Source organism: Amblyomma americanum, chromosome 5 (genome assembly GCF_052857255.1).
Source record: "Amblyomma americanum isolate KBUSLIRL-KWMA chromosome 5, ASM5285725v1, whole genome shotgun sequence".
NCBI lineage: Eukaryota > Metazoa > Arthropoda > Arachnida > Ixodida > Ixodidae > Amblyomma > Amblyomma americanum.
The window spans coordinates 182,270,907-182,414,478 of record NC_135501.1 but is presented as its reverse complement, the minus strand read 5'-3'; the positions used below and the strand labels follow the sequence as shown (position 1 = coordinate 182,414,478).

General features: G+C 46.5%; 4 protein-coding genes and 1 pseudogene across 7 annotated transcripts; 4 read left to right on the top strand and 1 right to left on the bottom strand.

Moving 5' to 3' along the window:
* The first annotated feature begins 3,994 nt into the window (after nt 1-3,994).
* Nucleotides 3,995-6,759, top strand: LOC144133117 (ubiquitin-conjugating enzyme E2-17 kDa pseudogene; annotated as a pseudogene). The gene has a single exon (XR_013314992.1). The product of XR_013314992.1 is annotated as a ubiquitin-conjugating enzyme E2-17 kDa pseudogene (transcript).
* A 6,033-nt stretch (nt 6,760-12,792) lies between these two features.
* LOC144133116 (KIF-binding protein) lies at nt 12,793-15,187 on the bottom strand. Its single transcript, XM_077665976.1, has one exon. It carries the CDS (start codon nt 14,951-14,953, stop codon nt 13,193-13,195), a length of 1,761 nt encoding a protein of 586 aa, XP_077522102.1. The 5' UTR covers nt 14,954-15,187; the 3' UTR covers nt 12,793-13,192.
* A 90-nt stretch (nt 15,188-15,277) lies between these two features.
* LOC144133118 (cytoplasmic dynein 2 light intermediate chain 1) lies at nt 15,278-33,205 on the top strand. Its single transcript, XM_077665977.1, has 13 exons — nt 15,278-15,378; nt 15,475-15,527; nt 15,701-15,753; nt 16,695-16,799; nt 17,195-17,283; nt 18,212-18,398; nt 22,438-22,506; nt 24,576-24,739; nt 26,074-26,144; nt 26,603-26,639; nt 28,775-28,823; nt 29,434-29,523; nt 32,822-33,205. The coding sequence occupies exons 1-13, from the start codon at nt 15,326-15,328 to the stop codon at nt 32,888-32,890; spliced, it is 1,089 nt and encodes a 362-aa protein (XP_077522103.1). The 5' UTR covers nt 15,278-15,325; the 3' UTR covers nt 32,891-33,205.
* Nucleotides 33,206-38,629: 5,424 nt separating this feature from the next.
* Gnpat (dihydroxyacetone phosphate acyltransferase) lies at nt 38,630-63,572 on the top strand. Of its 3 annotated transcripts, none has more exons than XM_077665973.1 (14): nt 38,630-38,764; nt 40,083-40,355; nt 42,990-43,166; nt 47,617-47,746; nt 49,333-49,536; nt 50,492-50,643; nt 51,416-51,546; nt 53,298-53,554; nt 54,771-55,097; nt 56,114-56,193; nt 57,205-57,342; nt 59,008-59,216; nt 60,276-60,337; nt 62,351-63,572. In XM_077665973.1, the coding sequence occupies exons 2-14, from the start codon at nt 40,155-40,157 to the stop codon at nt 62,416-62,418; spliced, it is 2,136 nt and encodes a 711-aa protein (XP_077522099.1). In that variant the 5' UTR covers nt 38,630-38,764; nt 40,083-40,154; the 3' UTR covers nt 62,419-63,572. The 3 variants fall into 3 exon arrangements, with proteins under 3 accessions (XP_077522099.1, XP_077522098.1, XP_077522100.1); XM_077665972.1 differs by having other exon boundaries at nt 38,630-38,851; XM_077665974.1 differs by lacking the exon at nt 38,630-38,764 and adding an exon at nt 38,929-39,045.
* Nucleotides 63,573-80,609: 17,037 nt separating this feature from the next.
* Nucleotides 80,610-135,768, top strand: LOC144135387 (uncharacterized). The gene is made up of 5 exons (XM_077668055.1): nt 80,610-81,441; nt 129,826-129,964; nt 132,324-132,469; nt 133,567-133,696; nt 133,840-135,768. Exons 1-5 carry the CDS (start codon nt 81,375-81,377, stop codon nt 134,081-134,083), a joined length of 726 nt encoding a protein of 241 aa, XP_077524181.1. The 5' UTR covers nt 80,610-81,374; the 3' UTR covers nt 134,084-135,768.
* The last annotated feature ends 7,804 nt before the right edge of the window (nt 135,769-143,572 follow it).

Here is a 143,572-nt window from a genome sequence, read left to right as displayed (position 1 = left end):
TTGGTCGGTCGGTCCCGAGGCATGGGAGACTGCGCTCCTCAACTGCTCCTCAATGGAGTCCCAACAGGCCCCGGTGAAATGGGCGCGAGGCGGGGCGTCGTCATGCGGTGTGCCGGAGGAGGGATGCCGACAATGTAACAGAGCCACTCTGTGGGTCCCAAACTCTCTCTATTCCACCAAATAAAAGTTTTTCATCACTACCACCGGATCAGTAGCCGAGTGCTCTAATCACAGAGCCATAGCGGCGGGTTTTTTAGACTGCGAGGCCGAGTAAATGACATCCTTAATTCTTGTACGAACCGATCGAGTGGCTCATCCACAGTTGTTCATTTTATCTGAGACACAGTGACATATCCCGAACACATATTTTGACGGTTAATTCTGACTAAGTTGATTATAACCGCGGCCGTTATTAGTGGGTTGTGTTTTCAGAATATGCTATATATAGTCAATTGCTTGGTTGGGTTAACAAATTATTAAGCGAAGCAAATTCGTTGAAAACTTGAGCAATAATTGTAATGACAGATATGCATTTAGCTTCGAAGCCTCCTACACCACAGCTCTGCCCACCTACTCGCGCGGGGAGAAAAACAGAAAAAAGGCAATAAGGCATGCAATAAAGTGAGGATCTGATTCTACCTTTTAATTGGCTTGGCTTCGGCATGAATCTCGCAGTTTTGTCAAGGATGGTCGGTAACAGGACGCCGCATAACGATACATAGAAAACGATGCGAATCTGATTGAAGTAGGACGATAGAACTGTGGATAGTATTTGACAGGGACCACCGGAACAGGGGGGGGGGGGACGGTCGCCTCCCCCCCCCCCCTTTCGTCTCCAATTAACTGCTTGCACTTGGATCAGATTTCTGACAACTGAAACAGTTAAGTTCTAGGACTCTTTTAATGCAATCACAGTGGGGCTGAGCTACTTGGCTTCGCAGCCAGTTGTAAAGCATTTCGTAGATGAGTAACCTAAACCAGTCATATGCCCCAACAGAAGTCGACTGTCTGACCCTTGTGCATGATCATGATTAGCAGAATTTAAACAAACTATGCACAAACTTTTTAAATGCTATTGATAACTCTACGTGCGTAAATCTTCCCACCTATAAAACTTCCCATTTCAATTCGCTTTATATTGCCGTGAATATTTGCACCGCTTGTTCGTTCGCACTCAAAACTGCACGCACTCGGCTTTATCATTTTGTTTTGTAATGTTAGATGCAACCAGACTTATCTCCATTGATCGTGGCCACGTGCAAATGCTTTCACATTTTTCCAGATTGTAGTAGTTGCTGTTGGTTCTTTATCCCCAAGGTTCCTTGCCAGCTTTAAATTGAGCGCGGGCGAGAACCGCAACCTGACAGTTTGCATCAACCTTTGAACATTGAAAAATAAGAAAACATAAAAAATTCATTATGTAAATGAGCATTAAATAAATAAATAGCAAAATAAACTCGAAGTCTTGCCTCCCCCCCCTTCCCACTAAAAAAAAAAAAAAAGTTCCGGAGCCCCTGGTATTTGAGACTACCGGGCTCAAAAGTCAGCGAGTGGACTGGTGCCGCCATCTGTCGGGGAAGTGATGCGCACAAAGCCGCTGCTGGTTTTTGTAGAGGTTAATTTGTTTCGCGGGAAACGCGCCCTTTTTGATTTCAGATGCAGGAACAAGTGCAAACACCTAGTGCGTCATTGAACAAACTACATCGCAAAATCAATATTTTGCGTGAAATTAGAGTGAAAAAAATAGAAAGGAGAGGTATAGAAAAACATACTTGTCGCACGCGCTTCCAACGAGCAGCTGCCTTGCAAAGCGTCATCCCCGAAGAAGGGACCGATCGAGTTGGTCTCGAAAGGCGGGTCTTAATATAAAATATCGGTTGGTGTGAGTATTTCTCGACATTTATTTCAGATCCAACCAGAGGGTCTTCCGTCGAAAATGTTCTCATTCAAAGCATTTTTCATTTCATACCCGTGCACATGTGTGTGTGCCCAGGTTAAGAGCCCCAGGCGGTCTCTAATAACCCGGAGCCCTCCACTACGTCAACCTTTAGAGCCTGTATGTCGTTTCGATGTTCGGAAGGTTAAACCCACAATTTACACTTTGCCTTTGATTGTTTGTTCTATTTCTTCTGTTGTTGTGGTCCTCTCACCCGACGAAACGGAATAATAAACTACAATGACGAATATTATAGAGCTCGAGTACGCCAGACTGAAATGAAACAGCAAAAAAAAAGAGAATTATTAAGAAATAACGTTGTCCTCGAAAATGCATTCTAGCGGCTGCAAGGGGCGTTATTGTCCGAGACATGAGCAAGGAGTACAAACAAAGGAAACGATAAGGAGGTTCTTATCGGTCGAGCTATACCGATTAAGAGTTCGCGAGGCCCGTTAACTACGGGAATCCGTACATCGGTAGAGCCTTTTGTGTTCTGGGGACGCCAGAGCAGACAGCAGACTGGGCAGGAGGGGCTCTCACATTTTATTGGCACTTGGTGCAGCTAGCACGCACACGTTCCTCGCAGTGTCCTATCAAACGCCAACACCAGCGTTGCACCAAACGCCAGCCATACCCAGAAAGTTCTACCCAGAAAAGCGCATTTTTCAACGGGAAAGTCTTTATGGCCAAATTTGTTTCATATATCTCAAGATTCCACTATAATAATGAATTGCAGTGTAACATCTCCAGAGCTCCTCTCAGCATGGCTTGCATTTTTTTTTTTGCGATTAACGCTTCTCCTGTCGTCAAAAACGTTCACCGTTAGTTTTTTTTTTTTTTGTGGTAGTCTTTTAATTACATGACGCGAGCGATGAACAAACTTTAATAGAAAGATGTTTCTAGGCGTCTGAATTAAATGGACCATTCCCTTCAATATTGCAGTACTTTAAAATATTCCTCAGTTGACTAAAATTAAAACTGATGTCGAAGAATCCTGTACTTCCTTGTATCGAACACAGTTCAACGATAATGCGCGGATGCAACAGACATAAACTTAATACTTCCTACCTGCAGGTAAAGAATGCTGGTTTGATCAGTCTTATATGCAGTTATACAAGCCCTGGAAACTATATTTACTGTACTGACTCCCTGCGAAAAACAAACCTTGATCTAGAAAAAATAGGCTAAAACGCGTCCAGTCGGTTCCTTGTGAATTATGCAACTGGTCCCCACCGCTTTTTTTTTTTTTTTGGGGGGGGGGGGTCTAAAAATTAACAAATGCATCCATTCAGCAAATCTCCGGAAGCCGGAATGAAAAGTACGCGCAGCGTCTTGTACATATTTCCTGCCCATTAATAATTTAAGCAAAGTGTTCCGACCAGCCTTTAACGAGGTATAATTAATTTGATTATTCATGGCTATAATTTCATAATGCAATTTAACGCTACATAACATAGTTAGGAAATGTTATTGTTGCCTCGCAAAACTACTCCAGTATGCACGTTAGTCTTGCCTGATCAGAGTTAGAACCGGCAAAACAGCTAGGTATACGGCCAATATTTGTCAAAAGCATCGCAGCATTCTGTTTTTCTATTCTTTTCACGCTCTCTTTCTACTCGTGAAAGAATGTTTTGTGATTGTCAGAGAGCTGTTTTAAATTCACATTTCACGTCTCAGTTTTATGTGTTGTCAAAACCTACTCACGTTTAAAAACAAATTGCCTGCATCCACAAAACGTTTGCATCGCACATCGAGCACGAGTTGTTTCGGTTTCGTTTTGGCCTGGGAGTGAAAAACCGGAACAAAGGTTGCCGACCTTCGCTCGCCGCCATTTATGTCAGTGCTAGAAAAGCAAAACGGAAGAACGAAGAGCACCACGTAGCTATCCGGCAAAAAGGGCCCACTTAGCGCCACAGTTTATTTGCAAAGCACAAAGCGTGGATTATAAAGGAGAAAATAAAAAGGAAGAAAGATGAAAGGGTTGCGAAACGTTGACGACAGCGGTCAGGTTACAACAGCGGCCGGTGACGACGAATGCGGTGACGTCATCCACAGGACGGGGGTCAGCGATCGCGGCGCCGTGCGGTGTCGGCGAAGCGACGCAGGTATTTCTGTGTGGCGAGTGCTAAGACTTTTTCGTCCGGTGTGCAGTGCGTGGTGTTGGGGGGGATTTCTCGCCGCGAGTGGAGAAAAGAAAAGCGCGAAAGAAAAGGTGCCCGCGCCGCTATCTTTGGCGATTCGTCGCGCCCAAGCGCCCGTCCTCGGTGTGGTAGTACTCGCCAGTGGACAGCACCCTTCAGTTCAGCGGACCCCGGCTGCCCCCCGCCCGCACAGCGCCGCCAATAGCCAGCGAACCGCAGCGGAGCAAGATCAGAGCTCGCTCAACGCAGCACCAGCAGCAATGGCCCTCAAAAGAATAAAAAAGGAATTGGAAGACCTGAAGCGCGACCCACCGGCCCAGTGCTCGGCCGGCCCTGTGAACGACGACCTATTCCACTGGCAGGCAACGATCATGGGTCCGCCCGATAGCCCGTATCAGGGCGGCGTGTTCTTCCTGACCATCCACTTCCCGACGGACTACCCGTTCAAGCCGCCCAAGGTAGCGTTCACGACGCGCATCTACCACCCGAACATCAACAGCAACGGAAGCATCTGCCTCGACATCCTGCGTTCGCAGTGGTCGCCAGCGCTGACCATCTCCAAAGTGCTGCTCTCCATCTGCTCGCTACTCTGCGATCCGAATCCGGACGACCCCCTCGTGCCCGAGATAGCCCGCTTCTACAAGACGGACCGCGAGAAATACAACGAACTGGCTCGGGAGTGGACACGGAAATATGCCATGTGACCCGCCGACGCTACTACAACTACTGCTTGCCCGCTCAGAGAGACTTGTACAAAACCCCGAGGGCGACGCAGCGAGGAAGGAGCGCTTTGTTGGGAAAGCTGTCGAAAATGCCGGGGGGGTCGAAACGAAAGCAGAGCAGTGGTTTTAAAGGAATGAGAGCGGTGAGGCAGGGGGTGGGAGGGCCTGGAGAAAAACACACACACAAAGGGAGACGCCACTGGAACGCTGCAGGCGAGTCCACTGACTGCTGCTGATGCCGACGCTGTTAGGCCTAACTCAAATTTAGCACTCCCCGTGCTCGTAATATTTCTTTGCTCTTTCCCTCACTCTTCTTGTTCGGGTCGTCACACACTCTGAAAGGCGTCACCTTGGCGAAAAAGTAAAAGCCTCCCGCCCTCCTCTTGAACCTCGCGAGTAGAAGAAATCCCCCCAGCCTTTTGTCTTTTTTCCCAGAGTCCCATTTTGTTATTGTCTTTCCGATCATCGAGCGAACGCGATCAAGCTCTCGCCTCAGCTCGGGAGCTGCGTAGTGCGCAACCGAGGTTGTAGTTGTCTCGTGTGCGTTGTAATTTTTTTTTTCTCTTGGCGCACCGAAGTCTTTGCGGTGGTTGCAAGTGGTCATCTCGTGGGTCGCCTTTCAGTTTTTTTTTTTCTTTGCATCCCCAGAGAGCGGGTTTTGGTTTAGTCATGTGCCTACGTTTCCTTCACACTTCAAACGTGTCACCCGAATGTGAAATTCAAGTTGCGCGGCACGAGTCGACATGTTCGCGTTCCCTCCCGCGTCTGAGCTCGCGAAAGGTACAGAAATTTCGTCGTAGTAGTTTGAAACCGTGAGTAAAATTCCGAGTGTGTGCGCTCGTGAAAATCTTATTCCTTATCGCTTGCTATCCGGTTTATGGCTTAACGGGTTTGCCAGCTCCAAGCGCCACTTCACAACCGCTGCTGCGTTTAAAAAAGCCTGTTGCAGATCACTTGCCTATTGTGTGTGCAGAGGCACCTTATATGCGTCTTTGAGGCATTCCCCATTGAGTGAAAAATTTTGAGGCAGGACGATGCAGTGAGACTAGTTATCCCTGCGGTTGGATCCACATTTTCTGATGTTTTTTTTTTCTCTCTGAAATTCTTGTCTTCGGTTTACTGTTCAGTCATCATCAAGAGTGACACTGGTTTTTCTGAATTGTGTGAACTTGCAAACCGATTGGATAAGAACTGAGGCTGTTTTCATGGCTGTTGACTGCGACGATGCCCTCCAAGCCCTAAACTACAGTTGGACATGCTTCTCCTCGAAACCCAGTGTTTTCTTCCTAGGAACCTGTGATGCCTTTTTTTTTTTTCCCCACCTTCTGTTCAAATGTAAAACAGCAGTCGGACATGCTTACTTGTGAAACTCAGTGTTATCTTCTTAGGAACCTCGGCTGTACTTCTTATTTTGTTTGGTTCTTCAAAGACATTGTTTATTCACTTTAGGACACATTTTTCTTTTTGCCATTTTTATGTGTGCATTATTCATGTGGCTCCTCCCCCACCCCCTTTCACCCTCAGGCCCTTCTCCCGGCCTTTATCAAATCCTTGTTCTAAATTGAGAGAACAACTGTGAAGCCCAAATCTGACATCTTAACGCCTTTTTTTTCTCTGGCGAGTGTTCTGCAGCAGTGGTTGACACCCTGTGAAAAGAAAGTGTGTGTTGGGTCGAAATGGTTGTCGCTCCCTGTGGCTTCTCGCCTCTTTCACCGCATCTCCTCCGCCGCTTGTCGGATGTGTATAACTTCTTCGAGACCTCTCGAGTCTCTCCCTCATTCCCCTTTCCGAACCCCGACTGTCCCGTATAAACCTTTTCTCCGCGACAACAGCCTCATCGTCGATTTGGCCATGCTTGTTTAACTTCTGTTCGGCCGCTGGAAAAAAGAAAATGGTTCTGAAAACTGTTCTTTTCCTTTTTTAAGTAATTGCTGGATTAAAGTATTTTGTGTGTGAGGTGCGGGAAGGTGTCGGAGTGCGTGGTATCGTCAACAGGTGGGGTTGGGTGTGGAGAAAACAAAGACCAATGGCTTCACGGCTACTGCTGCTGCTGCTGCTGTTTGGACTGTTTTGGGCCACCAATGTGAAATAAGATCACCTGGGATACTTGCAGTTTGAAGTGACAGTTCCCTGCTAGCCTAACTGACTGACAGTTATTGTAGTCCGTGGTAGAGAGGCTGGTCAGATGGTTCTTGATAACCACAAAGTGAACAGGGAAGGGGAAACCTTGGGGTGCTTGCCATAACTGGCCAATATTGTGCTTGGCCGTTATCGTAAACGTTCCAGTTGGCCTTAAACGGCATACTGCGTAAAATGCGGTGTAAAACGTGATCTTGTGCCTGCTTCTACGAGATACCAAAAGTTGATAGTTATTTGAGTAGTGTGCCCAATATAAACAGTCTAACAAGTACACACAGGGCGTAAGTGGTATTATTATATCAGAGAGAATGTAATGCTTAACAGACCTGGGACTGAAGGCAGGCAAGTGACATCTGCCATGCATCTGTTGTCTGCTCTGCCTTATTTTCACGATTTGTAGACTCCACAAACAACGTGGCAGCGGAGAGAGTTTTTGCAAGCGAGCTTTTGGGGCAGTTGCTTCTCCATGTGCAGTGGTGCACATTTTGGCTTTTCCTGCAGTACTTGTGCCCTCAAGGCTAATTAAATTAAGAGAATAAATTATAAACCTAATTTTATAACAAAGGAGGTGTCGTTTCACGGGAATGACCATCTCTCCAAGCCATCATGCGGCTGCCATGACACATCGATCTTCATAGCTGTTGTGGCGGAGATTTACTGGTCCATTTAGAGATGGTACTTGCACCTTGTTCCTAAACGAAAATGGGAATTTATGTTCACACGTGCTGAATTTATTTTTGAGTTTAACTTTGCTGTGGGTCTGGCATTGTAGCTGCAATTTTGATAGGGAACCCGTTTAAACATTTTTGGTGCATTTAGTAGACTGTGTTTATAGGAAGTTGCATTGCTAAGCATACCTTGCTCCCTACTTGCATAGGGCTAGAAGAACTATTAAGGCATGTATATTAATTTAGCTCTCTCAACCTCGTGCTGCAAAGGTGTCACTGAGCTGTGACGGCCAGTCAGTTGTTGCTGAGCCGCTGACGTATGCCATTTTTCTTTTAATTACCCAATTAATAACCTCAATTGTAATATTCAGGAGGAGAGAATCTCTCTCTACCTTTGAACCTGCGGGACAGACTAGTGACATCAGCAGGGCAGTTAATTTTTGTTAAACGTACAAAACGAGCCTTGCAATTGCATCATGACTACAAACAACTAGATTTTTTTAAAAAGACCCTTGATATATGATCTCTCATGATACCAGCTATACAACGTTTTCTTATTTTTAGCATAGATGAACCATTCCCTATTCTTTTCTGACTGGTTGCAATCTGGCCTCTGGTCATAAACGTGGCACTGTCCACTGTGTTTCTTGCAGGATTTGAGTTTTTCATCTTGCTGGCATCAACACTGTGAATGAAGCGGAACTTGAATGCCAGTGGCCTGAAGGTACCTTGCACAATGGGCTGCAAACATTAAGTGCTCTTTTATCTGTGACTCATTGTTGAAGCAGCTTTCAAGCCTTTATCTTATCTGGAAGGGCCAGGCAGTCCAAGTTACTTGGAATGCTTGCACAGAGGAAACTATTGGCTGGCAGACTAAAGAGGGAGGTGAACAGATTGTTGCTCAGTGTGCGGGCAGACTACAGTTACTGACGGTGCTGACAGTGTTGCAAGCAACAACATCTTTTCAGTTTGTCTGCTTTAAAACAAATGGGCACTTCCTTGTGCCGATAACTGCTTGCAAGGAATATGCTGCCAGGATGGCGAGTATCGCTTGGGATCGAGGTGTGGTCTGTTGAATACTGGCTGTGTAGTCGCACACTGCAAAGTAACGCTTCTTTTTTGCAGAGTTTGGGAAGAGACCAGCAATACGTTTAGGCACATATTTGTTTGCCTAAACATCTTGTTCATCTCTTCCTTGCCTGTATAAAAGATATTACTATGCTGGGGTGTCATTATTGTGATACCTATTTATAAAAGCCTGAGACTTCTTGGCAGCTATGCTTGTTGAGAAATGGAAAAATGCTGTTCAGAGAGCGACCATAATTTGTGGATGTTTTAGCTGAAGTTTAGAAGAGGAGGTATGCACGAGCATGGCATGTAATGCACAGGACATAACCGGTGGTCACTTTTTCAGGTTCAGGTTTATTCGATAAATTGCTCAAGAAAGGACAGCGCAGTAGAATGTTCCAAAGTTAAACAGTTCCGGGGACCTTGCATTTAAAAAGTAAAGAAGAATTTATCTGCAGGATGGATCAAGGAACGTTCTGGATGTCTGTTGAGGGAAAATGTAATTGAGGGACAGCTGATATCCAGGCGGAGTGATAAGCAAGAGAAATTTTCTGTGGCATCCTGTCTCAAAGTGGATAATTGAAGGCCTTTTCAAGCATCCTATGTTCCATTGTGGAATGGCTGCTGCTGCTGCTAACAATGATGAGCGGTGTTTAGTGTCTATGGCCTCTCTCCCTCTTGGCATAACTCGCATGCTGAAAGATTTAAGGATTAGCAGTACACATGGAAAACCACTCGTTTTTTCAGCGCTGGAAAACTGACCAGTGATGGCATTTTCTCCCATGTGTGGTATGAAAAGTGGTGTAGCATTGCAAAGGACTAGGAAAAGGTAGGAAAGCGCTGTGAGAAGTTTCTGGTATTCTTTTTGGCAACATACCGTCAGTATTGCCATCATCGGGTCCATTGCAGGAAAAGTTTCCTTCTCTGTGGTCTCTCGTTACACCTTTCTTGGGCCACTAGCAAGCACTCTGGTTGAAGGGAATTTCATAACCTGCCACCCACTTTAAACAGACATTCACACTAAGGAGCCTGTGATCCAGTGCATGTGGCCAGGTGCGAAACTCAGCTGCTTCACATAAAAGTAATGAAACATTTGGACTGATCGTCGCATGGCTAGTAGCTGCTCCAGTACATAATGTAGTGCTTCAGAGAGCTGCACTGAAAGTGATATGATGATAGGAATGTAACTTTAATTAATGTAACTGATAGGACAGTTTCTGACAACAATATATAGAAGGTAAGTGCAATGCAGGTTAAAGACATGATAATAGTTAAAAAAGCTATATAAGGTATATAAAGAAGATAGCTTAATTACAGTCTGGGGTGCTTCCTGAAATGAGTCTGTGCAATTTTGCTTTGGCTACGGGAAGACTAATCTCAAAAGCAGGGATTTTTGGTTGGTGAGCTTGAACAGTCTGAGCTTTGTGACACTGCAGTGCCTGCTGCATTTACATAACTTCTTCGTTATGGTGGCAGCTTTTCTGAAACGGCTCTTTGCATGAAATGAAAGATGCACTGCCACCCACATATTCTAGCCAGACAAATAGGATGGGTTTGTAGTTGCTATATACTTCAAAAACGTGTTCCAGTTAGTGAATATTTAGTTGTTTTGGGAAGAAGATGAACATATAGCTGACGCATATACAGAACTTTTAGCAGGGATTTCAAGCAATGTCAGCAAGGTAAAAAAATGTGCTTGAAGGATGTTGAAGAGAAGTGTGTGGATGATTGCGGAATGACATCCATTTTCTGTTTACCTGTTTTCGAAGAGTGACCAGATTAAGGCAGGTGTCTGATACAACAGGAGCTGCTTGTTCTAGAAGGCAGCACACATTCAGCAAGGAATGTCTCTAGGGTACTTTGTGTCTACGTTCTAGTTGTTGCTTGAAGAGGTTTCAGAAATGATGAAGGCATGACTGTACTGACATGTCACAAGAACTGTCTTGCAACAAGAGGTAACTACAACTTGCTACTTGAGGCATTTTTCCATAAAGATGTTGGAGGAATTTTACAGTCTTAAACGCAGATGTCTGTTGTGGTAAGGGAATAGCCTGCAAAGACAGTTAGTGGCCTGATCGAGGCAAGAAGCGCAGTTGTACACAGGAATACATCTACTTAGGGCAGGTAGCGACAGCTGATCCGGAGTATGTGAGGGAAGCGACCAGAAGAATAAGAATAGGGTGGAGCACATGTGGCAGGATTTCTGAGATCGTGACTGACAGTTTAACAATATCCCTCAGGGGAAAAGTATACAACAGCTGTATCTGACTGGTACTTGTCTTTGGGGTAGAAATGTGGAGGCTAACAAAAAGGGTTCAAGTTAAGGACAACACAGCGATCTATGGGAAGAAAAATGATAGGTGTAACGTTAAGAGACCGGAAGCGGGCAGAGTGGGTGAGGGAACAAATGCGTGTTAATGACATCCTAGTCGAAATCAATAGGAAGAAATGGGCTTGGGCAGGGCATGTAATGCGAAGGCAAGATAACCGCTGGTCCTTAAGGGTAACGGAGTGGATTCCAAGAGAAGGCAAGTGTAGCAGGGGGTGCTAGAAGGTTAGGTGGCTGGATGAGATTAAGAAGTTTGCAGGCATAGGGTGGGCGCAGCTGGCAAAGGACAGGGTTAATGGGAGAAGCCTTTGCCCTGCAGTGGGTGTAGTCAGGATGATGATGATGATGAGCAAATGGTTGATGTAAAATTGGGCTGCTATTAACAAGCAACACCGCTGGGCTGGGCCCACTGTTTCTTTTTAAATAAATGCAGTGCAGATCTGGGAAGTGTTCCCATTCCCAGATCATGCGCTTAGAAAGAAATCGTCATCAACTGATATAGTAAAGGCAGTGACATAGCAAAATGTTTTTCTTGTTCGAGAGCTTTACTGTAGACGGGTACCCTGACAGACTAGAAGCTGGCTGTAGCCCTTTTGCGAATCAGCTCTGCTTGTTAAACCAAGCCTATGCCTGCTATCGCAACTGAATGACCAAGCTGCTGCTTATGGTGCACATAGGAATTAGCACTGCTCCTATTAACATCAAGACTAAGTTCGCCGTCGAAAGAGTGAGTATAATCCTGCGAAAACGAATAACAAAAAGTCAGCCATCATTTAAAGGAAAAAGATAATTATTAAGGAGCAGGGCCAGTGAGCAATGCAAAAACCTCAAAATTTATAAGCATTCTGCTCTGTGCTTCCAGGCATTACTTTGCTAATAGCAAGCAGGTCAGCTATGCTACCTTTGTGCTAAACCATGCAAAGCCAGGTTGCTGGGCCTTGCTCAGGGATGCACAGATGATGAAATAATAGTAATGCCAAACATATTGACCTCTTCATATTAACAGTGCAATTTGTGCAGATTAGATAATGATGTCCAAAGCAGAGTCACAGCAGTATAGAACACATAACAGTGGAAGTGAGCGAAGCATTAGAATCAAACTCGGAGAGTCTCAGTTTTATTTTAAAATGTTTCTTGGAATGCCTATCCCCTCCTAACTTGCAATTTCATCATGATTATTTGCCTTTATTATAACCATGTACATTTGCTCTCTGGCTTTGAGTACACAAATAGTGCACAAAAAATGCAGCCTTTTCCCTGCAAAATTCAAATCAGACATCGCTTCAGCCTGTTTCTTTGATCTTCTCTCAACATATTAGCTTTTTCTCCATATTTAGAACTATTGGTTTTGTTAAATCTTTACCACTAAAGGTTTTCATCAATGCAGGCTCCCCAACCACTTCTTGATTCTATATTTTGCACTAGTCTTAGACCTACTGAACTTGCGTGGTGCAGTAAAACTTGTGGCAATTTGTTTTCAGCTTTTCATTAATTTGCCCCTCCGATTTCTGCCAATATTCAGTGGACACAATGCCATTTATGAATTATTTGTTAGATTTACATTGCTGCTAATTTTTGTAAACCTTTCTGTTTCTCCTGCATTTTAATCTCAACAGTAGTATATTGTATTAAAAAGTCTAAGACTAAATAGAACAAAGCAGTTTTTTATGTAAATGGAAGACCTGTTAAATAAATGCTTCTCACGTACCTGACACAATGCTTGAGTAGCACCAACTGTGAACGAAAAGCGTGATGAGATCAAGGTGAAATAAAACTGAAACAACGTATGTGCGGTGAGATCAAATTGCACAATATTTAATTCAAGAAAAACGCAGGTCACAAAGACAAACTATTGAGAAATACAACAGTGCTGAGCAAAACAGTGGAAAAATTCATTTATGTTTCATAACAATGAGCACCTCACACACATGCACAAAAAGAACACACACAGATCAGTTCAGGCAACACAGCCATACAATCAGTCACTGCTGTGGAGGACACAGGCTCTTATGGGAGTTCATGGCTTCCAAAATGAACTGTCCTAGCACAGTACATATATATCATTGGGAATCACTGAGGCCTCTAGCAAGAAAACTTGCATGAACATGAACTTCACGAAAGCTTACAGGAGTAAGCAAACTTTCAAAGACATCTCAAACGAACTTAACATCGCTAAACAATAAATAGGGTCAGTACAAGGTCGTGCTCATCATCTGTTGAAGCTTCTCCGGGATGAGTTTCAAGAGCTCTGCCATAATCTCGAGCTCTTCCTTCACTAGGGATTCGTGCTGTGGAACTCTCTCGCAGTAGTCCTGCACAAACTCGTAGTGCTCCTTTGTCTTTTCGAAGTTTTCAAACTGCTCCCGAGGCTCCTGTGCCACAATGCTTGAGTACAGCCGCCCAATGTAGAAGTGGGCTACCAGGACAGGACGTGCCAGGTCTCCCGGAAGTGTCTCTGGGTATTTGCTATCCACATCTTTGGTTGTCTCAAGGAAGGACATGAAGTGTCGGATGCCCTTGTCGATAATGGAGTTGACTTTCTTGACGGCTGGCGACTGTGGCTTAATCGCTGGAGGTAATACAGCCAGTTTCAAACTCATCAACTCACTGTAGACCTCCCCGAGCTCGAACATGACTTGGCGGCAGACACCGAGGTAGTATTGCGGGTTGACTTCCTTTAAGACCTCTTCCAGCATGTCAATGCGCCTCTTGTGCATCTTACTTTTCCTGTCAGGTGCAGGTTCGAAGTGCGTGAGCTCCCTGTACAGCTTGCTCATCTCCTGGGTGATCTCGATGTAGTCGGTCGCATGGTCTTTGAGGGTGTAGTACTGCTTAGCGTCTTCCAGCCACTTCTGAGACTTGAGAAACACTGGCCGCGCACCGTCGAAATCTGTGAAGAGCTTGTCAGTAATGCTCTCTTCGATCTGACTAACCTCCGGCGATTTGATCAACACGTGAGGCTTGATATTTGCGCTCAAATCACTGTGGTCCCCATTCGGCGTCTTGGAATCGGTCATCTGTTCCCTCGACGCTACCAACAGGAACAGACCGTATTTGGCCCAACAGCGGGCCACATCTGCCGACCTGTGCCTCAGTTTCTCCTCTTCGTCTTCTTTCTCCTCGGGGGTCAGTTTTTCGGCGTCCAACTTTTTCTCGTACTCGCTCAGAATGTGTGTCGAACACGCCAAGAGGTGCCTCCCGGCTTCGAAGTCTCCCCTGGCAATGAAAAATTGAGACAGCGTGGCGGCGTTTATCGCCCAGTCGATGCTGTCAAACTCCTCTAGAGTCAATTCCTTTTTCAGCGTACTGTGGCAGTACATTGCAGCTTTGGCATTTTCGCCCAGGCTTTCGTACACCTGTGCCAGGTAGTACAGCGTGTGCGCGTGCGCCAGCTCGAAGTTGGGGTTACTCCCGGACTCAACTCCTTTCTCGGCATCGTCAGGTGAGAAGTGATCCTTCAGATTGGCAGTCCGAGCACTCTGCTCGGGCGAAGCGCTCACCTTGACGTATATGGCCTCGGCTTGCTTCAAGTACTCTAGCGCCTTCGTCGCGTCTCCTCTCCTGCTGACGTGTACAATGCCCAGCTGATTTAGCGCGTTCACGGCGATCAAGCGACATTCCGACTCCTCGTACTTGTCCTCGCCGATGATCCTGAGGCATTCCTCGAAGTACTCCTGACCGAGTGATACTTCCTCCGTGTCCGTGGCGATCAAACCGAGCTCGTACTTCGCAACGGCGCGGATCAGGTCCTTGGGTTGTGCGTCGTACTCCACTCTAGCCAGGTCTTCCAGCAGCTCTTTGAGGATGCGTCTCGCTTCATACTTGGACTTGTACGGTTCCTTAGGTGGGTCGGAGGCGCTTTCGACGTCAACCAGCTTTCGGACGCGGTCGTATTGCGCCCGATACTCGGATAACTTGACAGTCCACGCCGCAGCATCGGAGACCGCCATGACGGTGGTTTGGATTTCAGCCAGCTACTACAACAGCGGCGACGTCTATACCGCCTTGCACGTGTTTTGTGCTTGTCTCCATGGCGACCGCGGAAGTTGCGGCATGGTTGCGGCGTCGACGCGTGACTTCGTTTCCGAATGGTTCCGAATGCGTGTGTTTCGCGTGGTTGTTGACACATTTGAGCTCCCTCTCCGCACGTGTCGGAAGCGCGACGTTCGCTGATCAATCCCGTCGACATGCCGATGTAAGTCGGTGCACTTGGCGTCCTTGCGTAAACGGATGATTATTTTTAGCTAATGGTGGGGGTAGCGCAGGCGGTCGCTTCATTGCCTTAATAAGTCGCGCGGTACACCTGACTCCGCTGCGGCGATATGCTTTTCTCGAGCGCCGGCGTTTGCGCCGTCTTTTATTGTTTTTGTCGCATGTATGCTCGCGCGAATTGTGTCAAAAACCACTTCATATACATCTTCTACTACGCAACTGTACAGTATATTACATATATGTTTTTTTATTATTTCAGAGAGACGATCTGGGACGTTGCAGTTAGACTGAGTAAAGAAGCTGAAAAGAACGGTAACAATTCCTAAAGAGGAATCTGCGTCTGCCGGGATTAATTTAGCTACACAGTTTCAAATACAAAAGCATGTGCCGAGAAGCACCGTACTTTCCATTTTATAGAACTAGTGAGCACAGTAAAGCTGACATGGTTCTTTGGAAGCTAGTTAATAGTGTTGCTTATGCTGCAGGTGTCTTAAAGAATGTTGAAACCACACTTCTTCTTGTTGGAAACAAACAGAGTGTAAGTATTTTTAACATTTGTTACAACTACTCGTAACTGAGGCACACTATATCCCATAGGCAAACTTGTTTCCTTGAGTGCTAGTGAGCATTAAAACTTGCTAGGTGACGTGAAGATGGCAGCGTGCCAGCCATTACTATTTTACTGACAAACATGCTTAATTGCATGTAACAGGAGATCATATGCTCTACATTAGTTTGTCCCTATATGATATTCCACAATTCAAATTAGCGCACACGCCAAAAGACTGGTCATGATGCAAACAGATATGTAAAGTGTCTCTGACAGAGTGGTCGTAGTATAGACTATTAATGCATGCACAACTCAAGACCGGTTAAAATGGATTGGTTGCTTAAGCAATTGGATGGACTAATTGTATGTAGATGTGCTGCCTTTGTAGTCTACAGCCTGTTGCCACGTTTCCATCGTTCAAGAATCGCTCTGAGGGGCACCAAACACAATAGTAATTCTGCATTGAAATCCGATCATATTGGCCCGGTGTTTTTACGAAGAGACCTGCTGTGGGTGGCAAGCTGGCTTTTGCTGCTGCCTGGAAATGTTTTACACGACCTGGTCCCTGCACACGAACAAACAAAATTATTTTGTACCTTAGGCATGTAGCACGGAACTGAAATATACAACCTGTAATTTGTTTAAATGTGTGTGGCAAGCACAGTGCAACTATAATACCAGAACGCATGTCTAGACATGGAAGAAGTTTGTTTCGTGCACGTGGCTGCAGTGGCCCGTAAACTTTTGCTGACAACTGCACCAGTAATCGGGAAAGATAGTGACACAACATCACACAAGCAGTTTCCAAAGTGTACTGTCTGTTCACTGGTGACATTTAGCTTATTATCTGCATGGTTTCAGCTGTTGCCAACATGTTATAGTGCACTGAATGTTGCAGCTGTTCTATTATGATATTTCATTTGGCCCAGGGAAAGACAACTCTCCTGCACCGCTTTCTCGACAAGACAGATGCACCTAAGCCTTCGCTTGCTCTTGAGTACATGTTTGGACGAAGATCGCGTGGAACCGGTGTGGTATGTGTCCTGTATATTGCAATATTTCTTTTCATGGCCGAGGCAAATGTAGTTGCTGCAGGTGTGAAGTTAGGAAACTGTGTCAGTTAGGAAATAACTTTTTAGTCTAAAATAAGTTTCTGGGACTTTCTTTTTTGCAGTTTTCTAAATTTTAGCTGTCGGTTGTCGAAATAAAATTAATTTGCGAATGACCTTAAATCCCATGTCTACTTTTTCTCATCATTTTTTTTTAAATTCTCATTTTCCATTTTCAGTTCATACTCACGAAGAGCATTTGCCTTGCAACTCAAGCATTGCAAGCATAGTTATGGACATAGTAGGTCTTGAGCATAGTTGTTGCAAGCATAGTGAAAAACGCATCACTGCAGTAGCTGTTCTGCCTTCTATAATTGCAGCTCAAAGACATCTGCCATATATGGGAGCTGGCTGGTGGGGCCTTCACCACCGACCTGCTGGAAATACCCATCACCGTGGAAACACTCCGGTGAGGGGCACTGGCACGATTTCTGATTGGCTACACTGCCTGTGACTGACTGAGACTGTGAGTTGAAAAAAGTATGTTTTGGAGGCTAGTTTCTTCAACGTGGTTAATTCATGTGCGTTTAGTAATCAGTGACAGCGCCAAAGGGTGGTGGCTGCCACCCCCAAATTTTTTATACAGTGCCAAAAATTTGCTGAGGACTCTGTTCAGGCCCTGTTAAGAAGGACATTTCATGATATTGCGGCCTGTATTAGGTCTCCTTTCTGGCAGACGAGTATGCGAAGCTATCGCCACCACATTTTGTTCATTTTAGATGTTTTATCTTTATAACGAGCAGTGCCACAAAAGCGTCATGCATACCCAGAATTATCCCCCCGCTCTTCCCTGAATTTTCTGGACCAGCCCACACTGAGTTTGAATAGCCTGATGTCATTACTGCAAATTATATATGGTTGTGCTCAGTAGTCGGTACCTGAAAGACTGATGTTGTGAAAGTTGCCAAAAAGGAGGTGTGCCGCTGACTTTTCTTGCTGGTAATTTGATTTTCCTGTTTCTGATCTGTTTCATCGCATCATACAGGATCTACCATAAAAGCATAATGCAGCATGCTTGTCGTGGACTATAATGAACACAACCATGTACAGTCAGGGCAAAAAGTCTCTGGACCATGTGCTGCTTTGTGATCAAATCCGATAGCAATATTATTATCCTTGGGCTGGAGACCACACTAGCGGAGGTGAAAGTCTTAATCCCATTCTTTCACCTCCACAAGTGTGGTCTCCAGCTGACAGCTAATAATAGAGCTATCCGCTTCGTTCACAGAGCACACGCTCGCGAGACTTTTCTGTGACTGTGCCTAACTGGTCAGAATCGTACTCCTATTCATATTCTTTTTGGTGTGCCATTCCAACAGTCATTGTTGAAAATGCAGGTCACTGTCGGTCGTGATCGTGCTGGACCTGTCTGCACCCGAGGTCCTGTGCATCTTGCTTGAAACGCTACTCAAAGCGTTGCAGTCCCGCATCGACCGTGTACTCGACGCAGCGCTGAAGAGTGACGCGTCCGTAAACGAAGCCGTCCACGAGGCCATCTCAACTCGGCTGCCTGAGGAGCACCCTGTATGTTCATGAGCTCTGGGTATTTCGTTTTCCGTAAAGTAGTGCTTTCCAGGCTTCCAGTCCACAAAAACCTTCTATCCATCTTCAGGGTCAGTCACAGCTAAGTCAGGGAACTGTTTAAAAAAAAAAAATGTTTTTTTTTCTGCTTCTCAAGTTTGCTTTAGAAAAGACATAGCTTGAAATTCTGGCTTTGTTATTTACCAGAAAGCAACTCTCTTCCGTGAGTGATTTCAGTCATTGCAGAACTAGATGCAAAGGGCACACGCTTCTATGAGGCTGTTCATTTGACTAGTGGATCCAGTGGTAAACCTAGTCTATACAAAGACCAGTTGGAACTACTCAACACGTATTCGGAACCAATTGGAACATGTTTGGATCAGATATCAGATTGTTCCGACTTCATTCCAATAGTTTTGTTTACAGATGTTCAAGTTGGCCTCCTTTTACTGGGAAGCTGCGTAGACTTAACAGAAGCGCAGCTGAAAAGTGCAGTTTGTAAGGCATCTGGGTTAGGGGGTTTGAAATACTGAAGCCTTTGAGCGACCTTACTGGCTTTGAAAAAGCCCGAAGAAATTTCCTCGTTTGTTCCCCCATCCCACTGCAGTACTCCCACAATAAATGGTGCTCACATATATGGCACCTCAAAAAGCACTGTTAATCAGGTTCATTTGGTTGCTGAACAAAAGTAGTTTTTCCAACAATTTCAGATTTTTCTGCCCTGCGCAGGCCACAGCCACCATGTCTTTTCACACATCCTTAACCTAAGCTCACCTCACTACTCCATTGCACCTGAGCCTCTCTGCTGCTCTCGACGTCCTTTCTTTTGGTTACTCAGGTTTTGTGGTTACTCAAGTTTTATTGTAATAAACAGAGATTGACAGCGAGGAGGGCTTGGTGAAGATGGCTTCTTATGTGCTCTCTATCCAACCGCATTAGCCTAGTGGTCGCGATTATGTCCAACACGGAGTTTCTTCAATGCGGAGTTTCTCCGACACGGAGTTTCTCCAACACGGAGATTCTCGAACACGGAGTTTCTCCCGGGATGATACCAGGTTAGAAACATGACGAGAGAGACTAGGTTGTAGCGTGTTGAGTGGATTCAATAGGCTCTGCCCGCACCTGTGCTAAGAGTGCCTTTTATTCAATGATAAGAAAAAGGTGTGTAGGTGGCGGTAGCATTTACTTAACTATTAGGTGATCCCTTCACATGTTGACTCTGCTTGTATGCAGAAGCACCACTGTGTGACTCTGGTCACCTCCAAACTGTCTGTGCACCCACACCTTTGAGAGAGATTTGATGGAGCCTAGTTTGGAGACTCCTGATTACAGTTAAAGGACATTGTACTTTTTAGGCGCCAAAACCACACACACACAAGAGGAGGAAACGAGACAGAGTGCCACTCACAACTGGTTTAATTTGGGGAAGCCACATACATGCCTATATATACAGTCAACCGGTGCCTGCGCAAGGAGCATATTCATACATCAAGTAGTACACGATAAACATCTTTCAAAAAACTGTTTTTCCACCTTGTATAAAGATAATGACGTTTCACTGACGCACAAACTGCCTTTCTTGCTGATATAGAATGCTTCAATAAGTTCTCTTGCTTTTACATTGTCACTCCTGGCCAGAATCCGCACCGTTGAAAAACATGGCTCACAAGAGCGCGAAGGGCAGGATCTAATATGTTTTGGTAAATTTGGGCCCTCTTTATTTTGTTCCCCGTTTCTTTCATGTTCCCTGATTCGCTCATTGACACAGCGCCCGGTTTGTCCTATATAGGAACGACCGCACGAGAGGGGAATTTCGTATACTACCCCTTCGGTACACCTCATGAATTGTCGCCCGTGCTTGGTTCCACAGCCTGTTTCTTTTTGTTTTTGCTTTCTTTTTTCTTCTCTTGTGTGTGTGTGGTTTTGGCGCCTAAAAAGTACAATGTTCAAATATCAACTTGCCCAACAAGAAGTCCTCTGAAACAGTTAAAGGAGTATAGACACCTAAATTTTGGGCGCATGTTTTCTTGTTTGTAATGATGCGTAAGGCATTATTATACATGGATTACCACCTGGTATTCTCCTACGACCACTATATAATTTATAATCGCATTTCTTGCACGTGCTGTTTCAGTTTCGGTTCCAACAGCCGAATGAGCACTGTGACGTCAACGTGTACTTACAGGTCACGTGAGACATGAAAAACGACCATGTCATTGCTGCTTCCACATTCATTGTCATTCCGGTTCTTTAGGAAGACTGGCCTCAGCACTGCAGTAAATTAAAACGATAAAGCTGCGATTATATGGACATTTTTTCATGCCTGATGTGACACAAAAGCACTCTTTGACTTCGCAGCCATCATTCGGCTGTTGAAACCGAAACCGAAGCAACACGAGAGAAAAAATTCGCTTATAAATTATTTAGCAGTCATGGCGAATATCACATGATGATTCATGCGTAGTAGTGTCATCTGCATCATTGTAGAGAAGAAAACATGCCACCAAAGTTAGGTGTCTATACTCCTTCAATAAGTGCCCAAGGTATGCACTGATCAAATCAGTGCACTTTACTTAATTCTGCTTCTCTGTGCGCAGCATAGTACCCACCTAAAACTTAGAGTCAAAAAAGAGAAGAAAGCATGTTGATCGCATTTCAATAGTGGCATGTTGATAGCACCATGTTGCTAGCTCTGTTTTGTCGTTCAGTCTCTGATCTTTCAAACGATCATTTTTGGATGTGCCATTGTTGACCTTTCCATTTGCCATTATCTAATCACTATGCATGGCTGAGTTATCTCTGCAATTGTCTGAGATTGGTTATTGTTTTATCACTGCACTAAATTAGTCATCAAATTTAGATGATGATGATGAATTTTTATGGCGCAAGGGCATCTATGGCCAAAGAGCGCCATGACATAAGATATTTTTTGACTTCTCAAGGTGGGGTCAACGACCCATTTTCCAAGCATTTCACCCTAAATAAGCTGAGCACCAGACCAGGGGAAAGCTTGTACTTATTGTATCACCATTAGGTACCCGGCGGCACTGGGTACCCAACTTTGCTTTGGGTATGCAACTTTGCTAGCTTGTTTAATAAACAGTTTCTCTTTTCGTATTTTAAATTTCTTTATGCCCAGTTCACATCCTGACTGTGTGCAAGTTTTTTATTCCACATCGGGGTTTACATGTTGAGAACTGTCAGCTATCATGATATTCACATTTAGGTCCTCCTCTTGCTTCTCTATGCTTGTAGTTGCTGCTTTTAACCACTTTCTTGTTTATGTCACTATATTTACAAAAGACCCCATGACAACATAGCACCTTAGGCCTAACTTAACAATCCTCTGTGTACAAAAAATTTTCTGCATAAAAAACCCAAGAACAATGCAGCAGCAGCAGGCATGGCTATACTTACCTGTTGCCGATTCTCTGATGATTAAAAAAAAAGTATAACAGCCGCTTACTCTCAGGAAGCTGAGTGAGTGACCAGGTGGTTTGTGAAATGACTATATAGTACAGTGATGACATCATGCAGGAGTATTGCTGCCACTGAATCGCCGCTGACCAAACACAAATAGCCGCAGGGTCCTGTGAACGATTGGGTGGATTCGTGGCTGAGGAGAAATGTGCTCAGCATCACAGTCTGCGTTAGGGCCTCTGATTTGATTTCGGTTCGATTTCAGTTTCCCACATCGGGCTTCACTGAGGGGTGGAGTCCAGGGTGGAGTGGCTGTGCCACCGAGCCGGCAGCTTTGTACACATGTGTGTAGTTGTCAGTTTTTTGCTGCAGAATGGGGCATATGGACGGGATGACGTGCTAATACAGCTAGCCTAAAAAAAAAAAAAAACGATCAGTATCCTGCTCCAGTATCCTGTACTGGTGACTGGCATCTGACAGTTGGTCAGTTGGCTGCCTGTACTGGTGACTGGCATCTGACAGTTGGTCAGTTGGCTGCAGCATAGACAAGCGCTCTAAAGTAATCGCTGTTTGATAATAATGAATCAAGCCTTCTCATCTGACTCGGCTTTCTTACTTGCAGGATAAGAAAGTGGTGACGCCATTTCCGGTTCCACTGTTGATTGTGGGCTCCAAGTACGACATCTTCCAGGTTTGTGTGTGCATGTGCACTTTTTGTGCAGAACACATACTAGTGCTTTACTTCAAGATAAAGGAACATGGTGCAGTTGACCCTTGACCAGTTCAAACTCAAAGGGGACTGAACATATTGTCACGCGTGAATGCGAGAGATCACTGGTCACAAGAGACAGCGGTGGACTTCGATGAACGTCTTGACCACAGCTCCAGATCGCTGTCACTTCCACTTCCTCTTTCCTCCTCAGAGGAAGTGGAAGTGACAATATGTTTGAATGATGTGGAGTTGGGATTAGTGGCTGCCTTTTTAATGCGGTTGACACTAATAGGCCCAAAGCATAACTTTGAATAGACAAGAGGCTCCAATTAACAAGTTAACTTACATTATTTCACGGTAGCATGATATATCACTCCCAACTGAATCTCTTGATGAGATATTGAATAGGCAAACGGGGAAACAGGAAAGTTTTGGGTGACGAAAAGTAAATAACAGGTTAGCTCACTGGTACTTTCTATTTATAGCATCTGTGTAGTGTCCATGTAGTATCTGTGAAGTATCTGTCTAGTTGTTGTATTAGGATGAGTCTTATCACCAGAAATGAATTGGCAAGGTTAGCAAATTAGCATATTAACTTCGCTACATTTTCAGTGGCTAACGCTCGGTGAGCAGGTATACGCAAGATTTAGAACAATATTTTTCATCCTTTTTTTTTCTGTGCACAGTTCATTTTCAGTAATCTGAGCTCAACGGCAACACAATGTGTGCACATTGCATTACTTGGCTGTTTTGGCACTGGGAAAGGTTTGCTGGCAATTCATGTAGTTGATGCTTACATCATCTGCTGTCATTTGAAAATAACTTGATGTGCATTACATTTTAATTCCCAACAGCATTCTTATACATAGCATGAGCCACTCTGTTGTGATAGCCACATTGTGAAGACATAGTCCACAGTGAGAGCAGGTTTTGAGGTGGTGGAAACTTATCATGGAAAGGAGGGGAACCCATACTCATCACCTAATCACGATGCCAGCTTGTGTAGGGTCGGGCTGCATTTTAGTTTCTACTAGTGTTTTCTGCTGTTCTTTTTTTTCTTGGTACAACATGATGGTGCATCTTTTAGTAGGTCATTTAGTTTCGGATGTTCTATGCAAAATGTGCAAAAAAAAAAAACCGTGGAGAGGATGGCAAGGTGCCTCCTATTTAACAAAGATTTGTTTCAGTTGGGTTCGTGTTAAAAGCTGCGCTTACTGATAAAACTCATTTTTAACACGACAGCGTTAAGGGCCCGTGTTGCAGAAAAGCCAGTGTCGTCGGCGCCGTTGGCCGTGAGCGAAAAATCGCCCTCCTCCTTCTCGCTCCTCCTCCTCCTCACAATGTACGCCACTGCCCCAACAGATAGTGCGTGACGGCAGCGACTCCCGCTTGTCTCGTTCGGGCGCAGTGGAGCCGTGCGGTTATGCAGGAATCACGCGGTGAGCGGCGAATCATGCGGTGAGCGGCGAACAACGCAGCGCACACCCAAAGCGCGTTCACCATGAAGCTCGCGGCTTACTGCCCGTTTGTTCAGCGCAGAAGCTATGCTGGTGTTTGTGGCATCGGGTTTGTCGAGAACGATGTGCCGACGAACTACGACTGCAACTTGAGTCCTGCGTGTTTCGGCAAGGCACCTGGCAGCGCTTCTACAAGGTTTGCCACTCCGCGCGTCCGTTTCACCGTACGTAGCAGAGCGATTTGTTTAACGGGCAAGGCGTCGTGCCGAACGGGTGATGGTGTTCCGTGGACTCCCTGGCAGTACTGCAACACGCTGTCGCATTCCACTCTTAAAGGCGGAGCTTAAGCGTCCTCCAATTTTTTGGGTACTTGGTGCATGTTTGGAGTATTAAACTTGGGCAAATGCAAAGGTAAATACAAACAGGCCAGCCTCTAAATTATTAGTTGTCCAGTGCATATTTAGTTACCTTAATATGCTGCCAATGTTTTTCTCTAACCTTGTACCATAAACATGTAATAAACGATCCTTGAACCTTTAACATGCCCTTTCCACGATTGTATGCATGTGCTCTTCACGATCATCGTTGCAGAACTACGAACCTGAGAAGCGGAAGGTGACCTGCCGCTACCTTCGCCATGTTGCTCATGCCAACGGGGCGTCCCTGCTTTTTGCGAGCTCCAAAAGCGAGTCACTCATCTCCAAGTTGAAGACGAGCCTGGCATACCTGGCGTTTGGCTCCGGGGCAGGCCCTGTGTAAGTGTGTTTCTGGATTTGATAGCTTTTGTCTCATGCAAGAAAGAGCATTTTTGTAATGCAAGTCTGATCAAATGATGAAAGGCTTTGATGTGATGTTCCTATAGGACCAGGAGACGACTATGACATACTCTTCTTGTGACTCTGCAGAATATGCCATCAGCTGCTAGGGATATAAAATGAAGGACAAATTTAAAAGTAGTCCCTGTTTTCTATGCATGCACTATATATCTGTGCACCAGGAAGCAGGGATTATGGCATGCTCTGCTTAGTGGCTATACAGAGTGCACAATAGCTGCAAAGGTTATGAAATAGAAAAATTTAAACACTGCTCCTTGTTAAGATAAGTGTTTTCATGATATCTGGGTACTGTATGGTAATGTTATTGTACTTAGGTGCTATTTTATTGTATTGATGGTATTATATTGTCTTTAAAGTGGTTGCAGAGCATGGAAAAATGGAAGAACATGGAATTAAAGGGTACAACTAACACAAGTTGAAAAGGGTGGATGGATCTGATTGGTTTGGTTTATTGGGGTTTAACGTCCCAAAGCGACTCAGGCTATGAGGGACGCCGTAGTGGAGGGCTCCGGAAATTTCGACCACCTGGGGTTCTTTAACGTGCACTGACATCGCACAGTACACAGGCCTCTAGAATTTCGCCTCCATCGAAATTCGACCGCCGCGGCCGGGATCGAACCCGCGTCTTTCGGGTCAGCAGCCGAGCGCCGTAACCACTGAGCCACCGCGGCGGCTAAAAGGATGGATCTGAGAATTTTATGCTAGTGCATACATATCCTGGTGTGTTTTTCAGGTCATCCAAAAGTTGAATTCTACATCCAAGGGAAGGATCTGATTTTATTTCTGGTCTGATTTGAGGTAAACATGATCAGAACTAGTTGGAGTCATGCTGAACCAACTCAGTGATTGGTGACTGCTGGTACATCAGACAGTCTTCAGACTATAAGTGTACCCTGTCCTTAGGCTGCTTTCTTAGCAAAGAAGCCAATTTTGCAAGTGTAATATACCCCAGCTTGCTTTATGCAGCTGTGTTTTTCTCTTAGAGAAACTGTTTTTAAATTATTTTTTAGCTGAGGTAAAAAAGTATGAACAGTTGCGACAGCTAAACTGCTAAGGCAGTGGCCAGTTTTGTGTAGAAATTCATTGTACCATATGGCTGTGAATGAACGACGCTTACCATAATAAAGTATGCAAGATAAAGTTGTAAGACAGAAAAATGCATATTGAAGCATACATTTTATTCTTAGGGTAGTGCGAACAACTCGGAGAGCTGGCTGTGTTTCTTTAAGCTGTTAATTTTTTTTTTCTTCCAGAAGGGCATCACACACAGATTACAACAAGCCTCTGCATATTACATTCGGAGAGGACTCCTTCGAGAAAATCGGTGAGCCTTTCACATGGAGCTGCACACATTGCATTTCACTGGTGGAAAAATGATGCTGTTAGCTAAACCAATTGTTATGAACAAGAAACAAAAACAAATTCTCAAATTCTTAACTTTTTTATCTTTTCATCTGAGAATATTTTGTAACTGACAGATGCACAGAAAGAGGAGTAGCAATGCACAAGCCCAAGTGACAGGACTCAACACTTGACATGGCTTGACATGGAGGTACTTGTAATGGCAGTGTTTTGCTCAGCAAAAGCTTGCTTACTTTGAATTTTGCCCTAAAACTGAAGTTTGCCCTAAAACTTGGAGATTCTTCGTTTTTGTAGGGTGGTGTTGTGCATCTGAGTAATCTGTCACGCTTTTGGGGCACAGGAGCCTGAATTATCATGCATGTCTTCATTGACCATTCTTTTCGAATACTTGTCTTTTTTGTTTTGTTTTATTGCCTGTAGATGGGTCTACGCCAGCCAGTGTGACGCAAGTCTCCAAGTGAGTGCCTTTTCGTTGTGGCTTTACATTGTAGTCCTCACTCGCAATATCTTGATGTGAACTTATCATGAGTCTGAACAGAGAGCCTCGACAGCTTACATGCACTCGTGACATGACCTCCAAAGCGCTAGGAAAAGATTGTTGTGTCTGAACAGACAGAAAGAGGGCATAACACAGAAGCCGAGACCGAGTGCTTACTGTTACATGCGTCCTTTTCTTCATTTGAAAATTTTTATGCCTGTATCCTCTTTGGTTGTGAAAGGCCACCAAGTAGTGAAACGTGCTCCTCTGATGCTTTCTAGCTTCAATCTTTGTTGTAAATTATGTTAGTGGCCGCAATCTATGTTGAGCTCTCTTGCACAAAATTTCATAAGCTCGCTGTCATTTTCATCGATTCGGCAATATTTAGTTTTGTGCTGTACCACAAATAGAGTAATGCTTTCTGTAGTTCCCATTCTCACTAACAATGAAACGTGGCATGTCTTTTTCTACTAAGATTGTCTTAGAAATAAAGATGAAAAATTTCATTGACATTAGAATGGCCTACATTCTCATATTAGAAGGTAGACAGCTTCACTGTGCATGTCCTAATGTGTTACACTAGCCGTTGCTTGTCCACCATGTTTCTTGTTTGATGACTTTCACAAATTTCTCAGCATATTTCATGTGAGGTCAAGAAGATTGTTGTAATGAGTGAACGACAAGATCCCGCACTTTGGAGAAGATCAGCTTATATTCTTGGCATATGCAGCTGACTCTTAATAATTTGAATTTGAAGGGAGCAGGGCTGGAAATTTGTCTGAATTATGTGAAGTTCAAGTTAAGGAAAGCCTTTTTAATATGCTTGGTGCTGACAGCACCAAAGCATTAGTTTGAATAACGCCTTTTCTGTTTTGATGCCAGTTGCATCGCTCGTTTCGTTCTTTTACTTGTCACAAGTTGGTACACCACTTAAAGGAAGCGGTGGCTTATGCCATAGTGCTATCTCCTGGTGTGACTTCCACATGCTGCTGTATAAAGCGCTACCTCAGGAAGAAGAAGCGAAAAAATTATTCAACCATATATTCTTGCGGTACGTCTCCTTCTCACTGGACTGTTAAGCAGGCCCCAAGGCTAGCGAATGGGAGAGCAGGAGAAAGAGTTATGAGAGGGGGCTTGATGTGCGGAAACCAGCTGATCTGGATGGTGCTGAAATCAAGGAGGCATTGGTTCGAATAAACCGGACAGTAGGTCAAATTAACTAGAACCCACTGTCGCTGTCATTGCATTCAGCTTTCTCATGGAAATGAGCAGCCATTTTGCTGTCCTAGCTGAAAAATGCACCTTTGAAATGTTTAAACGCATGATTGGGACCCACATTAAAGCTGATTTGTTTGCGTACTGTTCCAACTGGTCTCATTAGCATTTTTCAGACATCTCCAAAGTCCTTTATCATTTGGGTTTTTAGTTTGTCAAAAAAAAAAAACATAATGCTAGTCTATATTTGGTGTAATTTCCATCTGTAGTAAGATGCAACTTAAAAAAACAGCAGTTGCTAACACTGTGCCATGTTCCCTGGCGTGCTGTATTACTCTTCTGGCTAATCACAATTCTAAACAAAGTCAGAATTTAATGTTTCACTATATTAAACAAGCCATGTCTTAAAATTCTAGAGCTTGTGATTTTTTTTTCTCATGATTAGCTTCTTGTTTAGGTAAAAAGAAAAGTTTTAACAACGGACTACTTTGTTGTCGTGGAGGAATTCCGTGCAGCAGTCCTGAATGTGGGCAGAGCTTCACTGCAGACTAACCTTGTATCTGACTATAGTTCTCCTCGAGTAACTACATTTCCTCTGTCTGTATGTGGACAACGAACAGTGCTATATCTTGTGTTTCTGTTGTTAACAGCGGAAGGACAGCTGTTGTCACTACAGAGCGCAGTTGTACTAAAAATTATATTGAAAAGTATATCCTGTACTTCATTGCATTTTGAAAGCACTTTTTTTCTACAACAAGTTTAATAAGTTTAATAAAAATATGGGGGTCTCCATTTATTGCATGGGGCCGGTAAATATGATATGCATCTTTAACTGTATATTTTTTTGTTTCTGTAGAAACTTGCATAACTTTATGGGTGTTTCGTTCCATTATTTGCAGTGTCTACGCGGTCGTGAAGAAAGCGTTTACAGAGATCTTTCCACAAGTGGTAAGGATAACTGCCCTGTCACCGGATTTGAGTAACTGTTAGTCAGGTTAACATCTTCTCTCTTAATCAATACCTTTGTGTTTAGCTTGTAGTTAATTTAGCGCAGTTACATGTACACTTTCACATATGACCGAGGTTCCTTGCATGAACATTCAAGCACTTAATGCAGTCATGATATCAACAGTGACCACAGCCAAGTATGCTGTTGGCTGTAATTGGGCTGCATCACATTTGACGAGTACACAACCTTGCTGCATTCATATAAATATCTCGCTGGGAGAAGGTATTGATGTCATTGCGGGCTACTGGTCAATAGTTCTCAGTGCAGGTTCAAAGGTCTGCTGCACTTGAAGCTATTTATTAACTGAGTGCTTAAAGGATCCAAACCTTGATTAGGTGAAACCTGATTTCACAAATTTCTTCATTTAATAGACTAATAAGACTGCTTGGTATTGCCGGGTATTTTCATGTACTCTTGGTTTATTCCAGTTGTTGCTAGCTTAGAAATTGTTAGATTGGAGTTCAACTGACGTGTAATACGGTGGAGGTGAGGCAAAAAAAAAAAAACTGCACCTATTGAGTTTGTCTTTCTTATTGCTGGTCTCCTCAGGAGCAGAAAATGACCATTCCAGAAGACCCTGGCCGTGACCCAAAGTTCAAGGAAAAAGACATTGATCTCATGAAGGCCCAGAAGGAGGCTGTAAGTTTGTGAGGCACTCTTTTTGGAGCACCTGTAGGTCAACTTTAAAATAAAAGCCTACTGTATGCCTAGCGAGTTTGGGTATTCTATAAAAACGTCTCATTCTGTCCATCCATGCATTGTGATGAAAAAGGGAGTGGTGCATTTGTAGAAAATTTGCAAAAAGTTACGGAAACTGCATTCATAGAAATTCTACCTCTTGTATACCGACAGTTGCGTAAATCAGAGAAAATCGAAAAATTCCCTTGGCCTAACCGCCCGCTCGTTAGCGCTCAAAATGTTACGTTTGGGTGGAGTACTTGCCTGATCCGGTTAAAATTAATCGGAAATCTTCATCATCTGGGGCGATGGTGAACCAAACCTGCGAGCTTTCGCTGTAATGATGTCGGTAGCGCCATCATGCGCCCTCCAGTCGAACGAGCACTCTACCGCGCAGGGAGGCTGCGGAGAAACTCATAGGAGAAACGCAAGGTGCGAGGAGGGGGGCAGTTGCATGCAACGGCGTTTTCTGCGCCCAATTTTGATAAAATAGCCGAGAAAGCACTTTCAAACCAACTGCGCAGCCGCTTTCTCCCCATTGCGTTTCACCGCAGCCTCAGTGGTAGAGTGCTTGTTCCTTCGGCGAGCACAGATGGTGCTACTGGTACAACTGCTGCGAAAGCTTGCCGTTTCGGTCCGCCGTTACTGCAAACGATGGAGATTTTCGATTAATTCTGACCGAATCAGGCAAGTACCCCACCTAAATGTAGTACAAATCAAAACTGACCATAAAATGCAATCTGTGTAAAAGTTGAGCCCGAATAAATGTGTGATTAGACCGAGAAATTTTTTTTTTTAATTTCTCTGATTTACGCAACAGTCGGTATTGTTGACAAAGCCCAAACCTCAGGTAAGAGATCACATGTGGTCTAGCACTTCTGATGCTTTTAAAGTGGGTGCTTAAGTTTTAATTGCTGATACAATAAGGAACAGAACAAACGACTAGCTAGGCCCATATTATTTCATCCGCCCTTTGTGAGTCATTTTAGTGCACTTGTGATTTGCACAGATATATTGTGCAATAATTCAAGATGGAACTACATAAAGTAAGAGCCATGCAATGAATTTGCAATGTGGAAAAAAGTTTCCTTATGTCGGACCCCGATCGCGCCATGTGTGGCCCTAGCTGTTTCTCATCATCAGGAGACAGCTGACAGTGAGTTTAATGCATACACCTTTTCCATATTAAAGTGGTTTATATTGCTGTGAAAGAAAAAAAAAATATGCATACAGGACCGTGCATAATGATAAAGGGTTTTTTTTTACATTGGACACATCTTTGTTGTGTTCAGCCCCTTTTAGCTAGAATAACCCAATTGTGCTTAAGACCCCAATTTCTTTTTTTTTTTCTTGATAACACTGCAAAGCATTATATGTTGCACACGGTGTATCACACATGGCAGGCCAGCTAAATTAACTTAAGAGGAAAATTAACTTCCACATTTCACTTCCTTTATATGGTAAGATTATGCGATATAAGGTATTAGGCAGAGTTGCTGACATCTAATGAAAAAAGGCCAACGTGTGGGCTTTCACCTGCGCAGTAGACTTTCTTTAATACGAGCTTAATTAAATCTTCTAAGTCTGCTCACCATGTCAGAAGTTCACTTTAACAGAAATGCCTAAAATACCAGGTTAAGAGAGTAGTATGCGCACTTTTATTAAATTGATGCAAAATGAGACAGGCCTAAATGTGGAGGGCATTGCATGTTGGTGCCAGTTAAGCAGTCTGGAGGAGAAATATTTTTATAAATCATACAGAAAACCTGCAGTCTGCCATTTGGTTCCTGTGCCTTTTTAAACTAGCCCTTTTAGGTTAGTACTACCCTTTTACCATGTAGGAGAACATTCACTCAGTGTCTTGCAGATTGCTCTGAATTTTTGTTTGCTTGTAAAAAAACTGTCACTATGCTTGGAGAAAAATGTGCTGCATTACATGGTTGCATGCAAGGCAGCCCACAGTTCACCATTGCTGTTGCAACACTGGAAGGGCGTCTTCTCATACTAAGCTGCTTTAATTGTGCTCTCGTAGCAATGCAACAGTTTGCATTAGTCAATATGTACAAATTTCACTGTTGATCTTGTCCAAGATTTCTTCTTGCATTCTGTCACGGGGAACTGTAAACAACAGGTCTGTAGACTAGCTGTGTAGCTTACTTTGGAATTACCGGAAATAATAATAGAGAGCAACTGTCGTAGCTCACATGGTAGAGCACCACACACAGGATGCCAAGATCATGGGCTCATGATCATGGGTGGGATCATGGGTGGATGTTGTTTGTTTCTACTTTCTCTCAGATGATTTATACTAGTTGTACTATGATTTATACTGGATGATTTATACTCAATTATTCTCTTGTTTGAAAGAAAAGGGATGTAAAAAATTCCTCATGCTTTCCTGGTTGCAATGACTACCTGCTCCGTTTATGTACTAAACACTAGTATGCCTGACATCATCATGAGCCTGGTTTATTCACAGGAAAGCAAAAAAATAATTAATTTATAGCACCAGTTTAGTTATTTCGCTGCTTTTTCCTATAAAAGCTAAGCTTAAGGATGCTGAATACCTGTGGATTATTATCAGAATTAATGTGAACTGTAAATATCACCTTAACAGAAACAAATTCACATTGGTGTTTTGCTGTCTAATTGCCTTGTGTGCAGGGGATACCATGTCTTTCTTATGATACTGTGTGCATCTCTTGCTCTTGCCTCTAGTTTTTTCTTTGTGTTGTTTTAAGTATGTGCTCTTGCTGTCAGTGCCACTGTTAAGACTCATGATGCAGCACTCACTGTGAGAAATTTTAATGTGCTCTTGGTGTCAATGTCACTTTTAGATTCATGATGTAGCGCTCAGTGTGTGAAATAAACAAGGATGCAGAGAATCAGCCAACACTAGTGCAGTGACTATCAGTTGTTTTTTTTATCAGTACGCTTACAGATAGAAGAAAACTATTCTGTGAATTCCTCATGGGCATTTCTTCTGCTGACATGCATTTCCTTACTAGAAAAAAAAAAAGGAAAAATTAACTGAGTCTGCAGTTGTGTTGTCTACTTTCTTTTAACCTTGTTTGTATTGCACTGCGAGCATGTCATGAATGAGTGCCAACTTATCCAGTTGTTCATAGTTTTGAATATACTAGATGCTATTAGATGTTGTGCAGCACATACATATATTGCTGATGCATTCACTTTCTGGTGGCTTATAATTGACATGACATCCTCGCCCTCTGCTGTTTTTTTTTTTATTCTGCTTCAGGAACTTGCTGAACTTCGAAAGAGGCGACAACAAGAAGAAATAGGGAGAGAGCTTCCGGACTTTGACTGAACGAATCGCACCAGTATCTGAATTTGAAGCACGGAATTGTCGCCAGCCCACTTACATCCACTGCAGGACAAAGCCCTTTATCCCATTAGCCTCCAATTAGCAGTCTACTATGCCAGCTGTGGCCACTCTGTCCTCCTGAACCTCCTAATCTCATCTGCCCATCCAAACCTCTGCCACTCCCTGCTGGGTTCATTTTCTTAGAAGGTTGATAGAATGGGGTTTGTGTTGATGGGGGTGGGGGAGCTTTCCAAGCAAACTGTGCTGCTATGCTGGGCTGTGATGTAAAGGTATTCTTCTGGCTATATATATATATATATATATGTTACAGGGGTCTTCTTCCTCTTCTTAAGGAGTTGGCACTGGCACACATGTACGACACATGAACAAAAGAAACAAACGGAGGCAAAGAATGCTAGAAAAGATACAGTCTTGAGAAAGGACAGGCTCTGTCCGAAACGTCGACTCAAAATAAATCTATGGCTAAATGAAGCGTTTTCAACTTTGAATTTTTGCCTCTAGCAACCAAATACGTTTATCTTTCTATACTGCATATATATATATATATATATATATATATATATATATATATATATATATATATATATATATATATATATATATATATATATATTATTTTAAAGTGGCTCTGAAACACCTTCTGAGGAGAGCACATTAACTCACTCAATCATTGCATTTTGTTGCCATGAAAACCAGAGCCAAATAATACTCTTCTACACGCAGCAGACGACCCACAATCACGCGTCAAAGTTGGCGAGCCCTTCCCGGCGGCTTTTTCATGCTCGCAACAAGCTCCGTCGTTCTCACCTGTGTACACAATTAAGGTGAGAGGTGGCCATTGGTTAGATTCGTTCTGGAGTCGGGCAGCTACCGTGGCCGTGGCCAATAAGCCTTTTAATTCCGGCCGATCGGGAAGCTCTGCTCCCAGAGGAGGGGCTGGCGGAGGAGCGCCGACCTTCCAGCGTGCAAAAAGTGACGAGAGGAGAGGGAAAGGCGCGAAGACGCTGAAATTCAAATTTTGACTACAGATAACTTCTGCAAAGTGCATTTAAAAAATTCTTGCTGGACACTATTCGTGAAGTGGCGTGCTTTAATATTTCAGGCATGCCGCAACTTTATTAGAGCCCCTTTCAGAGCCCCTTTAAAGATGTGCAGAGCATCTAGCAGAAAGCGTGATATTATATGAAGAGAATAGATGTGTGTGTATGAGTGTGGTGCAGCCTTGAAAATCAGGATGACAGATCAATGTCAGAAGGAGAAGAAGCAAGGAATCGAAAGGATTGGTTTCTTTCTGTCTGTTTCCGGCATGTTTGGAGAATCAGAAGCTTGGAACCAGATAGCCTGAGCTCCTCGGCTTTGAAGCAGCATATCATCGACGATGTTCTTGACCCGACTCAGTCTGTCATTTTGCAAGTGCAGGTGGTTGACGCAACACTTCACGATTTCGTATGCAAGGCCATGGAACTGCAAGATATTGCAAGGCATCATGTATTAGGCATTGCGCCACAAAAGCTGACTCATTGCACACTCTCCCATAGTGTTGTGCCTGTACCTCCGGTGGTCAAGTTTCAGACCACATGCATTGTCATGTGTCATAGAACGCCTATATATGCTACCAGGCATGCAAGAGCATTTCTGTGATAAGTAGTAGCTCCAGTGCTGCCATGAAAAGTCCCAACACAATAAAGTGGGCTGTAGGCTTCATCAAATGACAGTGTCAGCAGAGCCCACGGGTTTATCACCTGCATGCAGGGAAAAGACATTTTTGTTCACCAGAGGGTGATCATGTGAAACACACAGTATCAAATGTGACATGTTGACATCATGGTGGCCATCAAATTTTTGTTGTCACCAGAAAAAAGGGTTACGACAGGCAGTCAGCATTTCTGGATCTGATGGGCGTCCAACGAGGAATACATCCGGGACCTGTATCTTGGTGCCTACAGGGAATCTTCTCGGCACTATGCAGCTGGGGCAGGATCTAGCCAGAGTTGAATTGCACCGTGAAGATTTTGAGCTGGGACATGATTGTCAAAATGATAATCAGGGCTGATCTCAGTTGCCCCGCCGCGGTGGCTCAGTGGTTAGGGCGCTCGACTACTGATCCGGAGTTCCCGGGTTTTTATGGAGGAAAAACGCTAAGGCGCCCGTGTGCTGTGCGATGTCAGTGCACGTTAAAGATCCCCAGGTGGCCGAAATTATTCCGGAGCCCTCCACTACGGCACCTCTTTCTTCCTTTCTTCTTTCACTCCCTCCTTTATCCCTTCCCTTATGGCAAGGTGTCCAAGGATATATGCGACAGATACTGCACCATTTCCTTTCCCCCAAAAACCAATTATTATTATTATTATCTCAGTACTTTCAGCTGAGAACAAACTACAAGTGGAAAGTTCCACTAGGTCGATCAGTTTGTGGCCTTGTGCATTCCGTAGCTGATACCAATAGTAGCACTCTTGTCTGTTTGTTCGCTACTGCCGGCTGCCACTTGGTAGCCCAAGCAGGAGCTGGCACATGATTGGGCTTAGCCAGCTTGTACTTGCTCGAGCTGGGCTGCGTCGGGACCCATTTAAACACCAAATCAGATGGAATGATTTTAACAAGGAAATAAACTACTTTCACTGGCACTGTTTTGTTGTTTATTTATTTATGTCATAACGCATATAAAAACTCGCCCTGGAGAGAATGTAGTGCATGTGAATCTTGCTCGCTGATGTGAACCATATGAACAACTTGCATGAGGCTACAAGTAGCAATGTTTTCACTTAACTGCCAACTCCAAGGGCCCTTGGGTGTACGCGCTCAGCGTCGGCGCTCTTGGCATACGCCAGAACCGGTCTGCGCATGCGCGCTGCGGGAGACGCTAGCAAACCTCGGCAAGGCGCCGATATCTGACCGTGGTAAGGTGCCTCGATGCGCTCCCACTCCCCATTTAGGGTGAGAACAACCACGCCGTCTAGTAGCGCGACGGCCATTTTCTTGCGTCCGCTGGTCGCGAGGTGCGCATTTGCTGCGTGGCGCGCCTAGATAGAGGTGGCCCCTTTTGCAGTGGGAGCTTGAATTGGATTTTACCTTTGATAATCATTCCTTTTCTAGTTTAGATGAAAAGTAAGAGTAAAGATTCGGTGATGCATTCGCCATTTCGAGACTATTAGCGAAAGTATAGCGGATATATCTTTCTAAGGTTTGCGATAGGTGATCACGGCGGGCAACTGCTCACCGTCGTCATACCGGCGCCCTGAACTGGCTATCATTGTGGTTACGTGTGATATAGCGGAAAGAAGGTGAACTACACCAAAATAAGCAGATGCTTATTCAAGTACGAACGCATGGCATATGCTTACGTCCATTTACACTATTGTGCAATTATGGCACACACTGTCATGCATGCACTATGCAATCAAAACATAAAGACTTAAACGCGCACAAGAAAAATGATTTAATACCTTGATGCATAAATACGTTATCTACAAAATGATTACGAACGACGATTCACTGCGATTCACTTATATGATTCTTACGCTTAAATTTCTCTCACGCTTATGTGCATGTACACGAAAATTTCACACTGATTACAGCGTCTTTAAGGAAGACTAACACCAGCACGAGTTTTGCTTCCGTGACTACCAGCACGTGTGGCTGGGGACTGACGTAGGTGGATGTGCAGCCGCAGTCTTGTGTAGGTGGCTATCAGCATTTTGCCTATTGCTTCCTTGTGATCTGCGCATGTGTTCAGGCATGACCGGTCTACCTTTGCAAAGTATTCTGTGAGCAATTTTAGTGGGGAGTTCATTGTGCGTATTTTGTTTGTACACCACGCGACAGCGCCTGTTAAGTACTCCTCATAGTTCTTGAGAGTGTGGATCACTTAATTCACTGCTCGGATAAATTAAGTTCCATCCATCACTCACATACTCCTTGAGAATTGTCAAAAAGGCATTTTCATTGCTTGCTGTTCCAATGAGAGCATCCTTGCATTGGGAGCAAGATGCAGACTTTAAGACGGTTTTCAGGATGAAGCCTCCAAGGTAGTATAAAATGGAACATTCCGTTGATGTCGGCTCTTCAGTTAATAAAATCTCAGAGTCGTCTATTTCTTCAGGCAAATTTTTTGAGCACTGCTTCTTTGCTTTGAGAAAGGTCATCGACGAGGTACTCTCAATCATCAAGCTCATAGCTTGTTTTGTTTTTCTTGAAGCAATGTTTATTGCCTCAGGGCATAAAAACTATGAAGTGATAGATGAGTAAGATAAATAAATGTTCGCGGTGTATGTAGAAACTGGCTCACACTCGCAAGCCTCAGAGCACATTTGAAGTCATATGCCGTCGGCGCTGGCATCATTAGGCGTACTACCGGAAAAAAGTTTTTCAAGGCAGTCTTGAAGTAGCCTGCTTGTTAGGAAAAACTCCTAGCGTTCATTGCCCAGGAAAACTTCTTGGAGGCGAAGGACAACTGTCGTGGAAATAAGCAGCCCAGCTTGGGATGGTTTCCATTGAGAGATGGCGCCCATATTCATCCCTTGTATTGTTCCCAGGCATTCTGCACAGAGACTGTATGAACGATACTGCTTTCCGTGTCTAGCGTGGGAGTCGGCGGGAGCGGAATTCAAGGAAAAGGCGGCGGCGCCTCCCTACTACCGGTTTTGACGGCGACAACCCCTTCCAAAGCGGGCGCGCATCGAGGCACGCCAGACCGTGCTAGACGTCGGTGCCAGCGTACGGGCTTTCGCGTACGCATCGGAAGCGGGGTCCCAACATAGGTCGGGACCAGCATCCCCCCCCTCCCCCCCGTCACAGCAACAACCACCACCACCAAGCGGGGTCCGGTTTACAACAATCGGAGGATCGCGGGGCTCTCGGTGACTCTTTTCTTCATGGCTTGAAGCTCTTTCACGTTCCCCGAACTTTCTTTAAGTGTCCTTCCAGCCCCCCCTTCCCGCCAACCCCTTCTCTTCACGGCTTTAAATTCTTTCGGTCGGCTGGAGAGGGGAAGCCAGTACCAGGAACATGGAGATGCATGCCTCTTTTCGACGCCCGTTCCGGCGTACGCCCAGGAAGGGCACTTGGAGTTGGCACTTTAAGCATCAGTGAAGTCTGCTTAACCTAACCATTTATGAGTAAAAGAAATTTGTTGGTTTGTGAATTAAATCAAGGTACTATTTATCGTTTTGAAAGTGGCCACATTGGATACCAAAGTGTTGCTGCTTTCGTTGGAAGAGCTGGCACTAAGGCGAAATATGATAGTGGTGTTTCGGATTTGCCTGTTTGGCTGTTTGCTCAGGAACACTCTCGAGACGCCTCACCGACCTCACCACCTCAGTGAGGCGGGGTTCAATGACCTGCTAGCACTGAAATTCGCGGCATATTTTGTTGGTCACTGGATACGTTGTTTTGTTCGCTCCCTTCCATAATGCAAACAAGAAATACTAAGCCAGCCTATGTGATTCCAGCAGGGACATGGCACATCGATACTAAAGCAGATAAGATTTGCTCTACGGACTAATCGATCCAATTTCAGCCCGTTGCGGAGTTTCGGTTTCGATTTCGCTCAGTAGATTCGTTCTTTGTTTGCTGTCGTTAGTGGTGGTGTTATTGTAACAAAATTTCGTCCTTCTAGAGAATACGGAGTCACAGTACTTAAGGGCCACTAGCTTTGTAATTTAGTGGTGTCCTCGGACTTTAGCAAGCACGCGAAGAAACGAAGCTGCAAGCCGCGTGTCTAGCGAGTGGCGTGATGGCCGCTGGCCAATCCGGCAGCACCCTCGAAAAATACTCAAATCGACAAAAACAGGACCAACCGCGCCTCCTCTCACCGGCTGGTGAGCATTGGTACACCGGCGATGTTTCCTGTATGATCCCGTAAGTCGCTCCTTCGAGCGGTAATCCAATCTCTCGAGGGGAGAAAAACTGTCTCTGCAACGCGATGTCGTCAAAGGCGACGTAAAGGTAACTGGTTTCTTCGCTTGAGGCGCGATCCTACGCGCACTCTCTCCTTAGCGCTTGGGTTTTCCTTGGAGAACCCTGCGATGATAGCTGTTTGCGGCGCGGTGTGCTTTTTCAGAATATTCTAGCACGGATGCCTGGACATTTACACTTGCGCTGATCTTCGTGAAATACTCTTTCTGGTGGCATCTTCTCGTGTGAGTTTTTGCTGGGGCTGGCGTCAACTGCTAACAAGCGCAATCTCGCTAAGCATGCCAGTTGATTAGCCGGCTCATTATTTGCGGAGCTCTTGAGTTTTAACGCCGATTAGCTGTTTCTGCCGCCTGTTTTTGCTCCGTGACATCTGCAGGGACTGTTTCGATGCTATGTTGTGGCGAGAATGTTATGCCCCCATAACGTGCTAAATGCTGAGCGCGGGTTTGATTCCTCTGTCGTGTAGCTTACCTGATGTCAGAGGCGGACAAGATTGCTTGGTGTGAAATTTGACAGTCCACGATTCATCCTACGCATGGATCAATCCGGTACATTTGGCAAATTACGGCTTTGCATTTAGTGAAAGCGCAAATAGAATTTCACCGTCATGCGTGGGCCAGATTCTCTCTTGTTTATTTATTTTTCGGAAAACCTGGATGACCCTCTGCTGTGTGAGAAAAGTAACAAGTTCATCCTTGGTTGGTCGACGTATGAATGCTTTCAACAGTCAGCTCTGTGAACTTAATGTGCGATCGGGTTTTCGTATAAACTTAATTAATAATTAAGCAGTTATCACATGTCTGGTTTGGTGAGCATAATTTTCCCGTTAAAAATTTTTTTTTTTTGGTTGTGACTATGACTTTTGTGCGATCACGTGCAGCTCAAAACAGAACTGAGATCAAAGCTCTGCATTATGTATATTATCTTCATGGCTTAGATATGCATGGTTATCTGCCCCTCGATTAAAATGCTAGTTTGCTAGCTGGCCAGGTTTAGTAGGAGCTAAGCTAATTAACATGCACCTATCATCTCGTCTTTAATTTCTTTTCCGTAAGGACAGGCCGTACATCACGATGCAACAGTAATCGAGCACTGTATTCAATGGTTTAACTGCAAAATGATTGAGTAAATGTGGCATTAACTCAGTGCTGTTTGTAGAAGTTCTCCAGAAGTTATCCGCATTGAGCATGTCTGTTGTCTAAACAGCCTTTCTGCAGCCATTTATTGTGTGTACTATTTTTCTTCCATGGCCTTTGTAAAGCCATAAGCGACGAGGATACAGCCTTTTAGATCTGGCTTGAAAAAGACGAGTAAGCAGAACCCCATCATCACCATGAGCGGCAGCAGTGGCTACATTACCCTCAATGGGGAACGCTTTGACGACATCCTCGCCGACCGGCGCACGGTTGGCGACCTGTCGTGGTGCACGCGCGAGTGGAGCTGCCCCAAGTACCGCTTCTTCGGCAACCGCACTCCACAGCAGGTCAAGCAGGAGGTCCTGGCCAGTGCTCGCGTCCAGAAGGCAATCGCCGAGGTAATCTTAGCGTGCTGTGCAATGGCATTGAACAAACGTAGTGCTGAACTTAATATCTTCTTTTGAATGTTGTTTTTGAAGAGCATGTTTCTAGCATGTAATTGTGAACATGCCGCACTGGATACATGTGTGATGCATGCTGGTTGAAAGCTCTTGAGCCTGAGGCCTTTATTATTACAGTTATTATTATTAAAGTCGGTTTTCAATAATTCGAATTCAAACGGAAGCGAAAACTTGTTCGGATTAGAGTTCGGATTAAGGGGTGCCGTTGTAATGCACTCGATGTTAATGGGACCAAATCATCAAGCCGGCAGTTCGAATTGGGAGATTCCAATTTATTATATAATTATTTCATTATTATGAGCTGGTTTGCGAGGTGCCATTTTGCTGTGGCTTCATAGCTTCAGCGCTGTAGTAATGACTGCTACATATTCATGAGACGCCTGGGGATCACAGGCGGAGACCAGCATGACGTCTTGTTGCTCATATACATAACTTGCTCCAATAGTTGCTGCTAATTTTTGTTTTCGGTAGTTTATTTGCATGCTGCTGATTTATTCTTATCACAAGAATTGTCATATCGAGAACCTCTTTATTACTCTAGTGTTTTCTCTGGGCGCATGCCAGTTAGTGTCCCATACATGTGTGCACTCTGTGTGTGTGCAGTGGGGGTGGGGGGTGTTTGAAGTTTTTCTAATGCCACTGCAAATGGTGGTTAATAGAATGCAGTAAAGTTACCTGCCACAAATAATGATGTGCTTGTTCTTGCTGCTTAAAAGTAACTTTCTATGATAATTCATTAGAGCTTCAAACATGGGTGCATTAAGTAACTTTCTATGATAATTCATTATAGCTTCAAACATGGGTGCATTAGTGTAGGCTGACAGTCCGGGCTGTGCTTTTGCTCTTTTAGATCTTCATAAACCATACCCATGATTGAAGATAAAGGACTCTATTCTAATTTGACATTGGATTAGTGCTCCGAATTATATGTTTACTGCTATTGCTGTTTATTTGTATCTTTGTGGAGGCTGCTATATTTAGGAAGAGGCACATAATATGCAGCATCAGATATGTGCAGTGTTCTCAGTTTGGGTACAAGCAGAGTTCAGATTGCAAGGGGATTCCTGCGGCTTTTTCTTCTTGGTATGCGCCCACCGTCATAAGTGTATGAAAGTTGGTTTCGTTGAAGAAACTAGATTCTTTATATCTGTGGCACATTGCTTAACACTTAATGATGCAATTTGCAGTTTGTGCGCTCAGGCTAAGGCTTCATATATCTATTGAAAGCTGCCTACAAATATGAGAGTGAAATAAATATTTGCTTGCTAACACTCCGTTCCATAGACTTTTGATTACGGGTGTATCTCTTGCATCCTTGGTTAATACGAAGGTGCCTTCCTTTATGCATCCATTTGGTTGTTCGTCTTTAGGGTCAGGAAACTTCTGTTACCCTTTCAAGCAGCATGGAGATGTTATCAGCAGCTCAAATCCAGGAAAATCTTGAATGTCAGAGATTGCCTCATTTTTTTTCAATTGTTTCAAGACTGTCTCAACTTTTTTTCTCTTGCAACTATTCGCCCTTACTTGCACAGTTTAACTATGCTTTGTCACCATCTCTTCAAATGTTTTTAAAAGGCAGACTGCCACTCTGCTGCCAGTGATGCTGGCATCAGCAGCTGTGCTGCCAGCAATAGCAGTTTCGGTTGTGCAAAAGAATGTATAGTCGACAAAAGTCAGTAGACTGTCCCTATAACAAATTTCATGACAGTGATTCATGAGTGCCTGTAAATTTGTCCGCCTTTGCATAGTAGCAGTAAAACTCTTTGTGTAATGTTGTATCGCAGTCTAGTCGTACAAATGAGTGAACCCAGCATTTGAAAATAGTAGAAACTCTGCCATTAAGTGTTGTTAATATTTGTATTGCTCTAATTGCACACCCACTCCTCTTGTGTGCAGGCTTGTGGGTTTTTAGAGTGGGAATTGCTTCTTGGCCATGTCGTTCCTGTTCTTAGCTCGAAATAACCACAGCGGAATGTTTTGAAATCAATTCAACATTCCTCAAACAAATGTACAGGAACTGATGGGAATTCTTTTTGAAGATATTCCAGTTTGTAGCTCGTTGTTAAACTGCGATTTTCAACATTGGTTTGGCGAATATCTTGTTCTTCTTCCTTTTGCTGCTGCTGCTACTGCTGAACAATTATTATAAGTATGAACACATTTCTTCTGGCCGCAAAATTGGAGCGAAAAAGAGGAAGGGCTTTTATATAACAAAGTAGATACCGCTTTTGCATCAACTTCGAAATATTCGGTGTTTCTTATGGTGCTTGTGGCAAGAGAGAAAGTTTGAAGTTTTATTGTCTGGGTGAACTGTTTAAAACCTTTAAAGCATTGGATGTGGTGCATTATGTATGTGAAGGAATTAGCGGGGCAACGAACTGAATAAAATGGAAGTCAGAAAACCCATAGGTGCCAGTTCTCACCTCAATTTTGTACCATTTGTTGTGCCGTTATTCTTTCAAAATTCAAATGTGATGGATGCAGATTAACGCATGGCTTGAGATAGTTATGCGGGATGTGAACCTAGTTGATGGTTTTGAGAGGTTAATCTTTCTTCTTTTGACTGTGCAGGTGAGCGCGGAGCAGAAGCGGCCCGTGGCCGAGGTGTCAGAAGAAGCCCGCCAGCTGCTGGAGCAGATGGGCCACAATATGCGCATGGGCAACATCCGCTTCCTGGGATACCTGTTCAGCAAGTCTTACAAGAGCATGTACCGGGCTATCTACGTCCACTCGGAGGGCATGGAGCAGGTGGGTGTATCCTTTGAATCACACTTTGAATCCTGCTGTCTTGCTCCTGGCTGCTGCCAGTTGTTTGTGTGCAACTTTATTTCAGTTAAATAATTCATTGTGGTTACCTAAATAAAATTGAGGAGTGCATACATATCAAAATGAGGGTGAGGGGACACGAGACAAGGAACATATGAAAGAAAGCTGAACCATTTGCCCCTTGTTCTTATTTTGCTGTCATGTTGTTTCTTAGTACTTAGTTTTTTAAGGCCGTGCATCGTCAGAATACACCAGTGGCACCCGTCCGCGTGAGATGTCACAGACAAACTGAGTTGCGTGAATGCGCGCATATAGAGTTTATTTCAAGTATAGCACAGCACTGCCACGCCGCAACACGCTCGATAGGGCCATGCATCGTCAGAATACGCCAGTGGCACCCGTTGCGCGAGACATCACACACAAACTGAGTTGCGTGAATGCGCGCATATCGAGGTTATTTCAAGTATAGCACGGCACTGCCATGGCGTAATACGCTTGCGAGGGCCGTGCATCGTCAGAATACGCCAGTGGCACCCGTCCGCGCGAGACATCACACACAAACTGAGTTGCGTGAATGCGCGCTTATCGAGTTTATTTCAAGTATAGCACGGCACTGCCATGGCATAATACGCTCGCGAGGGCTGTGCATCGGAAGATTACGCCAAGGGTAGCCGTCCGCGCGAGACATCACACTCCAACTGACTTGCGTGAATGCGCGCATATCGAGTTTATTTCAAGTATAGCACGGCACTGCCATGGTGTAACACGGTCGCTAGGGCCGTGCATTGGAAGATTATGCCAGGGGTAGCCGTCCGCGCGAGACGTCACACACCAACTGAGTTGCATAAATGTGCGCATATGGAGTTTATTTCAAGTATAGCACGGCACGCCAGCGCCGCCTCGCGTGCAAGAGGACCGGGGCTCGAATCCTGGTGCCGTGCAATTCTCCACCGGGTTTAAAAAAAAAAAATTCCGCGTGTCGATGGGATTGCATAACCAGGCCTGGAGTGCGGCCTGATCTCGGTGACCAGAACCGACAACGCACTCTCTCACCAGAGCAGGATTTGGCCACCCTGGTGTAGTACTTGGCCACAACCTTCTATGATCAAACCAATTAACCCTCGTCCCTCAGTCCCCAGCGGGTGCGTAGCAAGTGACCACGGCGGCGGTCAGACTTGTGACGCAGCGGAGGGTGCTAAGAATCTCTGGCTCCGGACAGGCCGCCATTGGAATCTGAACCTGGCAACGTTTAACGCTAGAACAGTGCTGTTCGAGGAACTAGCGGGAATTAAATGGGATGTGATAGGGCTTAGCAAAGTTAAGAGGACAGGTGAGGCGTATACAGTACTAAAGGACAGACACATACTGTGCTATCGCGGATTAGAGGATAGACGAGAACTAGGTGTGGGATTCCACATTAATAAGGATATAGCTGGCAACGAAGAGGAGCTCTATAGTATTAACGAGAGGGTAGCAGCTATAGTAATTAGGCTGAATAGGAGGTACTAGCTGAAACTAGTGCAGGCCTACGCACCCACATCCAGCCATGATGACCAGACCGTTGAAAGTTCCTATGAGGACGTAGAATCGGCAATGAATAAAGTAAAATCACAGTACACTGTACCGATGGGCGACTTCAATGCGAAGGTGGGCAAGAAGCAGGCTGATGACCACGCGGTAGGTGACTATGGGATAGGCTCTAGAAATAGCAGGGGAGAGTTGTTAGTCCAATTCGCGGATAGAGATAATTTACGGAACATGAATACCTTCTTTCGCAAACGAGAAAACAGGAAGTGGACCTGGAAGAGCCTTAATGGTGAAACTAAAAATGAAATCGACTTCATACTATGCGCTAAACCTGGCATCATTCAGGATGTGGCCGTCCTCGGAAAGGTGCGTTGTAGCGACCACAGAATGGTAAGATCTCGAATTAGCTTAGACTTGAAGAGGGAACGGAAGAAGCTAGTGAAGAGGAAGACCATTAATGAGTTAGCCGTAAGAGGGAAAGCACAGGAGTTTAGGATAGCGCTGCAAAACAGATATTCGGCTTTAACTGAGGAAGACGATCTTGATGTTCATACAATGCACGATAATCTGACATCAATAATTACGGAGTGCGCAGTAGAAGTAGGCGGTAGGACAGTTCGACAGGATACCGGAAAGCTATCTCAGGTGACGAAAGATCTGATTAAGAAGCGCCAAAGCATGACGGCGTCTAACCCTACCGATAGAATAGAACTAACAGAGCTATCAAAGTTAATAAATAAGCGCAAGGTAGCCGACATAAGGAAGTTTAATATGGAGAGAATCGAGCATGCAATAAAGAACGGAGGTAGCCTAAAAGCAGTGAAGACGAAACTAGGCATAGGTAAAAACCAGATGTATGCATTAAGAGACAAGCAGGGCAGTATCATTAGCAATATGGATAAGATAGTTAACGTAGCCGAAGAGTTCTACACAGACCTGTACAGTAGCCAATGTAATCAGAGCGTTAATGAGAAAGACAGCAGTGCACAGCAATGCGTCATCCCGCCAGTAACGAAAGATGAAGTAAAGAAAGCCTTAGAAGCAATGAAAAGGGGAAAAGCAGCTGGGGAGGATCTGGTAACAGCAGATCTGTTGAAGGATGGAGGAGACATCGTGCTGGAAAAACTAGCCACCCTGTATACGCAATACCTTCTGACCTCAACTGTACCAGAAGCTTGAAAGAATGCAAACATTATCTTAATTCATAAGAAGGGAGACGTCAAGGACTTGAAAAATTACAGGCTGATCAGCTTACTATCGGTTGCCTACAAAGTATTTACTAAGGTAATCGCTAATAGAGTCAGGGCAACGTTAGACTTTAATCAACCAAATGATTAGGCAGGCTTTCGTAGAGGATATTCCACAATAGATCATATTCACACTATCAATCAGGTGATAGAGAAATTCGCAGAATATAACCAACCTCTACATATAGCTTTCATTGATTACGAGAAAGCATTCGACTCAGTGGAAACCTCAGCAGTCATACAGGCATTGTGTAATCAGGGGGTAGAAGAGCCTTATGTCAAAGTACTGGAAGATATCTATAGCAACTGCACAGCTACTATAGTCCTCCATAAAGTCAGCAATAAAAGGAAGGGCGTCAGGCAAGGAGACACGATCTCGTCAATGCTGTTCACCGCATGTTTACAGCAGGTTTTCCGAGGCCTGAATTGGGAACAGTTGGGAATAAAAATAAATGGAGAATACCTAAATAATCTGCGATTCGCTGATGACATTGCCTTGCTGAGTCACTCAAGAGGTGAACTGCAAATCATGATCAATGAGTTAGACAGGCAGAGCAGAACGATGGGTCTAAAAATTAACATGCAGAAAACCAAGGTAATGTTCAACAGCCTAGCAAGGGAACAACAGTTCACAATTGGCACCGAGAGCCTGGAAGTTGTGACGGAATACGTCTACTTAGGGCAGGTAGTGACAGCTGATCCGGATCATGAGAGGGAGATAACTAGAAGGATAAGAATGGGGTGGAGCGCATATGGCAATTTCTCGCAGATCATGAGTGGCAGTTTACCAATTTCTCTCGAGAGAAAAGTGTACAACAGCTGTATCTTACCGGTACTCACCTACGGGGCAGAAACGTGGAGGCTAACGAAAAGAGTTCAGCTTAAGTTAAGGACAATGCAGCGAGCCATGGAAAGAAAAATGATAGGTGTAACGTTAAGAGACCGGAAGCGGGCAGAGTGGGTGAGGGAACAAACACGTGTTAATGACATCCTAGTCGAAATCAAGAAGAAGAAATGGGCTTGGGCAGGGCATGTGATGCGAACGCAAGACAACCGCTGGTCCTAAAGGGTAACGAAGTGGATTCCAAGAGAAAGTAAGCGTAGCAGGGGGCGACAGAAGGTTTGGTGGGCGGATGAGATTAAGAAGTTTGCAGGCAAAGGGTGGATGCAGCTGACAAAGGACAGGGTTAATTGGAGAGACATGAGAGAGGCCTTTGCCCGGCAGTGGGTGTAGTAAGGCTAATGATGATGATGATGATGATGATGATGAGTTTGTTTTCAGTTTGACTACTAGTATTTACTTTCAGGGTAATTCATGCAGATGAGTAATTAAATCTGTCGTGCTTATTTTCTCTATCTGTGGTTTTCTGCCTGTGAAGTTTGATTTATGCCGTTTATGACCGAATTTCGGTCCAGCTTTGTCTTGGTGTCTCACATTGCTTTTAACAGGTTTTATTCTATTCCTTAACCGTTTGTTCTGTTTAATGCTTGAGACGATGATTTTGGAAAGCTTTGTCAGTTGTTTTGAAGATTGTTAGGAAGTAATCTGAGACCACTTCGTGTCCTAGCTCTGCATATTTTTCATGCAAGTACTGGTTCTAATTGTGATGCAAGCTGTTCCATGAGTTGGGGTCGGGGTCCTGTGGTCTATCCCGCAGTACCGGAAAGCTGCAGCGGAGAACCCAGTGCTCCTGCTGCCGACGCATCGCAGCTACAATGACTTCCTGCTCATGTCGTACGTGTGCTTCTACTACAACGTGCCACTTCCAGTCATCGCGGCTGGCATGGGTATGTGGGACAGATTGAATGCTATGTTTTACCTTATATTTAGTGTCATGATAGCAGAGAAGAGATTGCAGGGTTATAAGGCCAGCCAAACGATAACTCAGTGCACTGTAAGTGCAGCTAGGCATTCACTTACCAAGTGAGTGCCTTTTTTTTTTTTTTGGAAGTTACAACTGCAACAGGGGTGGGCACAGACTGAAAGAGATGGTTGGACACTTGTTCGTAATGTGCTTGCTTCTGCTGTTTATGTTCACCTCGTTAAGCTTGGTTGTTTTCACAATAAATCATACATCAACTAGCACAGAAGCTGGCCTTGCTTAGGTGCATTTTACATAGTCACTGCTCTGATTGACATACTCACTCGCTGATCGAAGCAGATACTTATTCACCTACCATCTTGTGCACACTTTCGTGCATGCACATATTCAATATGCATGTACACGACACATGTATGAATGTTTGAGATATTTTATAAACAGCGTAAGCTAATTTGGCAGGTGTATTTACAGTTTACAGCAAGCTGTAAAGAAAGACGATTGTGCAGTAGAACCCTGCTATAGCAAAAACTCTGATATAGTAAAGTGAAGCTGCAGTCCCGTTTCGCTTTCCTCAGACGACTGTTCGGTTATGGTAAAGATTTTTTTCGAAGAAACGGCTTTAGTAAAGAGCGTCTGGCCATGGCAATGTACTTCTTGTGGAATGATGACATCGCGGCATGCACGAAGCCTAGGATCGCGAGGCAAAGAGATACCAATGTGCTCTTTGAGGTGGCTTCACAACTAAGCTAGGAGAAGCCAACTTTTTTGAAGACATTGAGGCCGTGAGGCAAAGGGTGCGATGCGCACGGAGAAAGTAAAGCTGGCTATGAACATAGAAAGAAGGCGGCGCGGGTCTCTAAGATAGGAAAGCCAGTAAATGTGCAGTGAGGAGCAGAAAAGGGAAGAAAAGGGCGTGCGTTCGTAGCACAGCTGCACGAAGCACGGAGAAGCAGCAGCAAAATGTGGAGGTGCGGTGGAATTGCATAGGCTGTTTTGCAGCACTTGACTTTATCGCGCGTGTTTCTTAACTACTGCCCCTTAAATGACGCTGAGGCCACAGAAGACGACGCTATGATCATGGGAAGCTTTGGTTTTCACATGGAACCAAACTCGCGGTATTTTTGTAGCCGCCTTGTATTCGTGTAAATGCAGTACTTCCACAAGAGGTAAACGATTCCGAAAATGTGATAACACGTGGTAACTGATTATAAACAATTATCACATAAAGGGGTGATAAGAGCAGGATGCAAGGTATTTCTGAATGTTTGTTTTATAAACTAACAATTCATGCTTAGTAAGTAGCCAGGGAGCATAGTCAGAGCCATGCCTTCACCAACAACTGATATAGGAAATATCCTGATATATAGTAAAGATTTTTGCTGGTCCGAGTTACTTTACTATAGCAGTGTTTTACTGTATACGGCGCACAGTGATGCTGGAGCTGCTGCATATAAGCCATTATTGGGAGTGTCTGTACTATTGTGAATTCTCCACAGTGACGTGTGTCGCTTTGTACTTGTCTCCAACTCTGGACGCTGTTACTGCATGCAGATTTCCTGGGCATGCCAGCGGTCACCATGCTGCTCAGGAATGGCGGCGCTTTCTTCATCCGGCGTTCCTTTGGTACCGACCAACTCTACTGGGAGGTCTTTCGCCAGTACATCCACTCGCTCATCGCTGGCTCAGAGCACGCCCTCGAGTTCTTCGTCGAGGGCACGCGGAGCCGCACAGCCAAGTCTCTCTGTCCACGGACCGGTCTGTGGCTCATTAGTTGTGTCTGATGTGGCCGTCGTCTTTGTGCCTTGTCGTGCTTATAAAGGGTGAAGGAAAACTTCGTCTAAGTTTTGTTCTTGGGAAAAGTTGATTATGTGGCTCTATTTTGGGGCATTGATCTTTGTCTGACAGCAAAAGACGCATTTATTGCAGAGAAAATTGCATTTAAAAATTTTGCCGCTACTGGATTGAAACTTGTGGCGCTTTCACCGAAACTGACTTCATTGTTACCGTGTTGAAGTCAGTAGCACTTAGCTTAGCCTTTAGGAATTCACATCCTTAAAACTGTGTCAATGCACCACAGTTTACTGATGACATCAACCAGTGACGGTGACACCTGTATTTTATTTTTTGGCTTTTTCTAGCTCGTAAAAGCTCTGTTTTCGGTGAAAGCACCATCTTTGTCTTAAGAATGTGATAATCTACCGCCAGAGGCAAACTTCAGAGTATCATCAGGATCCCTTTAAGTGTAGATTAAATAGCCTAATGTGTTGAAGTTGAAGAAGACGTGGTCTTTGCTATTACTCGCATCTAGTAAAATATTTAGTCTTGGTGTGCGTGCTTTGAATGTAATGAAAGCACTTCATTATATGATAGATATTTGTTGTGATGCATCCTTTTGTAGCCAAGTTTGCATAATAGTTAATAAAGAAGTCTTAAATAGATGTCAGCTGCACTTCATAATGGCTAACCACTAAAGAACAGTGGTTTGTAGGTCTGTAAATAGAGATTCCTGTATCCTGTCTACATCGAAGCATATTTTGTGTTGCGGCCCTGAGCTTGTCTTGCTGACATTCAACAGTCTGGCAAATAAAAAACAAGAAAGCGTGCAATGCATTATGCGCATACACTTTGGCTTAGTTCCTGTTGGGAAACATTGTGTATAAACATCATTCAAAAAGAAATCTGTGGTGTTTTTCCTTGCATATTTGTCCAGGTCTGCTGCAGACAGTTCTGGAGATGTTCTTCACTTCCCGCGTATTCGACATCACTGTCATCCCGATCACCATCACCTATGACCGCACACTCGAGGAAAAGCTGTACGCCTTTGAGCTCCTGGGTGTGCCCAAACCCAAGGAATCGACATCGGTGAGTAAAGTAGTTGGGTCGACAGCATTACGCTGTACCTGAATGGGAAGTCCTCACGGCTGGTCGCATGCGTACTGTTGACATGCCATGCATTTAAGTCAGATTAGATCCTGTCTCTTTTTGGGCTAAGTTTTGCACAAGGTGTAAGTACAGCAGCAAGAACGGGAGGAGCAAGGGTCTTTAAAAATGTTAAGGGATAATCAAGGGTGAGAACTATGCAGAAACACAATCGGCAAGGTGTTAAAAAGTCTTGAATTTTTGTATTACTAGTTTGGTCATCTTATTGCTCAAGAGTCTAGGCAGTAAGTAATATGTTGAGTGGTTGTGTAGATTGGAAATGCTAATTTAGAAAGCACAGTTCAACTATTCTGACAGAGGAACTGTCCTGCAATACTGCTTGTCTAAATTTGCTGTCAGGCATAGGAATTATAAATATATTATAAATATATTGGGCATTAAAGTGGTTAATCAGTAACCATGTGTTTGATTTATCACGTACAACGTAAATCATGAAAGCAGGAAAATTTCCTTGACTTCATTCAGATGACTCGCCGTGTAATAAATTCTGAAAGTTGTTTTGTAGAAAGTGCTGTCCCAAATTTGCAGATTGTGTGAGAGGAATGTTTGCAAACAACTAAATGAGGAAATCAGTATTAATTACAAATTAGTAGCACAGTCTTACATTAGTCTCGTACAGTTGACTTGTATAGGTGCATGAAAATGTGCCGCTTGCAGTAACCATCCCTTTAATTTTCTTGTAACAACTGTGCAGGGCCTGGTGAAGGCCCGTGGAATTCTGAGCGACGACTATGGCAACATCTTCATCAAGTTTGGCACCCCGCTGTCAGTGCGGCAGTTCTGCGGCCGCTCGATTGATCGGTCCGTCCATAGCTTGCACCCCAGGTGGGTGACCACAGCTGATGCTAACATCTGGTTGACTGCCCTGGAAAAAAAAATAGAAAAAAGAAAAAAAGAAATGAGTAGGAAATTGCGTGAAGTTGTTATCCCCTTTCTCCAGAGCTGAAATTGAAGATATAAAGCAAAAACAGAAATGTTGGCACTTCTGTTTACCGTTTGATTTTTTACTGTGCAATTGGTTCATTGCAGGTGAATGAACAAGTAAACAAATTGAATGAGGTGAAGAAAGCGAGAAAGAAAATGAGCGAGCGAGAGCTTGAAAAAAAAAGCTATAGCTTTTCTTTGTGTCCATACCGCTGCACTTTGATGTAAATGGATATTATTACTCCTTTGTTTGAAATAAATTACCTAGGGTGTTCAGTAACTAGCTTTATTACGCAAGTTGGCCTTCGGTAGCGCCGTCTTAAAAGTGGCACTTAACACTGTTGAAACTGCAATGAGCTGTACACGGCTTGTAACACGGCTGCAGTGGTTGGGATTTGATTTCTTCACCTTGACGAATTGACGAAGTGCCCGCTAGGTCAACAAGGATGTCCAGTTACCTGCATGTGTGGGTTTTGGATGGAGACATCAAAATTTCACGAGAAGCACACAGTTGTGGAAAGTGTCTGACGAACCCTCTGCAAGTATTGGACATTCTGTAAATTTGAACTTTAGATACTAAGTCAGATTGATTGTCTGCCTTCTGAATAAGCGCATAACAGCTGGCTGTGTTTACAGATGTGCACGGTCCTCATAAAGTAATTATTGACGTCAAAGAAAATGTGTGATAGATTTATTTGTCACTCCTTTTTGGCAGAGTATGGGTACAATAGACCAGAGTTAATTAGGACTTGAGTAATTTGAACAGCTGGCTTATTTGAAATGGACGCTTCAGTCCCGTCAACAGGTGTACTAAAAGGCTCCTGTTGATTTTAACTCAGTCCCCTCATGTTTGAATTACCAAGAGTTGACTGTATCTTTGGTTTGAGACATTATTTTCGTCAATAAGAAAGCAGCACCAAAGGCATGACAACAGCAGAAAAGAGAGTTGGGGCTGGTGCTTACTTCACTTGGCAGTGCTGCCATGGTGGTGGCAACATTCCCCACGTGACCAGAAACTGCAGACATAAAAAAAAAAGCACTGCATAAGAGCCATTGGCAGGTAAAGTGGAGTGCGAGGCGGTGAACGGGGGCCATGTGATGTCGAAGAAGACTCCTTATCAACTCTTGACAGCAATTTTGTTCTGAATCATTGAACCTAGGCTATTCGGGCTGCCCTATTCACGCTTCTGTAGACTGTAGCTCAAAGTGGCATTCACAAAAACTTATTCATTCTGCATCAGGAGTGCTGCCAGTCCCACCTGTGCTACTTGATGTCGTGAAGAGACCACAGACTACTTTCTTTGACATTGCTCCCATTACTGCTGAAGGAAGCGGTCGTTGCTCATAAAACTGCCATGTCTAGGTGACTACTGGGCAATGTTCAAGCAAAAAATGCCTCAAATTTGCCCTCACTGCACTTTGGCTGACAAGACAGCGGGAGCACTGGGGTTGTTTCTGAAGGCAGTTGGACTCTCCAAATGCCTTTTGAGTGCTTGCGGCTCCTTTTGTGCTGCCTTCTTTCAGGCTACCCCCTCATTGCCTTCCCCCATCTAGTTTAGTTTAGTTTAGTATTCCGGTTAAACATCCACGCTTTTCTGTTCCATCCTCTCTCCACCTGTTAACAAAGTGCCCTGCTTGGCCACATGCGACAGGTTTGAGACCCACGTGACGGCGGAAGAGACAGCCGCCTGTTCTCGGCTCGCCCACTGGGTGGTGAGAGCCCACCACCGGTCCCTGGCGATGTCGGCCTTCCCCCTCATCTGCCTGTGCTTCCAGGCCCGCTTGAGCCGGCGGAGGCTTCAGCAGCAGCAGCATGCCTCGCAGCATGTCCTCGTACACGAGCTGGCCGACGAGGTCCTCTGGCTGCGGGAACTGGTGCAGCGGCTGGGAGCCCTCGTGCACCTCAAAGGTCGGTGGCAGTGGTCTCTCTAATACTTCCACTGTGTGGTACAGCTTTTGTCAAAAATGCCTGGCCCATGAGAATTGCGCCCAGAAGTTTCCAGGTGGTGCTTCGGGACCCCTAGGAGGTTGTTAGTAGTCTGAATAGCCATTAATGCATGCGTATTTGCTTCAAAAATTCACGATTATGCAAGGAAGGACACGGATGTGATGCAAAGCAACGCTGTTATCCAGGGATACAACTCAAGTATGAAGTTCGAGTAACTTCATAAAGAAAGGTCTCCAACCAATGGCGCTGAGCTGTCAAGACGTTGCATCTCTTTACCGTACATATGTACGTACAATCTTGGGCTGTTGCCTTGCAACCCGAGCTTACACGAGTTACTCGGGTAAGTTTGGAGGAGCGTCGAGAGGCTGCTCGGGAAGAAGAGTAGCATGGGCCGCACAATCCCTACCGGTGGCTGTGACAGCAACAGCCACCTGCCAATGCAGTGGCGCATCTCTTAATTGCTGCGGCACTGCGCTGCTAGTGTTAAGAGGACTCACCGCCATCTATGATAAGTAGAGAACGACCAGTTCTGCATTTATGGGCATTAACCCACTAAAGATATCACGCCATACACTTAAGACAGAGCATATGTGCCCCCTCCAATTGAAGAATGAACACCTGCTTCTGCATGTCTGCTCAATTAACGTTTTAAACCCCTACCAATTTCTTTTGTCTATAGTCTTGTCTCCTTATGTCATGTCTACATTCGCTCTTGTACTAGTTATTGGAAGCACTCTCAAGTTTTAGATTGGGAACCAAGCTGCTCTAGCCTTCTATGTCACCTGAGCGAGCATGACGTGAATCAGACAGCAACACTCAAAATCCTTTTGGGAAAGACGCAAAGTGAGTTGGGTATTTTTGAGAAAGCAACATACAAACCCCTGTATACAGGTGGTGGACGGAATTTTGCATGGATTGTCTTGGTTTCGTCTTGCATTCTAACCAGTACATTTAGGTTCCACGGGCAAGCTTGTGGCTTAATTGTGACTTCTGTGGCTTTTCTTGTACCAGCATATATTTCTTTGAACTCTGTTAATCCTGTTGACACTTGCTGTCTTCCTTTGGATTCCGTTGGCCTCCTTTCGTCTTGATTGCAAGCTTCTGGCTTGCATAGAGGGTGACAACTGCAAAGCATTTACATTGAAAATTTTCTGGCTGTACTGAATTCCTCAAACAGGAGGAAACAGCAACCAGACCAACCCACTGAGCTGGCTTCGTCGGGAGGTGCGGCTTCATTCCAACATGTTCCGGCTCACACCGGAAGGCACCATCGAGCTGGTGCCAGTCAGCACGAATGCAATACTTCCTCCGGGAGGCCAAGCCAAGGCCGAAGCCGGCGCCAAGCCAACAATCTCCCCGCTGCTGAGGATACATGCTGACACGGTGCAGACAGCGGTGCCCCAGATGATGCTCTATCACTACGGCAACCAAGCACTGCAGGTGGTGGCGCCGGTGTGCATGGCAGCTCTTGCGCTCCTAGCAACCCCTGTGCCAAGGTCCCAAGGTAGGCGTTTATTTGTCCCACTTATTGTCCCACACCGAGGACAATTTCATGCAATTCTTGTTAGTAGAAATTGATTCATCGTGACCACTACAGTAGAATTTTGGTAATACGAATCTCATGGGGTTGCGAAAAATGTTCCTGTCATTCGAAATTCGTAGAATCCAAAGATGATGAACAAAATTCAAATGCAAAAGCACTTGAAATGCATTCATGTCGATCTGTTTGTAATTGACAGAGTTTATATAAGGCCCCACCACTGCTCACTACTTGCGGTGCCTACCACGCAATGTGTAGTGTCAGTGATGTGTGGGCAGTGTTCAGTGCTTGAGGATGTGATCAGGGCTGGTGTGTTCATTCAACATGTTAGTATGGGAGAACGTTTGGAATATCCGCAATTCTGCACACTGTACGTAGTGCAGCCCTGCCAAGGAATTATACAACTTGCTATCAACCGTGATTGTGTCATCGAGATTCTACTGCAGTTACAGAGCTTCAGAGAATTTCTTGTTGGGCTAGTTGGTAATTGATCATTGTAATTTAAAGGCGCACCACACACACACGAGAGAAGAGAACAGGACAGAGCGGCACTCACAACTGGTTTATTTTGCAGAAACCTTGTGCAGAAACCTTGAATATGTTCCTTGCGCAGGCACTGGTTGACTGTATATACTATCTGTATGTGGTTTCTGCAAAATAAACCAGTTGTGAGTGGCGCTCTGTCCTGCTCTCTTCTCTCGTGTGTGCGTGTGGGTTTTGGCGCCTTTAAATTACAATGCAGTTACAGTCTAGTCAGTCAGTCTATTGTTTGAGTAACTGAGCACGATTGTCATGAGGCCTCAGTGAATAAACAAGAACTTCATTTGCATGTTTTTCTTAGAAATGCAATGTATTTTTAAATTCAGCATTATCTCTTCCTGTAAACATTTCTGCATCTCCTAAGCATTGAATGTGATCAGCCACATTGAATGGGCATGGGCATAGCAACAGTTTCTCATTACGGATCTTTCTGCTTTCAGACTCTGTTTACGAGAACTTTAAGAAGCTCCAGAGCCTGCTCCAACGCGAGTTTGTCTTCGAAGTCGACAGGCTGGAGGAGGTGAGTGAATTATACAGTCCAGTATATCTGCACTAACTTATTCTTTGATAAGAGGGTTGGGTGTGCCTTTATGTGGTTGCTACAAGGATATTGCTTGGAAACAGGTTTGCCTTGTGAACTTGGCACTGATTTGCAAATGGGATTTGGTTTTTGCATTTCAAGGTGTAAATTAAGTGGCAGAGACTGTGTGTGTCAAGGAGAAGCAGCTGTGCTAGCCTGCCTTTCTGTTTTCAGGGAGCAGGAATCATAAAAGCTCAGCGTTGCATTGTTGCGCCTGTGCAACAGGACTCAACTTCATAACCATCAGTGCATCATTGGAAGTACTGGCTGTGGAGGCAGCGTTTCAATGGAGGTGAAATGCAAAAGGAGCCTGTGTGCCATACGATGTTGGCACACGTTAAAAAACCGCAGGTCTAAATTAATCCTTAGTCTTCCAATCACTACGGTGTGCCCCATAGCCCATGCGTTTCTCACCAGTACGTTAAGCCCCCCAATTTACAATTTATATACAGTGTTGATGCTTTTGACTCCTTTGTACTTGGGTCCGATCTCCTAACCATTGCAATCTTGGAGTACTTTAGAGCAGTACTGTGTACTATTTGTTTAATTCAAACTAAGTAGATTGATGGTTTGTTCCAGCTATGTGGAGATTGAATTAACGGGACCCTTTTAATATGCTTGTTGTTGATAGCAGCAAGGCATCAGTTTGAATAGACCAGTGGTTCTATGCCTGCATCACATACAATGTCACAAGCAAGGACTTGCACATTTAAACTGCTTTGAGCTTCAAACCTTACATTTCTAAATTGCTGGGAAGTTTACATTTTTTTTTTCTGCGCAAGAAGCCTGGTGGACAGGATTGTGTGCATGTTTATTTTCATGTTTCTTTGCATTTATGGGTAGTCTCTGCCTTCTTGTCTTTTTGATTATAGGTAGCTTGGGCATGTTTTCTTAGCTTGGTGCATTGCCTGTTGTTTACAAAGGAGTTTTCCGCAAACTTGTCCGGTGCAGAGCTTCCGGGAGGCAACCTACGTGCTGCAGAGTCTCAACATTCTCGCTGTACTCAGGCTGGAGCCGGCTTCTTTGGAGAGCGTCGACAGCTTGCATCTCCTCGCTAGTCATGTGGTGCCCTTCCTGGAGGGGCTACAGGTGAGGTTAAACATGTTGAGTCTTTGGAGTTAGCTAATATAAGTTGCCGATCGAATTTTTATACTCCGATAATTCGGGATTGTGAAGTTATTTCAGACTTTGAGGAACAGTCACGTACCTCATAGGAACATGTGCATACCATATAATCTTGTGTAAGGGCCGGACTCATATTTGGGCCACACCCCCTGTTTTGCATTAGATAATTGAGAAAAAAAATGCGGTTATAAGTTTTCGTTTCATTTGTGTATTAGCCACACCTTCACAATTCACACTCGAATTTAAAAAGAAAATGCAGCCTTTACAGGAGTTTATATACGGCATTCACAAACAACATTTCGGACTCTGGAGTTCTGAAGGTCTGTTTATCGGACTGAAATAGATGCCGGCAAGACTCTAACTTTGACGTCAGTGGACATTACTGCCGTAAACAGCCTACTCTCTGCTGTCTTCGCCTCTATGGAAGGCGCTATCTTGGATTCAGATAGATTCAGTAGGAGGAATTATCTTGGACTGGCTTGGCGATTTCTGTACCCCATTGTTCCCACTTGAATTAATAGCATGCTCTTCGCTCCTGTCGGGGCGGTTTACAAAAGCGGAGGCAGCACATGATCGTGTTGATTACAGTGATTTCAGGACAGCAGCCTCATCTGTCACAGTGCTGACGATGCCAGTAGTGGGGTTTGAGGCGGATGTGTGCACATCAACCTGTGCTTTCTCTCTTAGTCTTCGGAACTGTCATTGGGGAAATGTGCTCTGTTCTAGACTCACGTGTCAGGTTTCAAGAGTAGTGCACTGCGGTGCGCTAGGACAGAATTGGTTCATGGCATGACCCACGACCGCATTGCACATTTTCTTATCGGCAACAGGAGGTGTGGTGCGGACATGACGAAAGCATGACTCTGACTAAAATTCAACCTAATATTACTGCTTCCACAGGTAACACAGGGAATGGCGAAATTCGCAATTTTTCAAGGCAGTTTTTCTCAGACAGGTAATTTTTTGGAGTTCACTGATTTTTTGGACTTTCAATTATTTGGACCATTTTCCGAGTCCTGCTCAGTCCGAAAAATTGGGTGGCTACTGTACAGTTGAACCAAAAGTTTGGTACAAGTCAAGTGAGGCACAAAGAACTGCGATGTATTCGCTGCTTCTTCATACATTGTCATTCTGGGTCATGAGGCAGGCCAAATTTTAGTCCTGTTTTCTCTCTTTAGAATGATGTGCAACACATTAGTATATACAGACAGCTACATGGATTGTACCAACAAGTGCTAAATATATTTATAAATCAGTTTTTTTTCTTTCATGTCGGTTTGGTTTCAGTTTGAACGACCAAACGATGGTCGGGACAAACGAGAAGCGGTTAGGTCACGTGATGCAAGGGCTTGCGGCCATCTGACCTCCAGCTCCTGCCTAAAATCTCTCAGAAATAAAGTTGTTACCTACCCACCTATTCTATGACATTGCTGTAATGCGGTGAACCCGCTTACAGCTACCGTGATCGGTGTAATGTCTTGCGCATCATTGCAAAGAAGAAAAGACACAGACAAAATCTTGATGTCTATACCAAAACAAAGCAAAGCAAAGTGTTTTCGAAAAGCACAAAGGAAGGGTGATTGCAACGGCTGTGATGATGATGATGACATCCCTCATCCTTGTGCACAGGTGGTGTGCGACTTCCTCCGCGAGCAGCCTAGTGACGTGGTGGAAGTGCCCCTACCGGAGCTAGTGCGGAAGTGCCAGTGCGCGGCAGAGAAGCGCCTGCTGCTCCAGGAGGATGGAGGCCTCAGTGACTATCGGGTGCTCTCGCTCGACCTGCTCAACAACTGCCTCATCTGCCTCTGCCACCTGGGCGCAGCACGCAAGGAGAAGCAGTGCGGAGCCCGCTTTCTACTTTGCCGTCTTTTCCGAATTTCTAAAACGCACGAGCGTGGGGAGTTTTCTACGTACAGTGTGGTACACCCACTGTCAAAAGTTTATGAAACGTGACTTTGGCGAAGAAATTCAGTTTCTTTGCATGCAGGGTGCATTGCTTTAGATTTAATGGCACACTTAGTAATTTGCACATTCAGGATTACAGCCGGACCTCGTTGTACCAAAACGGTTTATTATGAAATAATGGATGCAACGAAAGAATGACAATTCTCCTTGGAAGCCCGATCGACACGGGCTATAATGAAGCTGTGGTCAAATGAAGTAATTGCCGGGCCCCTTCAACTTTGTTATAATGAGGTTCAACTGTATATGTGTACAGGTGCATATATCTGTTGTAGACTGCATGCAAAGACAGCGCTGATGTTAAATTCCATAAATGTTAAGTTCCATAGAGTTTTGACTGCAGGCATGCATTAGGACTTGGACTGCTTGGTCTACATCCAAGAATGAAATGATTGCTATCACTCCTTTTGTCATGAATAAGAAAAAAAAAAGCACCGCAAGGTCTATTGTTTAAGCAGCGACTACTGGCGACAGTCCGCAGAAGAGATTGGCAGGCATGAACAAACGATGCTGAATGTGAGCTCAGGTTTCGCAGGTTTCGAGGAGTGCTACACGCATACTCTAGGCTGGCCAGCCTTTATTTAGTTTCATTTTCATGTCACGGACGTGCTTTCTGAGCATTTTTGTGCACAATGCGGGTTTCACTTAAGGTCCTAAATTGATGTGTTCAGCGGGAATCTCAGAAGCTGCTTTCTCCCCTCAGCAAGGATGATTTGAACGTTTCTTTTTCTCAACTGGCAGCAGGGGCGGCGATGGGGACCTGATATCTGGAAAATGTCGCTTATTGTGCCCCTACATGGTGATAGAATTTTTATGCAGTTATAGTGGTTTTTAAGAGGGCTATAAGGGCTGTTTTAGATTCATGCAAGCCCTTATAGGGTCCTTATTTTATAGATGTGGCAGCATTCTTATAGGGCTGTTGTCCTGTACTGCAGGGATGGTGCTGTCGTCCTAGTGCCAGATGCCAACAGCATTGCCAAGGTTCGGGAGAACATCGGTGAGTGAAGGCAATATGCTGGTGACAGCTGGCTGCACCTTATTTACGAGTGCCTTAGATGTCACATTAAATACCTTGGATTGAATACCAAGTGGGAGCCTGGGGGGGCTTGCCCCCCCCCCCCCCCCCCTTGAAATCAAGCTATAACACCCCCCCCCCCCCCCTTCCTATTTATTTTTTTGGCAGCGCTCTTGTTGGCCATGTACCATTCAGCGACCTTCCTACCTGCTTGATAGAAAAAATTACCTTGGACCGATCCAGAAAAAAAAATTCCCGGACCACTGGTGACAACTGTTAGATCCGAAATTCTAACTTCTAGGTGTGTTGACTTGCAAAGGTGGAGTAATTTTTTGATGGTCCGTTGGCTTCTTCGGAAGGGTGCAGACCCTTCCAAACGTTGTTGTTTGGTGGTGATGAACGGAGATGTGCAGATGAAGGTCAAAGGGAGAATATATTTACAGTATGTACAAGGGCAAACTGCGTTACAAGTTGAGCCACACAGACGGTCAAGCTGTAACTGACAAAGACAATTCTCACAGAGAGAAACACTCTCTACAAGCTCTTACTCATCGACGCGAGGTTAGAGTCTAGGGTTGCAGAATTACGTGCCACTGCATGGAGCCTCTAGCTCAACTAGACAGGACTGCTCTCCAATGATTTTTCATGCAGTTTTAAAGCTTTTGCAAACAAAGAAATTAGGGCGGTCATATATCGAGGCCCGCCCTAAGCTTCGATAACCAATGGAGGTAGCCACAGCCCCTGAAGGTTGGACCCAACTTCGAGCCCGGGGCCTGGCTATAAAGAAAAAGAAACATATACAGAAAACATTTTGAAAACACTCTCCCCGAGGGGAGTTCTTGGCCTTAGTGCTTTATGCTTTCCCTTTCCCTGCCGCACCCCCGCGTCATCGCCTCTCAAAGGATGAAGCGTTTTTTCTTTAGCTAATTGGCGGGGCCACTGATCCACTGGCTCGCCGCAGGAATGTCAGACGGCGGGGAACTGCGACGCTTCGGTGCCATCGAGAATGCCAAAAAAAAGAAGAAGAAAAAGGGCCCATCGCGGAATGCGAGGTGGTTCGCATTCTGCCGCCGTGGGAATGCTGCCTAAGACCAAACGGCCCCACGTGCTCGTTGTTCGCGCCTCGCATGCTTTCTTGGTGCCAGGTGTCCTCGGCCGTCACAGCGGTGCTGTCAAGCAGCCAGTGCCTCCTGCGTCTTTGCCACTGCTTGCGGGGGTAGGGGGGGGGGGGGGGGGGGGGGGGGGGGCGTAGACCGGAGGCCCGCAGTAACCACAAGCTAAAGGAATAAAAAAAAATATGCGCGTGGATGAAGCGCGGCCTTACAGGGGGTGTGTGAGGTTGTCATCCCAAAAGTACACATGGGCTATGAAAAGGAATTGCTGCTAGTCGCAAGCATTTCACCATAGTTAAATCTATAGACAGCTGTCACTGGCAGTTTTCTTTGATATAGCATCCAGTATATTTGACCCTTCAGTGACAACTTCAATATCCTATAACTCAACTTCTATGACAGCAGGTTGATAATTTTACCCTTATGGGATAGCTTGATGTCAAGAGAAAACAATGGCTTGCAGTCGAGCAAATTCCCTGCAGCAAAATTTTTTTAAAGCTCTAGGAATAAAGTCACAGAACGTATTGCATAAGTGCGCAAGGACTTGTTGCACATAAAATTATATGACACATTTGGAATCAGCTTGCAAAATTACATGTTCCCTGAAGGTTCCGTAATTGTGACTTCACTAATAAAAATTTTTTTCGGAGACCGTTTTCCCCCCTTAAACATGTGGATGGACTAGTCCGAGAGTGATTAAAAGTGCGACTATTCGAGGCTCACTTAAAGAGTGTGACCCAATCTAGATCGTGCTAAGCTGGTCCTGCAAAAATATCACGTTGCCGCCTGCTGTCAAGTACGGCCGCAAATTTCTTAATGTTGCATAACCGTTGTATTGAGTGCAGTTTTGAAAGCGAACTACTGCATTTGCTTTTTCTTGCAGATGTGTTCCTCTCTGCTGCCTCGAGACTTCCGACAAGGAGCACGGAGCTCTACCAAGCCAAGCTGTAGCCGACAGATGCCACGAGTTATTTATTTCCTTTATGTGGAAAATGTGGGGCATTGTGATATAACACCTAGCTGCCATGCTTCTACAGTGGCTGGTGGGGTAGCTCAGTTAAGTTTGAGAAGTCACAGAGTGTCGTTTTTCTTCCCTTTAGCCGATCTTTGTTTGGAGAAAACGTTGCGTAGCACAATTTTACACATTATTCTTCTTTATTCGTACTGTTTTTGTGCAATACACTGTTAACTGTAACTGTGCTTTGGTTAAGTTTGTCTGTTTTGCAACAACAATAATGAAGGAAATTGAGCGATCATAGGCATTTTTCCTGATCACTCGTTTTGTTTCGATGGCATTTAGTGGCATACACTGTTGTGACATGTTTTTGAATGTCCAAGACCTGCTGTGTTTAAAAGTTGCTCATCTTGATTAATTAGTTACTTGTACTCATTCTTTATAGCAGCCATTTGAAATTAATGCGTCCCGCTTTCTGTACAACATTGAATTCCATTGTGGCATTATCTTGTATTCTAGCTCTTGGCTGGGAGTCCTTTGATGCGGAATAATTTAAAGATGGCTCTGTGTCTGTGTCATGAAATATTATTTGCCACAGTTCTCGTGCTTTTTTTTTTAACAATACTTGCCCTCTGTTCTCTGGAACTGTTTTTTTTTTTCATTAGCAGAGTGAATAGATAGCTCCCTGTTAATAACTTGGTGTGGGTGTGTAGTACAGATAAAAAACAAAATGTGCATCGAACTAATGGAATGAGATGCAATGGAGGGCAATATAATAATTGTAGGTAGAAGCAAAATGTTGAGGTGTAAAAGCACCGTGGTAAGATATGCCTTGAATGTCATTCAGTTTTTTTGTGGTGCAAAGCTGAGGGCATGACACTTATGAATGCTTTGCAGCTATTCAGTTTTGCCTACTTCACTGTCACTGAAGGCAGAAGTCGTTCTGCAAATTTCAAGTATTGCAAAGAAATTTGCTACTATTTGTAAAATCTCAGCAAAACATTTATTTTGTTGCATCTCAGCGTTCACTGGCTCTTCAGTGATGATTTGATTCTGTGTAAAAGTGCTGTAAGCGTTTTTTTCTGTAATCTCTAGGTTCACTGGAGTTATTAAAATGAACCTCGTTGGTCTTCTGATGAAGGAACGTGAACATTCTTTTTCATGAAGTCTTCTTTACTGCCTGCTCAACATGCATATTAATTTCGTAATTTCCGAATACTGGAAATGTTGGCCTACCTGCCACTTCAAGAGGTGGCACTTCATGTCCAGGCATAGGATGGAGATAGAGCAAAGATTTCTAAAGAGACTGTGAAACAGTTTTGAAGATTTCTCGTAAATCTATTCAGTACGTAGAACACCAATGTTTTTGAGCATTCACAAAGTATGAGCCCTTGGAATGGAGCCAGTGGTTTATTACAAATTTTTAAAAATTGTGATTTTTCAAATTTGTGTGCCGATTAATCGTTTAGTGACGGTCTGTGGAACTTTTTCTGGAATGTGTACATCATGAGTACCGGTAATCACACGGTGAGCGACGGGAGCCTGGCGCTGCTATTTGCTGCAGGCATGACGTCACGCTACATTTTTGGTAGCGGAAGTCTTTCGCGGCGGTGGCCGTGAAAGGCCAAACTGAAGGGGAGGAACACCGTCTTCAGTCTACTCAAACGACGAGTCCCCTGAGCCTGCCGACTAGTTGCTGCCATCGCCGGCGTTCATCAGCAGGTTTCTACACGGAAAATGGTTTGAAGCTCATCACGGTGGTCACTCGCAGAAGTTATGCTTTGAGATGTGAGTGCACATGCGATTGCGCCGACGGGCGGGTAAAAAAGAGGCGTTCGCTGCATGAAGCAAATTTCATCACTCCCGTGAGTACCGCCGGCTTTCGGGGCCAGTATGCTACTATGTCCAGCCTTACGAGCGGTGGGTTAGCTGCACTCGACGTGATTAGCATGATTTCAGGCTCCGTAACACAAAATGCGCTTTCAGTGTTTGAGTACAAAGAGTGGTCTTAGCACCAGCGCGCCTGCTCTTCGAGATGTTAAGCGCAAACATTGGAGTATTGCAGAGCCATCTAATAATTTATTTGCCATAATTGTCATGATTTACAAATTTAATCTATGGTGGCAACCTCCTGCTAATTGCTAGAGCATATAGGGGCGTCTTCATTGTTTCTAGACACGTTTTAGAAATATTCCTAAAAACGTCTTACTACAGATGTTTTAAAGAAATTTCTGAGGGAACGTCTTACCGTAGACATTTTAGAGAAGTCTTGGAGGATACTTCTTGCTGCTGACATCTATGAGACGTTTCGATCTACCGCAAGACGTCTGTAGCCATTTGGAGCAATTTCAAGACACTTGTAAGACGTTTTGTGTTTCGTCGGTTCCTTTCTTTCCTCGAATGTTCAGATTTTTCTGGCGTAAGGATCTTAATCGGGCGACCGTCGGACATAATTGGTCGCGTGGGTAATGACTGCAAGGTCAGTTGATGGGGTCTGCACACATTCAAGTTACATACATTGAGTGAAATAGACTGCAGCAGAGATGTGGGCCTAACATTCAGCTGGATTGCGAAGCGACGACAGGAAGTTCCCAATGAGTAAGCCAGCCTGCCATGTAGAACTTTTTTTCCCACGCAGGGATTTAAATGCATCTCCGTAATGGCAGGGGCATGCTCGCTCCTGTCCTGGCGCCACGTGCGCATGTGCAGTTGTCACCTTTTAGAAGCTCTCATGCGCAGATGGAACCTTGCAGAAGCGCATCGCGTCAATCAGAAGATAGATGCTGCAGCCAGTCGTCATCCGGCCCATAAAATGCGCTGGAATGTTTGCGACTTGCGCTGCATCGTAGATGTAGCCGACGAAACGCTGATGTGGACTGCAACTTCATTGTGAGAGCGATATGTGGAAATGTGCCGACAAGTACAGAAAATCTGGGCACATGCATTTGGTCTTCGTGGCAGTCACGACGTGCCGCAAGGTGCTGAATATGCAAATTTACCGCGGGGAATTTTGTATGTTTCGTACACCCGATTGATCTATGGCCTTCAGAACTATAGTCGGCCGGGGGAATAGTTTTGTAGCGCGTCAGAAGAGTAGTTCCTCAACATGTTCGGGCACCATTACAGCGCACTCTGCAGTTTTATCACAATTGCAAGTGGAAATGTCCCCCTCGTATACCTTGGGAGAGTAGTACGAGGGAAGTCGCAAAGCCTGCACCCACTGTCTGCCACTGTGAAGGTGCAACAGAAGAGAGCTATAGGAACGTGTAGACTTAGCTTTTCGGAATTCAATTGCCGGACGGCATGCAGTCTAAACATGGATGTGCCTGTACGGCTGTAAAAAGGGAGTAAGCTGTCTTCTAGAGCACTCCCTTTTATTAAAGGGAGTGCACTAGAGGACAGCTTACTCTCTTTTTGCTCCTTTCTGCTTGGAGTGTAGAACTCTGTGCAGTCGTCTTACTGTTGTGGCAACGCCGCAAAATTCATTATCGCGAACTATGAGGGGGACGTCGTCCGCGTAGGCGGATGCTTTACCCTCGTGCTTGATGAGAATTATGTGGATTGACGTCGACAGAAGGATTTGACGCAAGACCAATGTGGTGAAATAAATTCGGAAGAAAAATAAATTAGCCCAGCACGAGAAGCGAACCGTCGTGTTCGATTGGACCAGATGCATTTGGTTGGCTACAGACTGTCTAGATTCATCGCATACGTCAGTCGACATTCCTCGTGAGCGCCAAGGGTGAGTGTTTCGCTGCGAGCTTGTGATCGCAACTACTTGTTCGGACAGATCTCGAGCTTCACCTGGCTTGGCAGGTGAAGCGGCTTGCCACAGCTTGAAAGAAGTGTAGACACATTTTTGGCCGCTTTTTTTTTTTCAAATGGTGCGCAAGATTTAAGGTTTAAGGGGGTTTAACGTCCCAAAGCGACTCAGGCTATGAGAGACGCGAATGGTGCGCAAGACAATAGTACACATGGGTCATGACATGGAATTCACCAATGGCAGTTGAATAATCTGGAATTAAATTTTCGTGGTGGCGGTGTTTCAGTTTTATTTTCAACAGCTGAACGATGCTTGTGACGTAAAAGATGATTTTCGGTCCTGTGAGGCATTCTAAAACTGCGCTATAATCTCTGCTTGTTCATTTTTATCATTCCAACTCCTGGGTAGGCTTGTGCAAGAGTTCGTGTGAATTAATACGAAGAAAATAGCGACCTTACTGCTGTTTCTTTTTTATGCCTGACGTGACTTGAAATTGTCTTTTATGTCACAACCATCACTTGGCTGTTGAAGCCGAAACATCATGAGAAAAAAAAATACAGTTGTAAATTATTTATCGCCTCCTGGTGCAGTCCATATGGCTCCCATATATTCTAATGTGCTGTGCATCAATTCAAAGAAAGAAAACAACCAAAATTTGTTGTATCTACTTCTTGAAGGGCTCTGCAACCGTTGACAAGGAGACCATTAGCCATTTCGATCAGATTGTCCTAAAGTGCACGGGAAATGCTCTGTACAAAGAGGTCAGTAGGTTCCAGTGCTGGTTTTCATCCTTGGAAACTGAGTGCACTGAGCTTACTTGGAGCACTACGCAAGTCTCAAAAGCAATCTTGAGTGCGCTGCAGTGTGTGACGCATAGGCCAACACAGGCATTGTGTACTAAACGTTGCTAAAGCCCAGCTAGCACAAACTGAAATATAAGACGTCTTCAGAGCAACTATCTGAAACGAAACAAACTGCTAAGAAACGGTGTGGAAAATCCGTTTTCGGCTGGTTAACATCTTATATCAGTCATATAGCTCGTTTAATGTGCGGGCCAAAAGTCGTTTCTGAATATGTCTAATAGGCGTAGTCAAGGCACTTCTAACAGCAGTCTACAGTACACCTCTTCCGAACGTCGTAAAAAAAAAAGTCTATACTTTGTCTACATCAGGTGCAATGCTGTCGAAGCCAGCGCCACCTTTTGTCTAAGCTAGCGCTACTGTTTGCGCTGCCTGCATCCGCGACCAAAAAGTAGTGCATTATTTCTGGTGAGCGAAACATAGTAAATGCTTTGTCTGCAGGCTTACTTCACGACACATTTGTCATGACCTTGATTAATTGCGCGCTTATTGCTGACGACACGCTGTCGCTTTCTCGTGCCTTAGACAACACGGCCACAGAACAAGCGCGGAGTAACACGCCTCGTTTTATTTTCCCGTGCGGACTATTTGCGTATACCTTTCACAGCGTTGCACCTGATGTATGAAACGGAGTATAGGGATGAGAAACTGGAAGACCTTTTCTATACGAATGGAGGTAGTTTAGATGTTGGAAATACGATTTGTAGCCCCCATTTTGTTTCGTGAATTTTGTTCGTTTTGTTGAGCAAAAGAGCTAGGCCCACAGCAAGCTCGCACTGTGCACTGCACAACAATCCTGCACACTGCAAGCTTGATGCTGGCGTCAGTTGCTGCTATTCCGCGTAGATGAGAAAAATATCAAAGCAACGCTCTTTATTACGATGGGTAAAATAACTTGTCCAAAACAAACGGCACAAGCAGCACCTCAGCAGGTTCCACTAAATGGGTCAGCGGAGAAAAAGGAGCGTATCTGGAATAGGTCATTTCACCAGCACCTGATGCAGACGAACGGTACATCAGAAACAAAAAAAAAAAGCTAAGGTCCCATTCAGGATATTCTGAGACGTGCTACTTTTCCTACTCGCGGTGGCATGAAAACCTGCATGCCCGCGCTTGTTAACAATGTCGCGAAACATTCGTTAGATTGTGGGCAGCTGTTGTGTTTTGGGATAACGTAACAGCAATCTTTATTCTCCTGGGTTACACGTTACACAGGGCCGGCGCTGGCCGTACACACACACAGCACTTGCTGGGGGCGCTCTGCGGCGGTGGCGCCGTCTCGTGCCACGCACTCATACACGCACACACAGGCGCTGGGATGGTGGCGCCATCTCTTGCCACACACTCAATACACATACACAGCACTCCTCCTTCCTTAAGAAGGTTATCGGTAACGTAGGGGCTTGCGAACAGTTCTAGTTGAACGTCTCACAGATGGCATCGCCGCAGCCTCCCAGGTGCTTGCGGTGCTGGCTACGTCTTCCTCGGTGCTTGCAGGTGTACCCGCTGTACTTGGTGCTGGAGTGGCCAAGTGCTTTTTCACTTGGTTGTTGTGACGGCGAACTTTCCCTTGAGGGGTTGAAACCGTTACCATCGAAGTTCCGTTCGTTTCATCAACTTCGCCCAACCACCATTTAGCTCCTCTGCCGAAATTGCGAACTGCAACCTTGTCACCTTTCTTGTATTTGGGTCCCTTTTTCGTCTCTCCGCAATGCCTCTTGGATTCTGTCAGCAACTGCTCGGGTGCACTCTCATTCTCCCTTCTAGGAATGCAAAGATCCAGCTTCGCTTTCATTGGGTATGCCAACATCAGCTCAGATGGTGACGTTCCATTTGGGCGGGGTGCTCTACGGTACATAAGCAGCCATCTCGCTAGCCGGAGCTTGAGATCTCCACCCGTGGTTTTCTTGAGGCCGTCCTTTACAGTTCGAACTGCTCTCTCAGCCAAACCATTTGATGCTGGATGGAAAGGAGCTGTCCGTAGGTGCTTAATGCCATTTTCCGAAAGGAATGCCTGGAAAGCTTGGCCAGTAAATGGGGTTCCATTGTCTGTTACAATGCACCTTGGCAGCCCAAACCGTGCAAAAATATCCCTCAAATGCTCTACAGTGTTTTCCGCTGTTGCACTTGGCACGATGATAACTTCAAGCCACTTTGACTTGGCGTCTACAAGTACAAGGAGCATTTTACCTTCAAATGGTCCGGCATAGTCCAGGTGCACACGTTCCCAGCATGCACCCGGCTCAGGCCATGGCACTGGTTCAGACTTTGCTGGCATTGGAGAATTCTGCAGACACTGTGTACACTGTCGAGCGCACTTTTCGATTTCAGCATCCATACCAGGCCACCAAAACAAAGACCTTGCCATGCCTTTCATGACAACCACTCCCTGGTGCGTTTCATGTAGCAGTTCCAAGATATGCTTCTGGGCAGGAGTAGGCACCACGATTCGGTTACCCCAGTACAAGAGATTTCTGTACGTGTTCAGCTCATCACGTCTTTGCCAGAATGGCTGTAGGGCTTTGTCCGGGGTGCTTTGTGGCCATCCGTCCTTGACCCACCGCAGCACTTGGCTTAGGGCTTGATCACAACTCGTGTAGTGCTGAAGTTGCTTCACTGACACTGTCAGTTTTTCCATGCTTGAGACTGAATTCACCAGCTCTGGTGGTTCAGGTGGATCAGCAAAGAGCACTGCCAGTGGTAGCCTGCTCATGGCATCTGCATTTCCATTGAGACGTCCAGGTCGGTGCTCAATAGTATACGTGTAGGCACCAAGTGTGAGTGCCCAACGCTGGATACGTGAAGCAGTCATGGCTGGAATTGCTTTATCTTCACGGAAGATGCCGACCAGTGGCTTGTGATCAGTGATGAGGATAAAGCTGCGACATAGCAAGTAGTCTCTGAAGCGTGTGACACCAAATATAATGGCTAGTGCCTCCTTTTCCAGATGTGAGTAGTTCCGCTCCGCAGGTGTGAGAGTTCGAGATGCGAATGCTAGTGGGAATTCAACCCCTTTATCACGATGTGAAAGCACCGCACCTACACCATACGGCGAAGCGTCACAGGCTAGCACGAGCTCCTTAGATGGGTCATAGTGTGCCAACACTTTTGCCTCCATGATGGCTTCCTTGCTTTTGACAAAAGCTTTTCGTTCTTCATCTGTCCACCTCCAGTGACTGTTCTTGTGAAGCAGTGCATACAACGGTGCTAGTAGTGTGGACAGGTTCGGCAGAAACTTTCCGTAGTATGACAGGAGTCCAATGAAGGATCTCAGCTCACCAACGTCCTTGGGCTCGGGCGCTTCAATGATGGCTTCTGTGTTTTTCTTTGATGGTTGAAGACCAGTGGCATTGATCTCGTGGCCCAAGTAAATGAGGGATGGTTTGAAAAACTCACACTTTTCCTGTTTGAGCTTCAACCCTGACTCTTTGACTCGTTGCAGAACTTTGCGCAGATTCTGAAGGTGCTCTGCGTCAGTTCTTCCTGTCACCAAAACATCGTCTAAGTAGACTGATGTGCCTGGGATGTCACGAAGGGTTTCTTCCATTCTTCTCTGGAAGAGGGCAGGTGCTGATGAAACACCAAATGCCAGACGGTTGTAAGCAAAGAGACCTTTGTGTGTGTTGATGACCAGTAGCTTACTGGTTTCTTCATCAACAGGCACCTGATTGTAAGCTTCGCGGAAATCCAACTTGGAAAACTTGACTCCGCCTTGCAAGGATGCGAATATGTCTTCAACTTTTGGCAATGGGTACTGTGTCGTTACCACTGCTGGATTCACACCGATCTTATAGTCTCCACAAATCCTGACACTTTGGCCATCTGCTTTGAGTACTGGTACAATCGGTGAAGCCCACTCAGAATGGTCCACTGGTGTGATGATGTTTTCACGTTCTAGACGCTGAAGTTCATTTTCAACCTTGGCCCGAAGTGCGTAGGGTACCGTGCGAGGTCTGAAGTATCGTGGCTGTGCATCCGGTCGAACGTTGATATGCACCTGTGGTCCTTTCAGTGTCCCGCAGCCTGGTCTGAAGATCTCTTCAAACTCCTGCAGCATTTCTTTCACTTTCCCTTCAGTGGTGCTTTCGAGCTGTGTCGCATTTACTTGGCGTGGTAGCAGGTCAAATGCTGTAAGCCAATCCCTGCCGCACAGGTTAGGGCTCTTGCAGGCTACTACAAGCAGTGTCTGCTGACATGTAGTCTTGCCAAGACATACGTCAACCACCAGCGTTCCCTGCACCGGTATTGTTCCACGTATGCAGTTCAGCTTGATGTCTGTCCGTGAAAGCTGCGGCAAAACACCTTGGTGCTGCCGGTAAGTATCTTTTGAGATTAACGAAACGGGAGAACCTGAATCCAACTCCATTTCCAGTGGCACTCCATTGACTATGAATGTCACTGTGATTGGCTTCAGGGGTGACTGTGCACGCAAAGAATGCAGGTAGTACTCAGGTGGCTTCTCGGTCGACTGTACTGCATTCACTGCAGTTGCGCTCAACTTCTTCCCTTTCTCAGCACCAGACAAACAGTAGTTCGCCAGGTGACCTACTTTGTCGCACTTGTAACACCTTGTGTTGATGTGCTTGCATTCCGGGGGCCTGTGATCACGGGATCCGCAGCGTACACACGGCCTGGACTTCTCTTGGCGTCCGGTTTTGATTTTGCCTTTAGGCTTCGGGTCTTGCCCTTTTTGGCCACCGAGCCCTTGCAGGTGCTGCTTTTTCTTGTGCTTGACATAATTCGCTGAGCCTTCTTGAACCGGGGAAGTCGGTATGTCCGCGTGGCCCTTTCGCAGCTCGTTTGCGTTGAGTTCCGCCGCCTCTGCCGTTCTAGCAATCTCCAGCGCTTTATCTAGGGTGAGGCTCTTCTCAACTAACAACCGTTGCTGCACGGCTCTGTCACGAATTCCACACACGTCTGTCTCTCAGCATGCGGTTCAGCGCCGTACCGAAGTTGCAGTGTTCCGCCATTTGCCGGAGCTCGGCGACGAACACCGCGACGCTTTCATTCTCGAGCTGTACTCTGGTGTGGAAGCGATAACTTTCGGCTATTTCCGATGGAGCGGGGCTGAAGTGGCTGTTGAGAATAGCCATGAGTTCAGTAAACTTCTTTTCTTTAGGCTTTACGGGCGCTAGCAAACTACGGAGCGTCGCGTACGTGCTTGTGCCGACCGTCGACAAAAATACCCACTTTTTCTTATCGTCGTCTTCGATGCCATTTGCCTTGAAGAACGCATCCAGCCGTTCCGTGTATGACGACCACGGCTCTTTGTTGTCGTATTCTTCGACTCGACCAAACGTCGCCATGTTTGCGCGGGAACGAAGCGTGCTTCACTTCACTGGCTACTGGCGCAAGTTCACTTGCCTGCGTGCATCACGATGCGATGTCTTCGCTTGCGTCCGGGTCCCCGCTATCCCATCTTCGTCGCCAGTTGTTGTGTTTTGGGATAACGTAACAGCAATCTTTATTCTCCTGGGTTACACGTTACACAGGGCCGGCGCTGGCCGTACACACACACAGCACTTGCTGGGGGCGCTCTGCGGCGGTGGCGCCGTCTCGTGCCACGCACTCATACACGCACACACAGGCGCTGGGATGGTGGCGCCATCTCTTGCCACACACTCAATACACATACACAGCAGCAGCCCAAAACAAAAAAACGGCTCTGGCCGCATCGCCTATTGCGCAACGGCCTAAACGAAACTAAAATTAAATAATGAGACACAAGCAGATCGCAAACTTTCCCGCCTCCTTGCACATACATTATTCTTTATTATCCTAGCTTGCACACCGATTATTCTTTCATCCCGCAACATCCTCTGTAAGCGGCAAAATTATTGAACAATAAGCTGGAGCTCAAGAACGGAACAGTTAAGCGAAACACGCGCAAGGAAATACGTCGATATTGTTTTGACTCGGATGTTTCATGCACCCTCTGCTTGGCGTGCACATGGCGGCTTCGCCTCTGAGAAAAAAAGTAATGGCGCCTCAAATATAGCTCTGGTCCAGTGTAAATAATGTGTGTGCACATTCTGCGCCTGTTCGGATATTGATTCGCCAAGCTTATGTAGTCTCCTCACCTACGAAGGCGAGAAAACTACATAAGCACGGCCAATAAATTATAGAAAGAGCGACAGCATATTCTGTGTACTAATTTGATAAAAGAAGCGAATCAAGCCATACACATGCATGCATGTGAACAAGATAGGAGTACTGTGACAATTTGGGGGCATGAAGGCTCACAGTTCTGCTGCCGTTTAAAACGAGCACTGCTCGGATTACGAGATTGGAGAACAGGATTGTGGTTAGATTGGCTACGTATAAAGACTCAGAGGCAGAGGGGGACGCAGAGTGACCAGGAGGGATTGTGGTTCCTGACTGATAATCTAGGACGCGTGGGAGAGATGGGTCGATCGAATGACACACTCAGCGCTGCTCACCGCAGCTGGTACAGGACACTGACAACGGGCGGCGGGTCATGCGGTGGCAGGTAAGTTCATATGGCACCAGCAAGATCAGAGGGGCCTCCAGGCCCACACCCGATGGTGTCTGCTGCAGTTAGCTGGTGACCTCATCTGCTGCAGCGACACCAGCCCTCGGAGGCATTATATAGTCACTGCGGCATTCAGGAAGCACAATCCACCATAGAGTCACCACCACCACCATCTTTGCCCATGTAGCAGCAGAGCATGAAGACACCGTAAGCCCAGTGAGGCGCTGCAGCTGCAACAGCTCCAGAGGAGGGCATGTGAGCGACGGGGCGCACGTAGCGGTGGCCACAGATTCCTGAAGTCGGACAGCAGCATTGGTAAATGATATACACCCAGAGGGGTGCGGACGCAGCACGGTGGGAACGTCGCGCGAGCAGGGGAAGATCGCCGAAGAACCACTATACAGCGATGGTCGTGCGCGCTCGATGGTCGCTGTACGGCGGGGAGGTCGAACAGAGACAAAGAGTAAGTTGGTTACCGCCGCGCAGCGGTGGCGCGAAGGGATGAACGCGCGATATCCATAGTGCCGCGAAGAAACTGCACGAAAGACAAAGGCAGGGACGCGGACATGGCTGCAGGCACGCGAAGGCCCTCGACGACCGCTGCAGGACGAGTACCGGGCGACGATGAGAGGTCCACAGGGTACTCACGCAGAGCGGTGGTGCGAAGAGCATGGCGAGCGCACGAATGCACCAGCAATGGCCGCCGTGCAGCAGAGAAGCTAGGATACGTGCGACGAGGGGTCCGCTGCTGAAACACGGCAGAGTTGCCGTAAGGATTACGTGCGAACACAGGCGCTCCCAAAGCTACCACCACGTCCACGATGAACAATCTCCACATTACGAATCAGGCTTGGTGCAGGAATTCTGAAAAAATAGGAGAAGTAGTAGTTTTATTCTTGATTGTGCTCGCACAGCCCGCACTAAATGACCAGGCCAACTTGGGCTGCAACGCTACAGGCGGCGAACCCAGCCTGCCACCTCCCATAGGAATTCCAAAGACAGCACGCGCCGTTCCAGGCGTGCATGCACCGTGGAGGCAGCAAAATGGCGGGACCGCCGCCGCCTGCCAGCGTTAAGACAAGAAACTGCCCACCGAGAGAAATGCCGAGCCGAAACAGCCCGCCAGAATTAGATGCGCCTCTCTGCAGAAACCTCTGTCGTCTGTTATCCGTCTTAAAGAGGGCAGTAATTGAACCCGTCCTCAACCTCGTACGTACGTGCACCACAAGAAGCCCGCCAAAATTGAATGCTTTCCTTCAAAACTTGTGTCCTCTATAAGACGACTTAAATAGGGCTACAGCATACATAGAACCAGTCGCCCCGTGTATACGTATATATTGAGGCCAAAAAGCCCGCCAAAATAAGATGTCTTTGCCGCCAAAGCTTCAATCGGCTTTAAGACGCCTTTGAGAGGGCAGAGATAGGACCCGTCTTCCAAAGACCTCTTTTAAGCGTATAATTTGGACAGATCGAATCTTGGCGGTAAAATATTCTTGAAAGCGTTTATTATTGTCGAAAATCCTTCTTATCCGTTTCATCTCTGAAATAAGCATTTTGAAGACTTTGCGTGCTACCTGGGAGGTAGTTGCTGTCTACCTTCGAAGGTAGTAAATAAAATTACTGGTAGTCGCATACTACCTTTAGAGGTAGTGAGTGCTACTAACGGTAGTTCCTGTCACTATCTTCTAAGGTAGCAAATGTTGCTACAGGTAGTTGCTGTAACTACCTTCGAAGACAAGCTGTCGGGCTGGTTGGTGTTGGATCATATTGGTCAACAGCACTTGGACACACGCAGATGTCTCGTGTTTTGTGTTCCGCCCGTGTGTCTAAGCGCTGTTGACCGGTATGATAACTTCGAAGGTTGTAAGTGACATTAAAGGTAGTTGCTGTTACTACCTTCACAGGTAGTAAATGCTAATAAGGCTAGAGAGAGGGTCTATTGACTTGAAAGGCAGAGAGGTTGGCCTGAAAAATGTCTGGCTTGCTACTCTGCACTGGGGAACGGGAAGAGGAGAAAAAAAATAAGGGTAGTTAATGTTACCAAAGCAAAACAGCAAAACAGAGAGCGGTCAGGACGACACGAAACCTGAGGGCTGTCTGCTTTCGCGCAACCCCCGTCCTCTTTTGCTGTTCCGAGCAGATGATGCACATACAAAACGCACGCCGGGTATACAAACAATTTCTAAGTGAGCTCCTGCATACGAAACTACAATCCACCAATGAAATATGAATGAGGTCGAAAACTACATCGGAAACGCATCAGATATGTGCTTCCAGTCACACACTGATGCAGCGCGTGCAGCGACGAAGGAACCGTTACATAAGAAATACGTTTGATGACAGCGCAGCCGCGTTATGCCCAACGCGGTCAATAAGGCATTGTTTCGGCTAACCTCATTTGACGTGCTTCACGTACTTCCGTTGGATCCTATACGGGTCACTTCAGCTCAAGCGCTGGGCTCGCCGCTTGGGTCATAGCGCGTAAGAGTGCACAAGTAATCGCGCGCGGCGAAAGCTTACTACCCGCCAGCTCTTCACGGCGCGAATCCTCATCATCATCATCAGCAGCAGCAGCAGCAGCCTGACTACGCCCACTGCAGGGCAAATGCCTCTGCCATGTCTTTGAAACAATTGAAAATTGGTTTTCAGGTAAGGAAATGGCGCAGTAACTGTCTCACATATCTCATGGACACCCGAACAGCGCCGTGAACTGACGTCGCACAGCACACGGGCGCTTTTTGCGTCTCTCCTCCATCACAACGATGCCGCCGCGGTTGAGTTCGAACCCGGGTACTCTGGCTCAGTTGCCGAGCGCCCTAACCACTGAGCCACCGCGGCTCTCCAACTAATCCTGTCCTTTGCCAGCTGCGGCAACCATATCCCCTCAAACTTTTTGATCTCATCTGCTCACCTAACCATCTGCTGCCCCCTGCTACGCTTGCCTTCTCTTGGAATCCACCCCGTTACCCTTAGTTACCAGCGGTTATATTGCCTTCGCATTACATGCCTTGCCTGCCCAAGCCCATTTCTTCCTATTGATTTCGACTAGCATGTCATTAACTCGCTTTTGTTCCCTCACCCACTCTGCCCGCTTCCGGTCTGTTAACGTTACGCCAATCATTTTTCTTTCCATACTTCGCTGCGTTGTCTTTAACTTAAGCTGAGCCTACGGCGCGAATGCCCTTCAGCAACTCGTGGGGCTGAGGCCATGATGCACCTGATCAGCGAAAGAAGGAGAGCACGACAACGACGCATCACAAAACAGTATAGTTGAACGTTATGTGTTTTCTGGAAGAACACTAATCCAAAGTTAAAATTTAACACTGAATGTAGTTGTGCTTAGAGCGTTTATATAGCGTTTCAGATAAAACTAAATATTCACACTGAAACTGGGCATGTAACGTATTTTTATGTTCGAAACATTTATGTTATGTTTCATATAGAACTGGAAATTAACATTAGAAACAGGCACAGGTATATATATATACATGTAACATATGTGAGGCATGAAGCTTGTACTACTAACAATCCATGTTCACCATTAAAGCGGTGACCATTTGTAATGGAAGTCGAAAAAAAATATTGCAAGTATGTTTCAGTTATGCTTGTGAACGATAACATTAGCAAAACGTTACTGCAATGTAAACGTTCCTAGCCAACAGAAGTTTACTTCAAACACCTATGTACTGTTCCAGAGCTTTTTCCACATTTCAGGAAGTAGTGGTCAACTTCAACAAACAGAACTTTGCAACTGAACCTCTTGGCTTGTGCCAGTCATATATAGTATATTATACAGGGTTAATTGGAGAGACATTAACCCTGTATAATATACTATATATGACATGGACCGCAGCGGCGGCCTAGTCGTTTGAGCATCTGCCTCGCTTGCGCGAGGTGCGGGGTTCGATCCCCAGTGCCGCCGGGTACCCACCGGTGATACAATGGGTGCAAGCTTTCCCCTGTTTGGTGCTCGCCTTCTGTAGGGTGAAATGCTTGGGAAACGGGTGTTTGGCCCCACCTTGAGTAGAACAAAACAACCTTGTACTATGGCGCTCTTTGGCCACAGATGCCCTTGCGGCATAAAAATTCAGTATCAGAAATTTTAGAGATATGGGAGGCCTTTGCCCTGCAGTGGGCGTAGTCCTGCTGATGATGATGAGGATGATAGGGGCTGGTTACATTCTGCGCATTTCTCTATCACCCGATTTTTCAAGCTATGGCTTTCTAAATGAGCTATAACATGTATGGTTAAAGGGCTCCTTTTGAAAAGGTGTGGTGGCGCGTAGCGCCAGGCTCAGATATTTTGTGTCTTTTAAACAATGCTAATAATAATAATAATCGGTTTTTGGAGAAAGGAAATGACGCAGTATCTGTCTCATATATATCGCTGGACACCTGAACCGCGCCGTAAGGGAAGGAATAAAGGAGGGAGTGAGATATGAAAGGAAGAAAGGGGTGCCATAGTGGAGGGCTCCGGAATAATTTCGACCACCTGGGGATCTTTAACGTGCACTGACATCGCACAGAACACGGGCGCCTTAGCGTTTTGCCTCCATAAAAACGCAGCCGCCGCGGTCGGGTTCGAACCCGGGAACTCCGGATCAGTAGCCGAGCGCCCTAACCACTGAGCCACCGCGGCGGGTATTTAAACAATGCTCTTCATCATATTTAGAACACTCACTCTTTTTTTTTCAAACGCAAATTCCAATATTTTTTTTTCTTACCTAACTTAACTCCTTATGTGCTATCCTTAGTTTACTTTATTGCTTTTAATTAAGCACCGAATCCTCAGACCGTTTTCACTGACGTCATGTAACCACTAACCTTGAGTCATAGTGTTGAGCGATGACCAAGGCAGCATCGACACCAGGATGACTCCTGTCATATTCTGACTGAATTCTTAAAAAAAATGAGTGCACCGTTTTTCGGAGAGAGACCAAAAACATGCACACCCGGTAAGGCAGCATCGACACCAGGATAGCTCGTGCCACATTCTGACTGAATTCTTACAAAATATGGGTGCACCCTTTGTCGGAGAGTGACCAAAACGTGCACATCCGGTGCCGTCCCGGACTAAGAATACCGACCACGTCTTCTGATTTCCAAACTCTCTTTTTGAACATTGAAAAAGTTTTTCACCACCACCGCCACGCCCACATCACGTCAAGGAGGCGTCATTCCGACGCCTGTCCTATTCCTTTACCGCGATTTAGACTAAGGGCCACTGGCCCCTGCCAGCGTGACACCGACGTGCATCATCACTAGGTCGGTAGTATACAGCGGGCATGATACCACAGAGACAACCGAAAACCTGATGGCCTTCTGAATCCTCATTACCAGGAACTCGGGACTGCTTCCAGCCAGTGTCGCTAAGCCTAGCGGCCCATCATTTTCTGTTCTACAGCCGTGCGGTCATCTTCTTTCGCTTTTACTTCACGGATGCTGTCAGCGTGCTAGTTTTGATTGTTCAAAGCCATGCGCCACTTGGTGGCAGCCTAGGGAACTAAAAATGTTTGTCCCAAATTCATGGCAATGCCAGTGAATGGCACATGGTGGTGTGTCTTGGTCCCTGGCGAAGAACAATACAGCTTTAAGAAGATTACTCTGTCTTCTATGCTCATCCTCTCAATATTGTGGATTTCATCGGTCGATTTTAATGTTTTTGCCTGTTCATAGCCACTTTGCTAATAGATTAGAAACGGTTTCACTGACGTTCATTACAAAGCAGGCACTGGGCGTCCCTGCTTCTCTCCTTTGGTCATTTAGTAATCGACTCCCGATACGGCGGTCTTTTCTGTGCAAGCCTTTCGTTACTCATGACCTTGGGTCATACGTTTTCGTTGACCAATGACTATTATCTGTATTTTGGTGCTGTTGCTTATTCCAGAAGTTGAAAGTGAAACAAAAAGTCGGAAAAAGAACGAAAAGTGCTATTAAAAGTTCGTCCGCTGTTAATTTCTCCCGGTGTCTGTAATTGTGCCAGTCTAATCATGTGTCCCGTCTCAGTGATGTTTTTGTTACACAGAAAGGAATATTTTAAATGCATGCATCGCTGACGAACATCAAACGCACGTGGTTACTGGGGCGATGCGTGCGCCCCCACTGTAGTCGCGTGTACAGGCACTGTGACCTCTGCCTGAAAAACAACTGAAAGTAGCCCGAAGAAGATGCAAAAGCCTGGCTGGCACGGCTGGAACTGGTCCGTAACCATACACCTAGCGCAACATAAGGCCCGGGGCATCTAGCTGCGCAAGGTATCACGTCAACGACCTGTCGTTACGGAGCGCCCGCAAAAGGCCCTCTGCCGGAACGTTACCGAATATCCGGAAGGCTTATCGTCCCGTGATTACCCTCGCGAACCTTCCCGCCCCGGCAGACGTTGCCGTCGTAATGGTCGGACCCGAAAACGGGATTATACGCTTTGCAGCCGGCTCGTTCGATTGCCCTCTATTTCCTGCAGCCGTCGCACAGGTTGCAGTGTTATATAGACGCTTACTGCGGCCCGGTGCGTAAGCGTCCTGGTAGCGGGCAGGTTTATAACAGACCTTATTCCTCCTCGAACGCTGCCGCTGCCCGAAAGTGAAGAAAAAAACAACAAACTTGCGGGTCGTGGTAAGCGAGCCGAGTCGTGTGCGCAGGGCGGTTGCAGTTAGAGGGAACGAAATGGGGGTTCAGGTTGGAAGCCGCAGTATTTCGGATGAGGCTGCGCTACGAGCGCGATCACGTGACCCCATATCGCCCAATGGGAGCAGCCCCGGAGGCAGAGAGTCTCTCCATGGCGGAAACGGGCCGCCGACTCGAGGCGGCGTCCCGAAAATTGGGTCAACGTTCCAGCTGCGTGGAATCAGCAAAGAAAAGCGAAACCGAACCGAAAAGGATAAGAAAAAGCGAAAGGATGAAAGTAAAGGAATAGACGCCGCTCTCAAGGAGGGAGTGAGGGGGGGGGGTGCAGAGAAGAAAGCGAAAGAGAAAGGGGGAGATTGCGAACTCTTCGAAAAGCTTATCCTCAAGAGAGGGTGGGGGGCCTCCTCGAGGAAAAAAGTTCCCACATTACTGCGACTAGGCCGAGAGACCGCGACCACGCTCAGAACTCACGCACGCACACACACCGTCGCTTTCGAAGAGATTCGCCCGCTTGGCCAACGAATACAGAGAGGGAAAGAGAGGGGCACGCGGACCAGCACTGTCTTCTCTTTTTGGTCGTTTTCTTGGCATTCGGTTTTAGATTTTGGGCTTCGTATTTCGTGCGTTGAGGGTGCCATCCAGACTCTGCCAGGTGCCCTGCAAGACCGGCCTGCGTTGTCTGCTGCGAGTTACGTCGTCTGCTACTTGCCCCTCGGTCGTCTGCTAAAATAGACGTCTTCGAAGACAGTGGTGGTCTTCTAGCCTCCGGGACCCGTACGTGATCGCGTTGAAAGGCATCCGTATTTTTGTCTTTCTGCTTGTTCTTTGTTCGTTAAAATAGACGTCCTGCTAGAGGAAGACGCCGCCTCTGGTTCTGAAATAGACATCTCTGGTGGCAAGAATCTCCGGTCTTCGCGGAAAAGAGCGTCTTCTTCAGCGACCGGTACTCAACCGTCGTCGGGGAGTCGAATCACAGTGTCCGTTTCCAGAGGAGCTCCTGCCGTCCCTCAGACGTCGGCCAGACGCCGCTGCGACAGAAAGTTGCGCGTTATTGTGTGTTGTGTGGTTTCAAAGTGAACGAAAAAAGTTCGTGGTGACCAACGAGGATTACGTGCCCGCTAGTGAGACTGTGAACCGCCAGGTCACTGGCGCGTTGTCTGGCAGGCTTCGGAAGCAGCCGCTGGGCCGGCTTTTGAGCTCTTCGAGCTGAAGATGCGTGTTCCGGAGCACGTCCCAAGGAACGTGACCATGATTCTGCTATGCGCCATCGTCTTAATTGGTGAGTGTTTCCAGCGAGACGCGAGGCTGTCGCCTCTCGGATGACGTTCGTATCGGTCGATGCCCTAAACCCTGCCGCGCATGTTCAAACTGATAAATTTCCTTCCGCTAAAAATGTTATTCAACCTTTAAAGAACACCTAACACTGAACTGCCGCAAACTTTTTCTCAGCTTCACTATTCTTCGGAAGCTACAGACTTCGATGACCTGATTTTTGTTCGGTGAAGATAGCATCCGGACTGAAAAAGTAACGCTTCCTTGTAGTGTACGTAAGGATGTTTTATCGACCCCAATATCGAATACACTCGGTCGATATCTGCGCGCTACATCACTGGCGGAAATTTATTTCCACGGTACCGTGCATCCGGAGCTTTGGACACCGCTAAGGTAAGTAGACGTCATAGTCAGGTTTTCCTCGGGTGAAAGGTGTGTGCGGGAGGCAGTTCCCTTTATTTTGGTTCAAATCGCTGTGAATGTGACGTGGAAAAAAAAAGTACTCAGAAGCCGATATTGTTAAGCTTATTGAGATGCCCGACAGGTAGTCCGCATCCTGGTTGGTTTGAACCTTGTCCAAATCATAAGCTTTTAACCTAGACACCAGGTTTTTTTTTGGACCTAGGTGTGATGGAAAATTTTGCGACCAGTACGGAATAGTGGATGAAGGCGCAAAAAAAAAAAGTCCATTAACCGTGGCGACAAAAAGGGCACAAACCGGTTTTCAGCCAATGCTTCATGAATAAATCACGCTTATTCACATTTGTAACGAGAGTAGCTATAGCAGGAATATACTGAAGGCCTACCACTTTCTAAAGACGAAGAAGCTACTTTAACAGAAAAGGCAGCTTTTAAAAGGGAGAAAAGAGTCAAATATTTGACAGGTGTCGCCACCACTGCCCGTTTACACACGTGCACTGCGGTGACATTAATAATAATAATAATAATAATAATAATAATAATAATAATAATAATAATAATAATAATAATAATAATAATAATAATAATAATAATAATAATAATAATAATAATAATAATAATTGGTTTTTCTGGGAAAGGAAATGGCGCAGTATCTGTCTCATATATCGTTAAGTGAGCTTTTTATTCGTATGGCACAGAAAACGAAGGGGGACGCGCCAGAATGGTAGGACAATTTCTGCATAGTTACCATTGTTAACTTTATCACACAAAGAGAGAGGCAACGAAAACTAAATGCGGAAAATTAAATGAGGCAAACCCACGTCACTCGACGTCATCGACAACGTCACGGGTTACAGTCGGAGGGGTGGGAAAAATGCTTCAACTTTAAATTATATCTCCGCAAATAAAGCGTGTCTTGCTGCCGACAGAATCTCGGATTGCGTCAGGTATCAGTGTGTACTAAGAAACACCTGATGAAGTCCATCAAATTTTTCTTCTTTGTACAATCTGATACTTGGATACCTGGTCCTCAGTGCTTCTTTAAAGGATACAATAAATAATCTGGTGGCAATTTTAGCACAGGCGTGCTAGCAATCTTAAGCGTGATTAATAAATCCGATATATATATATATATATATATATATATATATATATATATATATATATATATATATATATATATATATATATATATATATATATATATATATATATATATATAGCAGACAAGGCATATGAAATGAGGGGCTCGTTTGACAAACATATTAAGGAAGCCAACAGTCAACGAAACTAAGGCACATAGGGGAATGTTTCTAATCTGTTTTTTTTTATTATTTGTAGTGGCAATTAATCGGTGTTTAAAGAAAATTACTTATAAAGCAGCAGAAAAAACAACCATGCCGCCGGTGGGATCCGAACCCACGACCTCCGAATATCGCGTCTGGTGCTCTTACCAACTGAGCTACGGCGACGGCTGTCCAATCTGCTGCTCACGTGGGTATCTATGTCTTACTTGTAAGCGAACCTTGAGAGTGTTCACCAGCGCCACCCTCGTCCATAGCGGTGGACGTGGCACGTCCTGTAATACCTGTATATATTATATTATATATATATATATATATATATATATATATATATATATATATATATATATATATATATATATATATATATATATATATATATATATATACATGACCCTTGTTATGTTTTTAAGCGTGTTTTTAAGCGTCTTTTCGCTTCACTATTTACTACCCTGTCCCGTATATTTCCCCCGCTGCATCTCAGGTGCTTAAGACAGTGGGTAGTAGTTGCCACGGCCGGCACTCACCTTTTCGTTCCATTACGTTTTTGCTTTATCTTCAATAAAAACCACCACTCTTGTGATGATTTGGAAACTATATTAGTAAGAAGTGACGAAGGTGCGAATCTTAGCTAGAAATGCGCACAGTATTTTTTCTTCGCAGCAACTCCGTTAGTACAATACTGGCAGCAAGTATTTACTCATTCTTTTTGCATCCTACCATGGTATTTACGAGAGAAGTGTTGGAGACAATATTTCAGCACTGATTGCTGACAATCGCGAGGTAGTCGAATGAGCCGCTTTTTTGTCTGAAGAATTGCCAGCCTCGGTTTTTTATACAGCGAGAGACACCAGGTTGCAAGTAATGGGGTTGGTCTAACTGAGAGAGAGAGAGGGGGGGGGGGTGCGCACAAACATAAAAAGTGCGCGTTTTGTTACAGGCATGGTAGCTTGTTTAGCTGGTCGTCATCTCACTGCGACCTTGTGCGCCTATCGATTGCAGTGAAGTTTGACAATTACGCGCGTCGCTCAGCTGAAGCAATGACCGCAGCTTGCTTGCTTCATGAAACTCAAGCTGTTTTTGGAAGTTTAGTGCCACGTTCACAACTGACAGAAATCTCGAAGCGGGCGATGGAAAGACACTTGATGGTAAATGCGTGAATGTTAGCACTTTGTGCACACATATTTTCACTTGCTGGTTGCACTTGCTGGTTGCACTTGCTGGTTGCACTTGATGGTGATTGGCTACACACGCGAAAGTTTAGAAATGCGGCCGGAACAGCTGCCTTCAGTTTTAATGGGCATGTCCAAATATGATCGTGGTTCCGATGCAACTGACTCCTCTTTTCTGAGCGTGGTTGCTGGAGTTTCATTTGACGTTCGGTTCCCAATGCTGCTGTATCAGAGTAGTGATGTTTTACAACCTCTGCGTAAGGCGTCATGACTATCTGCTTCAGTTCAGTCCAGTTCACTCAGTTCAGTTCGGTACAGTACAGTGTAGAACAGTACAGTTCAGTTAAGTTTAATTTCATTATTTATTTTGAAAAGAAAGTGGAAGACGTGGCAAAAGGCATGAAGCCTGATGATGCTTCGGTTCCCAGCTGAAGCTGACAACAGGCATACTCTTCGGAATATATTCTCCGGGAGTCCCCCTGTTACTAATAGCACAAACGTAAGACATAAACACAAGGAACATATCAACACGTTATATACGCTGTAAGTTAACAGAAATTGTTGCGCTGGAAACGGTACATGTTATAATGTGCGACAACGTATTGGTGAAGAACCGAAACAAATGCATCGAATGAGCTTGGCTATGATTTTAAGACAAGCGACACCATTACAGGAACTCCAGCAAAAGCTGAAATCATCATAATCACCACCTCAACCATCATTATCACAATCCTTATTGCCATCATTATCCGAACTACGCACATTACAGCACCAAAGCTTTCTCCGATTCTCTGCACTTGGCCAATTATGGGTTAAAACCGCCCCCTTATACCAACGAGATTTTCCAGACTCATTACTGCGTCTAGCTCTCTGCCGCCCCATGTATGCCTATTTCTCCCGTTGCAGTTCCTTTTTTCTTTGTAACAGATGAATAATAATAATAATAATAATAATAATAATAATAATAATAATAATAATAATAATAATAATAATAATAATAATAATAATAATAATAATAATAATAATAATAATAATAATAATAATAATTGGTTTTTGGTGGAAAGGAAATGGCGCAGTATCTGTCTCATATATCGTTGGACACCTGAACCGCGCCGTAAGGGAAGGGATAAAGGAGGGAGTGACAGAATAAAGGAAGAATAGGTGCCGTAGTGGAGGGCTCCGGAATAATTTCGACCACCTGGGGGTCTTTAGCGTGCACTGACATCGCACAGCACACGGGCGCCTTAGCGTTTTTCCTCCATAAAAACGCAGCCGCCGCGGTCGGGTTCGAACCCGGGAACTCCGGATCAGTAGTCGAGCGCCCTAACCACTGAGCCACCGCGGCGGGTCAGCAACAGATGACCGGTAGACTGTTTTTTTTTTCATAGCGTTGTTTATTGCCTCTGGGCATAAGGGGAGTCGGGGGAGAAAAGAGAAAGGAAAGGAACGAGTGTGTGGGTGTTAAATATAGCAGGAAGGGCGAGTCGATCTAATGAAGGCGAGGAGGGAGCGGTGATGTGGTAGACTGTTCTACGCTTCAATTGTTCAACCCGTGTTCACTTCCTTTTTCTGGTTTCAATGTAATCGACTTCGCTTAAAATGTGATACTTCAACAACACTGTGCGTCGGGATATTTTGCTTCCCGAGGGTGTGAGTAATCATGGACACCATTTGCCACCACCGTTCAAAATGCGTGAGCTGATAGAACGAGGGGTCTTGATCATTAAATTACCAATAAGTTGACGCAAGCGTTGGGGAGATACCGCCTCTAAAACGTTCTTGGGCCGCTTTTTTCATTTTAAACTACTGACACCCCCCCCCCCCCCATACACACACACGCACGCAGACAAATTAACAAACAAACACAGCTGTCTGTTTGGCATATCCAGGATGCGTCCTAAACGCTTCGGATTTATAGGGACTCCGATAACTGCACCTATATAGCATACTGTAAGGTGGACATTAATCTAGCATCGGCAGGAAAAGTAAATGCGCCACGAAAAGAATTTTAAAATTTTAACTAGTGCAGTTTAACATTGTAGTCAGAAAACGACGACCGCGACAAGCAAGGTATACAACATGCTTCTTAGCGCCTACTGATTCAAGAAATAAGTTTAATCCGCTTCCTGGTTCGTTTAACATTTTTTCTTACCGATCATCATCACAATAATAATCATCATCATCATCATGACTACACTCAGTGCAAGGACAGAGGCCTCTCCAATGTCTCTCCAATCAACCCTGTCCTTTGCCAGCTGCGGCCACCGTATCCCCGCAAACTTCTTAATCTCATTCGCCCACCTAACCTTCTGCCGCCACCTGCTACACTTGCCTTCTCTTGGAGTCCACTCCGTTACCCTTAAGGACCAGCGGTTATCTTGCCTTCGCATTACATGCCCTGCCCAAGCCCATTTTTTCCTATTGATTTCGACTAGGATGTCATTAACCCGCGTTTGTTCCCTCACCCACTCTGCCTCCTTCCGCTCTCTTAACGTTATACCTATCATTTTTACTTTCATGGCTCGCTGCGTTGTTCTTAACTTAAGCTGAACCCTTTTCGTTAGCCTCCACGTTTCTGCCCCGTAGGTGTGTACCGGTAATATACAGCTGTTGTACACTTTTCTCTTGAGGGGTATTGGTAACCTGCTATTCATGATCTGAGATAACCTGGCTTATGCGCTCCACCCCACTCTTATCCTTCTAGTTATTTCCCTCTCTTGATCCGGATCAGCTGTCACTACCTGCCCTAAGTAGACGGATTCCTTTACCACTTCCAGCGCCTCGCTTCCAATTGTGAACTGCTGTTCCTTACTAGGCTGTTCAACATTACTTTGGCTTTCTGCATGATAATTTTTAGACCCACCGTGTTGCATTGCCTATCTAAATCATTTCATTAATCATGCTTTGCAGTTCATATCGTGAGTGACTCAGAAAGGCAATGTCGTCAGCGAATCACATATTATTTAGGAATTCTCCATTAACTCTTATCCAACTGTTCCCAATTAGGCCTCGGAATACCTCCTGTAAACAGGCGGTGAATAGCATTGGCCATATCGCATCTCCTTGCCTGACGCCCTTCCTTATTGGAATTTTATTGCTGACTTTATGGAGGACTATGGTAGCTGTACAGTTGCTATAGATATCTTCCAGTATTTTCACATAAGGTTCTTCTACCGCCTGATTTCGCAATGCCTGTATGACAGCTAAGGTTTCCACCGAGTCGAATGCTTTCTCGTAATAAATGAAGGCTATACATATGGGTTGGTTATATTCTGCGCATTTCTCTATCACCTGATTGATAGTGTGAATATGATCTATTGTTGAATATCCTTTACGAAAGCCTGCCTGGCCATTTGGTTGATTAAAGTCTAAGGTTGCCTTGACTCTATTAGCGATTACCTTAGTAAATACCTTATAGGCAACGGACAGTAAGCTGATCGCTCTGTCATTTTCAAGTCCTTGGCGTCTCCTTTCTTATGAATTAAGATAATATTTGCGTTCTTCCAAGCTTCTGGTGCGGTCGTGGCCATAAGGCATTGCGTATACAGGGTGGCTAGTTTTTATAGCACAATTTCCTCTCCGTCCTTCAACAGATCTGCTGTTACCTGATCCTCCCCAGCTGCTTTTCCCCTTTGCATTGCTCCTAAGGTTTTCTTTACTTCCTCTTTCGTCACTGGCGGGATGGCGCATTGCTGTGCGCTACTGTCTTTCTCATTAACGCTTTGATTACATTCACTACTGTATAGATCTGCGTAGAACTCTTCGGGTACTTTAACTATCTTATCCATATTGGTAATAACATTGCCCTCCTTGTCTCTTAACGTATACATCTGATTTTTACCAATTCCTAGTTTCCTCTTCCCCGCTTTCAGGCTACCTCCGTTCTTTAGAGCATGCTCGATCCTCTCCATATTAAACTTCGTCATGTCGGCTACCTTGCGCTTATTTATAAACTTCGATAGCTCTGCTATATCTATCCTGTCTGTAGGGTTAGATGCCCTCATGCTTTGGCGTTTCTTAATCAGATCTTTAGTCTCCCGAGATAGCTTTCCGGTATCCTGTCGAACCGTCCTTCCGCCTACCTCTACTGCGCACTCCGTAATTATTGATGTCAGATTATCGTGCATTGTATGAACATCAAGATCGTCTTCCTCAGTTAAGGCCGAATATCTGTTTTGCAGCGCTATCCTAAACTCCTGTGCTTTCCCTCTTACGGCTAACTCGTTAATGGTCTTCTTCTTCACTAGCTTCTTCCGTTCCCTCTTCAAGTCTAAGCTAATTCGAGACCTTACCATTCTGTGGTCGCTACAGCGCACCTTTCCGATGACGTCTACATCCTGAACATTGCCAGGTTGAGCGCATAGTATGAAGTCGATTTCATTCATATAATAGATTTCATATAATAGATAAAATAGAGCGCTGGTTTTTGTCTGCCCTAGCCGCATGTGTTATCTTCAGTTTTGGAACGCTACTCCGATGCAACGAGCGATCGGCGAACCCGACCGCGGCGGCTGCGTTTTTATGGAGGAAAAACGCTAAGGCGCCCGTGTGCTGTGCGATGTCAGTGCACGTTAAAGATCCCCAGGTGGTCGAAATTATACCGGAGCCCTCCACTACATCTACATCATCATCATCATCATCATCATCATCATCCTTTCTTATTTCACTCCCTCCTTTACCCTCCCCTTCCGGCGCGGTTCAGGTGTCCAACGATATATGAGACAGATACTGCGCCATTTCCTTTCCCCCAAAACCAATTACTATTATTAATCCTTCTTCATCTTATTGTCCTGCTTTGTTTATGCCGACCCTTTGTCCTCTGCTAAAGGCCTCTTTCTGGTTCCTCGATATAGCCACATCATCGCCATCGTCATCGGTGTTATCAGTACACACGCAACTGCGTCGCGGGCCATTACATATTACAAGTTATTTTTCATAAGTGATGGTCATGATATAGCGCGATCGCTCCGCCCCGCTCCACTCCACGCGTCGACGTGTTATAACCATCCAGTAACGCGTCCGCGGCACCAAGCGATCGTCCCGACCGATTATTTCCGCACTTCCGTTCCATAAAGGAACTTGCGTGGGTCGTTGGTGTAAGACGTTATACTTCTAGTTAGCAGTAGCCGCTGTAATTAGTGTGCCTTCGTCTGGCATGGTTTACGCGTAACAAAGCTATATCGCCACTCATCTCCAACATTCTAGGACAAAAACTTTGAAAACTGGAATATTATAAGACACTCTTATAGAAATATTGCAGGCAATGGTCCGCTCTTCTGATATGCGGCAAAATCTTTCTTTTAAAGTGTTTCCATCGATCGCATCGAACACGCAGTTGAGACTGCCGTAAAAAACCAATGAGAAACGCTTTTGGTGATATCAAAAGCGTTAACAAAAAACAAAAAGAAAACAAGACTGCCGTCGGGTGATGTGCGGATGCGAGGATTCTTACATTGAAATCTTACATTATATGAAAAAATTGCGTTCATAAACGGTTTCCCTCTCAAAAATGCTTTTGTCCAGAATTGTTGCGTATGTACTCGCGAAACCACCTATTTCTTCCTTTCTTCTTTCGCTCGCTCCCTTATCCCTTCCCATACGGCGCGGTTCAGGTGTCCAACGATATATGAGACAGATACTGCGCCATTTCCTTTCCCCAAGAAAGCCAATTATTATTATTATTTACCCAAATCATCGAAGTAATGTTGGAAATGTTATTTTTGAAATGCGTAGTGATGAACAATTTTCATATGCTCCTGCATCCGAATTGCTCTTTTCTGAGGTGCGAGTGAGTTTTATAGCCTGATACAACTCAAGAACGAAGCGCCTTATTTTTCCGTCAAGGGAGCCCCTTTCCAGCCAATGGCGTCGGTCGATTTTCGTGAGTCTGCTAGCTTGACAATGCAGGGAGTGGCCGATGAAAGGAGGTAGTCGCCTCTCTGCACTGTCACGCCGCTCTCTGCATTGTTACTCATGCAGGTTCATGAGAATCGGCCGACGCCATTGGCTGGAAAGGGGTCCTTTGAGGGGGAAAAGCCGCTTCCTTCTTGAGTTGTATGCGACTATAGTCGAGTCGAAAATGGTTCAAAAAACTTGTTAACCCGTTTATGAGTCGCAAAGCGCGTATAGCTCTAGTTAACGGCTTTTCCAACTCCCTGCCTCTACAGCATCTCTGGTGCCTGGGAATAGAAGTTCATTTTCGCGCACCTTTCATTTCATGTAGCTTTTCCTTTCTGCGTTCGCTTTCGGAGTAATAAAGGTGAGCCTAATATAGAAGAAAAAAAAACTAAAGAGCCGTGATTTAGGAGTTCGTTGCCCTCAAAAGAAGTATTTAATCCGTCTACTCTAGGTCAATTATTTTCGTCGTGCGGGACTCCCGTGAGCCGAGGACAGAGCTCGCCACGCTTGATAAAGTTATCTCCCTCAGAACGAAAACGGCTGTAATACGAGTCACGGCAGAATCCCTCACGAAAAACAAAGGCCGAAAAAAAAAAAGGTTCGTGATGAAGAAAAGGAACTTAAAACTGGAGAGATTAGAAAAGAAACTTCGAACACTTTGAAGCCAGAGTTCCGCAGAAAAACCGCACTCCGCAGCAAGAAAACCAAGTCTTCCTCTTCGTCGGCCTGATTTCTTCTTTGTTTTTCTTTTCCCGTCCGGTCACGCGCACGCGAACCGCTAGCCGAGCTTGCGCTCGAAAGCGCGCCAGTAAGCGGCTAAATCGTTCTTGTAGTTTTCTTTTTTTGTTTCCTTTTTCGCTTATCCGCACCAAGTTGGCGGGAAGCGAAAAAGGGCTATTCCTGTCCCAATCCGCACGGCTGGGTTGATGCTTTCCGAGCAGGAAGCAAGCAGACGGCGAGCAGACGGAACGCAGCCGCGAGATTGTGTCGTCGTCGTCTGCAGCAGACGCCGCGGGGCGCAAGGACCTGATGACGCCATTAATAGGGCCCATTGCGAAACTGTCCGCAGCCTGCGTAGTTACGAAAGAAAAAAAAAATGGCTGGCGGTATAGCATTGCTACAATCACGAAATGTCGTGCGAAAGCACAGTTTTTTTTTGCAGGTGCACACCATCGCCACGTATCTCAAAGCGCGATTGAGGTGTCCACTGACCCAGGGTGCCAGTTATGCGAGTCTTCAACGTTTTCATCGTCATTTCTAATTTACCCAACGTACAGCGGCGGCCTGCGCTCCAGTGCCGCGTTTCTGCATCAATGTTGCCAATGCACATTGCCCTAGTGCCGTGTTTCTGCCACAACATTGTCCACGCCAAAGCACTCGGCGCACATATATGTGCAATGCATAGCGCGAGAGTTTTGCAGTTTAACAGGTGGCATATTTGGCTGCGGCGGTGGCCTGGTGCTCTCGCGTAGTGGCCAGCTAAGCTGATCTGTTCGCGCTGCCATGGGTTCGAATCCCAGTCGAGGATATATGACTTATTTTTATATATTTATTTGGCTTGGAACAAACACCGCAGTATTTTGCATGGGGTTTACCCATCGGAACAGTACTCCCGCACTAAAATGCCCTGCCGGTTGGCTCAACTCTTGAAAGTTAGTCCTGTCACACATGCGGTCGAGCAAATAAACTGAGGGTTGTAGCGGACTTTGACTCTAGGCGACACATGGCCGTTATTCGCTGCGCAGGGGACGTGTATCGCGTAGTCGGCGACGAAGGTCTTTAGGACGCATGAGCCGCAAACGAAGCTGATAGCTCCGTTATTAGCCGTCGGATCGAGACCACGCTTGTCGATGTCAAAATCAAACTGACGTTCCTTAACCTGTGGTAGTGAAACGATGTGATCGCTCACAAACATGGCGCCTGTAGGCCTAAACCGCTTCCTTAGCGTCCTAGAGAGCAGGGAAACATTTTATTGACTCAAGGGTGTTCAGGGCACGGAAGCCCCTGGGCATACGCACGGCACAACTGCACTCAAACGTTCATGAGTCCATGACGTTGGCGGCTTGGTTCGGTGCGGTCTTCTGCGTGTCCAGAATTCGTGTCGTGATAAGAAAGCCCGCGTTACAGATCAGATTTTCTCATAAGGCGCGCAAGATTCATCCTTTGTCAAAAGTTTAGAGGACGGCCGAGTGTGGATCTGGGCCGCGTCGTGTGACTTGTACATCTGCAGCGTTTCAAACCTCTTGAAAGTGAAATGAGCTCGGGTCCTTCTTCCCCAGAAAGTTAGAACTGCCACGGATGTTGCAAGCATCCCACTAAACGGTTTAAAATTGGTCTAAATCCACACGAAGTTGACGGAAAGCGAAAAACGGCTATTCCGGTCCCGATCCGCACGGCCAGGCTGATTGCTTTACGAGCAGGAAGCAAGCAGGCGATGGACAGACGAAATCCGGCACCGACATTGTGCCGTCGTCGTCTGGAGCAGACGCTGCAGGGCACATTGACTCGGTGGCGCCTTTAATAGCACCGGCTAGGAAACTGTCCGACACCCACGTAGTTCAGAAGAATGTGACATGCTGATTGACTGAACTCTTAGAAGTTAGTCCTGCCGCATGTATGGTCAGGCAAATGAAGCGAGACAAGTAAACTGAATGAGACAAGCAAACCCACTAAAAGGTTTAAAAGAACTCCCCCCCCCCCCCCCCCCCCCACCTCCAGTCTCTAAATTTTTTTTTTGACGAAGGCTGTACCTTTTAGATTTGTCTCAACTGCAGCTGAAACTACACGCATTGCATCTATACCCACTTACAAGAGCATCTGAATGCCTCCGAACAAGTTTTGTTTTTTCACAAGCGCAGCACATTGGTAATGATGAAGTCGTTGCTATTCTTTGCTGTTAGTGAGGGCGGCGTTTCTGGTTTAGCCGCTCAAGACTGGAAATGCTCCACGCGCTCTACCAGGAGAAGGCTGCTTGCTGAAAAACCTGTCGGGATCGTGACCGGTTCTCTTTAGCCTACGCGCAGATCTCAACGCACGGCTGTTCCGTCACATTCTCTCCGACGAAACTCGGTCACCGCAACCGGGACCTAATGCCCGTATAGCAGAACACACCTGGGCTATAAATCCCAGAACAGAAAGGCAAATCTGCGCTTGCCACAGAAATAATTTTTCCACCTTTTCGTACGGGAACTGGTAGCTCCTCATCTGTATGTATGGCAGCCGTTCAAGGTATCCGAGTGCTGCAATGATATTTTCGTATTCAGTGCCATGTAGTCAGTCTTAGTGATGAAATTATACTTACTGTTCGCTGGAGCCTGTTGCAGCCCTTAACGCACTAGAAATCCGACTTGTCAACGGATCGCATTGCAAAAGTATTCGTTAACCACAGCCACCCGCTGTGGTAGCCTGGTTGCGTACGTGCGATGTTGCGACAATTATTCCACTTCACATGCAGGGGAATGTTGTGGTTAGAACTATGCTCCAGCCTTATTGTGGAGTGTTTGTCTTAACTGGTTTAATTCCTTTGGAGTGTAAATACTGCACTCTCCCGTATTAAATCGCCACGTAATTCCAAGCGCACTGATGCGTTTTCGCAGGTGTAGTTAGTATAATATACAGCAGCGGTAGGCGGAAGAGAGGGTTAATTAAAGATCATTTGAGGGTCTTTGTTCTGCATTAGCCTTGGCACATCTGATGATTACCTTTGGGCGAATACAAAGCTCAAGCCTGCACGTGGGAATGCTTCTGTTTTAATACAGCGTTGTTGTAGCGGAAAAGGGGTGCTTGATATCCCATATCTCTAGCGACTTTCAATAAGTTTCGGTTAAGACAAATTGGAAAGTGGGCGGAGGTAAAAATGTTCGGTTTTATTGTTGCCTCTTGATGTCTACTGTGCAGATAAGGCAGGAAAACGGTACTCTTAACACAAAACAAGTTCAAAAAGAGACAGGAGGTAAGTCGCATCCTGGAAACCGTTGTTTCGACAATATGACTTGCCTTTGGAAGACAAGTCCTCTTGTCGGAACACTGGATGTGGGACTAAGATTCTCCTGCCGCCCCTTCAATTGTTTCTGCTCCCCTCTTCTCTGTTATTTATGGCTCCTCGCTTAGCATTCTTTGTTAATACGACTATTAAAACGTAATCTGAGACGAAATACTGGCTGGCGGTTTAGCATGCTAAGCACGAAATATTTTGCGAAAAGATAGTTTTTTTGTAAGTGGACACCATCGCCACGTACCTCAAAGCGCGATTGAGGTGTCCACTGACCAACGGAGCCAGTTGTGCGCCTTTCCTTCCCTCAAAATCAACGCAGTGTAAACCTTCGAACCAGACCGCGGCAGCTGCGTTTTTATGGAGGCAGAACGCCAAAGCGCCCGTGCGCTGTGCGATGTCAGTGCACGTTAAAGATCCCCAGGTGGTCGAAATTATTCCGGAGTCCTCCACTACGGCACCTCTTTCTTCCTTTCTTCTTTCACTCCCTCCTCTATCCCTTCCCTTACGGCGCGGTTCAGGTGTCCAAAGATATACGAGACAGATACTGCGCCATTTCCGTTCCCCAGAAAACCAATTATTCTTCTTCTTATTATTATTATTACTGCGTGTTTATAGCGTTGTGTACTAAGTTATCAGTTCTAGAGGGTTTTTGTTCAACCGTATGCACGAAGCTTCCCTTTCTACATATTGTTCACGCAAATTAAAAAAAAAATAATAAAGGGAAAACATCCGGCTTCTTTCGAATGTGAAACTTTCGTGCCTTTTCGAACAGCTAAAATTACGTGCGCGTTACGCAGAAAGGCCTTCCTTCCTCCTTTGGTGCCCGGACGTTTCGCGCGCCTTTTTCCCCCATGTTTGTTGCTCGGGTCTCCCAGTGGGACGCCGACCTGTCTGCTCTGTGGGCAGCTTTGTATAACCGGCCCGGGCGGCCGCGAGGGGCGTGCTGCTCTCGCTGTTCGGTAGATGACGACACAGATTTCACGCTCTGATATCGGGCGCGCGCGAACGGGGCCCGCGCTTTGCGTAAGACCGCGTGAAATCACCCCTCCGCCCTCCCGCTTGCTTAGCCGCTCCCCCGTTTCGCCGCTCGCTCCGCCAGGAGTATAGGGGCGCGCGATTAATCCGATTCCTTCGCTCCGATGCGATGGCCCGCATCTGTGTTTACGCAAAGGCCTCGCAATCGCGCATTGACTCCGCGCCTTAATTGGCCGGCTCGGTCGTATTCGCGCGCGTGGCCCCGAAGGGCCAATTAGGTCCGGGTCGGGGGTAGCGGCTGGTGAGTGACTCATAACGGCTGTTGCAATGGCAGACTCTTCCTTCATGTCGCGGCGGCTGCGTTTCGATGGAGGCGAAACGCTAGGGCGCCGGTGTGCATTGCGATGTCAGCGGACGTAGAGATCCCCAGGTGGCCAAAATTATTCCGGCGCCCTCCACAACGGCACCTCTTTCTTCCTTTCCTCTTTCACGCCCTTCTTTATCCCTTCCCTTACGGCGCGGTTCAGGTGTCCACCGATATGTGAGACAGATACTGCGCCATTTCCTTTCCCCAACAATAGCCGCCGCGGTGGCTGAGTGGTTACGGCGCTCGGCTGCCGGCCCGAAAGACGCGGGTTCGATCCCGGCCGCGGCGGTCGAATTTCGATGGAGGCGAAATTCTAGAGGCCCTTGTACTGTGCGATGTCAGTGCATGTTAAAGAACCCCAGGTGGTCGAAATTTCCGGAGTCCTTGACTACGGCGTCTCTCATAGCCTGAGTCGCTTTGGGACGGTCAACCCCCCATGAACCAACCCTAAACCAAACCTTTCCCCAACAACCAATTTTCATTTTTTTCCTTCATGGCGATGGCGGCGTGGATGAGGATTTTTGGAGTTTAGAGAGTTGTAATCATCGTAGTGGTAGTAATATTGATTGAAAACATCTTTATTTGCTGAATATTCGTAGAACACGTGGGTGGTCCGCCTAGTCCACTTATTATTGCTGCTGTGCTGGCCCTCCCCACCAGCCAGTGCTCATGGTCAGGATCATCGCTGAGCAGAACAGCCTCCCACTGTTCCTCTGAGGGGTTTGGAATGGTGTCAACTATGTGGCTCCGGAGGGCTCCATAATAATTTCGGCCATCTCGGGATCTTTAACGTGCATCATTTCATTTCTCCATTCTGCCTGCTGTCCTTTATTTCCGCTGCCCCAGCTCAGGTGCTTCAGTATCGATGGCAGATGCCGGGGCTAGCAAAAATCTTTTCCTTCCTTTTTACTATTATTTTAATAAAACCACTACCACCACCACCACTGTATATGCAAATTCCTTTCGTCTCCGCGTCTTCTATGCAATAGCGCAAACTGCTCCTCGTCCGGTAGAAAAGCCGTCACCGTGACCTGTAGGATTGAGAGGAAGGCCTTGTGTGATGACCTCGGATAACAATTCATTGTGCTGTCATGAAAAAATTGTAGGAATAATGCGCGATGACGGTGTGGTACGAATGCTTGAGAACTGCACGGACATAAATTGCCAACCCATCCATCAGTCTTATGTGCGTTCCTTAATATGGCTTAGAAATAGCAGAGCGCACGCTCGTTTAACTTTTTATAACTGTCCCTTTCGCGTGCTTCTTCATAGTATATACATTCATGCATATCACTGCCATGTGTACATAATCATCATGACCCATTTTGTGTTGTACTTGGGTGATGTGTACTCTGTCTTGCGTCTCGTTAACGCTCGTTCTAATGTCTATGCAATTGTAAATGTCAAATAAACTTCTCATAATAATAATAATAATAATAATAATAATAATAATAATAATAATAATAATAATAATAATAATAATAATAATAATAATAATAATTAATAATAATAATTAATAATAAAATTGCCTGAACCGCGCCGTAAGGGAACGGATAAAGGAGGGAATGAAAGAAGAAATGAAGGGAGAGGTGCCGTAGTGGAGAGCTCCGGAATAATTTCGACCACCTGGGGACCTTTAACGTGCACTGACATCGTACAGCACACGGTCGCCTTATCGTTTTGCCTCCATAAAAACGCAGCCGCCGCGGTCGCGTTCGAACCCGGGAACTCCGGATCAGTAGCCGAGCGCCCTAACCACTGAGCCACCGCGGCGGGGAAATAAACTTCTAACCGCATTTCTTCGCTCTCTGCTCGTGGCAGCGTTTGCGGCTCAGCGCGAGCCAGTGGGCAGGCCCGTGCACTTCACTTTCTATTGTTTGAGTCACAACTACACTGAACGTTATCGCGTGAATTCTTAAAACAGCCATAGTAGCAGCATCCCTAGCAATAGTATTAGTCGCAGTTAACAGAAGTTGTAGTAGCGGCAGTAGCAGCGGTAGTGGTTGCAATAACAGTACTGACAGGACCAGGGTGAACGACGTCTATTGGGAGTAGCGTTGCGTGCAGGTCAAAGAGGCGTAGCTGGTGGCTCGCGATCATTTTGTAGGTATGTGCGGAGGCAAGTGCACTAAACGAAGTTGAAAAAAATTGAAAATTGGTTTTTGGGGAAAGGAAACAGCGCAGTATCTGTCTCACATATCGGTGGACACCTGAACCGCGCCGTAAGGGAAGGGATAAAGGAGGGATTGAAAGAAGAAAGGAAGAAAGAGGTGCCGTAGTGGAGGGCTTCGGAGTAATTTAGACCACCTGGGGATCTTTAACGTATCTGTCGGAGTGCTCGGCTTGAAGCACTATGGTACGGGTCGGCCCGGTATTGCACTGCCTCCGGGATCGGCCCGGGCCATATTAGCGCGTTACTTTTCTTTCTATCTTTGCTCTCCTGTCCTTTAACTCTCCTACTTTCAGCACGCGGCAGCGAGCGTGGCTCGGCTTGATCCGGTAGGCAGGCCCGTGCACTTTCCTTTTCTTTCATCCTATCAGCAACAGCAGTAGCAGCAGCAGCAGATCTTTAACATCGCACAGCACACGGACGCCTCCTGCGTTTCGCCTTCATCGAAACGCACCTGACCGCGGTGGCGGCCGGCGATATGTGAGACAGATACTGAGCCATTTCCTTTCCCCCGAATAATAATAATTAATAATAATTGGTTTTTGGTGGAAAGGAAATGGCGCAGTATCTGTCTCATATATCGTTGGACACCTGAACCGCGCCGTAAGGGAAGGGATAAAGGAGGGAGTGAAAGAAGAGAGGCACAAATAGGTCCGTAGTGGAGGGCTCCGGAATAATTTCGACCACCTGGGGATCTTTAACGTGCACTGACATCGCACAGCACACGGGCGCCTTAGCGTTTTTCCTCCATAAAAACGCAGCCGCCGCGGTCGGGTTCGAACCCGGGAACTCCGGATCAGTAGTCGAGCGCCCTAACCACTGAGCCACCGCGGCGGGGTCCCCCGAAACCAACTTTCAATTTTTCTTCCATCGAAACGCGGCCGCTGAGGTAGGGTTCGAACCTGGGTACACCGGCTCAGTGTTGCCAACCATAAAATCGGGTGAGCTCGAGCAGGTATCGAGGCGGGTTGGTCTCTTGCACGGAGACACCTAAGGTGATAGCACCATTCTGATTGATATGGCGTACAGAGGTACTACGAAGAGGGTATACTATTTGTGTGGCATTAATAACTGACCCTTTGAATTTCCTTTAATTTCACGACAAAAGCGACATAAGGGACCGTTTCTAACTAGATTTTTTCACCGCAGCGGTGGCCTGGTGGGTTTAGCATCCGCCTCGCACGGTGGGACGAACAGGTTTTGATCCTCCAGTGCCGCCGGGCACCCATATGTTTTCCAATGGCCCATTGCTTGGTTTTTCTAGGGTGAAACGCTTTGGGCCCCGCTTTGTGCGCAACAATAACGTTGGCCATGATCCTAATTGGCAAGCTTCTCTTGTGAAAAATGAAACCACCACCACCACCATCATCATCATCATTAAAGAGAACACACTTACTCAAGGGGGCATGAGCCTTGAGGGTCGTGTGGGTAAGACAGCCGGCCGGCGCTCTCGGAAATATGCTGTCATCTCTGGTCATGTGGAGGGAGTGGGTGCAATGACTGACGGGGGCGAGTGCACAACTTCCTTGGTGATGATGAGGATGACCTCGGGCATAATGGCACATGGTAACTTCGCCACATGGAGGCGTCGATGGTCCGGGAGTTTTGTTGTCTTCGTGTTCCCCTATCTCCTTCTTCGGGAGGCCCTGTGGCCTCTTAATCTCAATATAGCGCATTGTATGATGGCTGGTAATTCACAAAGAATGCGCAGTTAGTTAATAATCATAATTGGTTTTTGGGGAAAGGAAATGGCGTAGTATCTGTCTCGTATATCGTTGGACACCTGAACCGCGCCGTAAGGGAAGGGATAAAAGAGGGAGTGAAGGAAGAAAGGAAGAATGAGGTGCCGTAGTGGAGGGCTCCTGAATAATTTCGACCACCTGGGGATCTTTAACGTGCACTGACATCGCACAGCACACGGGCACCTTAGCGTTTTTCCTCCATAAAACGCAGCCGCCGCGGTCGGGTTCGAACCCGATCTTCAGAATTAGTGAGGTAAGGTGTGGGTCCCATACTGATGATGCATATTCTAGCTTTGACCTGACTACAGTGCTTTGTAAATGCAAGTTTCAAGTTTGTGGCCGCCATAGAAAAATTTCGACATAAGTAAACAAGTGTACAATTAGCGTTACTTCTTATGGAGTCCACGTGAGCTTGCCAGGAAAGGTTAATGCAGGTAATTGTAACGCCAAGGTAATTGTAAGATGAAACCTGTATTAACGGAGTATCATTAAGTAAATAATCACAAGAAAACTCAATAGATGCATGAAGGGAAATTCTCATGTTTCCAACCACGAACGTTGTGGATGTTCCAGGGACGTCCTTTTCTTGCATGAAACCATGCTGCATTATTCTTGAGTAATATCCACTACCTTTCACCCACCAATTAGTCGCTGTGAAAACGCAGGTAGCACAGACTGTTATAATTTTCACATTGACTCAGTGGCTACAGGGCATTCGGCCGTTCAACCCCGCCGCGGTGGCCGCATTTCGATGGAAGCGAAGCGCAAAAGACGTTCGCGGTATGTGTGATGGCAGTGAATGTTAAAAAACCACAGGTAGTCGCAACTCATACTCAACTTCTACTACAGCGTCTCTCATAGCCCTCGTGTTGCTTTGAAAGGTCAGCCACACGCACCACCGACATACGTACAGTAGTTACCACTGTTAACGGGAACACGCGTGCGTGTGTCTTTCGTGTAGTACAGCTGTAGTATGGCTGTAGTACTCGCCTGTTAAGAAACACTGGCCACCACAGCGAGCTTTGTTATCATTTAGAACTTACTCAAAAATTAACATTTAGATCAATTGCAGATCAATCTATAAAATTATTATTAGCTTCCAGGACGCCATCCACCTACAGAATGTCCAGACAATACGGCAAGGGAACGCGGATTCGATTATCGTGGGCGTGACCGGATATATCGAAATGCTGTACGGAAACACTAAATGACCGCGCTGGACGGGTCTGTGGGAAGCCCCTGATTTGGTCAAGCGCACTGTCTTTCGCTAAGAGCCTGGTAGGCGGGTACATCTCGCAACGAGGAAGCTGTGCTGAGCGCTCCCCCCGCCCCCCCCCCTTTCGGCGTTGAGACATGCTTTGAAAGCGAGGGGAGCACTGGCCGGAATTCCCGTTGCGCCCACTTCCTCAAGAACGTCCAAATGGAACATAATTTGCGACAGCAACATCAAAACTGCTATCGCTTAAGTTGTGCTAAGCCTATGCGGAGCAGCACGATATAATGGCAAGGATGCTTGCACAAAAAGGAGGTGCAGAATCAAAGGTTCAAGGTTTCAACAAACATTAAAAGCTGTTTAACGTGTGGGGACCTGCCCTGCAGCCTCCTGAGTTTGCTTTCCCGCGAGGCACCGTGCAGCGGCAGTCTCACCTCGGGGCTGAGCGCATTCCCTTGTCAGTTACATTAACTGGCAAGAGAGGCCGCCAGCATCGCTGCGCGGGAGAGGGGGGCATGGGGGCTTCGGCTGGGATCGTCGGCGAGGGCGGACGTGTCGCTCGCGGCTCCGCTCTTCGCCGGCGGGGCGAGGAAGCGACGGGGAAACAGGCTCCCGTACTCGTCACGTCCGGCCTTCGGAGTATATATCCCTTGCCCTAGCGCCGGCGAACATTCGCTCGGAAACTTACTGATGAGTCGGACGACCTTGATTCATTAGCGTACCTTGCTGCTAGCTGGCGTTATTGTTTCTGTAGCAATAAATGCCTGTTTGTGTCAGCCAATGTGTCGTTCCTTTGTTCCCTCAGAGCAAGGCCCGTCGTGGTCGGCGAGTGTTCGGTAGCGTACGCGATCGCGGGGGTGGGGTCCGGGCGGCTTTGAACCGTGTCAGCCGCGATTGAGTGGGGAGAACGTACTTATCTCCCCAAGTCAACCCCACAAACGAGAATATTTCCGTCATACGGTCGCAAAAATGCTGCCTGTGGTGGGCGGCAGAATCGGTTAGAATAACGTGATCTCAAGAGATTGTCTTTGCGGAATTCGTGTCCAGCATTCTCGGGAAAAAAATTTCAAATATTGGAAAATTGTAAAGTACTGTTATGAAAATGTTGAAGGTGATGATGATGATGATGATGACGACGACGATGAATTTTTATGGCGCAAGGGCATCTGTGGCGAAAGAGCGCCATGACACAAGGCTTTTCTTTTACTCAAGGTGGGATCAAAAACCCATTTCCCAAGCATTTCACCCTTAAGAAGCCGAGCACCAGGCAGGGGAAAGCTTGTACCTATTGTATCACTGGTGGGCACCCGGCGGCACTGGGGATCGAACTCTGCACCTCCCGCATTATGCAAGAAGCCTCGCAGGTACTACGCTTGTGCATCTTACTTTTAAGACTATAGGAACTGAATTAAAAACTTTCTTGACTGTGTGCACTATTAATGCCCTTTGTAAGAGATTGAAAAAAAAATGTTTAGGCTCCCGGACAATCTGTTCTCCTTTAAGCAAGAGGCCATGTCTGCTGAAGTTCGGTGTTTGCGTAGCGGTAATTTAGAGTCTGCCGTCGATCCGAAGCTGGAGTCAACGTGATATCCACACACCATTTCAAATGTTTTCGTATCCCTTCGCGTTGAACGACAACAGTCTCTGATCGGTGCGTTTTGCTCCTGTTTGGTACTTTGGGCTACGGCCATTCTTTTGGTGAACAGTTATTTGAACATGTGCAGACCTAAACAAATGGACCGGTACTCTTGTCTTAAAAGTAGGCGCATAGAGCAGAGACGTATAAATACTTCCTGGGAGATCAGGACCAGTTTTAAACCACGCACATGAACAAAGGTAACAAAAAAAACATTACGTAGGAATAGTAGGTAGCATTAGCTGGTTGTCTGTTATGGGGTCATCAACATGCTTCCACACATGCATTTCTTGGTGGTGCTCAAGAAGCAGGAAGTGTTATCATGAAATGAAGAAAATAATAATTGTTTTTTTTGGGAAAGGAAATGGCACAGTATCTGACTCATACATCGTTGCACACCTGAACCTCGCCGTAAGGGAAGGGATAAAGGAGGGAGTCAAAAAAGAAAGGAAGAGAGAGGTGCCGTAGTGGAGGGCTTCGGAATAATTTGGACCACCTGGGGGTCTTTAAACGTGCACTGACATCGCACAGCACACGGGCGCCTTAGCGTTTTGCCTCCATAAAAACGCAGCCGCTGCGGTCGGGTTCGAACCCAGGAACTCCGGATCAGTAGCCGAGCGCCCTGACCACTGAGCCACCGCGGCGGGTGAAATGAAAATGAAAATTGGTTTTTGGGGAATGGAAATGGCGCAGTGTCTGCCTCACATATCGGCGGACACCTTAACCGCGCTGTAAGGGAATGGATAAAGGAGGGAGTGAAAGAAGAAAGGAAGAAAGAGGTGCCGTATTGGAGGGCTCTGGAATAAGGAATAATTTCGACCACTTGGGGATCTTTATCGTGCACTGACATCGCACAGCACACGGGCACCTTAGCGTTTCTCATGTCTAATGATAAGATTTTTATTATAGATGTCGCAGGCTTTTGTACTCTATTTACAGCCATAGCCGGAAATTATGGACTACCGCATTTTTCAATGAGACGTGGATTATGAACGCAATTTGTTCATACATCGTACGATTCCACTATTACTAATATTATATGCGCAGACCTCCCCTCGGCAGACTTGTATTTTTTTGCCATTAACCTTCTGCTATCGTCAGATAGGTTCTCCATTGGGGTTCTGTGGCAGTTTTAAATTTTCGATGCGAGTGACTGAGCAATTTTAAAAGCAAGATTTTGCTAAGTATCGGAAGAATGGACCAGTACCTTCAATATTTCCATAACAGTACCATGGATTACTCCACAATTCACTCACAATTAAACTTGATGCCCAAGAATCCTAGACCTGAACGCTTTGGTAGGCACACGGAACAGGACTCTTATTTGAACCGCCCTAGCTTTCATGTTAACGGGCAATACAGAAGGCATTGTTAAAAAATGGCATCAGAAACTTTTTATATGCGGTTTTAAGGATTATCCCATATCGCGTGACAACATGGTTCTCTGTTTACGTAGTTCTGCAGTTTTTAGAGGCCACAAAAGTATTAGCGAATACATATTACACTCTAAACAAAAGGAGTAAAAAGGAACTAAACGGTCCTTTGGCGCACTCTCTTCGTAAAAGGAGTATGCTAGAGGACAGTTTAGGCCCTTTTTACTCTCATATGGGCGTATTAGCGTTTTGAGTGTTCATTGAGGACATGGACAAGACATGAGCACATGAAGTGAGGTACGCTTAACACAAAAATTGCATAGCGTTTGCTCATTCGTCGTAATGGGCTGACCTTTTACCCTAAGATTTTGCAAATAATGATTTTTTGATTTACACTGTAAACTCGAATTACGCTACACGGGTGTTAAAGGGAGTATGGTTTATTATTTATGGGGTTTATGGGGGGGAGGAGGAGGGCATGCAGCCCAAGTTCTGGGATATATTTCGGTCTCTAAATATACGGAATGCTTACTCTTGGCAACAGAGGCGTATTTCCCGCCGCAAAAAATACTACCTTCATGCAGTTAGCAACATGAGGAGGTTTTTAAATGCGCCACTGGAGGTCTTGAGGATAGCAAATAGAGGAGGTTGAAACATCGGTTCAAATCTTCGTAACTGGTAGAACTTTCCACGTTTTAAAGAGGGAATTTGCTTCCGTTGCCAAACCATAAGTATTCTTTGTTTTTGTGATCCAAGCATACCCGAGGGTTGGGCAGAAATCTTTGCTTTTAAAAGTGAGCGCGCTAGAAGACAGAAAGAGGTGCCGTTGTAGAAGGCTATGGAATAATTTCAACCACCTGGGGATATTTAACGTGCACTGACATCGCACAGCACACGGGAGCCTTTGCGTTTCGCCTCTATCGAAAGGCAGCCGCCGCAGGTAGGGTTCGAACCCGGGAACTCCGGATCAGTAGCCGAGCGCCCTAACCACTGAGCCACCGCGGTGGGTCAGACGGAGGGAGAGACAATCGTTGAGGCCACGTTTCGATGGAGGCGAAACGCAGAACCTTCCATTACAGCACCTCTTTCTTCATTTCTTCTTTCACTCCCTCCTTTATCCCTTCCCTAACAGCGCGGTTCAGGTGTCCGCCGATATGAGACAGATATTGCGCCACTTACTTTTCTTAAGAACCAATTATTATTATTATCAACGCAGAAGGCGCCCGTGTGTTTTACGATGTCAGTGCACATTAAAGTCCCCAAGATGGTCAAAATTATTCCGGAGACGACCACTGAAGCACCTTTTCCCCTCCCACCTTACTCCCTGTCCCCATGGTGCGGTTGAGGTGTACACCAAGTGAGACAGCTAACGCGCCTTTCATTTCCTGATAACCAATAATTATAAGTAGTTATTAGAAAATACCCAGTAGCAGGACTGAAAATTAGTTTCTGAGGAAAGGAAATGGTGCACTCTCTCACCTCTTCGTGGACACCTCAACCGCGAATTGAGAGAAGCAAGAAAGGAGAGAGAAAAAGGTACCGTAGTGAAAGGTTCCGGAATAATTTCGACCACCTGGGGTTCTTTAACGTGCGCCGACATCGCGCAGCACAAGGGCGGCTTTTGCATTTCGCCTACTGAAGCACCTGAGCTGTGGTAAAGGTGCTTCAGTAGGCAGATTCCGGGGCTAGCAAAAAACTTTTCCTTCCTTTTTACTATTACTTTAATAAGAAAAACACTAAAATAATTTCGCCTACGCTAAGGCGCCCGTGTGCTGTACGATGTCAGTGCACGTTAAAGATCCCCAGGTGGTCGAAATTATTCCGGAGCCCTCCACTACGGAACTTCTTTCTTATTTCACTCCCTCCTTTATCCCTTCCCTTACGGCGCGGTTCAGGTGTCCAACGATATATGAGACAGATACTGCGCCATTTCCTTTCCCCCAAACTAATTATTATTAGTTTAATTTAGCCTACGTCGAAACGCGGCCTACGTCTTAACGCGTCCGCCGCTGCCGGGTTCGAACCCGAAAGCATTCCGAAGCCCTCTACAACGGCACTTCTCATTCTTCTTTCTCTCACCTCTTTCTCCCTTCCCTCTGGCATGGTTGAAGTTACCGCCTGCAGTGTAATTTGGCGATAAGATATTTACGCATTAAAATGAATCATTCTTTTAATTTACAAAAAAATATTTTAATTCAATGGCAAGCAACTCAGCTCGTGCAAGTTTTTCGCTGCATCAGTGCACTTGTGCGTGTCGCACACGATAATGATCATTCCTAAACTTATCTGTTGTCGGTTGTGCTTTCATAACTATCCAATGTTCGTTATATATCTCGCTTTTCAACTTCTAGAGAACACTGCCTTCGAATGTTTATTGGTGCATGCAGAGAGCGAAGAACGTTGTGACACTGGCTATCAGCGCTGCCAAAGCATTGCTGATGAGTGGCGCTGCTGGATGGATGAATAAATAGGAGCACCCCTTAAACAGACGGCGAAAGCATTATATTGATCAGTTAAAGGTCATTGTCCGCAAAACGCGTTACCCGCCGCGGTAGCTCAGTGGTTAAGGCGCTCGACTACTGATCCGGAGTTCCCGGGATCGAACCCGACCACGGCTGCAGCGTTTCGATGGAGGCGAAACGCGTAGGCGCCCATGTGCTGTGAGATGTCAGTGCACATTAAAGATCCCCAGGTGGTCGAAATTATTCCGGAGCCCTCCACTACGGCACCTCTCTCTTCCTTTCTTCTTTCACTCCCTCCTTTATCCCTTCCCTTATGGCGCGGTTCAGGTGTCCAACGATATATGAGACAAATACTGCGCCGTTTCCTTTCAAAAACTAATAATAATAATAATAATAATAATAATAATAATAATAATAATAATAATAATAATAATAATAATAATAATAATAATAATAATAATTGGTTTTTGGGGAAGGAAATGGCGCAGTATCTGTGTGTCATATATCGGCGGACTCCTGAACCGCACCGTAAGGGATGGGATAAAGGAGGGAGTGAAAGAAGTAAGGAAGAGAGAGGTGCTGTAGTGGAGGGCTCCGGAATAATTTTCGACCACCTGGGGATCTTTAACATGCACTGACATCGCACAGCACACGGGCGCCTTAGCGTTTTGCCTCAGTAAAAACGCAGCCGCCGCGGTCGGGTTCGAACCCGGGAACTCCGGATCAGAAAAAAAACAATCTTCAATTTTCAATTTTAAGTTGATTTTAGCGAGGAAAAGGAGGTGATAGTAAGAAAGGGTCACTATCAACCCATTTTCTGACTTCATCCTGTACATCTCTATCCTAAAACTGTCGGTTCTGCTCTCCATCTTCTTTCCCATTGCCCGGCGGATCCTCCTCCGCGAGGCCTAGGGCACCTTAAAACCTGGGAGGTTGGGAGGCCGTGCTGCGCTCCGAGGACCCGGTCGTGAAGACCATCGCGAGCAACCAGGCAGCCAGCGTTATGTACCGCAGGAATATAAACGCTTGAATGCAGTGGGACAGTGCGAGGGCCCAGGAGCCGGTGTGCTTCAAACTCCTGTGCTTAAAATTACGTTTTTGATGATGATGATGATGACGACGGTTTTAGCCTTACACAGGAGAAAGTCCGAATGTTCTGACGCGCCGCTGAAATTTCCTCACGGCGTGATTCAGTCATCCATCGAGAAGTGAGACATCATAATCACATCATCACAGACGCTGCGAGAAAGGAAGTTGTAGAAACTCCAAACGAGTACACGCTCTTGCCACATGTGGCTATCGTTTTCTCTTACAAGACATACGAATGGGAATGACAGCGACGCTAGAGCGGCCCTTTAAATTCTTTTCACATTCTGCTCAAGTTGATGCCCGCGTAAAGCATGACACGATATGCGTCTTCATTCTCTCTTTTTTTGCATTTTTATCCGTTCGTTCGCCTTGTCAGCAGCATCTGCATTTCTTGCGCCACAAAATTTTGCAAGTCAACGGGAGCGCGCAGCGGCACGCTACTTCAGAGGTAGCGCAACTTTCCGATCCCGCGAATGCGGTTGCGTATTGCTATACCGCCACCGCCGGGAGTCACGAATGCGAGACGGGCGAACATCCGCATCGTTTCCAGAATCGCTGTGGTTCCGCACCACGGATCGACACGAAAACCAGCTGGCCAGTGAACAGCTCGGGCAGGAGATATTCGCTCGTGACATCATAGATAACCGAGGCGCCCACTGCAAAATGTCACCATGCTAAACCGCGGTACTTCGACTCTTTCTCTTCAGTGCCTGGATCAAAGTTGCTCTCCCTTGACTGCATTCCAGTCGTAAAAAAATTAATGTGGATTAGCTCGCCTAATCCAGGATATACAAAGCGAAAGATGTCGGCGTTCACTGCGTTCATTAGCAATGGCGTCGACAATGTTCAAGACGGCGATGGCTTTGAGCAAAGGAAGGGCGCATAATGGCTCCCTGGATATGCGGACGCCTCATTCGTGCTTTGATACATGTGGCGGCGGTGAGAGAGAGAGGTGTGGCCTGAATGCATTAGCGTTGACAGCGTTGTGGCTGACATGTGGCACTGCAGCAATAGCTAGGCCGCATCGTTCATTTGGTGATCAATCTCTCGCGATCAACCATTAACTGCATCCCGCCTCCCAGGGTGGCAGGGAGTGCGCGCTGCCTGTCGGGTATGCGGAACGCGATCAAAGCAGGCTTTTGCAGTTGGACACCAACGCCACGTACATGAAAGCGAGATTGAGGTCTACACTGAACCCGCCGCGGTGGCTCAGTGGTTACGGCGCTCTGCCACTGATCCGGAGTACCCGGGTTCGAACCCTACCGCGGCGGCTGCCTTTTTATGGAGGCGAAACGCTAAGGCGCCCGTGTGCTGTGCATGTCAGTGCACGTTAAAGATCCCCAGGTGGTGGAAATTATTCCGGACCCCTCCACTATGGCACCTATCTCTTCCTTTCTTCTTTCACTCCCTCCTTTATGTCTTCCCTTACGGCGCGGTTCAGGTGTCCACTGATATATGACACAGATACTGCGCCATTTCCTTTCTCCAAACACCAATTATTATTATTATTATTATTATTATTATTATTATTATTATTATTATTATTATTATTATTATTATTATTATTATTACTGGTCTCCACTGACCCACGGAGCCGGTTGTGCGCCGTTCCTTTCGTGAAAATTAACGGCGTTTGCAAAGTTGTCAACGCCAATGAACTCTGCGAACGCCATCGGCTCGCTTGTTTTGCTTGATTTTTGAGGAAAGGAAATGGCACAGTAACCGTCTCACCTATCTCGGTGGACAGCCGAACCGCGCCGTAAAGGAAGGAATAAAGGAGGGAGGGAAATAAGAAAGAGAAAACTGAAATTTGAAAGTTACTGTGACGGTTACTGTGCCATTTCCTTTCCTCAAAAGCCAAACAAAACAAGTGAGCCAACGGCGTTCATAGAGTTCATTGGCGTTGACAACTTTGCAAAGACCGTTCATTTTCAGGAAAGGAAAGGCGCACAACCGGCTCCGCCATGGGCCACTGGAGACCTCAATCTCGCTTTCGCTTGGTATATCCTAGATTAGCTTGGCTAATCCACATTAATTTTTTTGGTGAGGGACGAGTGCAGTGGCGGCGTACAAAAGATTTTTGTGCCTATTAGTCCGCACTCGGCGACTGCGGGGTTTGATGTAAAAGAGGATCGCGCCCCAAGCAGCACAGGTGATCGGGCCAATATTGGAATAGGATGGTCCTTGGTAGGACCGGCCTTTGCCAATGCATTTCCAATATTGGCCCGGCCGATCCCACATGCTGCTTGCGGCCGGACGCCAGGAAGGAAAGAGCAAACGCGGCCCCTGGGCCGTAGCGGGGGCGTTGTGTGTGGCTGCTTCGCAGAGCAGAACCGGCCCCGCGATCCATATGGCCGCAGTTTGTTTCTTTCGGTGGCGTGTCCGCCGTGCTCCGCTGGACACGCAGCAGCCAGGGGAGGAGGACGGCCCAACGTTGGTCGGCGTTGGTCCAACGTTGGCACTACCACGGTTGTCGAGGCTTCGCTTATCTTTTCCAGGAAGGCGTTGCCGGCCGCCTACTTTCTTTATTTCCCCGCTTTGCTGGAGTTTTATTTGCCGTTGTGTTTCTTCGCGTGCGAGAACAAAAAACGACCATGCGCGAAACGTACGCGGGGGACAGGCTTGCTCTTACCGTCTTGTCAGCGTTTTGTGGTCGGCCGCTCCTCCGATACTGCGGGCGCGGGAGAGGCCGTGAGCTTTCTCACGAGGCCGATGGTGATAGTAATGACTGGTCCTTCAGGAAGCGTAGAGAAAGCGCACTGGCAGGCTGAAAACGGGGCGCTCAGCCGGTGAGATTTGTATGCGCTTTATCCTTAGCAGTTTGGGGAAGGGGGGACACGACTATGCTTTCGTTTGTCTAATATCATTAATACAATAATCACCATCACCGTCGGCACCCCCGCCATCTTCGTCATATGCTAGATCATATTTGCTGTAAGAGAAAAGCCTCTCCCATTCGCTACCGTGTACAGTGTTAATCTCGGTTAAACATGCACTTGATTGGTTCCACACAAGTACGACCTAAATTTTCCGTTGCACGTATTTTATCTTGACTGAAGGCCAATCATAGATGAGGTAAATTGTCGTGTGCGGAACACGAGCTTTACGAGGACTTCCTGTTTCGCTTCCAGCGTGAGTGTGCCACTCCTGGGTAAGTTTTCTGTTCTTTAGGCTCAACTATGTTACCAAACGAGCTATAGCTTATCCTGTCGCCGTGTTACGTGTATAGTTGATGCACATTTCTTCTTTTTGTAGCGATAGCTACATTACGGTAGCATTTCGAGCCTTCAGCGTGGCGGCGCCGCCACCCTGTGGCTGCGCCGCCACACTGTCACGTGGTGCGGAGCGGCTGCCGGCGGCGCGGCGCCGTGGCTGATCACGTGGTTGGTCACGTGACCAAGTTCCACTCGACCAGCTGTAGCTATCGCATCACTCCAGGTCTAACCAGAGCTAAACCACCGCGAATTTTTAATTCTGCTAGGACAGCAATAATAGAATTACGTATTAGATATTCTCTGTGCAGTGCAGGTGTTTACTATAGGGAATTCTATTATAAAACTGCTTGCACAAACTGCGGGCGTTCGGCTTGGTCATCTCTGGGTTCTTGTGATATGTCTTGTTCGCATTCGCGAACGTGTGACTGCTTAGAAACCGCAGTGAGTACTTCAGCACTTACGGAAGGTAAACCATGCAATTTGCGGTGTGACATAATGCGAAGATATAAGCGTTCATTCGAGCTATTATAGAGAATTAAATTTGCATGTAAATCTACAGCAGCGCTACGAACACACGTTTCCTCGGAGTTTAACCGCCAGTGCGATTTTCTTTTTGTTACAGGAACATCTTCAAATTTTGCTAAAATTTCGCAACGCAGAATAAGCCCATAGCCAACAGCACGCCCGGGAGGTATCTCTTCACTGATCCTCCATCAAGCATGCCGAGAGATAGCGGCTGGTTTGTGGAGGCAGTTGGCGTTTTTGTCTTGACAACAAAGCCGCTACTACGAAATTTTCAGTCGGTTAACATTGGCTTGAACTTGTTTTTGTATCATTACAGGATGTTGAAACTTCCGCGCAAAAGTGTAGCAAGTTGCGTTCCATTTTAGTGAATTTTCTGTCTTACAGTCACTTATTCGAGCTTCCTATATCTGTGAAAACGAGAACCTGACGTTCAACCGTATGAATAGCTTGTACACGTTACCGGTGCTGAGTGGCTGTGGCACGCTGTTACCTAATGAGGCCATCGCTTCGAACCTGGCGGCGGCTGCATTTCGGAGGACGCGAAATGCAGTGCTGGTCTGTGTACTCTGGTTTTGATGCACTTGATAAAAACCATAGCAATGTAGATTGATTCGGGGTCGTTTACTGTACGCCCTGGCTTTTAGCACCTAAAAATATTTAGTCACGAACTTACGACGGCAACCTCCATTTACAACCTCTATGATAGCGCCTACCTTCATTAGGAACAGGAAGGAGACCGTATACAAAATAATGGATTGCCTAGCGATGACGCAACAGTGGCCATTGTTATAGTAAAATAAAGTTAATAATAATAATAATTGTTTTTTTTTTTGGTGGGAAAGGAAATGGCACAGTATCTGTCTCATATATCGGACACCCGAACCGCGCCGTTAGGGAAGGGATAAGGGAGGGAGTGAAAGAAGAAAGAAAGAAGGAGGTGCCGTAGTGGAGGGCTCCGGAATAATTTCGACCACCTGGGGATCTTTAACGTGCACTGACATCGCACAGCACACGGGCGCCTTAGCGTTTTTCCTCCATAAAAACGCAGCCGCCGCGGTCGGGTTCGAGCCCGGGAACTCCGGATCAGTAGATAATTAATTTTTCTTCCTGGGTATTGATGCGTCTCCTTTTAAGGAATTCTAGCGCGCTCTCCAGTATCTTTAGAGCCCCTAACGAACTCTGGCGTTCTTCATACACCTCACTATAATTAGTTAAAACTCGCTTAATACGAACTTCCGGTTTATTCGAAAGCACGTTCTGGCCCAGTTATAATGAAGTGTCTTATAAAGGCTTCTCATAATACGAATTCCACGTAGATAGATAAAAAGTTTCTATCGCCTAACTGTGCGTCATTTTCCGTCGTTGGATCACTGCGGGGCTAGTCTCGGGGTAGCTGCGGCAGAAATGAAATGACGGATGTCGTGAGTGGTGCTGGCTGCTTGACCGTCCCGCAGCGATGCATGTTTTTGCGGAAACCCAAGAGACTCACTCGGCTCGTGCGAGGTCTCTCCTGGGCCTGCGAGGGTGGGGCGCGACCCTTGCCTTCCTCTGCAGAGGCCGGGTTCTTTCGAGGGGAACCGCTGTTTGCGCGGAAGCCGGAAGCGCGGAGAAGGCCTGGCGCTTCCGCCAGCCACCGCGCAGCAGCGCGCGCGAGCTGCTTTTACGCGGACTCTGTACGCAATACGCAGCAAGCATACGTTTGCGCAAGCTTTGGCAGCGAACGTAACATACCCAACAAAACCTGGACAAAATAATTTTTGAACGGGAACCAGTTTATGAACGAAATTTTTTCGTATGTTCTAAGATTTCACTGTAACAATCAATACATCTGCAGATCTCCCGTCGGCAGGCTCGAAGTTTTGTTTGGCTATGAACGTTTTTGCTGTCGTCAAAAGCGTTCCATATTAATTTTCGATGGCAGTCTTGGTTTAGTTTATATGGGTTTAACGTACCAAAGCGACTCAGGCCATGAGAGACGCCGTAGTGAAGGGCTCCAGAAATTTCGACCACCTGGGGTTCTTTAACGTGCACTGACATCGCACAGTACATGGCCTCTAGAATTTCGCCTATATCGATATTCGACCGCTGCGGCCGGGATCAAACCCGCGTCTTTCGAGCCAGCAGCCGAGCTCCGTAACCCCTCTGCCACCGCGGCGGCTCCGATGGCAGTCTTAACTGCTCGATGCGGGTGATGGAAACACTCCAATATAAAGATCTTGCTACACATCGGAAGACCGGACCATCACCTTCAATATTTCCGTAACAAATACTTTACAATATTTCAATGTTCAAAATTTTTGCCCACAAATGTTGGACAGGAAAAGGCTTTGTGTTCTTTCGCAAACTTTTTCGATTAGTCAGAAAGAGAGAAAACGACACTGAAACGCCTTCAACTTCTGGGATGAGAATGTGAGATGCTTGCAACGTGCTTAACCAGAGCTTCATGCATGGGTGATGGAGCGGAGATCATGAAGCGAGATAGTTCGCCCACGAGGTACGCAGCTTTGAGAGCTGCGATTTAGGACGAAGAATGAGCGAGGGTGGCTTGAACGTGTCGGCAGTCGTAGTGAATCAGTTTTATCAATGTAGCCGCCGCAATATATGAAAGGGGGGAGGGTGGCCGGCATGGTCCTGTATGTAGTGTGCATGTAGTGGCCGGTAGGCAGAGAGCGAGTTTTGACGCCCCACTGGTGTCTATGATCTTGGCGCGGCAGGGGATGGTGGAATCCGGGCAGCGTAAGAAGGTTCAGGTTCAAATCTCTGAGAACATCTTTGCGCCGATCGTTTGGGGTGTCTTGGACGTGTCTTAGTGCCGTATTCAGCAGGGCGCAGTTAGGTTGGAAACAGAATAATATCGCAGGACAAGTCACGCATGAGTTGTTTCCTAGAATCACAGGTAGTGACGCTGAGGTGCTCATTAGTTCAAAAAAGCTGTCTGAGGTCTCCGTCTGGATGAGGGGGAAGAATAATGTTGCGTAAGAGTTTGCACGCTGCCTCGATATCTATCCGACGAGCAAGCCTGAAGATGAGTGTGAGGGCAGCATTGAGGTTTCTATGATGGCCAGCGGCTCAGCTTCCAGAGTGTGGACACGTCTTACAAACTGCGGAATTCATACGCCCTTTCTGCTACTGCTTTGCTGGTTACATTGTGGCCATTAAAACTTTCGTACGTGTAAAAAGTACCTGGTTTGTCCCGTGGGAAGGCGATTGAGGTGAGGCGCTTTGTACTGACTTCGCTGCGGTTCTGGTGCCCTCTTGGGTATCACATTGTCAGGAGTAGGGTCCGACGTAGTATGCGACGCAGAATAGATGACTCGTTATGCCTTGAGGCAATCCGTAGGACCAGAGCCGGCCACCAGCCAAAGAAGACGAGGTGTCTAGCACGAACAATATGTTTTGCCTTCGCCTCGGCCGGACCCTGCCGCCAGCGCTCCGTCGACCGCCACGTATGCGCAGCCTCAATAAACGTGGTTGCGGTCACGTACAAGGCGACCTCCCCGACCTCATGTTTCTACCAAGTTTATCATCTAGTTAGAAGTTATAAAGTGGAGAATATCTATCCCCTTGTGCATTCCGAGGCAATACGGACGACTTTTGTTTTCTTTGGGGCGTGGGAGGGGGGGGGGTGTAGCGCGTGCTCATTTAGGGATGATGGCTTTCGAGAAATGACGCAGAATTAAATGTTGCCGTCCCACTGTGGACCACTGTGTTGATACGGAGTTGCCAGTACTGTTCGGACATGGACAGGGGGAGATACAGAAGGTCAAATACATTTATGACTGCAGCATTCTACATGTGTTGTAGCACCGGCTTTGTATACAAAGCAGCACCGTATCTCTACTAATATGGCATATTACGTACTACCTCTACGAGGTATGACGTTGGAAGCTGATGCCGGAAGTGGTTTTTGTCACTATTTCTAATTTGCCACAAGAGACATAGGAATACATTCGTGCGGTCGATTGGTGCGTACGTCATCCTGAATGTGCTCCTAAACATACCTAAATGTTTTGCCTTCTTCCACTCCGAAGAAACGATAGTGACAGCTCCACAAAGCCGCACTTGACATGAGGGCGCTTGCCCTAGCGTCCATCCCAGGATACCTCAGGGCCCACCTAGGTGACATTACCATGCGGGTGAGCTTTATCGGTTTGGTTTATGGTTTATGGGGGTTTAACGTCCCAAGGCGACTTAGGCTATGAAGGACGCCGTAGTGAAAGGCTCCGGGAATTTCGACCACCTGGGGTTCTTTAACGTGCACTGACATCGCACAGCACACGGGGCTCTAGAATTTCGCCTCCATCGAAATTCAACCGCCGTTGTCGGGATCGACACCGCGTCTTTCGGGCCAGCAGCCGAGCACCATAACCACTCAGCCACCGCGGCGGCGGTGAGCTTTATCGATATGGCATATTCCTCTTCACACGGGAATAAAATCTTCGGTGGCCAGCGTGAGAACGAGGGAGTTTCTTTCGGTCACGACAATCGACGACACCAGCGCTGGCGCCATCCACTTCGAACAAAGTACCTCATACAATATCTCTCCAAACGCTCACAAAGTGGCCGTCATTGCTGCCGGTGCGTAATGACGCAGAAATAAAAAAAATGGTTTATGGTTTATAGGTGTTTAACGTCCCAAAGCGACTAAGGCTATGAGGGACGCCGTAGTGAAGGGCTCCGGATAATTTCGACCTCATAGAGTTCTTTAACGTGCACTGACATCGCACAGTACACGAGCCTCTATAATTTCGCCTCCATTGTAATTCGATCGCCGCGGCCGTGGATCGAACCCGCGTCTTTCGGGTCAGCAGCCGAGCACCATAACCACTGCTTAGCCACCGCAGCAGAGTAGCAATAAAGAAGGACCGGACAGGAAGCCCGCCTGGCCACAGAGTACCCTTTCGGTGGAAATGTATATACTCCACCCAGGGTAATACACGCATCAACGGGGATCGCGGAAACTGCACCGGCCGCCTTCATCGACCTCGTTTCGCCGGCCTGGCGTGACCGGGCTGCGTGACTCTGAGACTGCGACGACGGCGACGAGACGGCTCGTGCCACATAGGCGGGGATTGGGTAACAGCTCGGGCGCGAAGCGCGGGCCGGCTGTAGTACGTACTGCACATGCATATGAAACTGACGCCCGCTCGCGAGGCCCGTGCGATGCGCGGCCTCTGGGTACGCGATGCGATGCACTGCGCTGTCTGCAGGCAGCGGAGTCGGGGTGGCTGTAATTGTTGACCTCCGTTGCAAACTGTCAGTGTAGGGGGCGTGCAAAGCGGCCGCCGCGGGCTTGTTTCGGGTCACGAAGAGGAGTCGGACGAGCGTACACGGGGTCGGTGTATACCAGTAGGGTCAGGTTAACCCTGTTGTCCTGCCAGACAGACTAGTCCTGAGCGGAACACGCGCGGCCAGTTAGAACGTTGCAGTGCTGTCGGCTGCGCAGGGTGGTAGTTTATTGGTCTGAGATGGCACAAGGCATGGAGAAAGCTGCACATTTAGATGAGAGAAAAAGGAACAAGAAATGAAAGCTGGAGACGAACAAAATGAAAAAAAAGCAGGAAAAATAGGTCAAGCAATGCAACGTAAAATGTTTGTGTTGATTTTTATGACTCGTGGTCGTATGTTTATTTTAGTCTATCCTTTCGCACTGTTTCTGACGTCCAGAGTGGATGACATAGGACGATGAAAATAACAGGAGTGCTGAAGTTACAGCGCCGATCAACATTGGAAGAAGCCATGCAACGACCGCCACGCTGGCTCAGTGGTTATGGTGCTCTTTATTCTTTAGAACCTTTATTCCTTCCCTTACGGCGCGGTTCAGGTGTCCGCCGATATGTGAGAGAGATACTGCGCCATTAACTTCCCCAAAAACCAATTATTATTATTAAGTCGGCCTCCTTTAATGGCTCCACGTTGGGACGAGTAACGAAGTATAAGTGTTCAAAGCGGACCAGTTGCGAAGCGTGCAATGCGGCTTACAGTGAAACAGAAGGGGAGTTTCCCCAACAGGCTTCATGCTTATCGAAACGGGCGTGTTTCGATGGATGTAAAGTGCAAAAAGTGTACACGAGCTGTGCTACGTCAGCACGCGTTAAAGATCCCGAGGTTGTCGAAATTCATCCGGAGCCACCACTACGGCATCTTGCTATCTTTCTTCTTTCGACCCCCCCCCCCCCCCCCACACACACACTTTTATACATGAAAAGCAAAAAAAAAATGAAAATTGGTCTTGAGGAAAGGAAATGGCACGGTATCTGTCTCACTTAAGTGGACGGCTCAACTGCGCAATGAGGGAAGGGAGGAAGGCAGGAGCGAAAGATGAAAGAGGTGCCGTTGTGGAGGGCTCCAGAATAGTTTAGACCACCTGGGGATCGTTAGAGCCACGGTCTAGGTATCGCTAACGTGCACTGACGTCGCACAGCACACGGCACCTTTTGCGTTTCGCCAACATCGCGGCCGGGTTCGAAGGTGGGTATGTACTCCGGCTCAGTATCCGACCGCACTAACCCCCCTTCATACATTCTTTCATGGCGCGGTTCGCGTGTCCAACAAGAAGCAGCTACTACACCCTTTCGTTGCCTCGAAATATATTGATTTATTAGGCACCCTTTCCCACAGTGGGCAGAAGACGGTGCGTCCCGTTGCTTTCATTGACAAAAAGAAAGTCATCTGTCACACAATTTCGCTACTTCCTGGGTATCTCTACTAAAACAGAACGAGCGCACAGAAGGAAAGGCAGTCAGAATATGCGTTTCACGTTGTGAAGGCGCCCTGTTCCCGTTTGCGTTCTCGTACACGTTTCTCACCCGCTCTTTGCGTCTGCTCTTCGTTCCATCATAACCTCCGGAGAACCGACCTCACCGGAACGAACGATCGCGAAAGCTGAGAAAAGAAAAAGAAGGAAGCAACGAACTCTTTCGGTAGCAAAAGAGCGAATACCTCACGCTCACAGCAGCCACCATGTACGCGCCCCGTACGCTGCATGTATAAATGCATGTGCTCACAACGCCTAAATCGCCCGAGCCCGGAAATCTTCTTCGAGAAGCCACACCGCTTCCGGAATCGTCCGCGATTCGGGCCGTCTTACGGACGCGCCGACGGTAGCTTATCTCTCCTTCTAGTCGTTTGTTTTTTAATTTTTGCGTTTCTTCCCTTTCGAGGCAGGCGTGCTCCCGTGTCCAATAGGGTATGCGAACTCCTTACGCAGGCAGGCGAAGCACGGAACGTAGGCAGGTAGACTGCCTACGTGGCTTGCGCGCGTAGTGTGGGCGATGCGCCAAAGATGGCGCAGTGTACGGCGACCACCGGTTGCGATAAGGAGAGACGGAATCTGCATGGCCGGCGTGTGTGCAGAACGGAACGCTTCTGGAAGGAAGCGCGTCGCTTTGCCCGATCTTTCCCCCCTTGGACAGCCGGCACGAATTGGAAACCGGGAGACCGAAAGTTATCTCACGTAATCGGCGACACGTAGGCTACTGTCGGAATTGTCGAGGAATCGCTGTAGTTTCCTCACCAGAGGCATTTCTGTACTTTCGTTTTCTTCAGGGGTCCCGCGAATGCGAGCCCTTTCTCTTGAAAAAGAAGTTTCAAATATGGCCGTTGGTTCAATGACTTTCATTTGGTTCGATGAAGTGCGCGTGACTTGAATTTGAATTTTTATTTTATTGTCAGATGTAGTGAACGCAGACCAAAAGTCGATTGTTAAAATTAACACGGCGTGCGCCTTCGGACAGGTAACTCCTATATGCAAGGCAACAAGATTGGAGTAGTCATTTAATGATTACACCATAATTATGAGGCAGAAGCGCACTTTTTCCTTTTTTTAAGTACTTTTCCTCATGGCGTGGAACGCCGAAACAGCGGCTGAGTGGTTATGGCGCTCGGCTGCTGGCCCGAAAGACGCGGGTTCGATCCCGGCTGCGGCGGTCGAATTTCGATGGAGGCGAAATTCTAGAGGCCCGTGTGCTGTGTGATGTCAGTGCACGTTAAAGAACCCCAGGTGGTCGAAATTCTCGGAGCCCTGCACTATACGGCGTCTCTCATAGCCTGAGTCACTTTGGGACGTTAAACCCCCATAAACCAACCAACCATCATGGCGTGTAAAGTTCAAAAAGTCATTTGCAACTTCAATAGAGAAATAACACAACTCCTCTTTCTGTGCCAACTTTTTGCCCCTTTCATATTGGAGGGACCTGCACCAAGCAGATCCATTACGAAAAGGTCATATGTGTATGTATATGCATGCAAATGTATGTATATGTGTGTATACGCTAAGGTCATATATGTAAGAATGACATTCGAACGCATGCACGGGTGCAGCCTATACTGCTAGTCGGCCTCAAGTTCACTTGATTTTATCGGATATTTTATCGGAAGAGCTCTGCCTACTTCACATTATAAAATCCGAAAATTGGCGCATGAAAAATTTTTTCGCAGTGAGCTTGAACATGAATCCGCTGTTTGGAGTCCTCATCAGTTTTATGTAATTAAAATGCTTTGCGCCGCATCCTTTATATCATCAACGTACGATACACCCTGCACCTTAAGTACAATAAACTCATCACATGGGCTACCTTTCTTGGTTTTGAGACGCAAAGCTGCGCAAGCTTATTTATTTCGTAAGTTTCATTTCAATTATCACTATCTGCGCGGATTACTTATAATTCCTCTCAATCATACATCACGGCGCTTGTTTAATTATTTTAGTGTTCAACAACTTCATGGCTGCACTAACGCTTTTAATAGGTCTTTCTTCCCGACCGCGACTGAGTAATCGAACCTGTTTCCCGAACCACTAGCTGAGGAGCGGAATGCATTTAGATTTAAGACAAAGTTGAAGAGCCAAGTTCACAACTTTTTCTTGTATTCGTTTTGTGTTTACTCTTTCTCTTCTTTCCTACCGCATAACATAACACAAAAACGGGGTAATTGTTATTTTATTTTTAATTCCGTTTTACCCCATTTTGTATTCGCCCTCCTCTTACGTAATACGCCGGCAGGGGACCGTTAAGGGTTAATAAATTACTATAATAATGAGCTGGACTGGTGCGAAATGCTGGTACCTTTCTCTATAATTCATGTGCTAAGACGGTAAGCCTAGCTCTACAAATTTTCCTCATTTATATCTCCTTTCGCTATCACGTGCACGTGTGTCTGGACACGTGTGCCAGCATTGCGGCAGACATCAACACCCGTTTCGTGTGCCAACGCATCTCCGCCGCCCGTTATCTCATCTTCCGTCGCGTGCAACCCGCTCGACGCCCAAATTGCGGGCATACGGATAAGGACGATTGCCGCTGTGTTTAGCGCGTATGCGGCAACTCGGTGCGGGGGGTTTCCGAGAGGATACTTTCGAAACACGAAACGGCCGGCAGGCGACCTCATTGTATTCGATTATTCGTCGCACTGCCGGCGTGACTTTCCTCTTCCCAAGACTCTTTCCTTGCCCCTTAGCGTCGCGCTCGCGCACACACAACGAATACGTCTGCGCGCCAACTTCCTCATCCCTCGTGATGCTTAACGCGATAGCGCATTAAAGGCACCAGTCACCAGAAAATCCGGTGTCGGCGTTGTGAGCTAAAAATCACGGGCACGGCTCTGGCAGGTGGTCCCCAGAGAGCAACCTAGAATGCAGGTGAGCCACCTATAGGTCACCTGACCGTCCGGCGCCATCACAACCTGCCCACAACATAGTGAGCAAACTGCCCGTCGTGGCATGTGGCGGTTAATGATTGGTTGCTTGGGAAAAGCAATCTGGTTCACGCAAGGCCCACCGCTATGAGCACCTGCCATCGCGGAGCAGTGCGGCACCAATGCTGTGCCCGGCAGTACTAAAACACTTCGACCCCGCGTTCACTGGCAGGTGCAAACACTGTGAGGAGGTGGCTGACATCTACCACATGGTTTGGGCTTGCCAGCGCAACTCAGTTCTCTCCCCCCCACCCCAACACTACCAGAGAGGAATGGGAGGCGGCCTTGCTTGGCTGTTCGGACCTTCAGGCCCAAAAGGCTTTGTTCAAGAGGGCTAATCTCGCGGCTTCGACCAATGGGGTCTCGGAATGAGGACTCCACGCATTGCGGGGCTCTTTAGAGAGCCTCACCTCTTTCTTCCAATAAAGACTTTTCACCACCACCACCCTTGCGCCAGGAGCGGTGTGAGAATTCCCAGAGACGCATGAATGTTAAGTCGAGAATGACTTCTGCATATCTGGGAATTAACCCGCTGCACTATCGCATCATACCCTTAAGGCGGAGCTTGAGTGTCCCCTTCAATATTGTATTTCGCCTCCATTAAAATACAGCCGCCGTGCCCTGGATCGAAACCGTGACCTAGGGATCAGTAGCCGAACGCCAAAGCCAATGAACCACTGCGGTTGCTCGGCTGCAGTGGTACAGTAATATTGTCGTAACTGACTTCGGAAATTGTCTTCACGTAAACCTGGAATGTTTTCCTTTGCATGTGTGTGATCATTTGTGCATTTCCCCTATTTTGTTCCATGACACGTAGTGGTCGTGCTCTCATTTCGCTCCTTGTGAATAACGCCGTCTTGTAATCGGAGCTCACTAGTTCTTGGTCTGATTTCCTAATTTACACAAACTGTTGTATGTGACCCGCCTTGCACAATGCCTTTCTTGATGCCTGTAAGGTGTACGTAAATAAATAAATAACTGAATCATTCAATAAATAATGAATATTAAGTTATTTCGCCTCTAATGAACACCAGCGTAAAAAATTAAGATTCCCTTTTGCTCTTTTGGTTTCGCTGCCTTTTGCCTTTTCCCACATTTGTACACACACACACACACACACACACACACACACACACACACACACACACACACACACACACACACACACACACACACACACACACACACACACTCACACACACTCACACGCACACGCACACGCACACGCACACGCGCACACGCGCACGCGCACGCGCACACGCGCACGCGCGCACGCACGCACGCGCGCGCGCACACACACACACACACACACACACACACACACACACACACACACACACACACACACACACACACACACACACACACACACACACACACACACACACACACACACACACACACACACACACACACACACACACACACACACACACACACACACACACACACACACGCACACACACACACACACACACACATGCCTTTGTATATATACTTATACATACATATTACGAATTGTTTTTGGCACCTGATTAATAAATCTGAACAGAAATCACGAAAAGATGAGGATTACTAGTGAAGCAACTTAACGTATGTAATCAATCGCCGTTTCGGACGGGAGCCTGTCTTCGTCAAGAATGATGGTACATCACCTACACACGTCTTCTTAAAGTATTCAGCTACGCACACAGAGGGCTTGAAAAAAAAGAGAGGGAAAGACGGCCGAAAAACTGTCATACAGAGGGGAGCAAAGATGCCGCGGCGGGTGCGTACGAAGTGAGTGCACACGCAGATGAGGTCGGAAAAAAAATATATAGCGATAGATCAAACTAATAATTTGCATCAATTATTGGTGCAGTCTATCGATATCGGTACTCACCTACGGGGCAGGAACGTGGAGGCTAACGACAAGGGTTCAGCTTAAGAACAACGCAGCGAGCCATGCAAAGAAAAAATGAAAGGTGTAACGTTAAGAGACCGGAAGCGGGCAGAGTGGGTGAGGGAATAAACGCGGGTTAGTGACATCCTAATCGAAATCAAGAGGGAGAAATGGACTTGGGCAGGGCATGTAATACGAAGGCAAGATAACCGCTGGTCGGTTATCTTGCCTAAAATAAGCACGCAGAAATAAAATCGTCTTCTAAAAAAACGCTGGAGGTAAAAACAGGATTTACAGAATGGAAAAGAAGCAGAGTGCAGAACTGCATGGATGCTGGAAAACGCAGATCAGGAAGGAATCGTTCTATGATAACTCATGAGGCAGTGCCCTACTCCATGAAGCTAGATTGGAGTGCCTTAAATCGCGAAGCTATGAACAGACATTTAACCACGAAGATGACACATGTGCTGTCTGTGGTAAGTCCGTAGAAAGAACTGAACATCTTATACTAGAATGTGGCAGTATCCAAACCGGGACTCGACGCAGGTTAATTCACTCTGCCTGCGGCCCTGGGATTTGGAGATAACAAAAGAAAAAGCGAAAGAATCTGCAGTAGAAGTTAGCAAAAAGCGAATGGAAGATTGGTGACTTAAAAGCAGAGAGGCGACATAAGGTTAGAAGTGGAGGATTAAAAACTGTAATAAAGAAAACGGCGAATTTTAGACTGATTTTTTACACCATTAAAGAAATATGCAGAAAAAAACCTCGATAATGGTGCCAAATCTGCTCTCTTGCTGTCTCTTAACGTGACACCTGTAATTTTAGTTTCCACAGCTCGCTGCGTTGTCCTCAATTTAAAATTAACGTTTATCGATAGCCTCCATGTTTAAGTCCCATAGGTAAGTCACCTATAATTGTGACCAGTAATAGCGATAGAATAGCTGCAGCAAAAGTCAGTTCTAGTGCTTACATCTGCACCACGTACAATGGAATGGAATTGGAATAGAATTGGAATATGATTAGAATAGAATTGAAATGCTGTGCGATGTCAGTGCACATTAAAGATCCCCAGGTGGTCGAAATTATTCCGGAGCCCTCCACTATGGCACCTCTTCCTTCCTTTCTTCTTTCACTCCCTGCTTTATCCCTTCCCTTACGGCGCGGTTCAGGTGTCCAACGATATATGAGACAGATACTGCGCCATTTCCTTTCCTCAAAAACCAATTATTATTATTATTAAATGTAATTGGAATAGAAATGCAACGCTTTCGCGTTTCACGCACCCAAGTTCCTTTTTTTGTCACTTAACGGCTCCGTCTCGGACATCGCAAAAAAGGACGTCGTCACCTCCTGCTTAGTCCAAGTTTATTCCCCCCTCGATCTCTTCTTCGTCGATGAAGACGCGCGCGTGTGTCACAGTGTATTCTCACCGTGACCGCTCGAGCCACACTCGCAAGAACTGGCTGTGGAGAGGAGGAGGAAGAGAGACGCGTCGTCGCGTCCGTGTGACCCGATCACCGGGGCGATCTGGGACGGCCACCAAAATAGACCGTCGCCACCGTCGCAGCAAAGAAGCGGCGGCGCGCGTCCCGCCCCGACGTTCACTTCCTTCCCGCTCTCTGAGGCGACGACCAACGAGAACAGGAAACCACGAGCGCACGCACTGGTGCCGTATGCATGGATAGGCGTCGCACCGCCGAGGACCCGCGGAGAAGTATGGGGGGGGGGGGGGGGGGCGGTTCGGTCTTTTGTCTTCGGTTCTGTCTGTGGTGTTTCCGCTGCCTTCTTTCATCGTAGGGCGCTGCGACCCCTATACACTTTCTCTCTTTCGCCTTCTACACCTCGCTTTTGTTGCGATTCATAGGACGCCTGTGCTGCCCTCTACCTCTGACGTTGCCTTCCCTTTCCGTGTTAACGAGCTGCAGCCCCTACAAGACCTGTCAGGACCCGTCCCGGCTACTTTCGCTCGCCACAGGGTTCTAGCTAGCGCGCCGAGGTTCGGTGTAAAGCCACGCATGTATCAAAAACAAAAAAGCGTGTATACTGTGTTTATTATTAATAATAATAATAATAATAATAATAATAATAATAATAATAATAATAATAATAATAATAATAATAATAATAATAATAATAATAATAACAATAATAATTGGTTTTTGGGGAAAGGAAATGTCGCAGTATCTGTCTCATATATCGTTGGGCACCTGAACCGCGCCGTAAGGGAAGGGATAAAGGAGAGAGTGAAAGAAGAAAGGAAGGAAGAGGTGCCGTAGTGGAGGGCTCCGGAATAATTTCGACCACCTGGGGATCTTTAACGTGCACTGACATGGCACAGCACACGGGCGCCTTAGCGTTTTTTGCCTCCATAAAAACGCAGCCGCCGCGGTCGGGTTCGAACCTGGGAAATCCGGATCAGTATATACTGGGTTTAAAAATTTAGCTTTCAGGATTTCTCCCAAAATAAGCGATCGGGCGGACACGAGAGGGAAGTTGTCACCATCAGAGTTATAATTGAGGAAAATTAGTTAATAAAGTTTTCAGCGGCTGGAGGCATGATGGCATCCGGATTCCTAGGCTAATTAATTTGGTACGATTCTCATAACACACCTGTGTTCAGATACCTACGCTTGCAAATTTTTTGCACACTCCGCATGATTGCATAAAATGGACTGAGAGCACTGTCGTTACCCTTCACACCAGCTTGCAAGATGCACCTCTTGCGTGTGCCGCTTCGTCTGATCACGGAGAATTATGAGCTACTTGTGAAACACGTATGTAGGTATACAAGCGCATGTGTGTCTCTCTCTCGTCGAGCACTCATAAGTCAAAACCGCTGTCGATGGGCCGTCAGTCAGGCCGATTATACCGTATTACGCGCTAGCGGACACGACACGTCTTGTAAAACTGGAAATCAGTCGCTGGAAATCAGCTGCCTTCAACATTCTTTGCTCAAGGGACAAGGTGTAAAGGCCATAAAAAGATCGATACATACAGGTCGGTTTGGCAGCCGAGAAACGAGACACGTTCGCTGCGGGGTCGTGTCTCTGCCCTTCGTCTTTCTAGTTACGAACAGCGCTGGGGAAGGTTCTTGGTTTGGACGCGCCGTTCTGAAACAGCTGACGGGCCCCATCACACTATACGAATTCAGTGACGTGAGGAAGATGGAACGTTGATATTCTCGATGCGACGTGTGAGGGGAGAAGATTAGTTAAGAAAAATACGTGGATCGAGACGATATTGTTTTGTGTACTATCGGGGACAAAAAGTGGTGTATTTTACGCAGCGGAAGCCGGAGCAATGGAAAGCTGCATCGTAACACCATCTAAAGCACGAAACATTGAAACGAGTCATACGACATGCCTGAAGATAATAAAGGGCGCCCATTGGCTGTCTCGATCCCAGATGCCGCCTGTAGATGGCGTTACGATGCAGTTTTCCGTTGTTACGGATCCCGCTGCATGGAGTATACCACTTTTGTTCCCGATACTACCACCGGAACGAAGCATAAACTTGATATAGAAGACTCGGCACGATTCGCTATTCACTCTCAGTGGTGATATTCTTGCTTCTTCTTTTCTTTGGCTGTGTGCCATTGCACTGATAAACTATGTGCTATTTTTGCTCGCAGTGCTCAGTGGCGAAGGTTCGCGTATGCACTCATATCAAGGCTGTACCACATGTTTTACCAGGACCGGTCTTCTCGTCATCTGCATTTTTTATCGCAATTGTTTTTTGATTCCACAATTTTTCTCCTTCCCACGGTATTGTGCAAAGGTTCTGCGCGATATTGCCAAGTAACGAAGTGTCGCAGCTGAGTATATTAAGGGGTGGAACAGCTTGTGGCTTAATAATAATAATAATTGGCTTTTGAGGAAAGGAAATGGCGCAGTGTCTGTCTCATTTATCGTTGTACACCTGAACCGCGCCGTAAGGGAAGGGATAAAGGAGGGGGTGAAAGATTAAAGGAAGAAAGAGGTACCGTAGTGGAGGGCTCCAGAATAATTTCGACCACCTGGGGGTCTTTAACGTGCACTGACATCGCAGAGCACACGGGCGCCTTAGCGTTTTTCCTCCATAACAACGCAGCCGAGATTTGGATTCTGGAGGAGTATATATATAATTATATAATTGGTTTTTGGGGAAAGGAAATGGCGCAGTATGTCTCATATATCGTTGGACACCTGAACCGCGCCGTAAGGGAAGGGATAAGGGAGGAAGTGAAAGAGGAAAGGAAGAAGGAGGTGCCGTAGTGGAGGGCTCCGGAATAATTTAGACCACTTGGGGATCTTTAACGTGCACTGACATCGCACAGCACACGGGCGCCTTAGCGTTTTTCCTCCATAAAAACGCAGCCGCCGTGGTCGGGTTCGAACCCGGGAACTACGGATCAGTAGTCGAGCGCCCTAACCACTGAGCCACCGCGGCGGGTGGATTCTGGAGGAGAAAAAATTTCCTTCCAGGTAGTGCATATTCCTTTGCGTATTAATTAATTTATTCATTCATTCATACCAATCAGCGATGCTGAACTAAGGCTTCTCATCTTAGTCTTTTGTCAGTTTTGCCCCCTCTAATTCTTAGGGAGCCCGTCTTGGGCGACAGCTTATCCACGATGTTCTAATATGCATATTTAGTAAGGTCTGTATGGTTCCTTATTTTGTACCTCTGGTGAGTTCATACATGAAATGCATTTATAACATTGAAAGGGTTCGGTAAGTCTTGCGGTGGAGAAAGTATTTTAAGTACTTTGCATTTTCTTGCGAAGGTGTATTTTTAAGCTTGAAGCGCTATTTCATGGTTTCTTGTGCGGCCCTTTGTGTTTCGCCCCACTGTAATGAACAATATTTTTCTTGCACTGCTGTGCTGATGTCACAATGTTGCGCTGCGGTGCTTTGTCAATCTGTCGATGGACCGGTTTTTCCCCGGACCATATGTTATCATATACGACTTGATGGTCGAGGAAAGATTATTATTAATATTAAGTTTCAGACTAACTTTATTTCTCTATTATGTCGATAGCCTCGGTGATGCAAAACAGTTCCTTTGATTATATCTGAGTTCTGGTGGCAAACCTGAATCCTCGGAGCCACTCTGCGTACATGAACAAACAAGGGTTAACTAGTGCCTTGTCTTGGATAGCTAAACATGTACGGTTGGACTTCGTTAATCTCTTGTAGTAGCTCTCTCAGTATTCTTTACGTCTGATGCGCAATCAACCAAACTCCGAGCTACCACAACCCGCGCTGGACACCGAATATGTGTCGCTCACGCGCAACACATTTCATATGGTGCACAGAATTTGAGCATAGAAACGCAGCCACGTTCTTCTCGCTCTCCCGCTGTTTGATTGAGAGCCAAGAAAAGAAAAACAAACAAACAGAAAATCAAGCGCAAACAGACCCACAGTTCTGACAGCTGGCAGTCGCTTACGGATTCGCGCCTGTCACAATTCAATGACATTAGGTGTCAGGTCTGGTCTTTCGTTGTTTTTTAATGCTCTTTCCCTGGCGGAATTTCTTTTTTTTTCATGGGTGGACTGAACTAGGTGCAACAGAGGTGGAAACAAGTTTTTGACCTTTGCTTCTGCATATACGTTCTCTTGGACAGATGTCGGTTGGCAAAGCGTTCATGTCGATTGATTTCTCCAAGAACATCTCTGCTATGCCTACTTTCCGTTGAAAAAAACCTATCAATCACGAAGAAGCAGGACTTGAGAAAGATAGCAGCAACAAAGAAGATGATAGGTTGCTCAGGAAAATACGCGCGCACCTTGACGTACATAGATCCCAACGCGTATCTGCAGAGAGTCCTGCGTAGGTATTTTCAAGGGTTAAAATTAGGTTTTGTCAGGGGACTATCGGACTGATGCATTATCGCTGTCGTCACTCATTGTAAGGGTTAGGTTTGAGGCCTTTCTTAATTCATTGTTGGTCAGATGAATATTAAGGAACAATTACCTGAAATTGTAACCACCAGGGGGACGTGACAACAATTCATAATATGATTAAATGGTTTCTGATTCTACATGGCCCAATTTCTCAAACCACAGCGTAGTTCTCTTTTTTTCTGTGTTTTCATTCAAGCACGTGGAATTCCAAAGATGCACTACTATGTTGGCACCAAATGCATGCTATGACAGCGGCAAAAGTGACGCGAACTTAATCATACAACTTTCAATAAGCGAGCATTGACTTTCTTACAGTGCGAAAAAAAGCTTTGCCAGAAAAATTGCCATGGGGCGAAAATTGCGAATTGAGATTGTTAGTGAACGTTCCCCGTTTTAATATTTAATTTAGTGTATCTGCTTACTCACGTTAAAGTAACGTACACGAAACCCATGCGTTATTCAGGCTTTGCTGATGGCCGATGCAACTGCGCTCACTCGGGATTGTAGTGCTAACGGAAAATGGCAGTGCACGGCTTGGAAGGCGTGGTGCTTCCTAGACCGTGCTGTTGCAACAGACAAGTGGGATTTCGCGCTCTTTGTTGATGTCTAAATCATCGTTCCCACACTAAAGGTATCGTTGCGAAAGCTGTGCAGGTTGCGGTTTCTTTATACTCTGCTGTGCAACTGTCTTGCTGCAAGGTTTCTGTTATGAACGTCTAATTTCCGGGCCACCCCTGAAGAAGGAGACCAGGCTGCCTCAAAGCGTTGTGTTAGGCGTCTTGCGACTTTTGGCCGGAGAGCTGCGTTCTTTTCTATCCAGTTCGTCTTCCGACTAGACAAATTTCTGTCAAAATGTTCACATTCCAAAATAATTCTCTCTTATTAGCACGGTTCCTGTGACTTGGAAAGGCTATTACTTGCTCCACGTGGCCACCATGAAAGCCTATTCAGTTTGATTCTGTAAACTGATAGAAGTTTCTTCAGAAACACTCAACTGACAGTTCGCTAGATACCGCATCATGTGCGGTAGGCCCCGTCAACTTTAGGCAACATATGCGGTACTCCAGGCTTCTTTCCGGACGTCCGTGGCAACTGTCAGTTACCACCATTCAACCCCCCCCCCCCCCCCTCGAGGTTAATTGGTATGGTAACACGTCAGGTTATAAATACGGCTTAAAAATATTTTTTGATGTCGTGATCACTGCCTTCAGCATTCCGTCGATGAAAGTGAACGGAGATGTCCCATAGAGTTATCTCAGGAGGGCATAGTAGTTTCCAACATAATACTACTAAAAAAATCAACTTTATATTGCTGCATGTTGCATTTAAATAGTTCAGTTATCGCTCACAGATTTGATGACTTGTCTCCCGCAGGTCTCCGGCCGGCTGCCGGCATCTCCCTCAAGCTAGGCTGCAGCATAGACGTGCTGGACAAGTGCGGCGCGGACCTGGTCATCTTCGGCACAGGCCACACGGTGCCCAACAACACCAAGGAACTGCTCAAGCAGTGCGAGTGAGTGAGCGCGTTTTTGCTGAATTCTGTATTATCGAAAGAAGTGGAACCAAAGGAAGGCAGAAACGACAGTGTAATATGAAGACACGCACTCATAGATTTTGAGTTTCCTTCTTGGACACCCGTCGTTCCTGCGCTGTTCCTTCAACATCCATTGACGTAGACCTGCCGGTTCAATTCGACTTGCTTTTGACGTTCTGCAACACGAGTCTTCACCATTAATTTCGTGGCCTCATCTCCCCTACCACATCTTTCTCATCTCCCCTACCACATGCCATATTTTTGTCCTTATACCCCCCTGATGGGCTGGACGTCAATATTTTGTTGGAATACTGGGATTTCCACTGCGTGGCTAAGGTTATGGCTATGACTTATAAGTTCGCTCATAAGTTCGGCCCTGAGGCGCTTGTGATTTTGCCCTTTTCTCAATGCACGGTATTGAGCCGGTTAACCTCCCCCAGTTTCTCTCATTTGCTTTATGCGAATGTCTTGTTAGCTGAAAAACGTTTACTAGAAGTCAGTGCATACAACTATGTAGTCTTACTTTGGCGTCAAGGAAATAAGAGAATATATATAGTAACTTGCTTGCTGATGCGGTATTGTAGATAGCTAAAGCGGAGCGAATATGTGTGGGAAAGCGGCGATCGCTGTGACGCTTGGAACAGGCATGATAGTCATCGTTTAATAGCGGCCACCGCGCGTTGGGTGCAGACAAACATCGCTGTCGTAAACTGATGCATGCCAGCCTGGGCGTTGTCCTTCACCTGCGCAATAACTGTGCTCTGGGGTCGACTATAGGCGCTATGCCGATGACTACAGGTATACCGATAACTCGGCTTGCCCGAAACAGTGACAGACCCCTCCTGAAAAGCGTTTTGGCGGTTATTCAACGCCGCCACTGCAAAAAAAGGAAGAAGAAACACTGAATTCATTGCTAATGTGAAATTTTCCCTCCAAAGTAAATAGCTCTTAAATAAACAACAAAAGAAGAAAAGTGAAGAGAGAAATCAGGACAGGAAAACAGGGTTTCCAAAGGACATATGCGAATGGGTAGCTTACGCTTCTCTACGAAGAGAAACACTTTGGGGATTCTATGGTTCCTTACTAGCAGTGTTGTACCGAATGAATTTCTCTAAGACTTAACGCAGGACCTCAGAGTATAAAGGTTCAAAACCTACCTTTTTAGCTTCTTTCAAATTAAATTCTTTATTCTATTTTTCATCGAGCATAATATCGGAGAACACCGCCCCGAGAATGGAAGCGGCAGGCAGTGGCGCTCCAATTGCAACCCTGATCCCACCGCCACCCTTAGCGCTGGCGCTATCATCCAGCGCGCAGAAATGCGGTCCCTGACATATTCTACGCAGACTGCAGTATTACGTCACAAAGGAACTCTAAGAAAGAAAATAGACGTCACGTTTGCGCCGCAGCTGTGAGAGCTGAGCACTTCGGGTGGCCATGCAACTCGGCTGGAATATTAACTGCTGCGCGGTCTACCCGTCAACTGGGGGAACCCGCCAAGCGCAAGAGAGATTCCGGAGGTTCAGGCCCTGTTTAATAGCTGACGAATGCATGGCTAGTGCAGCGTCATTAAAGTCAGGTTTTGATAACACGCGCCGACGCGCTGGCGCGCACCTCAGTTGTCCTCATTAACGTCATTAACGTCCTCATTAACGTGCGACCTCATTAACGTCCTGCTCCAGTTTCAAGACGATTACTTAACTGGCTCAGTTAGCTACTGTGCTTTTTAAAAACGATAGAGCTTGTTTCTGAGAACGAGCACTTGCTGTTTTGTCAACGAATTTTCTTACGTTGAGTGGATGCGTGGATATAGTCTAGTGGAATAGTAATCGAATATATATTTTTAATTTGAAGACTTGTCATGCGGCACATATTGAGACTACTTGTATACGCAGGTAAACATGAAGAACACTATCATACAAAAACCTGACCAAGCTTCGGCTTTTGCTATATCATACTGGTACCAGGAGGTCTGTAGACTTCTGATGTGACGCAGTGCTGAGCGTACAATACGGCCAACCTTCCTGTAGGGTGCTGTGCAGAAACTAAACATTCAACACAACGAACTTAGCTGCGAAGCGCCCCCAGTTACAACTCGTGTTGTAGGCTTTTTCGTGTATTGTAAACCTTAGTACGAAGCAGGGCTGACATGCTCGTTTTTTTAATCCTCTTTCTTCCAACCTTTGCAACTTTGGGCAGGAGTTCTTAGTCACTGCCAGTTACTCGAGCCGTGAGCATCTATTATGAATAGACAGAGCAAACTTTTTATCTAGAGACTGACTGGATGAATAACTGAATGTTTGGCTCAACTAATGATTGGTGTGCTCTGAATCTGTAGGGTAGAGTTCTCAGCAGGGATCTGTGCGCGGCAGTTCGCCAACCGGTGCCTTCCGCCTCTTCCCCGGGGCATGGTCGTGGTCATCCTGGAGGGCATCAGCCAGGAGGTCTCCTCCAAGTGCAACGTGTCCAATCCACTGCACAATGGTGGGTATATGTCGAGACACTTTCTCGCCGCACTGAGAGCGGTTTTTATAAATGGCATAAGAAGGTATGCAATGATAGCACAGGTAGAGAGCTTCTTTGAAACGATGATGGTCAAAATCAAATACTTCTTGTTTCAAAATGTTTACAACAATAACGTTCCAAAGTATAATCTTTTTTGTTATTATTTCACCACTAGCATTAATGGTGTTGGTGATGAATTTTTACGGCGCAAGGGCATCTGTGTTCAGGGAGCGTCATGGCGCAAGATGCTTTTGTTTTCTGAAGGTGGGGTCAAAGACCCATTTCCCAAGCATTCCACCCTAAAGAAGTCGAGCTCCAGGCCAAAGGAAAGCTTGCACCGATTTTATAATCGATGTGCACCCGGCAGCACTGGGTTCGAACCCCGCACCTCCCGCATGCGAGGCGGATGCTCAAACCGAGTCCTAGCATTGACATTTGACACCGACCGCTCATTCTTCGAATGCGAGCAGTTATTAGTCAATTTTAGTCCCTTTCTTATGCAATTCATTACTAAGATGGTCGCTAGAATTTCTCACTGCAGACTACGAAAGCAGACAGCTCAACTTGTTGGTACTAATCCATGATATCTGAGAAACAGCGTGACCCAAAAGGGACCAAAGCATGAGTAGTCAGCACAAGCGATCACTTCACCTACTTCTGTATCTACAACTTTTTTGTCCTTTGTGTTTCGCAGTGTTTGTCAACTATCATGGGTACGACAGGCGCAAAACCCTAAGACAACTGCAGGAGCTGCGGAGTTCCTTTATTAATTTTGCGAATGCCGCTTTCGTGTAAACAAAGAAGCAAGCAAGAAAACAAAGAAACCAACAAGGAGAGAGAAAATATCTCACACCTCTGTGCCCACATTCGGAGATGTGATGCGACAGTGATAGTCGAAAAGTTGGCCCCCGCATGGCCTAGAGTAAGGTAGATAAAACGACCCCACACGGGATGTCGTTAATAGCGGCCACTCCTTGTCCAACTCGATAACATCTGCCGAAAATTGAAGGAAGACATCTTCGGCGACGACGGCGGTAACGGGGAATGTCCCTGATGACCTGCCGCGTATTTCGCAGAGTTCCTGAAGCACGCGCCATGCATGAACAAGGTGGGCGACACGCTGCACAAGTGCATGAAGAAGCTCACCCTAAGCCTCGACTACAGCGCCAGCATCGAGCCGCATCTAAGGGTTGGCCGCTCCTGCTGGTGAGACCTGGTTCCTACTTTAGCCGCTGCAAATTTTTCGAATTGTGCTCTATCCTAAGTAACCTTGTCCCATATGTCCGTAACAACCTTGCAAATCCTGGGCTAATTCTTTTCTTTCACCTCACTCGTCTCGCAACGCGCAGCAACTTCGCCGAGTACCTCATGTGTTCGGGCGATGCCATGCGCAAGCAGTGCGGCGCCGAGGCGGAGGATTACATCAAGAAGCTGCTGACGCGGTCGGCTGGAGACTTCATCGAGATAGCCTGCATCAATCACCGCACCGACTTCGAGTCGTGCAAGTCTTCGGCCGGCGTCGTCGACATGTCCACGACACGAATCACCTCCCTACTGTCTCCCATGGCCAAGCTAGTCTCGGCCGAGGGTTAGCTGGCACAGTGGATGGCGTCAACCTGGACCGACCTGTACCAGGACAAGGCGGGAGAAAAACAGACACGATGATATTTCCTAATGGACTGACCACGTTACGGCGACGCCGTCCGCGGGACCAGAGCTAGCTAACCGCAGACTTGGCTATGAACTGAGCAGCTCTGCACAGGTCTTCCTCCCTGTGGTCCATACTGTAGCCCTAGCTGCTCCCTAGCGTAGCGGTACTTTGGGTTAGTGGTACTGCTCATTACGAAAAGAGTATTCACCGCCACTAAGCCTTGATCTAATCCTGAACTGCGGCCCGGGGAACGAAGCTTTGCAAATGCAATGTTAGGGTCACACCAAAGCCGATGAACAGCACCATTAGACTACAGCGGTTGTTTGCTTATTTGTTGTCCTTACGCTGCTTTGACACTGCCGCAACCTCCTGAGCATGCTTCTTGGCCTGAGAAGCCGACCTATCTTAAATCAATATGCTCACTTCAGCAATGCGAAGGCGGGGGATCGTACCGCAGATTTCTTCCAAGACGAATCTGTAACGAACTTGACCGTACTGCTGACCAAATTTCACTAGTGGAGCATCTTTTATAGGCTGTTATCATTCCAAATGGATCATACGGCTGGACACTAGTTGCGGAATGTTCACGCTGTTCTGTTTCAAGCAAGCGTGCACCCATCGCGATGCATTGGCTTGTTTCAAGGTCGTGAGCTATCGAGGATTTCTCACACAGAGCCCTTCATTCCCGTGCTCCGTGAGCTGTCGCGCGTGTTAACTACCCAAGATACTGAATGTTTATAGGCGGGGGCAGAATTAAGCGGAAACAGTGTTTAGAAGTTCACTGCTTCAGGAAAGTGTGAACAGAATTTCTAGACTTTCTGGCGCTTCGATAGAAACTGGAGTAGGTTGTGCTTTAACATGAAAAAAAAACAACAACGCTTATTTGACTTCTTTAGTTATTTGTGAGGAACAGAACTGACAGGATTTTAGAGCGCAGCTCTTAGGCACCCGTTCCTTGATCCAGCCTCGTAGTCGACGGCGTTGTCTGCGTAGTCGGCATAACACGCCACCTGTCAGCCGTGGCAGGTAGTAGCAGAGAGAAACGCCACCTGCCACAACACGCCAACAGCTGCACCGAAATTTTGCATTACCGACTATCGTAATCGTCTGACAATTTTTTTTTCATCTTCACACTGGGAATGGTGCTGGTGATACTCCTAACAAAATCATGGCGTCCTTTTGCGCGCTTTCATATCAGAGCGACATTTGATGGCGAGCTTAATTAAAGAGATGATTTAAAGCTCACGCATGCAACGAAGAGGCTGATATACATGGCGCGGGTTGCATTAGTTATTCTTGTGCCTTCCAGACCTTCTTTTGCTTAAAAAAAAATCTCGGGCAAGTTATTTTAAGTTGTCAACCTTGGTGTCTTCCTCCATTGAAGGCTGATGGAAGATTCAAGCATCACTGTTTCGAGCAAGTAAGGAGTCTGTTCTCTTATTTCTTGTACACCTTTCGTTCTCTTTGGTTTGCGTGTGTGACCGTGTCTATGCCACTAGGTGCTGTTTTCTTTTAATTCTGATTTTTCCGTTGTTGTAACGACTTCTTCCACGGATTCTCTTCTGCGCTGGCGCCTAAGGTGCTGTGTCATGGTTGAATGAGTACGAATAAAAAGAAATACTTGTTCAGTTGTGACCATAGTTAGAATGTCTTGCCCGCAGCAGAGCAAAACTGCGGCCTAAGTGGTGATGATGAATTTTTATGGCGCAAGGGCATCTGTGGTCAAAGAGCGCCATGACACAAGGCTTTTTTCTTCTACTTCATTTCCCAAGCATTTCACTGTAAAGAAGCCTAGCACCAGACCAGGGGAAAGCTTGTACTCATTGTATCACCGGTGGCCCTGGAGATCGAACCCGGCACCTCCCGCATGCGAGGAGGATGCACGAACGAACCTGCGGGCTAAGTATTAACGCTGGTAAGTATAAGGCTGAATGGAACAGTTTAGACAAGAGAGATAACATTCTTGCGTGTAGAAGGTAGCAAGAACGGAAACGTCATTGAACACCAAGCATTCCACGCAAGGACCCCCGCCTTCGAGGGCTACTTTGAACAAACTGTGTACAGCCGACCAGAGGTGGGCAAACGCCCTCACTTTCGCCTTTCCTCCCTCACCCTGAACAATAAATTCTTGGTCCTCTCTGACCCTCACCTCCTCTTCGTAAAATCTGCTCGCCCTTCTTCGCCCTCACTTCGACTTAACCGACTCTCCCTTGCACACCCTCACAATCAGCAGTTTTAACATTCAGCTTGTTTTTCCTTATTGCCGATGCATGCCGAGGTTACTGTGCCGTACAAAACGCAAACACTTTTACATCGCGTCCGCTTTCAACTGTGTCCAACCGCTTGAATCCTCTAAGCTTAGCACTCCGAAGTTCTCAAAAGCCAACAGTGTACCCAAGAAATAGGAGAGGTACTGCACTCAAGTTATAGCCAACTGGCGGTAGCTGGGTAAGTATGGTACTTCTAAAAGCAGAGGCTAAAATGAACTGTGCCGGGAGGATCGGGGCTGTGAAAAGCACAGGAATCTTTTAACGAAGCCCTGCCCTAAGTAGCCAATCAGAAGAGAGTGCCAGGAAAATTGCAGCCAGAATATCTTCCCAGACGCCAGTAGAATTGAGAGACTTCTGTAATTAATCGGGCCGACCTGCCCATAGATGCGCATTTCGCAAGCTTGGAGGGTGCGGTGCGAAAACCTAGTCCGCTGCACGCGTACAAGCGGGAAATTCAGGCCGCTGATCGAGTGAATGGTCGGGATGTACAAAGTGCCTACATATTGCTTTCTAATTCTTTGTTTTAGGGCAAAACACGGCCAAACTGAAAGTCGCTGAATCTATTATTGAAAGACTATTTTGAACATATAGACCTTTCCATCGGGCGAAGAGGATGTGGAAATGCCTCCTCTCTGAATTGTTGCAAATTGGTTCCGCTGCCGCTTCTACCGTGATAGCGCCAAGTGCACACAACAGCCTGGCGAGCAATGTGGTCTATATCTCGTGGTCCTCGATATTATGGAGTGGATCTGCATTTTGGCTGCAGCGCCAGGAAGCACTGCGAAGTGTTATAGTCACATAAACTACAACGTGCTAAAGCCGGCTAGCGCCGGCGAGCACTCAGGTGGCGACAAGAAGCTCGTGCGAAACCGCTGCGCAAAAGATTTATTTGAAAATCTTGAGAAAGAGACCGCGTTAGAAAGCACAGAATTTTTTTTTTCAAAGTCAGGTATTGTGATGGGAGATGGAGGTGGTGGAGCACGTTGCTCGAAGAACAACGCTTGACGTCGCAGCTAAGGCGATGTATGCCATTCATGACAAGAGCCCGCTGAATGCAGTAACGGTCCACATTACAGATGGAGGAGGGCAACGAGATGCTTCTGTCCAATCACAGTGCTGTGAGGAACAGAAAAATATTGCACGACACGCGAGTATCACTTCAGGGTAAGATCCGAGGTCAGAAGAAGCCGCGCTCGAAACACGAAATAGCGTGCCCACTTGGCGTGCGTAGTACGGGAAAGCCAGAGCCAGTGCACCTGCAGACACAGAAGGCGATGTAAAAAAAATGATACAAGCAGGGAATTTGCGCACGCACTCTGACAGCACCCAGCCAACGTTACTATAGGCCAAGCAAATTTGCTTTGTAGCAAAAATGAAGCCTCCCTGATATTTTTCTTTGTGGTGAGGCGAATTTCATGGATAGTTGGCATGCGTAGCAGACGACGAGCGAGCGGACATTTACCCTGCGACAAAGGGTAGCGATGCGTCGATGGGGTAAGGTGGACATGAGTCACGCATCGTCGCTATTCCATCCATAAGATGTCTAGGGACATAAGCGGGTGTGGGAATGTGGGGTTGACAATCTAGGACTATCCGGGTACAGTAAGCAGTCGACCGGTGCGAGTGCGGGGTTAGTTTGGGATTTTATGGTGCATAAGGGGATTTTCCGCCTGAAGTAGACCTCGAGTGTAGAGGCTGTGCAGACTGTGTGTGTACAGTCGCGGACAGAATAAAATGGACCACGGCTCCGGATTGAAAACGTGAATCAGCGCGGTCTAGTTGCTGGACAACGTGATTTCGAAAGGTCCACTTGCGATTGCGCGTCCTTTCTTGCGTGCAGCCTGCCAAATCGCTCGCTTCAGCTCGGTGCGCTCTTTGATCGCAGCGAGTGACGCGAGATGGCGCCAATGGGCGCTAGCACTGCCACAGATGACTGCCGAGCGGGTGATCTTGCACCGAATATATATTGAATGAAGGACGAACAGACCAAGTGTTACGTGCGCCATCAGCTATAGTAGACTCATAACACAGACCGGTAAGTAGATAAAGCTCTTGTGGTAGGAGGAGACATCATATATGTGGCAGGAATGGAATATCTTGCGTGGCGCATGGATACTGGACAGGGCCAGAGATCCGAGCTCGCATCTGCTGAGGCGCTCCGAGAGCTTAAGTCGGCGTATCTGCAAAGACACGTGGAAAGCATGGATGTCGTGTTCATGCTGCCCTATAAACACGAACACGCCTATAAGGGAGTGCGCTAGAGGTCAGCTTACTCCATTTTCACTCCTTTCTGACACGCTGTACACTTCCCGTACTGTCGGGAGCAAAAATAGCATATACCACGCAGCTTCGATTCAACTGTCCTTACCTTCCTATTCCTGGTATCAAGGCAGCAAAAGAAGGGGGTGAGGGCGCTTTCGTCTGCTGCCATGTAACTTATCTCGCTTCGGTCCGTCGTGGTCCGCTTTACAGAAAGCGTAGAAAAATTGACGCTGCGATGCAGTGTAGTGGAAGGTCCGGACAATACACCGCTTGTGGCACGAGGCAGCAGCATACAGGAGGTAGGAAAGGAACATCTTGCGCCATGCATGGATGCCGGACTGGGGCCAGATGTCTCACCTCGGACTTCCTGAATAGGCTCCCTGCTGTCCGTGCCCAAGGGAGACCCTCAGCCGGCATATCTGCAAAGATAAACAGGAAGCTTCGCCACAGGCAACTATGCATGGAAACGACTGACAGACAGGACAGAAGAGGCTGTGCTCTTCACTGCCGTCCCGTCTGTTAGCGTTGTTCAATCGCTTCTAGCAACATGTGACTAAATCCTCTTCTTACAACCATGGATATCGTGAGCATTCCGAAGGCGTCCGAAGGACTCGCTGTACTTAAGCTGTACTGTCGGGACTTCGACTAAACTGCATCATCGACCCCCTTCAGCGGCACCGGCTGTTGATAAAGACTTTGGGGGTACCGTTGTCATCTCCAGTCATACCAGTCTCCTCGTTTCGACAAGTCGTGGTCCTGCATGCTTATTGAAAACGCAGAAAACTGGACGCTGCGATGCAGTGTTTGGAAGCTACCGACTGCACAGCGTTTTTGGCGGGAGGCAGATGGTGCACGAAAGGAACTTGCACGACCCGCAACTGTCATATCGGGCCAGATGTCACTGCGGGCAGTATGCGCCAGTGCTGTTGGATTAAGTATGAGAATGCTGGAGTGAGCACATCTGCAAAGAAAAAAATGGTAAGAGACACGCAAGCATATCGCAGTTGCTCATACTTACCCCGAGAGAAAAATGAGTGCGACTGAAGCCTTGCGCCGCGGGGCTGAAAAAGTAAGAAAAGCGAACAGACCTTGGCTGCAGCGGAAAACACGATGTGCTGCAGACCGTAGGCAGCGTCCGTTCTTCGGAGTTGCTGGACGAGGGTGGCGAGTAGGGTGCCTGGATGCCCGCTGGCCCATCGAGGCACCCTACTGGCGAGAATTTCCGAGCGCCGTTCGGTAACACGACATGGTGGCTTGGCCGCAACGCCATTCGAAACGAGTTTCCGTTACCTAAAGCAAACGGCAGCGGGCTCGCAAATCTAAACCAAGTTGAGGCAGTAAGCAAAGAGAGGCATATATCCAGTTTCCTCGCTGGCTCAATGCCTACAGCTGACTTGCTTACTGTGAGCTAAGCCTAAAGCTGTATGCATCGCGAATCCTAGCTCATCGCGCTTCCGTGTCACGGACGGGAAACCCGATGGCGATGGTTCATGAAACCTCTCCTCTATACGCTGCGTGTTGCTTGCTGATTATTATTCAATGCTCGCAGAAGCAGCGCGAGTGAACCTTAAATTCGGTCCAACAGCCCAGAGCAGGTTTCACGGACACGTCACCCTCGCGCGAGGCTTAGCCGCGCACTCACCTTCGACGCCGACGTCCTGGCTCGGTGTATTCCGCGGCGGACGTCAGTCGGTCGTGAGTGTAATGGCTCCTACGAGTCTCCGCTGGACGGTGAAGACGAGAACAACGTACTGACAACGGGTACACGTTCATGTCTAGAGGCACTGCCGTTTTACGGCGAAAATAAGTTCCGTGGACAGCACGGATGAAGAAAAATCGATTGTGTGGCGGTCGCATCTATAATCGCATTTTTTACCCGCGAGTCAGCTGCTTGCGCATGCGCGTTACTGTCGGCAGCAGGACTTTTCAGGTGCGGTCTGCGCAGTCAGACTTATCAGTGATAGAAACCATCCCCTGGGGCATAGGCCGGGAACAGTGACAGTGCACTGGGCCGCGCCGCTGCTTCCGTGGGCGGACGGCGCGTCGTAGCGTTTCTTGCGGCCAGATTTGTTTTTGTTTTCGTTGTCTGCCTCTGGCCCGTCCAGATGAAGGGATATCGACTGCTTTAGACGCGGAAGTTTCGCCATGCAAGCGCATGCCACAGCTTGGGCGACGTTTTCCGTGTTTCTCTTATTTACTGCACTTTAAACAAGCGGACTGAAATATAATTTTCGCATCCCTTGTTTAATTCAAAGACCTAATGGGCTCTATCTTCGGCAGAGAGAACGAAGCGCCTTAAATTACTCTAGGAGACAGTTGTGCATAATGCATCCTTACGGTGAGACATTGCATATGCTCGATTTTTCTGATTTCTTCTTCAGTGGCTGTATAGATTTGCCTTGCTGTTGGGTCTTCGTGCATTCATTTATTTTCTTGCTTGATCGCTTCTGATCACATGTATGTGACGGGTTCAGCGCCCTAAACGACGGTCGGTGGCTCGTTGCCTCGGCTGTCTGCACCAGGTAGCAGTCCCCGAGACTCAAGCCGGCGAGCTGAAAATGAATGTCACATCTATGAGCTCGCTGGGAATCTATACCTTCTCCGGCCCAGAAGACATGGGGTACAATGGTGGATGCACCGAGGTCGTGAACCGGCTTCCAAAAAAGAAATATCCGCAGGATTTCGAGGGCGTACAGGCCTGATGTCGCCTAGCGTCCCAGCAATATACCCGTTACAGTGCGACCATTTTCATACCCGTTATTAATGTGGACGTCACTGCCGCAGACGACTTGAATGCCTTCAGCAGACAAACTTACAGCCTTTCCTGAACAGCTGCTTTCTGGGCTAAGTTAAGGAAGTCCGCATCAACGCCATGGAGAATGTCCTCTACATTGATGTGTCGAACCGGGCAACCTTGCACACCCTGAAGGCCGTATCGAGCTCCAGCAGTACATGGGGGCCTATTGTTCGCTGACGTAAGTACAACGGCAGCAATGATTTTCGACACTGGTGTGGACATTAAACGCTGACTTACCAAAGCTGCTGTAATCTAGTGTGCGCGTAACTGACATTCACCGCTTTGGACAATCCAGGTGTGCGAAGGTCGTGTTTGAAGAGAAGAAATGGCCGCCGCAGGTACAGTTAGAACTTGTGAGGCGCCTTGTCTTCCCGCATGCGCCTATGGTTTTTGTAATGCCGCGCATATCAGAGGCTTGGGCGTCAGCGCTGCGTGCAGAAGCAGGACATGTCGGCGTTGCGCCGGCATTCATTATGGACCTACGTGCACAGTGGAAGCGGAGAAGTGCGCGAACTGCGATAGAACACATGAGGCAACCTTGAAGGACTGTCCAAAGCTTAAAACAGTAATGCAAGTGCTAATCAAAATCGGGTAATGCTCCGCGCACAAAGAGGAGGCAAATTCAGTCGTCGTCGACCGAATACGGACGACATATCGACTATGTAACTGGAAAGGCGTGTCGCATTCTGCGTTTTTTAAGGCTCGTTATAAACATTTTCCTTCAGAAGCAAAAAAAGGTACTTTTTAATTCTTACGTTCGCTAAGTTCTGGAATATGCGCGCGCAGTATGGGACTCTTGGTATAATACAGATATAGAAAAGCTAAAGGGGCGACAAAGTTTCGGTGTTCGATATGTCTTTAATAATTATAGGAGTAATTTTAGCGTTTCATCCGCAAATAATCTCTCCGGGATGGCAACCACTAGAAAAACGCAGATATTCTTTGAGAATAAATTTCTTTCATAATATTTATCACTGTAAGCCTGGCATAAACCGTGACTTGTGTATTCATGCACCACTATGTTCCGCTACGGCGTTTTCATCCATTAAAAGTATAGGAAATCGGATGTAGAACTGACATGTACAAGTATTCTTTTTTTCCCAGGGCCTATAAAAGATTGGAACAGGCCCTCTCAAAACGTAGCGTCAGTTATGTTAAATTTATTCGTATCATCTTTGTAAATCCTTTGTTCATGGCCTATTGTGATCATCTGTCGCGACGCATTGTCTGTACCTCACTTTGTCGGCTGTTTTCTTATGTATTTTGTGTTATTCCCCTCCACTGTAATGTCATCTATGACGCTGTGGGTATTCGAATAAATAAATAAACAACACGCTCACGCAAGCTGCACAAGTCGGCCACTGCGGACCGCGGTGCTAGCTACACGAGCAGAGGAGCGGCTCAATATTCTGCTGTGCTGAAGCCATCGCCTGCGCCTCCGCCAAGACCGTATTCAGCGAGTACTCAGGTGTCCACTGTGGCGCTGCAGCACAGTGATTCCGCTTCTGCGAATGCACAAGCTACACCTGCGGGTGAGCGAGTGTAGAATCCGCATAGTGAATCTTTACTAGAGCATTGCCTGGCATGAAGCAGGACACAACAGCGTGGCCTTCTCCGCTGTTGCATTCTGTTGTCATCATCACCATCATCATCAGGCTAACTATGCCCACTGTAGGGCAAAGGCCTCTTCTATGTCTCTCCAGTTAACTCGGTCCTTTGTCAGCTGCGCCCACTATATCCCCGGAAACTTCTTAATCTCATCCACCCACCTGACCTTCTGCCGCTCCCAGCTACGCTTGTCATCCCTTGGAATCCACTCCGTTACCCTTAAGCACCCCTATCCTTTCTTTTTGTCCCCTCACCTCTTTCATTTCATTTCTCCATTCTGCCTGCTATCCTTTATTTCCGCTGCCCCAGCTCGGGTGCTTCAGTATCGATGGCAGATGCCGGGGCTAGCAAAAATCTCTTCCTTCCTTCTTACTATTATTTTAATAAAACCACTATCACCACCACCACCACCCTTAAGCACCAACGATTATCTTGCCTTCGCAGTACATGCCCTGCCCAAGCCCATTTATTCCTCTCGATTTCGACTAAGATGT

What these genes read in the sequence shown, in the direction of transcription:
- LOC144133116 (XM_077665976.1), bottom strand. Translation starts at nt 14,953, where the DNA reads ATGGCGGTCTCCGATGCTGCGGCGTGGACTGTCAAGTTATCCGAGTAT.
- LOC144133118 (XM_077665977.1), top strand. Translation starts at nt 15,326, where the DNA reads ATGCTTTTCTCGAGCGCCGGCGTTTGCGCCGTCTTTTATTGTTTTTGT. An exon ending in AGTGTGACGCAAGTCTCCAA is followed by an intron (nt 26,640 to 28,774) that starts GTGAGTGCCTTT and finishes CATTATTTGCAG; the next exon opens with TGTCTACGCGGTCGTGAAGA. An exon ending in TGAAGGCCCAGAAGGAGGCT is followed by an intron (nt 29,524 to 32,821) that starts GTAAGTTTGTGA and finishes ATTCTGCTTCAG; the next exon opens with GAACTTGCTGAACTTCGAAA.
- Gnpat (XM_077665973.1), top strand. Translation starts at nt 40,155, where the DNA reads ATGAGCGGCAGCAGTGGCTACATTACCCTCAATGGGGAACGCTTTGAC. An exon ending in AACCCAAGGAATCGACATCG is followed by an intron (nt 50,644 to 51,415) that starts GTGAGTAAAGTA and finishes ACAACTGTGCAG; the next exon opens with GGCCTGGTGAAGGCCCGTGG. An exon ending in AGCCCTCGTGCACCTCAAAG is followed by an intron (nt 53,555 to 54,770) that starts GTCGGTGGCAGT and finishes TTCCTCAAACAG; the next exon opens with GAGGAAACAGCAACCAGACC.
- LOC144135387 (XM_077668055.1), top strand. Translation starts at nt 81,375, where the DNA reads ATGCGTGTTCCGGAGCACGTCCCAAGGAACGTGACCATGATTCTGCTA. An exon ending in GAACTGCTCAAGCAGTGCGA is followed by an intron (nt 129,965 to 132,323) that starts GTGAGTGAGCGC and finishes CTGAATCTGTAG; the next exon opens with GGTAGAGTTCTCAGCAGGGA. An exon ending in AGGGTTGGCCGCTCCTGCTG is followed by an intron (nt 133,697 to 133,839) that starts GTGAGACCTGGT and finishes CGCAACGCGCAG; the next exon opens with CAACTTCGCCGAGTACCTCA.